The sequence below is a fragment of the Lepidochelys kempii genome, chromosome 3 (genome assembly GCF_965140265.1).
Source record: "Lepidochelys kempii isolate rLepKem1 chromosome 3, rLepKem1.hap2, whole genome shotgun sequence".
NCBI classification, from domain to species: Eukaryota; Metazoa; Chordata; order Testudines; family Cheloniidae; genus Lepidochelys; species Lepidochelys kempii.
Genome location: NC_133258.1, coordinates 15,397,948 through 15,520,838, shown reverse-complemented (window position 1 = coordinate 15,520,838; position 122,891 = coordinate 15,397,948). Strand labels below are relative to the sequence as shown.

At 44.5% G+C, this 122,891-nt stretch overlaps 5 protein-coding genes across 9 annotated transcripts; 1 reads left to right on the top strand and 4 right to left on the bottom strand.

Annotated features, from left to right (window-relative positions):
- Positions 1-17,703: 17,703 nt before the first annotated feature.
- Positions 17,704-33,639, bottom strand: ANKRD66 (ankyrin repeat domain 66). 3 transcript variants are annotated; one of them, XM_073335088.1, is made up of 4 exons: positions 33,475-33,639; positions 33,094-33,253; positions 27,331-27,559; positions 17,704-19,432 (listed from the first exon to the last, which is right to left on the bottom strand). In XM_073335088.1, exons 2-4 carry the CDS (start codon positions 33,230-33,232, stop codon positions 19,252-19,254), a joined length of 549 nt encoding a protein of 182 aa, XP_073191189.1. In that variant the 5' UTR covers positions 33,233-33,253; positions 33,475-33,639; the 3' UTR covers positions 17,704-19,251. The 3 variants fall into 3 exon arrangements, with proteins under 3 accessions (XP_073191189.1, XP_073191188.1, XP_073191187.1); XM_073335087.1 differs by having other exon boundaries at positions 33,487-33,639; XM_073335086.1 differs by having other exon boundaries at positions 33,094-33,639.
- Positions 33,640-41,004: 7,365 nt separating this feature from the next.
- Positions 41,005-71,944, top strand: PLA2G7 (phospholipase A2 group VII). 2 transcript variants are annotated; one of them, XM_073335799.1, is made up of 12 exons: positions 41,005-41,095; positions 57,348-57,485; positions 59,784-59,908; positions 62,652-62,802; positions 63,505-63,598; positions 64,459-64,527; positions 65,186-65,333; positions 67,385-67,498; positions 67,752-67,843; positions 68,325-68,495; positions 70,387-70,535; positions 71,063-71,944. In XM_073335799.1, the coding sequence occupies exons 2-12, from the start codon at positions 57,395-57,397 to the stop codon at positions 71,173-71,175; spliced, it is 1,317 nt and encodes a 438-aa protein (XP_073191900.1). In that variant the 5' UTR covers positions 41,005-41,095; positions 57,348-57,394; the 3' UTR covers positions 71,176-71,944. The 2 variants fall into 2 exon arrangements, with proteins under 2 accessions (XP_073191900.1, XP_073191901.1); XM_073335800.1 differs by lacking the exon at positions 57,348-57,485 and having other exon boundaries at positions 41,013-41,095.
- IMP3 (IMP U3 small nucleolar ribonucleoprotein 3) lies at positions 52,080-53,601 on the bottom strand. The gene has a single exon (XM_073335803.1). It carries the CDS (start codon positions 53,430-53,432, stop codon positions 52,875-52,877), a length of 558 nt encoding a protein of 185 aa, XP_073191904.1. The 5' UTR covers positions 53,433-53,601; the 3' UTR covers positions 52,080-52,874.
- Positions 71,945-77,709: 5,765 nt separating the features above from the next.
- On the bottom strand, positions 77,710-91,681 carry TDRD6 (tudor domain containing 6). Its single transcript, XM_073335795.1, has 5 exons — positions 84,898-91,681; positions 84,267-84,385; positions 83,267-83,356; positions 82,310-82,370; positions 77,710-78,438 (listed from the first exon to the last, which is right to left on the bottom strand). Exons 1-5 carry the CDS (start codon positions 91,679-91,681, stop codon positions 78,359-78,361), a joined length of 7,134 nt encoding a protein of 2,377 aa, XP_073191896.1. The 3' UTR covers positions 77,710-78,358.
- A 1,939-nt stretch (positions 91,682-93,620) lies between these two features.
- Positions 93,621-121,835, bottom strand: SLC25A27 (solute carrier family 25 member 27). Of its 2 annotated transcripts, none has more exons than XM_073335801.1 (9): positions 121,606-121,835; positions 119,495-119,686; positions 112,591-112,675; positions 106,793-106,915; positions 106,015-106,127; positions 100,962-101,046; positions 98,414-98,506; positions 97,848-97,950; positions 93,621-95,877 (listed from the first exon to the last, which is right to left on the bottom strand). In XM_073335801.1, the coding sequence occupies exons 1-9, from the start codon at positions 121,703-121,705 to the stop codon at positions 95,806-95,808; spliced, it is 966 nt and encodes a 321-aa protein (XP_073191902.1). In that variant the 5' UTR covers positions 121,706-121,835; the 3' UTR covers positions 93,621-95,805. The 2 variants fall into 2 exon arrangements, with proteins under 2 accessions (XP_073191902.1, XP_073191903.1); XM_073335802.1 differs by having other exon boundaries at positions 121,651-121,835.
- Between the last annotated feature and the right edge of the window lie 1,056 nt (positions 121,836-122,891).

Below are 122,891 nucleotides of genomic sequence, written 5' to 3'. Positions count from 1 at the left end.
CCAACCCTAGGACAGTGCATCTCATACCTTCCAACTGGCGGAGTCTCCTTCTGCTCCCTTCCCTCAGACGTATCATCTGGTCCACTCTCCGCATTGGTACCTGTGGAGAGTATATGAAAACGGTTACTTACCTGTATCTGCGTTGCTGGTACATGGACATTCCCCTTTCTTCTTCTGGAAGTCACATGATGCCAAATTTCTTCGCCGGCCTCCTGCCCCATCACAGCCAGGGCTCTGCTAGGAGTCAGTCCTTCAAACCCCACAAAGGGCTTTTCTGTTCTAAATTCATAACTGTCTTAGCTCAGAACCAGAAGCATCAGGAATAGTCCAGTCTTTCCTTTATGCAGCTTGGGCCTTTGATCTTCAGATTCTGGGAACAGATGATCAGCAGACAATGGCCAACGCCTCAGACCATAACATCAAAAGGTTTGGGTCTTGGAGAATGAGGGGTGGGGAATTTGTATTCACCTCCTTTAGATATTTCCCAGGAAATCCATTTCACACGTATTGTTCCAAAAGGACCAGTCTTATCCACCACAGCATTTATTATAGTCCTTTGATCAGCCAGACCCACCATAACACAACCTTTGCATTTAATACAATGGACTCCAAAGATACTGAAATTTAATTCGATATGGGTTTTCAAAGATATTGCAGGAAATAGACAATTCTGTCATGTGGGGGGTCTGAGGTAGGCAGGGGAAAGGGGCAGACTGCTCATTTTTTCACCTGATCAGATGGGGAGGGGTGGGGATGAGGGAGTATAGCGACCCTGAGCAGCTGGACTCTTTCTGTTCCTTCTACCTCCCCTACATCAGGAACTGAAAGAAGGTTTTAGATAAGGGAACACTGTGCCTGCTGCAGGCAGCAGCTCTGACTGGCTGCTTTTCCCAGGAGGTGGGATAAGCAGCTGTCAGGTGAATCCAGTACCAGCATAGACAATACTGCAGGTGAATTAGTCGATAACACACTAACCAACTGGCACTTTTTGGTTAATTTCTTACAACATCTGGGATTTTGGGGGCAAGACAGACAGAGAACAGACTAGTCAATGCCTACAGAAATCAAATCTACAAAAGAGGAAACCAAGGTGATGGCAGGTGCAGTAGTAACAGCCGAGGACCTAACCTGGAGCTGGATGGAGAACTATCATGACGCTCCGAATCAGGGGCCTGGGCAGGAAGCCAAACTCACTGGCAGGTCTCACATAAACAGTGTTTAGCTACCATGGTGATAAGTAAATTAGATAAGATTAAGAGATAAAGAAAATATGACACATCACTCCTAAACACTTGCTATTCAGAGCACTGTGTATAGCAGTCACAAAACATTCATTCTAAAAAAGCCCTTGGCTTCTCTGTAGCGTATCCTTCATAACCTGGATGTGTCTGGGTCTGATAGCACCTCCCTGTTGGACCAATTCTTTCCTGACTTTGGTTATTTCTAAAGAACCTGAGGCCATCTTGTTTCATACTCACTCTTGTATTTATTCACTTGAGAACAGGGTTTATTTTTCTTAAGTTCTTTTTTCTTGAGTTCCCACTTTTTATCTGTCTGGTCTAACCCAAGCTCTCTAACAGATGTTCGTTCCTGCACATCGCCTTGGCTCTAGAGAAGAAAGACAAAATTTCACTCTAACCACAGCAAGTTCAGTAAAGTCACACTAGTGTGACACCCTGTACCCCATGTGATACTCCCTATTTGCCACTTTTATATGGTTGTGATATAATTTGTACTAAGTGTGTCTTGTGAGGCATCATTTGAAAACTCAATCTGCTGAACATCATTATCCTGTTAAAATGTGTTCATTGACATGGTATATGTAGCTATGAGATCTTGCTATATGATCGTTACCTAAATATGCTGTCATTCTGGGTTACACCCTCAGACCACTTTCTCAACAACAAAGGCATGCTGGCTTGTCAGCTAAATCAGACATTCACCAGCAAGGGGGGAAAGGGATAAACAAAGTATTTATAATTCATCTGAAGGATGGCTTGCAGAGCAGTATGCTGACCCCATGACCCAGCAAAGACTTTTCCAATACAAAGGGTCAGAGTATAGAAAGGACAGGCAGTGACCTCCCCCCCTACCCAGCATCTCTACTCACACCAGCAATTGAAAGACAAAGGTGCACTATTGAACTGGGGTGAGTGGTCTTGGTCTGCAGGTTTTCCAGCCAGTACAGACTGTGGAAAGCTTTTGGGTGAGAGAAACCTTTTTGCTTCTTAGCCTTAGTAAAGTTTAGGAATTAGCTTGTGTGTTTCTTTTTATTTCTTTTGTAACCAACTCTGACTTATAACTATCTATTAAAATCTACCTTTCTCTTGTTAATAAACTTGTTTGTTTTATCTAAACCAGTGTGTTTGGTTGAAGTGTTTGGGAAGCTTCCATTTGAGATAACAAGGCTGGTGCATATTCATTACCATATTCATTACACTTTGTCGGAATGATGAACTAATTATGAGCTTGTACAGGCCACTGGACTAGTGAATGGGCCAAGACACATGGGGGGTGGGGGGGGTAGCACAAGGCTGGAACTGAGGGATATGCGGGTGTTGCCCTGTATCTATTATGGGTAGCTAGGTGTAGCATTTGTGTACTCACCTGGGAATGACTTTGCATGCTAATGGCTGTGCATGAGCAGGCCAGGAGTGGCTGTTCTGACAGTAAAGCAGTGTGAAAGGTGCAGGGATGAAGAGTTAAGGGGACATAGCAGTTCAAGGTTACACTCTGGGGAATGTCACACCCAATTCTTCAGGATTATTCTGGATTTTCTATTTAAATAGCTATCATCATCACAGAGCACACAGGCTGATCCAAAATCTTGGCTCCAAATGCCCCATAACTTTTGGGAATGTTTGCATCCCAAATCCAGATCTAAACTTGGCAACCCAGATATTGACTGCATGGTTTATTCACCAAATCTATATTCTTTCCTACTGTGAAGCACTGTGGGATACAAATTTTTAGGAAAGATGTCATAGAAAGTGTTTTGCAGCAGTGTAATGCTCAGACTAGAGCTTAATTAAAAGTCACCCATGGCAATTTAGTGGGATATTTGTTCACTATTTTTTATTGTGCAGGCATGAACTTCAGGCCTCCTATAAGGCAATTTAAACATTATTCTGCAGAAGAACTGGGTACTGAGTTAACAATCCAAATATCCATGGGTAATATTGATATTTGGGGCTTTTTTCCCCCAGTGATATAAAACCGTGTTTTCCATGTGTTATACAGAAAGAAGTGTAGTTCATCTGTCCATTTGAGTCTAATGTTACAGCACTGCAAGAAGATCTGCTGCTCTGGGACAGAACTTCTGTACATATTCAAGAATTGGAGCCACTGGTATAAATCTTTCAAAAAATTAGTATCCACTATAGTTGGCCTGGTGATCCTACTAATTGAGGCTGCTGTTGGAATTCAGGTACATGCTTTCATTCAGAAATTCATAAATTGCATTGACTGGGTCAAACTGAGATGCCTGTCCTCAAGTGCCATTCTGGGCTTCTCCAGGTTTTGCTTCTTCTGCATAGCTATAGTACAGATTTTCTGTGTGACCATCTTTCCTTGCATCTGTTAAGTGAACTCTACATACCAAACACTCAGAACTGTCCCCTGGTTCACTGCCTGTCTGTCTTTTACTGCGTGAGGACTGTGACCTTCAGCCTAAAACTAAAAATCTCCAGGCTGATGCCATGGTGGTTCCTCGCTTCTGTACTTTAATTCTTTTTTTGGTGATATTTATAAAATACAATATAATAGTTCTTTCTAACCTCTCGGGACTTAAAACTGAGGAAAAACTTACACTGGAGCCACATTTTCCCCCCCTCTGTTTGGAGGTTTTCCCTGGCTTTCACCATATCCACCATTGCAGCCTCTCACTCTTCTCTCTCTCAAGACACACCTGACAGACGCTAAACAGTTTATAGCATTTCACAAACCCCAGCACGGAGCCCATGTTCTGGCAGTAAAAAGTATAAATGCCCTTCACCATCATCAATGTTATGCTGGACATATGTTTATATGCATATAAATATGCACGAAAACTACATGAATCTTCCCTGTTTAATCGCTGTAGATGCTTGGCTGTTGAGACAGTCCATTATCTTGATTCTGAGCTGCCACACACTGAAAAAGGCATTGACTAGGGGGCTACACCATGCAAGGGGCTGCGGTTGTTTGGGAGAAGGAACTTAACAAAACCTACCTCTGTCTTTCGGATGGGAGCCATTGAAAAGTAACTTTTCTCTTGAATAGATTATTGGAATATAGTTGCCCCACTCTCTGCTAGTGCAAACTGGCTCAGCTCCACTGACCCTACTTCTTGGCTCTTCTCTCAGACTGGTGCAAATCAGGAGTAAGGCTACATTTTAGTCACGGGTATTTTTAGTAAAAGTCATGGACAGGTGATGGGCAATAAGCAAAAATTCACGGCCCATGAGCTGTCTATGACTTGTACGATATACCCCTGGGTATATATAAACCTTGGGTGCTCTGGGGCAGGGGGTGGTTCGGGGGCACAGCCCAGGACCCCCGCTGGCGCTGGGGGGCATGCGTGGCCCGATACTTCCCCAGCAGCAGCCAGTGCAGCTGGCCCAGGTACTGCTTGAGCTGCTCAGGCAGCCCCTAGGCCAGCCGCACTGGCCTCTGCAGATGTCACAGAGGTCCTGTGACTTCTGTGACCTCTGTGACACTTGCCTCCTTAATCAGGAGTAACATTGTTGAAATAATTAAGCTACACCAGTGTAAAACTGCTGTTAAGGAGAGGATAATACCCCAAGAACTATCACAGGACTGTGAGTCACTTTTGTTACTCCCTGCCTCCAGCATGAGGGAGTCTTGTTTGTGCTTAGCTGGGTGATCTAATTCCTGACCCCACCAGCCTTCTAGCCACTCTAACGCTCTCCTCTAGACTATGCCAGCCTTTATTTTGCCTTGAAGGCTAACAATAGGTGCAGCCCAGTCCTCACACCAAGCACTGGAAGCTTAAATAGATCACTGACCTGACTAGTTCTGGTCTCTGTTTAAGATCAGGTCAGGTCTCTTTTTACCTTTCTGATGCCGAGTGTGATGCTGGGTCTCCAACCTGCTCCTAATTTAGTTATTGGTGGGTATAAGTGACCCAGTCTCACACATTAGCAGTCTGCACTGTACTTTAAAAACTTTTACAGAGTTTAGATACCACATTCTAGGCACATGAGATTAGATTAAAAGATAAAGAAATAGATGATACATCTCTCCTAACCACTTCCCATTGAAAGCCCTGTACACAGCACATCACAAAGCACTCAGGGTAAAGCCATACGCTTTCACACTCAAGATGGGCCTGGGGTCTGTTAGAATTTCCTGATTTACCAGTTCCTCATGACATTCCTTGGTTCTAAGAATTCTGAAGAACACTTTGTGGTTTTCTATTGCGTACAAACTGTGTTTTTCACAATCTTTCCATTGAGTTCTCAGTCTCTACCTGTCTGGTTCAGTCAAAAATTCCTTTCATCCTGCTGCCAGGCTGTGGTCTGCAGCTCCTGCACTCAACCTCAGCTTTGGAGAAGAAAGAAAACATCTTGCATTGAGCATGTGCAAGAGGGATGCAGTGAGCCCACCCACTTTGGCATGGCATACGACTGTAGTTCCTTCCAAGTGTCAGAAATAATCTACTCACATCCAGAGAGTCTTTAAACAACGCTCCCCTCACCTACGGTTTAATTTATTAAAGAAAGTTTGGTTCCCTTACATTCAGGGCTCCAGAGTCCTTCTTGGGACTGGGTGATTTCAACCTGGCCTGTCCACCCTACAAACTTTCCCCTTCAGTGTAGGGTTTTCTCAACTCTCCTTCTGGCTGAATTCTTCCTCTTGGCAGGCTTTCCTTGGCTGGGTTTGGACTTTCCTGTCTGATTCACCTACCCAGTCATCATTTCTCAGGTGGGTCTAATAACCTCAAACACCTGTTGGGGCCAGCTGGGAGAGAGGGAACATTGCTCTGCCCTCTTTGCAGGAACAATGGCCTGGGTTTTCCTACTCCTTTCCCTCCCAGTCACTAACTATGGCCTAAGACCATTTCCCTCTCACCCAATGTCCGTCTCCTGCCCCAGATGCCTGGAATCAGGTAACTGGCCTTCCAGACATCCTCCTTCAGCCTTGTGACACATTGTAGATACAATATGTCACACAACAACGTTGTTACACAACCCTGTTACACATTGCAGATACAATATGTCACACCAGGTCTCATTCTATTCTATTCTAGTGGTGCAATGGAAACACATTATAGCTACAGTTGTATCATATCTGTTTAAAGGACAACCATTCTAAGTCCCCTAAAATCTTCGTGCTTCGATGGATTCCTTTGAAATTTGGAGTGCCTCAGGAGCGGGCAAGGTAAGGTCAGAGATCCACATTTGGAGTCCTTTGACCAAGGGGTTCTGCAGATTTAAGCCCTGAAAAAAAGTCATTTTAAAAAAAGTTTCTAAGTGGGATTTTTAAGGCAAAAGCTAAAGCTCAAACTATTTATTAGTGGGTCAAATAGTTTCAATCTGTCGAGTTTTACCCAAGATAGTGCATGGCACCCACAACATATTTGGGGGACCCTAAGGAAGAATGGTATTTGAGAAAAAAGTACATTTTTACACTGTGTAGGAACCAACACAGAAAAACAGCTAGAGGGTTTCCATTCCCACCATTTTATAGGCTTTAAACTCAACTCCTGTGGAGTGCTCTAAAATATAAATGATTACTCAGGCTTTTTTTTTTTTTTTAATTTGAGGCGGGGGGGGTGAGGGGTAGCATCCAATCATATTTTGGCTCGTTTGACCTAAGGGCTCCCAAGTTACAGGCCCCACTCAAAAAACTGGTTTCCTTCTGCTGCCTTGTACTGTTAGAGATACTGAAGACTGCATGAACTGCAGACCTCCTGCTGGCTGTGAATTCACCCTTCAGATAACATACTGCCTTATATATCAAAAATGTATACACACGGACTGTGGCTGAGATGGAAATAGGAGACAGATATGTTGCAAGCCTCTGGATAAGGATAAAAGGGATACAAAACAAGGGTGATGTCATGGTTGGGGTCTATTACAGACTACTAACCAGGAAGGAGGTGGATGAGGCTTTTTTAAAAACAAAATCACCCAGAGCACAGGACTTGATGGTGATGGGAGACTTAAAACTAACTATGACATCTGTTGGGAAAATAACACAGCAGGGCATCGATTATCCAACAAGTTCTTGGAATGTATTGGAGACAATTTTTTTATTTCAGAAGGTGGAGAAAGCTACTAGGGGAGAGGCTGTTCTAGATTTGGTTTTGACAAACAGGGAGGAACTAGTTGAGAATTTGAAAGTGGAAGGCAGCTGAGGTAAGAGTGATCATGAAATGGCAGCGTTCACGATTCTAAGGAATGGTAGGAGGGAGAACAGCCAAATAAAGACAATAGATTTCAAGAAGGCAGACCTTAGCAAACTCAGGGAGTTGATAGGTAAGATCCCATAAGAAGCAAGTCTAAGGGTAAAAATAGTTCAAGAGAGCTGGCGGTTTTTCAGAGATATTATTAAGGGCACAAGAGCAAACTATCCCACTGCGTAGGAAAGATAGGAAGTATGGCAAGAGAACTTGCTGGCTTAACCAGGAGATCTTCAATTATCTGAAACTCAAAAAAAGAGTCCTACAAAAAGTAGAAACTAGGTCAAATTACAAAGGATGAATATAAACAAATAACAAAGTATGTAGGAACAAAATTAGAAAGGCCAAGGCATAAAATGAGATTAAACTAGCTAGAGACATAAAGGGTAACAAGAAAACATTCTACAAATACAGTAGAAGCAAGAGGAAGACCAAGGACATGGTAGCCCTGTTATTCAATTTGTGGGGGAAAACAATGACTGGAAATGGCAGAAGTGCTAAATGACTTCTTTGTTTCAATTTCCACCAAGTTTAGTTACAACTGGACATCTAACATAGTGAATGCCAGTGAAAATGAGGTAGGATCACAGGCTAAGATAGGGAAAGGCCTGAACATCCTAGAATACTCAAGGAGCTGACTGAGGAGGTATCTGAGCCATTAGCGATTATCTTTGTAAAGTTATGGAATACGGGGGAGATTCCAGAGGATTGGAAAAGGGCAAATGTAGTGCCAAGCTATAAAAAGGGAAATAAGAACAACCCGGGGAATTACAGACCAGTCAGCTTAACTTCTGTACCCGGAGAGATAATGGAGCAAATAAGTAAGCAATCAGTTTGTAAAAACCTAGAAGATAATAAGGTGATAAGTAACAGCCAGCATGGATTTGTCAAGAATAAATTGTCAAACCAACCTGATAGCTTTTTGACAGGGTAACAAGCCTTGAGAATGGGGGATGGGGGGGAGGGAAGGGGTGGAAGTCGTAGACGTGGTATATCTTGACTTTAGTAAGGCTTTTGATACTGTCTCGCATGACCTTCTCATAAACAAATTAAGGAAATACAACCTAGATGGAGCTACTATAAGGTAGGTGCATAACTGGTTGGAAAACTGTTCCCAAAGAATAATCATAAATCAAGCTGGAAGGACATATTAAATGGGGTCCCACAAGGATCAGTTCTGGGTCTGGTTCTGTTCAATATCTTCATCAGTGCTTTAGATAATGGCATAGAGAGTACACTTGTAAAGTTTGTGGATGATTCCAAACTGGGAGGGGTTGCAAGTGCTTTGGAGGATAGGATTAAAATTCAACATGATCTGGAGAAATGGTCTAAAGCAAATAGGATGAAATTCAATAAGGACAAATGCAAAGTACTCCACTTAGGAAGGAACAATCAGTTGCACACATACAAAATGGGAAATGATTGCCTAGGGAGGAGTACTGCAGAAAGGGATCTGGTGGTCACGATGGATCACAAGCTAAATAAAAGTCTGTATTACACTGTTGCAAAAAAAGCAAACATCATTCTGGGATGTATTATCAAGAGTGTTGTAAGTAAGACATGAGAAATAATTCTTCTGCTCTACTCCATGCTGGTTAGGCCTCAGCTGGAGTATTGTGTCCAGTTCTGGGTACCACATTTCAAGAAAGATGTGGACAAACTGGAGAAAGTCCAGAGAAGAGTGACATAAAAGGTTAAAGATCTAGAAAATATGACCTCTTAGGGAAGATTGAAAAAATTGGTTTGTTTAGTCTGGAGAAGAGAATATTGAAGGGGGACATGATAATCATTTTCAAGTATATAAAAGGTAGTTACAAGGAAGAGGGAAGGTGAATTGTTTTCATTAACCCTTGAGCGATAGGACAAGAAGAAATGGGCTTAAATTGCAGCCAGGGAGGTTTAGGTTGGACATTAGGAAAAACTTCCTATCTGTCAGGGTGGTTAAGCACTGTAATAAATTGCCTAGGGAGGTTGTGGGAGGTCTAGAGAATACGTAGTCCTGGCATGAGTGCAGGGGACTGGACTATATGATCTCTCAAGATCCCTTCCAGTCCTACGATTCTATGATTCTACATCTAAGAATACATTCATCACAAGCCCCCACCCCACCTAGGACCAAAGGGGTTTTGAGCTGAGTGACTGGAGGCTGCTGCGATTTGAGAGTCATGAGTGGTAATTTACTCTGGGGGGAATGTAACCAAAGTATTCATGGGGGAATAAAGCATGTGAATGCTTTTTGGTAGGGGAGTGGTATTAGGGGTGGAAGGGCCTTGGGGCTTCAGCAAGGGGAGGCTGGCCACTCCAGGTCGCTGCCTCCGTGCAGCGCAGCGTCTGCCTGGAAAAGCCCGGCTGGGGAGGTAGCTGCGGCCCACCCCCTCTACTTCCTGCCCAGGCCTGGCTACCAGGGAGTGGGGCCGAGCAAGCCAGAAACATGCTGGGGAGAGGCACAGAGGAGAAGGACAGAGCCCGCCTCCCCGCCCCCTGCAAGTAGGGCTGGGAAGGGGGAGGGTGTCACTGGGGAAGGCACCAGGAGTGGGTTCCCTCTGCTCAGTCCAATCTAGGGGCATTGCTCAGGTGTCTGTGAGGGTGCAGGAGCTCCGGGGAGACACTGGGGCACTGTGGGCCTCCCTGGTCTGGCCAAGAAGAAGGTGTTCCCCACTCCTGCGGCCCCAGCCCTGGCCTAGGGAGGTGGGGCTGGAAGGTTCCTTCCAGAGGGGACACATGGAGTGGTCATATGCCCCCCCCCTTTACATTTTGTGTCCCCCCGTATCAGCAGGTATGAGCTGTCTCTGCCAGCCACTGCCTCCACCTTTTAGTGGGGGCACACCTAACACACTGACTGCACTTGGCGTGTATGCAAATAATTCCTGCTGGCTACTGCCAACTCCAGGAGAACAGAGGGTAGGTGACATGGGCATATTGTTGAGGTGGCTTTTGCGGTTTTGTTCTTTAATAGGATTGAGGGAATCCTGTGGGTGAGAATAAATGGGCTGGAAAAGGAGGTGAAGCATTTGTACATTTCAGCAACTGTGAGGTTGGCAGAGTAAAGGGGTGTGTGCTACTGGGCCTATTGGGGCATTGCTGAAAGAGGGAAGAGCTAAGGTTACCTAGGCATTTCCTGGTTTTCAGAAATCTGAGTTTTACTCAATTCAGCCTTTTGCAAGGGGACAACATACCCCCGGCTGCCTTCACTCTGCATTAATTGTAGTTTGTTGCCATTGAATTCTGTATAGGTTTATGGGCCAGCCATATCACCGTAGTATCTGAGCACCTTCCAACTGTGCATTCAGCTAATTAAGTAACATGCGTCACGTGTGGTTCCTTCTTTCTCTCATCTTCATCCTACCGAGGGAAACAGTGTGTGCCTTGTAAGGTTTTGGTAGGGATTTTTTAATACATACATACTGCTCTGTGTTTGAGCAGGCAGGTTGAGGAGAGTGGAGTTGTCAACCATAGTCCTCACGCTGGAGCATTAGGTAATCTTTTAGATACGCCGAGGTTCAGGACTTTGAGCACCTTGAAGATAGGGACCAAGACCTTGAACTTGTTTCAATGTTTTGTGGGAAGCCAGGCAGGCCTGGTGAACTTTTCATTCCTTGCATCAGACTAAACACATTGCAGACTGACCGTGCGGAGTATTTACTTTAAAATAATAAAATCTGACCTGTGAAGTTTCCTCTCTTTCTGCTATTATTTAGTACTAGAGGTGGTTCAAAACCAAATCACCGGATCAGAACACCACTGAAATCTGGAAAAGTTGGGATCCAGATCTGGACTTTGCAGCTGACAGCTGTCTTTTAAATAGGCTGAACCAAGGCCTGGATTCAAATGCTCTTGAACTTTTAGGAATGTTGACATCCAAATCCAGATCTGAACTTGGCAACTCAGGCCCATCCCTGTTTCATAATAGCAATGCATTTATTCCTCTGGTTTCTCCAGTAACGCACATCTTTATTTTTCAGCTGTGTAAATGTATTGAAGTAATTCAAATTTCAGACTAGAAAATTAATGTACACAAATGTAGTATTCTAGTGGGTTATGTGGTATATGTTTTATTTAGTTTGTATTATTCTGGCATAAACAGAAGGCATCCCAAAAGATCATTTTAAGATTGTTTTTACTCTGTACACAGCTCTTCAGAATGAAAATGCAAATATTAATGAGTGATACCAATAGATTGTAAGAGAATACACCACACATTTACGTTCCTGGTCAAGCAGATGCTTCATTATGAAGAGACATCTCTGAAGGGTTTGTTTTTCCAACTATATAAAGCTGTGTTGTCTATAGGTGATACAGACAAGAGGATAGTGCATCTGTCAACCACATTCCAACAGTAAAATGTTGCGTGACGAATGTTTGTTTCAGAGACAGAACTTTCTTAAAGAATGGGACACAATAATTGTAACTTTGTAAAAGAGGCTGACATCACTGAATCAAGCATAACTGTCCTGATAATCTTAGTATCTGGGGCTTTTGTTGGGATGTGGATAAATTCTTTCATTGTGGCCATGAATTGTGTTGGGCGTGTCAAGTGCAGGTGCCTGTCCTCAAGTGATAATATCTTGGCTGTCCTGGCATTCTCGAGATTTTGCTTCTTGCTCAAAACAACATTACAGACTTTTTGCTCAACATTTTTCCAAGAGATCTATTACCAGAACTCCGTGTTCCAAGCATTCAGAGCTGTTACTTGGTTTTTGAACTTTTCCAATCAATGGTATGCCGCCTGCTTGTATGTATTTTACTGTGTGAAAATTGCAAACTTCAGCCACCCCCTCTTCATCTGTCTAAAATTTAAAATCTCCAAGCTGGTGCCATAGTTGCTCCTGGGTTCTGTGCTTTTATCCTTGTTCAGCAGCCTCCCTTTCCTTAATACTATTTACAAAATAGAGTATAATTACTTCAATTCCAACTTCAAAAGGCATTACAATGCGAAAAATGTCACAGCGTAAACATCTGTGTCTCACGTACTTTTTTCTGTGGCGTTAGATTTTCCATGGCGTTCACCATATTCATCATTTCAGTCTTTCTGTTGTTGGTTTCTCTCTGGAAACACACCCGGCAGATGCAAAACAACTCAAGCAGTGTCAGGAGCCCCTGCGTGGAGGCCCACATTCAAGCAATGATAGCTATCATGTCTTTCTTCCTCATCAATATTGTTAACTTTATAGCTTTGCTGATCTTGTTGACAAATATATATCAAGAAATATCTGCTGTGAGCATTGCCTGTACAATCATTGTAGATGCTTGGCCATCAGTACATTTCATTATCTTGATTCTGAGCAATCCCAAATTGAAAAAAAAAAATTGATTAAAGTTCTGTATTATGCAAAGTGCCAGGGATGAGTGGGAGAAGGAACATCATAAAATCTACTTTTGTCCTTCATATGGAATCCATTAGAAGAAACTCAAGATTTTCTATTAAAAATATAATTTAATCTAGGGTCTAAATTCTCTGCTGGTGTGAAATGCCACAGATTCATGTGTCTTTCACCTCAATTGTTCTCCCAAATCACTATAATTTAGAAGAAACTTCATTGAAAGCAATCAAGCTGCAGTGATGTAAAACCAGTGTAAATGTGAGGATAATTTAGGCACCTATTTTAATATGTCTCCTGGTATGTGTTTTGTTTTGGTGTTTTGAAAGACTTCTAGCTCAGTGGAGAAATCTGGATGTAAAAATTAATCTTTCCAGAAGATAATTTTGTTGTCTCTCACTTCAGCTGATGGTACCTTGAATTTCCATGGAGATATGGGACTGCCTCTGAGTTCATTAAGGAAATATATTTTTGATTTCTTACAGGATAATCTCCTGTCTAAAAGACTGCAAGTACCAGGTGATATATCATTGAAAGTATCCCAAGAGAAATGGGGGAAGCCACATTGCTTTGAAGCATTTAAAACTGGACTCGACAACTCACTAGAAAATATATCACAGAAACAATGAAGCATTGTCAGGAGCTAGACTAAGTGATTTAATAAGGCTTTTCCATCGCTAATTTGTATATCTTTATGATCCTGTGATCAAAGACCACTTAATTTTGTTCATCTCATGTACTTATCTTGTATTTATGAAGCACCTTTGATCCAATGACTTAAATGCTTTTGCTGTGTACAGGCCTGTGCTCTAAATTGTCCAATGTAAGAAAAGTCCAGCTCAGCCTCTTACTTAAAATTATTTATAAAAATCAGCAAAAATTTAAGACAAAAAGACCACCCAAGGACTGTGTTGAGATCATTTCTCACGAACCAGAGCAGTGTAGGACTAGAAATCAATGGACCAGAACTGGTGTGCTGGAAATTTGACCTAAATGGTGGAGAAAATAATGAGGGGATAGGATATTTCACCTGTCACTCCCTTTTGGGGTCCTTAAAAAAGACTTCAGGGTAAGAATCAAGTTAGCTAGCTGGGAATGAGCTTCCTCACTATCTTCTGGGATCCATTGTGACACCTTTGGACCTTCACTGCCTTGATCCAGAGAGATGTCCTGCCCAGTCCTGGCCAGAAAGAGAGACCCAGATGGCATCAGAACTTCAACCAGCTTTGGTTTTTATGATTTAACTGGGAATTGGTCCTGCTTTGAGCAGGGGGTTGGACTAGATGACCTTCTGGGGTCCCTTCCAACCCTGATATTCTATGATTCTATGATTCTATGGTTCCTGCTGTCACCAACCTCCCAATCATGTGCCCCATTCCTTCCCCCACCTTTTTTTCCTTCTCCTTCCTTTTGCCTTCTGTCTAGAAAGAGTCTGGCTTACCCAGCCAAGACCTTCTCTTCCTATGCTGCTGTGGGCCTATGACCAGAGAGGCAGCTAAAACAATGCCCAAAACAGTCTGATGGCTGATACAAGTTTGACAAGTCTTGGAGTGGCTGATCAGATCATGTCCTGGGGGGCTGTTTTTCCCCAGCAGCAAGGCTGCAGGTAAGAAGCAGCACTAGAGACAGAAGCTGCATTTTCTATCTGTGCTGATCTTGCCTTTTGCCCTTTGTGTCTGTTGCTCTTGTTTTGTCTTCAGGGAAACAGGATCAGATTTTAGCAACAGTAACGACAACAGCTCCAGCTCATCTCAACTAACATCGCTTTTCCCCCAAAGAGGCAGTTACTGCCATCTTTAGTACCATCTAAAAGACAATTAGACAGGCCTAGTGCCTAAGGAAATGGAAATAAGGGATGTTGGTCAAATAGAAGCCTCACTTAATACTTTACATTTCACATGCTTTCCCTGTTTTTCTTTTTTTTCTGTATCTTTGATGAAGTGTTTTAAAGGTGTTCTTTTATGATGATTGTTGCTATGGGATTAAGCAGGACAAGATCTCTGTACTCAAAACCCCAAACCATATTTGGCTGTTTAGTGTTGTACAGTGACAGGGCCATGTTCACACCTTCGGTTCCCTGGGCACATTTATTCCACTGTAATTAACACACACACTGTCCATTTTGGTCAATTTCACGGTCATAGGATTTTAAAAATCATAAATTTCATTATTTCAGCCATCTAAATCTGAAATTCCCCAGTGTTGTAATTGTAGGGGTCCTGATCCAAGAAGAGTTGGGGGGGGGGTCACAAGGTTATTGTAGGTGGGGTTGTGGTACTGCTACCCTTATTTCTTCACTGCTGCTAGCGGGGCCTTGCCTTCAGAGCTGGGTTCCCAGCCAACAGCTGCTGCTCTCTGGCCCCCTGAAATAACCTTGTGCCCCCCCACTGCCCGCAACTCCATTTCAGGTCAGGACCCCCAATTTGAGAAATACCAGTCTCATAGAATATCAGGGTTGGAAGGGATCTCAGGAGGTCATCTAGTACAACCCCCTGCTCAAAGCAGGACCAACCCCAACTAAATCATCCCAGCCAGGGCTTTGTCAAGCTGGGCCTTCTCACACTGTGAAATCTGTGTATAGTATAAGGTAAGAGCACACAAAAGACCAGATTTTATGGGGGGAGACCAGATTTCATGGCTGTGAATTTAGTAGGATCCTAGCGATACGACTACATAAAGTACCGTAAAAATGCAGCCATCTCTGGGTTGCATGGCTATTGATTTTACATGCCGTCAAAGTCTAGTGATGACTCAGAAAAGATGATTAACTAGAGCCAGTTCCTGAGATGTGCTGAGCAACCCCACAAATCCCCCTGATTTCTGTAAATTATGCAGCTGCTCAGCATCAATCAGGAAAAGAGCCTAAGACTCAATGGAAGATAACGTATAAACCATGTTAGATTTCTCTCTTAGAAATTAGACAGATGAGAATACTAAACTCTACTAAAGATACTGGCTCAGATACTGAGTTGTGTCTGCAAAGCACAAAACAAACTCACTAGCCTTGTAAATATAGCTTTAAGATACCTTTGCACTCCCCTGGGCTGGCTTTGAGCTGATACAGTTCCCTGGCATTGTAGCAGTTGAAGGTCTGCTTTAAATTATGCTTGCTGCCTATGGCCCAATGGACTTTATAGCAGCAGCATCCAGAATGCTGAGACACTTCAACCATTCATCCATATTCTTGGCCACCAGCCTATGCAGGGAAGGGATGGTGTGCATAGGACCGGCAACAATAACTCCATGCCAGTGGAGTATCCTCCTGCATTGAGAGATCATTCTGTGAATGCATTGAGACCTCATTTGGAATACTATGTTCCATTCTGGTCTCCCATGTTTAAAAAAGATGAATTCAAACTGAATCAGGTGCAAAGAAGAGCTAGTAAGATGGTACGAGGAATGGAAAACTTACCTAATGAGAGGAGACTCAAAGAGCGTGGCTTGTTTAGCCTAATCAAAAGAAGGCTGAGGGAAGATATAATTGGTTTTTATAAATACATCAGAGGGCTAAATACCAGGGAGGGAGCAGAGTTATTTAAGTTAAGTACCAATGTGGACACACGAACAACTGGATATAAACTGGCCATCAACAAGTATAGGCTTGAAATTAGTGAAGGTTTTTAACAGCCTTCCAAAGGGAGCAGTGGGGGCAAAAAAACTTAACTGGCTTCAAGACTGAGCTTGATAAGTTTATGGAGGAGATGATATGATGGGACGTCCTACAATGGTATTTGCCTGATTTGCAACTGCCAGCAGCAAATATCTCCAGTGGCCGGTGATGGGACACTGGATGGTGAGGGCTACAGAGAATTTTTTCCCAGATGTCTGGCTGCTGGGGGTTGCTCACATGCTCAGGGTCTAACTGATCATCATATTTGGGATCAGGAAGGAATTTCCCCTTGGGTCAGATTGGCAAAGACTCTGGGGTTTTTTTGCCTTCCTCTGCAGCATGGGGCCCGGGTCACTTGCAGGTTTAACCTAATGTAAATGGTGGATTCTCTGCAACGTGAAGCCTTTAAACCATGATTTGAGGACTTCAGTTACTCAATCAGAGGTTAGAGGTCTATTATAGGAGTGGGTGGATGAGATTCTGGGGTCTGTGATGTGCATGAAGTCAGACTAGATAACGATGATGGGCCCTTCTGGCCTTAAAGTCTATGAGACTGGATATGGAGACTTTAGCTGCTTTTTGCCAGTAGCTAAGTGCAAAGTGGCCACAGCCTAGGTCCAGTGTCGGTCTTTGGAAAAGCATTACTTATACCTCTCCCTCCTGGTTCATACTTCTATCCAATTCCCGGCTCTTCCACTGGCCTGCTGGGTGACCTGGGGCATGTCACTTTCCTCCTTGTGCCTCAGTTTCTCCATCTGTAAAATAGGGTCAGTGATACTGACCTCTTTTGTAAAGTGCTTTAAGATCTAAGGATGAAAAGCACTGAGTAAAAGCTAGGTATTATTATTACTACATTAATAATATGTTGCTTTATAATGGCTTTTACTATTGCATCATGCCATATTTCTTTATAGACTATGTGTTATCTGATTAAAGTTCCATTGATTCACAATTTATGTGGAAGTGTTTTGATCATTATTGTCACAGTTCCTCCCCCACTCTGAACTCTAGGGTACAGATGTGGGGACCTGCATGAAAACTTCCTAAGCTTACTTTTACCAGCTTAGGTTAAAACTTCCCCAAGGTACAAATTAATTTTATCCTTTGCCCTTGGAATTTCCACTGCCACCACTAAACTTTAACTGGGTTTACTGGGAAACGTGGTTTGGACACATCTTTCCCCCCAAAATCCTCCCAACCCTTGCACCCCACTTCCTGGGGAAGGTTTGGTAAAAATCCTCACCAATTTGCATAGGTGACCACAGACCCAAACCCTTGGATCTGAGAACAATGAAAAAGCATTCCGTTTTCTTACAAGAAGACTTTTAATAGAAGTAAAGGAATCACCTCTGTAAAATCAGGATGGTAGATACCTTACAGGGTAATTAGATTCAAAACATAGAGAATCCCTCTAGGCAAAACCTTAAGTTACAAAAAAGACACACAGACAGGGATAGTCATTCTATTCAGCACAGTTCTTTTCTCAGCCATTTAAAGAAATCATAATCTAACACATACCTAGCTAGATTACTTACTAAAAGTTCTAAGACTCCATTCCTGTTCTGTCCCTGGCAAAAGCAGCATACAGACAGACACACAGACCCTTTGTTTCTCTCCCTCCTCCCAGCTTTTGAAAGTATCTTGTCTCCTCATTGGTCATTTTGGTCAGGTGCCAGTGAGGTTACCTTTAGCTTCTTAACCCTTTACAGGTGAGAGGATTTTTCCTCTAGCCAGGAGGGATTTTAAAGGGGTTTACCCTTCCCTTTATATTTATGACAATTATTATCAGTGTAGTTATTAGAAGGGTTACTCCAGTCAAATCAATCACATGTAGAGGTTTATGCAGCATAGGAATACTGGAACAGACTAGTGCTAGCTTGATTAGATGGATCCCCTGCCTCTAGCAGTGGCCTTCATCTCTTTTCATATCTGAGCTGAAAAATATCTCTCTTCAATGCTGTCCCACTCTGCTATTATTTATGGCATTGTGTTATTAACTCTGTAAAGCATTTCAGGATGCTATTTGTGTACCAAATAAAGTTGTATTGTACTTCAAAGATGTTAAGGGATTGCTGAGATCTGTGAACTCTGTGTGTCTGTGTATATATATATATATATATGGAATATTTTTTGCTCTGAGAGAGCTTATGACTCATGGGCCAACAGGTGTAAATTGACAATGCTGGACTGAAGTAAAAGTTAATAGATTGCAAACTCTTTTGAGTAGGGGCTCTCTTTTCTTTTAATTTCAGTAGGTAAAAAACAGTTTAACTTTTTTCCCTCACTGGAAAACAGGAAGGGGAGAAGAAAGAGTGAGAAAGTGTTCCCAGGGGAGAAAAGGAAAAAGTGATTTTTTTTTTCAAATTAAAACAAAACAAAGTTTTTGTTTTGAATTTTTCCATTCAAGGATTGATATGTCTGCCCTCTACCACTCTGTCTGTCAGGACTGACTTTGTCACAATAGCCAGATCCACTACTTCTAGCCATTTCCCATTAATAGCCATATGTACAACCCACCACACAGACCATATGCTTTTTCTCTTAGGTCTTCTCTACACAGTTCTTTAATTCACACCAGAGGGGTGTCAATTTTAGTCCCCACTAGTGTGTCATGCACTAACTGACCTACGTGGACCCTAGTGGCATATACTAAAAGTTCCCACATTAACATAGGCTTGTCTAGAACAGGGCTACGGTAATGCACACTAGAGAATTTCGGTGCATGCCAGCAGGGCACACACAAGCCAGTTAGCACGCAGCATGCTAGTGCAGACTAAAATTTACCCCTCTGACGTGGACTAAAGCACCATGTAGACAAGCACTTAGTGTATGTTTCATACTCCAGATGTATCTGGGGTCTGTTAGTGTCTTTGACTAGCTCTCTGTGACTTTCCCTAGTTCAAAGGAATCTGAAGACTCTACTGTTTCACATTCTTTCCTCTGTTTTTCTTTTGAGTAGAGAGTGTAGATTTTGCTTGAACACAGAGTGTATTTTTCTCAAGCTCTTCTTTCTTGAGTTCCCAGTCTTCATCTGTCTGGTCCAGTTGAATCCCTTTCAATCCTGCCACCAAACGGTAGTCCCTGCACTCCACCTCAGCTCTACAGAAGAAAGAAAAAACTTTGCCTTAACCATTGCACACTGCACAGTCCGACCACGCTTGTAGGACTGCTGTGGACTTTCCATTCAATGAAACAGACTAAAACATTGCGAACTGGTCATACACAAAAATTCAGTTAAAAATAACGAGCCTAAGCCTCTTCATTTCCACTCTTTCTGCTATTGCTTATTATGTAGAATTAGAGATGGTTCAGAACCAAAACATCAGATCAGAACAGCAAGAAAATCTGAAGAAGTTTCAGTCCCAATCTAATTTTGCAGCTGGTGGTGTCTCTAAAGTGGTCTGAACCAAACCCTAATTTAACAACCCTAAACTTAATTTTGCATCCAAATCCAAATCTGAACTTGGCAACTCAAGCCCACATCTTCCTAGAAATATATTGTTCTGCTTTATTCACTAATGCAACTCTGTATAACATTGTGGGATACAGTTTGCATGAAAGATGCTATAAAAATATAGCTGTGTTGTAGAAATTCACATTTTAAGCTAGAAAATTAAAGAAAAATTACCATAGTATGCAGGCAGGATCTGTGGCATTTCTTACATTTAGTTTTATTGCACTGTCATGAACATCATTCCTTCTACAAGAAGATTTAAACATTTATTTTATTTCTGTGCATTGCTCTTTGGATGAAAGTGCACATATCCATGAGTAACACTGATACTCATGAAGAGGATATTCTTGCCATGTACATTCCTCATTAATCAGGTGATTAATTAGGAAGAGAAACATATCCACTTGTAAAAAGAAAAGGAGTACTTGTGGCACCTTAGAGACTAACCAATTTATTTGAGCATGAGCTTTTGTGATGCTCTTCATCGGATGCATGAGCTGTAGCTCACGAAAGCTCATGCTCAAATAAATTGGTTAGTCTCTAAGGTGCCACAAGTACTCCTTTTCTTTTTGCGAATACAGACTAACACGGCTGTTACTCTGAAACATATCCACTTGTTTTATTTTGTTCAACTATTCAAAGTTGTGTGTATATGGGATGCAGACACAGGGTAGTGCATATGTCAACCAGACTCCAATAGCCAAACTTGGCAAGGAGAGTGGTTCTTCTGGGACAAAACTTCTGTACATCTTCAAGAATGAGGGCCAATAGTTGTAATGTTCAAAATGGAGGTAAGGCTATTGTATCTGATATAATTGTCCTGGCAATCACAATAACTGAGGCTACTGAAGAGCTACCTCTACCCTGCAGGAAGTATCCTTTAAGTTCCTGAGAGTTTAGACCTGACGGTTAAACCATTAATCCATCTTTAAGAAAAGGATTGATGATTTTCCATGGACAAAGCCTAGATACATAACAAAAGACTGAGAATAATAAGGGCCAACTCCTGACATTTGCTGATGATTGCAGCTCTCCTTGATTTCAAGAGGTACTGTGGATTCTGGACACCATTCTGGATGGGGCCACATCAGGGTTGATAGAAGACAACTTGACCATGAAGGGACCTCCTAGAACAGCAAATATGGCTTCAACATTAAGCACTCTGAAAATGAGATGGATACACACTAGAGAGCCAGGTTCTCTGCTTCTTTGCACCATGGTTAGCCGTTGGCACTGGTGCAAAGTGGGTGTAAAAGAACCCAAGATGGGGAATTTCTGCTGCAGACCAAAACTGATGTAAATTGTGTTTTTGTTGTTCTTGAAAAAACTCCAGGCCTCTGACACAAGCATTGTTTTTAACTCTGTACACCACTCTCCACACAACAGGCAAATATCAGGGAGTGACACTGACCCTCAACAGAATACATCTCACATTTACATGCCTAGTATAGCAGGAACAATTCCATTTAAGTATATATATTAACCCATGTTTTGAATGTGTGACCTACAGAGAGAAGGGCAGTGCATCTCTTGCCCAGATTCTAACACAGCACTGCATGAAGACCTTTGACCTCTGGGACAGAACTTGTGTACATCTTAAACAATGGGAAGCAACAGTTGTAATGTTCCCAAAGCTCTAATTTTCCCCCATCTGCTGTCAGTTTCCTGGCATTCCTAAGAGGCGAGGCAGTTGTTGGCTTTTGGGTAAATTCATTGTGGCAGTCAAAAAAGAGAGGCCTGAACTCAGATGATAAGATCTTGACCATTCTGGGGATCTCCAGGTTTTGCTTCTTGTGCACAGCAATGCTAAGGGTTTTCTATATGGCATTCTCTGCTAGCTTCTATCCTAGGAACAAAGCATAGCGAGCATTCACAGCTGTCAGCTGATTTTCAAGGTCTCCCATCCTCAGGTTGGTGGCCCGTTTATATGTCATTTACCATGTCAGAACTGGAGATTTCAGCCCCCTTTCTTCATCCACCTACACCTGAGAATCTCCAAGCTGATAGCCTGGTGGTGCCTTATGCCTGTGTTTTTATCCTTAGTCAACAGCATCCCTTTCTTCTGTGATATCTACAAAATGCAGTGTAATTATTTTGTTCCCAGTCTCTCCAAAAAGAATACTATGAAAGACTTGATCTTGGAGACAGATTTGTTTTTCTTTTCCGTGGCACTGGATTTCCTGTGGCTTTTGCCGCATTCATCATTTCTCCCCTCCTCCTCGTTTTCTCTCGGGAGTCACACCTGGCACATGCAAAACAGGTAAGCCAGTTTCAGGAGCCACGGCACAAAGGCCCACATTCAAGAAGTGAAAAGCATAATGTCTTTTTGTAATGGGGTGTGGACCCCACACTGGCCCTGCAAGAGATGGGTTAAGTCAGGAGGGCCCAATCAGCTAATTAGGCTGCAAACAGGGGAGCTTTAGGCTGGAGGCAGCTAACTAGAGAGAAGCTCACCTGCAAGAGACAGGCAGGGCTGCCACAAAAGACCAGGAAACTGGAAGTAGAGGGGGCAACAGGGGGAAAGATGCAGTCGGATCCTGCGGAAAAGGAGGAGTGTTTGGGTTGAGTTATTCCCAGGGAGGAGGGAGACTGGCAAATCCAAAGGAGTGTGGAAGGCCAAGAAGTATGGAAGCAGCTCAGGGAAAGGCAGCAAGGTGCAGGGAATGGATCTTAGCTGCTGTGTAGAGGGTCCTTGAGCTGGAACCCAGAGTAGAGGGTGGGCCCATGTCCCCCTGCCAGCCACAGTGGGAGTGGCACTGTGAGGCAGTGAAGCAGAAGACTGCCTGAGATGGCTGGAGAGCAGGAACCTAAGGGGAAACCACATTAGTGACCTGGTGTGACGTTATGAGTGTAATAGGTTTCAGAGTAACAGCCGTGTTAGTCTGTATTCGCAAAAAGAAAAGGAGTACTTGTGGCACCTTAGAGACTGACCAATTTATTTGAGCATGAGCTTTCGTGAGCTACAGCTCACTTCATCGGATGCATATTGTGGAAACTGCAGAAGACATTATATACACAGAGACCATGAATGTAATATAATATCTCATTGAAAGGTGACATAAGGTCAGAAAGAGTTAATTAACTCACATACTGACCTGACCCATGGAAGAACTTTAAAGACTTGTTAGAAAGATATGTAAATTAATAGAGTTTTGAAATGCAAGCCTACATTGTTAGAGATAGAAGGGTAGATGTTTTCTCAGGTCTTGTGATTTAAGCAAACAAGTCTTGATTCAAAGATCAAAAAAGGAATATTAATATTTAGGAAGACTCTTGAGTGAAATAGTATTATTGTCTATATGTCTCTTTGAAGGTTGTGGTAATTTGTATCTGAACTGTTTAATGGATAAATTACCCTATGCTAATTGCCATGATGTTTAGGAGAAGGAAAGTTAAGCCTATCATTTTCTCTGGCCAAAAGGCTGCTAGAAATGTATAAAAACCCTGGGACACGATTCTTCTTCATCTCAGATCTGCTTTGGGTTTCAAGAAGGGGAAACCTTGAGCCATAAGGATTGAGATCCCCAGTCACTGACTGGAGTTATCCTGACTATGGACATTGGACTATAACCTGTGGACTATTTCTAAAAAGACTTTTGGCAACTACAGACTCCTCTCTGCTATGTATCTGAACCTCAAGAATTGAATTCAAGTCTGTCTGTATATTGATCTTTTAACCAACACTCTTTTCTTTTTAAATAAATTTTAGTTTAGTTAATAAGAATTGTCTATAAGAGTGTATTTTGGGTAAAATCTAAGTTATCATTTAACTTGGGTCCAGGGCTTGGTACTTTGGGATCAGGAGAACCTTTTCTTGTATATGATAAGATTTTCAGTAATCATTATCCTATCTGACACGTGTGTCTGGATGGAGGCCTGAGGCTGGGGACTTTAAGGGAACTGCATTATTTGGACTTCTGAGTAACCAGGGAGGTGCCATAGAAGCTGTTTTGTGCTGGGTTGTTAAACCTAAGTATTGGAATATCCACCAGCGTTTGAGGTTTGTCTGCCCCATTCTGTTTGCAGTTCACCCTGATTGAGTGACCTCAGCTGGCTCCCATGGGCCGCATCGTCACACCTGACCAGAGGGCTGAGTCAGGGAGAGAACACTGCGGTTCTTGAGAGCAAGAGAGGGAGCAGAGGACAAACTGATGGGCTGTGAATTGGAAAGTAAATTTCTCTTTTAAAATATGTATTTAATCAAAAATCTAGCCCTGGGTTTTCCTCTCACACTGGTGAAATGTAGCTGGTTCTCAGGACTTGCATTAAAACTGCCTGGGGTCTGCTTCAGCTGCCTGGCTGTCTCACGAAACTGGAGCTGAAGCTGCAGTTGCTGTTGTCACCCCATACTCCAGCTTGAGAGGGTGGATGTTACATCACCAGAGAAGGCCTTGGCACCCATCAGCTCCATTAATCACCAGCATGTGATCTAGCCGAAAGGGTTTTATTTTTAAAAACATTTTGTTTCAGAATTGTTTTTGCCATCGTAACATGTTTTATTTGTCAGAATTCTCCTGGATGTTACATGATATGTTACTTTGCTTCATAACTCATGTTAATGTGCTTTGACTATTAATAATGGTGTCGTTTATTACAAATTTTACTCCGGTAAACTGAATTAAATATGGAGTGCCTTGCTTTCATTTACACTAAGTCCCCTTTACACCACTCTGGAGTGGAAAGGGCCCTTAGTGTACCTGAAAATCAGATCAGAAAGTTTGGCAGCTAGTTTCACAACATGGAAGCTGCACTATTGGAACAGACCGGCGGTCTGCGACAGCCAGATACATATCCTCCCTTTAGTAGTGGTATCACTGGCTCTTCATCTCATTTTGGGATACAATTTAGGTGAAATCAGCTATTCCAAATATAGTTGTATTTGGATCTCTGAGATCTAACTAAGCTAGTAAAGTCATAGAAATTTTTTTGCTCAGATCTCAGTTAGAATCATGGCCCATTTCCAGCAGCTAGTGTAAATTGACATAACTCCATTGAAGTCAACACTAACTTTCACCAGCTGAGCATCTGACCTCCTGTTCTAGAAGAGCTTACATAAAATTTGCATGTGCATAATTTGCATGTGCAGTTACCCCAGTTCCACAAGGAAACACAAATGGTCAACAAACCAAACATACAAATGGCCCGTTCGGTCAGTTGAGTGTGGAAATCACAAGTGTAATTCTAAATGATAGCTTTTAACAGCATAAAAGATTTGTATTCCACAAGGTGAGAAACAGTGAAAACTTTCAACATTACATAATAGTATACTGACTTGACAGATCTGGCTAAATTTGAATGGGTACGTTTTCATTTGACTATTAAGCAGGAAAAAATTAAGCACATGTGCTCTGATTTCATAGTTACATGTAGTTAGTGCAATGGTGGTGGTGTACATGTTTCTTGAACATATTATTTTTGCCTGCAATTAGAAGTAGAACTGTTTTTATTCTGAATAAAGAATTTCTTTGATTTATCCCTTCTTTTGCAAATTATTTGTGAACTAATCCTGATTTCTACCAGAGTAACTGTTATTTCTAATTACCCAGTTAGCTTGGATGAACAGTGTTCTGCCAAAGGGCTGTTCACTTTACCTATTGAGTGGTCATGCTGTGCAATTCGTCACCTAAGTCACACTGTGTTCCTTCAGCTTCCTCAATGGATGTCTGAGGCTTTTAAAAAATAAAACTAGCAAATGGTGAAGAGTGAATAACAAGTAGTCCTCTTTATGCACGAATACCCCCTTTTTGCATGTGAATATGGGTAGTCATATGACGAACAACCAATCCCCCCAAATATCTGTGGGAACACAATCCCAGTGGCATGAATGTTTGTGAAGAGTGAAGGAAAAGAGGCCTGGCCACCCATTCAGAATTCAAAGACTTGCTCGTGAGAAGAAGCCTTACAGATGCAATGATAAATGCCTGAGGTACTTATGAGACAATAGAGCCAGTTGGAACATTTTCCACAAAATGATTTTTCATTGGAAATTTGGAAAGACGCGAAACTTCGACATCTCAAAAGTCTTTGCAGAATTGAATTGTGACTCTTTGGCCAGCTCCGTACATGAGTTAACTCTCCCTTCTACCTTCCAAGGCAGCAGCTGGGATTTCTTGGGTTTAGACCCAGAAAGCTGCAACCCCAGGGGTGGCAGGTCTGTAGAAATGTTGGTGGTGCCCAAAACCCGCCCCCCCCAACTCTGCCCCCACCTGCCTAAGGCTCTGGAAGGAAGTTTGGGTGCTTGGTGTAGGCTCTGGGCTGGGACAGGGGGCGGGGTGCAGGAAGGGCTGAAGGGGGCAGGCTCTGGAAGGGAGTTGGGGTGGGGGAGGGGGAGGGGGTCTGGGGTGCAGGCTCTGGGATGGAGTTTGGGTGCTGGGTGTAGGCTCCGGGCAGGGGGTGGGGGTGCAGGAGGGGGTGAGGGGGGCAGGCTCTGGGATGGAGTTTAGGTGTAGGCTCTGGGCTAGGGCAAGGGGTGGGGGCGCAGGAGGGGGCGAGGGGGGCAGGCTCTGAGAGGGAGTTTGGGGGTGGCGGGGGTGCAGGTTCTGGGTGGGAGTTTGGGGAGAGGAAGGGGTGAGGGCTGTGGATGAGAGGTTTGGGGTGTGGGAGGGGGCTCACGGCTGGGGCAGAGGATTAGGGTGCGGGGGGGGGTGAGGGCTCTGGGGCGTTGGAGAGGCTCAGGGCTAGGGCGGAAGGGCAGGGTACGGGCAACCCGCCCTGCCACGAGTGACAGGGGTGCCCTAGGACCCTGCGGCAGCTGGCAGAGCAGAGTCAGCGTGAGCTGCAGGCGCTGGGGCCAGGGGAGGCGAGTGGGGGCAGCAAGTGGGGGCCGGGAGGAAACCGGGCTTTGGGACGCTCCCTCTCTCGGGAGCCCAGACTGTGGGCTCCATCCTGAGCCTGGACGTCTACATTGCAATTTAATTGCCCTACATGGCAAGGTAATTGCCCTGCAAGCCCGCGTCCGCTGACACAGGCAAGCCGCGGGTGTTTTATTGCAGGGGAGACATACCCAGAGTTTTCCGAAGAGCTCAGCTCCCCTGTCAGCACCTCTGTGAAGCGGCCAGATTTTCATAAGGGCTTGGTACCCGGAAGCTCCTGTTTATTCTTTCTTGAAAATCTGGCCACTTCATTTCAGAGCTTAAGTAGTCATTGAACATTTAAAATTCAAGCCACTTATTTATGTGCCTTAAGGGGAGCTCCTGGGTGCTTAGCTCTTTTGGAGACCTGGACCTAGAGCCAGAACACTTTGAAAAGATGGAAAATGATGAAGTGCTGTTCAGAGGCAGCAAGCCACTTAAGATAATTGGCTCTGTGGATTCACTGAAATCAACAAAGTTCTTTCCATTTGCTCACGCTGGTCCAGAAGCCCAGCAGAAAGCCTAAGCACATTTATATGCCACTTAAACCCCTAGGGCTTACATAGGGTTTAGGTTGAAATGCAAGTCGTGCATAGGCCATGGCGTAGGCCCTCTGTACAGGAGTGAATTTCACCTTCACTGGCTTCCACTTCATTTACTGCGGCTGGTTGCAGAAGTCTGTCAATACTCACATTTCTAAGAACTTCACACAGTCTTTGTGTCCATAGATTTCTGCAATCCTTTTCGGAGTGTCCCCATAGAGATCTGCTGTATCGAGGGCGGCATGCAAAAAATGAAGAGTCCTTAGAACGCCCAGTCTTCCTGACTCAGCAGCAAAATGAGCTGGAGTCCAACCCACGTCAGTTCTCAAGCAAAGGCGAGCGCCATGCTGCACGAGTAGCTTTACCATCTCTGATTGTCCTTGTAGATATGCAGAAAACACAGGGAGAAAAAAAAATGGTTCAAAGGTGAAATATTCAAGATGTTCTATATGGCAGTGTAAAGAATCTGTGTCCACGGACAACAAGCGCTGCAGTGATGTCACCAGCTAAACGGCACATACTTAGGAACTCCGGTTCCAACCCACACACGCCTCTACCCACTTGTGCCGATGCTCTGCTAGCTGGACTAGTGTTGGGTCTTTTACCCTCTGTAGACAGAAAATAGCCACAATCAGCTGATTAGGTCTGACCTTCCATCCAGACAATAGTACTGAGGTTCATAGCCACACATATGCTATACGGTATATTACATACTCCCTCTAGTTAGGCAGCGCTTGACCTCAAGCATCTGGGCTACAGGAATTCAAATCTCAGCAGCTGGACGTCATCCGCTATGAATGTAGTGTTAAGTGTACAAGCGTCAGCTGGGGACCAAGATGGCCATGGGTTATGGCTGTGGATTGGTCACAGCCGCGTTTCCAGCACTTGCAAATCTGAGTCCTGTGATTTTCTTTTTAGGGTAGGGATATTTTTTTAAAATCATTAGGGACTCACATGAGCATAATTAAAATCTATATGTTTAATAACTTTTTAAAAATAACCAGATCCCCAGTCTCTTTGTCCAGACCTCATGGCCTGGGAGATGGATAAGCCAATCAGGGTACAAAAAAAGACCCTCAGCAAAGAGTGTCAGGGTATCTCTACACAGGGATAAACGAACCATGGCACAGCTGTGGCTGGCCTGGGTCAACTGTGAGGCTAAAAATAGCAGTGGAGACATTCAGATTTGGGCTGGAGCTTGGGCTCTGGAACCCAGCAAGGAGGGAGGGTCTTGGAGTCCATGCTCCAGCCCAAGTCCAACCAGCTGCACTGCTCTGTTTAACATCACAGCACAAGTCCCAGCACCCTGAGCCAGTTGATCTGAGCTCTGAGATTCGCTGACACATTTTTTTTCTGCTGTGTAAACATACCCTTTGAGACTTACCTTCTGAAAGAAAAGGAGTACTTCTTTTTGCAAATACAGACTAACACAACTGTTACTCTGAAAGGTTTCAGATGAAGTGAGCTGTAGCTCACGAAAGCTTATGCTCAAATAAATTGGTTAGTCTCTAAGGTGCCACAAGTACTCCTTTTCTTGTTACTCTGAAACCTTCTGAAAGGACGCCCACATTCTATGGCCTTACCTGGAGATACATACACGGTTTTGATCAGCTCAGTATAACAAACGCAGCAACCCAGATAAGTAAAACACCAAGTTCAGAATTCACCCATAATAGCCCTTAGATACCACCTCTGTGCCATGTTAACTTGCCTCCCAGTCAGGACCCTGCTCAACTGCAGAGTATTTAACCACAGACCACAGTACTGTAGTCATTAACTTTTTATATTTCACTGAGCCTTCATCCATCCCAGGTGACATTCGTCAATCACAGAAGAAACTACATCTCTCAGCAATATCCTCTGCAGCTGTGATCATGGGAAGAAAGAAACTGCAGAGAGTTTCACTCAATTCCTAGAATTCCCTAAAGGCAGACCAGAAAGCAGTGCAGAGAGATGCTACACAAAGACAGACAAGCGAGAGGAAGAGAAAAAAGCGAAATAGAGAGGAGACAGGACACTGAAAGGCAATGAGGAAGGCAAAAAGACATTGGAGACAGGTTATGGGGGACAGAAGTGCAAGTCTGCGAAGCCTACCAAATATGGATCTAGCATAGAGATAAATACTTAGGTCCTTACTTGTTATACCATTGATTCCAAAGGGAGTTTTGCCAGACTGAAGGCTGAGTAAGAACAGAGTAAAGACCTCAGAATTTGACTCACAGATTTTTTTAGTTTGGGGAGGGAGGCTTGGGTAGGAGTTGGAAAGATATAGATTTTTCTGTGCAAAAACCTGTCCTTCCAGCTTGTTCTCAGCTTTGTATTCCATCCATGCTTACACATGATTTATTTCCCTGAAATGCTGAGGGAGAGGGAGAAAACCTGGCTGAGTTCGGACATTAATACAAAGCACAGTCCTGGTCTGCACAGAGTGTGAAACTATTCATCCAGGTCAGTACAAAATATTGAGGGAAAATGTACATTTGATATTTATATTTAATGCTTTGAAGAGCTGGATGTATGGTGTTTAGATTTTGTGTGCTGGTTGCAGGGGGTTAGCATTGTGTATACTATTGTGACACAATACAATACACAATGGCTCGGAGCCACTATTGAAGTCAATGGAGCTATGCCAGTTTACATTAGCTGAGAACCAGCCCAATATCAATAACTTAACTCATACCTTTTATACCCAACTATCATTAACCTACCACAGTGTGATATATGGCTTTGTTTCCCACCCTTCATTTAACCTTTCATCACTTGTCCTCCTCAGCCACCCCCAATCCTAGGGTTTCATATCATCACATCTTCTAATTTAGGTCCCAATCCTGCAGGGTACTGAGCACCCCCGGCAAGGTGCTGAGTGCCCTCATTCCCTGCTGAAGTTAATGGGAGTTGCGGGCACTAGGTAACTGCAGGAGATGCTCAGCAACTTGCAGGATCCGGCCCTTAGAATGTAAGTGTAACGCTAATGCTCCAGGGTGGGTCATCAGCAGCAGGGATCAGACCTCTGGATCTTAATACATAAGGATCTACTGTCTGAGCTAAAAGACCCAGCTCTCGGAGCCAAGGAGGTAGCAGTAGAGCTTATCAGTCTCTAGCTGCTCTAGCCACCACTAGAGGGGAACAGAGTCCCACGTGGAGTAGGCATCGCTTACTAGAGAAAAGGAGTACTTGTGGCACCTTAGAGACTAACCAATTTCTAAGGTGCCACAAGTACTCCTTTTCTTTTTGCGAATACAGACTAACACGGCTGCTACTCTGAAACCTGTCATAAACTAGAGACCACACTGATGGATGCCACTGCCAGCTGGCACTCTCTGCACATCACTTGTAAGGCTCTTAGGCAGGTAATTAGGGAGTTACCAGCAGAGAGAAAACTCATTACATGTCTTACAAAGGGATATCACATGAACTGGGACCGAGGGTGCTTCGAGCAACCTGAACTTGTCACTGCTTTTGTGCAGTGTATTTTTAGTGCACACCAATTAATGTACGTTTAATCTTATCACCCCTTGCATAAGTCTTTGTTAGCACTTCCCCAAGCTTCCTAACTTTTATAAGGGCCAAGGGTCACTGATCCAAGGGCCACTGAAGTCAAGGGAAGCCTTTTACCTGGATTTCAAAGGGCTTTAGATCAGGCTCATAGCTCCTGTAATAAGATAATTATTTATTCTGAATGTGTGGTATTTGATTTCATCCCTTCTGGGAACAACATCTCAGGGGAAAGTCCAGCGGCAATGAAAAATGAATTAATAATGATTGAAACAACAAAAGTCACCGAATAAGGTAAGAATTTCTTTGTCTTTCTATAGGATCCTCAAGGATCTCAAAGCTCTTTACAAATGTTAATGCATTATAATACGGCTCTACCCCAAAGGATGGCAAAGTGATTCAAATGGTAGTGAGATGGTCTGTTTCTTGTGTCTCAGTGCCCTACAGACCACATGTACTCGGTGAATAAAATGTGTTCAGGATTTAAGCCAGGGGTGGGCAAACTTTTTGGCCCGAGGGCCACATCGGGGTTGCAAAACTGTACGGAGGGCCGGGTAGGGAAGGCTGTGTCTCCCCAAACAGCCTGGCCCCCACCCCCATCCGCCCCCTCCCACCTCCCACCCCCTGACTGCCCTTATCAGAACCCCTGACCCATCCAACCCCCCGCTGCTCCTTGTCTCCTGACCACCCCCTCCTGGGACCCCCCGCCCCTAACTGCTCCCCTGGGACCTCCCCCTTATCCAACCCTCCCTACTCCCTGACTGCCCTACCCCCTGTCCACACCCCCACCCCTCACAGGCCCCCCAGGACTCCCATGCCTATCCAACCTCCCCTGTTCCTCAACCCCTGACCGTCCCCCGCAGAATCCCCAACCCATCCAACCCCCACCCCCCTGCTCCCTGTCCCCTGACTGTCCCCAGGACTCCCTGCCCCTTATCCAAACGCCCCCCACCCCCCAGCTCCCTTACCATGCTGCTCAGAGTGGCAGGAGGTCACAGCCCCTCCGCCCAGCTGGAGCCAGAGCGCTGCCAACACGGCAGCTTCGCTGTGGGGCAGGACGGTCCTATGGGCCGGATGTGGCCTGCAGGCCATAGTTTGCCCACCTCTGGTTTAAGCCAATCTCTAACTATTAGAGGTAAGCATGAGACAGATGTGGGGGGCAGATTATCCCACATCTGCCTACTGAGAGGTTCTTTCACTTTCCTCTGAAGCATCTGGTACTGGTCACTGTCAGAGACAGAATACTGGACTAGATGGACTTTGGGTCTAATCCTGTCTGGTGATTTCAGTTCCTGTGCAAGTAAAAAGATGTTTGTTTCCCCCCTCACTAATTGCCCTGGAAATTCAACCTGGAATCTGAGGGTCAAGCTGGATTCTTTCTTTCTCATGCACTATCACCTGTTATAAAGATTCTGCAGGCTAAATTAAGCTCTCAGTGACCCCCATACAAACCATTTTCTTTAAAATTAAGTCCTTTGTTACATCCGCACAGTTCCACCTACTGCCTTCTAGGGGTTGGACCTGGTTGGACCTTAATAAATAGTTCTGATGCTAAAACACCAAACGTCAGCTGCAGGCAGGATCTGGTCCTGCATTGCTGATTTGAAAGATTCAACACTAAAAATAAAGGTGGGAGGATTTTAAACCACTGTGTAGTTACTGTGCTCAATCTGTTTTTCCTAAATGCCAATTGTGTCTACACATTGATTCGCCCTTCACACAGGTGTAAATCAGGAATAACTCCACTCAAGTCAATGCAGCTATTCCAGTGTTTCAGAGTGGCAGCCGTGTTAGTCTGTATTCGCAAAAAGAAAAGGAGTACTTGTGGCACCTTAGAGACTAACCAATTTATTTGAGCATAAGCTTATGCTCAAATAAATTGGTTAGTCTCTAAGGTGCCACTAGGCCACTAGTACTCCTTTTCTTATTCCAGTGTGAAATCAAAGCGATGAAAGAAATAGGGCCCTTATATATACACACAGTGTGTAAAAATTACACATTATCCCTTTAAAATAATCAAACTTCATATAAACAAGAAATGATCATTTGGGGTCCAATCCCACATGTTCTTTAAACAGGCAAAATTCCCTTTTAATTCAATATTTTGTCTGTTTGGGCAAGGACAGCAGAATCAGAACCTCTCAGTGTAATTATCGGGATGCTGCATAACCCCATTAACAGCCTGCTCAGCAGTGGTGCTGGAACAATTTGTATAGTGGGGGTGCAGAGAGTCATTGAACCAAACTGTAAACCCTGTATATAATGGAAACTACTTCAAGCCAGGGGGTGCGGCAGCACACCCAGCATCCCTAGTTCTAGCACCTCTCCTGCATAGTGTAATATAATAATAAGCTGCACTCTCTTATATAACGTCAATGTTAGCATGTACATGGGCTACTGAGTACAGGGCCTCCTTACCTTTAGCAGCAGCCCAGTGCAGTGGTGTCCTGTCATTCCAATCCGTATCTTTGTAATTCACATCAAAAAGCCCTTTTTTCAGAAGCTTATTCACTAAATCGTAATCGCCCAGAGCTACAGCTTCATGAAGCTCTGTCATGTTGCACAGTTCTGACAACCCCTAGTACAAGAACAACAAAACAACAACTTCATGCACATGCTTTATATAGCAGTTTTCAGTAACTGTGGCTCAGAAAAGCCTCAACCCAAGAGACAATTTGAATGGATTAGGCAGTGTCCACACTGAAAATTCAGACATTAACCATCTGTATCAAAATTCTATCGAAGGCCAGAACAAGAAAGGCAGAGAGACAAAAAGAAAGAAAGAAAATTAACATCCACAGTTAACTGAACCTAAACCAATCACTGATTGCAGTCTGCTGGTGATGTTTGCTAGGTATTTAGTCTCCAAGTTCAGGGAATTCTGTTACAAAGTGTGACTCAGTAAATAAAGAAAACCACAGATAAAATCATAGTGCATTTCTCAAAGATGTCGCTGAAGATCTGCCAGCTCACAACACACAGTTGGCCTCCAAGTCTGTTGTTACTTATTTACCATGGAAACTGGCTCCTCCCTTGTTAAAGGTGCAGGTTTATTATATAGATTTATTTTTTTTAAAGAAAAGACGTTACTGATCAGATATTTCCCATGTTATTCTGGGCAGATCTTGACACACCACACTGCTTATAAAAAAACATAATGCTGTTCTCCCCCAGGGGCATGCTCTGCATGCACAGACACCGTCCTATGAATCCAGCTGGGTGTGAGGCCCGTGCAATGGGTCCCCCATTGTGTTAGGTGATCACTTAGTGGCTGCTTTGCTGACAAATTATGTGCATCCCCAGAAAACAAAACTAGCTCTTCTAGGAACACAGGGTATTTCCTCCAGTGATGTACCCAGCTGGAAGGATCATTGCTAAGGAAAGCTCTCCCTTCTTCCAAGTGTAGAATGTAGTACTCATCTCTTACCAACCAGGGAAGCTAGAAGCCAGGCTGGGGATATTGATGTAGGTTTTAGTATAATAGATGCACAGGGTCTACAAGCATAGCCCAAGCTGAAGGGGTAAAGGGATCATCTCCTTTAATGCAAAGGGTGATATTCACCCTCCTAACACAAAGCCTCAAGAGGGAGAAGAGCCAGATGAGCTGAGTGAGGCAGCTAGTCCAGGCAGGCACAGAAAGAACACGGGCTGGACAGCTCAGATACAATGTGTATCCACCCCCCCGCACCCCCCCCCCTTCCACACACACACTTCACAGAGCAAAGCCAGTGGGGAGGAAACCAGTCAGTGGGACAGACCAAGGCAGCTGGGGCATGAGGTAACAGGGGGATGTAAATTGCAAAGTGGGAGATGAGTTGTCAGGGGATCTCTGGCATCAGCCTGAGAAAGAATTGTTGGCCAAAAGGTCCAATTCACTCAGCACTGTTGTACATGGACCACCCCACTGCTGGAAGGGAGCACACACGCTCCTCCACAGCCACAGAAGGATTGGTTCCATGGTCAGAGAACAGACAGAAGGGGCTAATTAGCAGGCCCTTTCAGAGGTCCAGAGAGGCCTGGGCCACTTCCAGCTTTTGAGGCCCCTAGCCATAATAAAAATTTAAAAATGACAACACATGAAAACAAAATAAGGCGCCAAAAAAAGAGTGAGACATAATTTGAATATTTTTTTATTTAACAAATGCTTTTCTAGCTTTTTTCTGTGCAAATGCACTAATTATTGAGGGAAAAGCTAGCTTTTGTGCAGTGCCACAGTGGATATTAAGCATGGCGAGCCCATTCAAACGCTCTTGTCCGACAGTTGGACGGTGATAGTTCTTTACCTGCCTCAACATGTTGAAGGTGCATTCAACTCAAGCCACTGATGCAGGCAAACTGACAAAAATATGCAATACAATTGTGATATTAGGAAACACCCCAGAGAGTCCAAGTTCAAATATTTCTTGAAGCAATTCCTTTGTCTTGCAATCCAATTTAAAGTTCATGGAATATATTTGTCTAAGGAAGATGACCTCGTCACTGAGATCTTTTGAGATTTCTTTGTTGTTGCTGAAATTGTTCAGCTGCAGAAAGTAGATCTTCATTATCAGTCTGTTGAACTTCCAAAGAAGGGTACAAATTAGTTGCAGTGACTCAAACTGACATGTAAGACCTGATTGAATAGAGTCAATGATGACAAGGAAGACATTGACCCTATAATGCTGCTTGGCATCGGATTTGGTACGTAAGTTGTGATTGGTGGAGAACTCAGATGAAATGGCAATATTCTGTGCTACTAATTTGGACTCAGTCAGGATCGCATCCCATTGTCATGAATCTGTTGAATCTCATTGATAAGACTTTCAATGTTATCCCTCTCAACATCAAGAGTAGCATTGCATGCTTCAATTACTAGATTAGTTTGGTGGATCATTGTAAGTAGCTTCATCCACAAAGATGACATCAGAATGCAGTCACATTTGGACATGTGCTTCTGAATAGATTGAAGTTCAGTTTGAGCCTGTGCAGTGAGATTGAGAGTTTCAAGCTCATTTAAAGCCTTTCTCACTGAATTCAAATGCTGTGCAACTGGTTGAACACCATTAATCCGTGCAGACCATCTAATTTTGGACATCCCATGCAGTGAAACAGGAGGATATTGCTTCAGAATTTCCCACCTTTGTGGATGGCTACTGGAGAGATTGTACATTTGCTGAACAGTTCCAAAGTAAGTAATTGCCTCCTTGCATGATTGAGCACAGTCAACACCTTCAAGGTTTAGTGTGTGGTTTCCACAGCTGGAGAAAATACAGTCTGAATTATGCTCATGCAGAACTGCTTGTACACCTTCATACTGCCCAGCCATATTAGATCCACTGTCATAGGCTTGACCAATGCAGACTTGAAAATCTAACTTAAAACCTTCTAGAACTGCTAGTACTGGAGCAGCAGTTTCTTTTCCAGTTTTTTTCGTGAAATTATCAAACAAAATAAACCTTTTTTCAATTGAAAATTTTGAGCTGTCTATAATCTTAACATATCAAATAACGATAGTAGTCTGTTCCTTGTGAGAACAATCTGGAGTGGCATCGACAATTACTGAAAAATACTTGGCATTTCAAATCTCATCAAGAATTGTTGTTTTTTCGAATGACGCAAATAGCTCAATAAACGCATTTTGTATGCATGTGGAGAGATAATGGACTTGCATGCACTTTTGACTCTCTTGCGATTCTTGAACACATTTAACATGCTCTGATAAAAGGGGGTCATATTTGCTGAGGAGCTCAACTATGCCCAGAAAGTTTCCATTTGCACAATCACCAATACATTGACTGGAACCAAAGAAAGCCAATCCCCACACAGAAAGAAAAAGGATGACATTCAGGATATGCTCAAGAAGTTTTTTCCAGTTATTAGTTTCTGTAGAGAGTTCAGTCAAGAGTAAATTCTCAACTGAACTTTCAGCTTATGCTGCCCTACTGGCTGATTTCCATGCAACATAGTTTTCTTTCTGTGATGTTGAACTCTCATTTGATGGTATTCGGTCTTTCAACTTCCTCCAACCTCTGTTGATGCTCCATCCTGATTGATGAGAGAGAACTGATTCATTTGCAGCACTTTTGTTCAAAATGAAGCAGGGTGCACAGGACAGAGATTGTTTTTCCGTACTCCAGCATAACCAGTCTCCGTACTCTAGCATAACCAGTCTCTAGTCTCTAATGTATTGGTGATCTCACCATTTGGAAGAGTTTTTGTCAGCAGACGAGTAGGGAAAGCATGATTATCAGCATCTCGTGAACTCTTACTTGCAATTTCAAAACAACTAATTTGAAGAAAAGATTGCATTTGGGCAGCATTGCTCTTGTCAATAGTTCCAATGTCAGTCACAATCAAACCTGTCGTACTCATGAATTGCTCTTGCTGTGTAAGATCTACATCTTTCTGTTGCTGTTGAGTTTCTTGATTCTACACAGGATCTTCTGCTGCATCTGTTACTGCTGGTACATCTCCTTCTCGACTACTGTCCTCATGTTCAGGTATTGGCACTGAAATATCACCTGTTGCAGTTGCGGAGTTTTCATTATCGGTAGCATTGTTTGTTGGGTAAGGTGTGTTTTCCAGTGGTTTGAGAAATGAAGTTACTGGCTTTGAGCTCTTAGCTGCCGCTTCACTCAGTTGTTTTTGCCATCTTTTGCTTGTACCACTTTCAAATCTCCTCTTCATAGTGATCTATCTGGCCAATATGTAGCCTATCCACACTTGAAATATTCTGCTGTAAATAAATAGCTTATCTACACTTGAAATCTTCTACTGTAAACATGTAAACAAATGCTGAATGGTACACAAATGCTGAAAAGACTTAAAACAAAGGAATACTAATTAAGAACACAAAATGAAACAGTCAGTTTATTATCGTTATCACTGAATCAAAACTCAAGCACGCAAGGTATAATATAACAGGCTGAGCTGAAGACAAAGGGATGACATATATATAGTGAACACAGATACAGAGAGAGGAATAATGTCCAAAAATTTCAAACATGTGTCCTCATGAAACTCACTGTACAAGATCGTCCTCACAAATTTCAGCTTGAATCTTGGCCTAAAGACTATGAAAGCCTATGATGATGGCCAAGCTACCAAGCTAGGGTTCAACCAACCAACCAGTCACCTCCTTTTAGCTACTATATGAAGATAATAATGAGGAATTCTCAAACATAAATAATTCCTTAGTCAACTAGATGTAAAACTATAAAGACACTAAAATGTAACAATTCTGTATCTTTCAACATGCACATGATCCAGCACCAGCCACTAGTATTGGTTTGTTTATATAATCAACTTATCTGAGAGGACACATTCATCACGATCTAATCTTGTGCCTTCAGAGCTGATACCTTTTTATTAATATTTATGAACATTTTTAACTCTTTAATAGGACAAAATCTATATCAGTTAACAAAAAAATTATGTCTTTTACCAAAACACATCTCTTATTTGCTTAAATTTGCAGCTCTAAGCTGAGAGAGTGTGTCACATTTTGGTCCAATAGGAATGCGCATAAAAAAAAGTTGCAAAACTTATCAAATGCCAAAAAATTAACAAGTGTCTAAATTTGAGGACCCCTTTGAGCTTGAGGCCCAGGCCAAATGGCCCTCCTGCCTCCCCCCTCCCCCGCCCCCGATTGGCCCTGCTAATTAGAGAGGCGAGGTGTGTGAGGTAATATCTTATATAGGCTAATGGTCTTTCTGATAACAATCCCTGGTATGAGCAGACTTTCACAGCTCAGCCCGAGCTTTGCACCAACTGAAAGGGACAGGGAAAAGGTGACAGGGTAAAACCAAAGTCAACAAGATTAGGCCCCATATCCCCACTTCACCCTTACCCTGTGACCCCCATGGATTATATGGGGGGCTGTGTATTTTGGGAGGGTTCTCAGCTCACTGTCGTGTGCCCCCGCCAACTGCCAGTGAAGGGTTACCCAGCTGTTCACATTTGGCCAGAGCATCTGGAATCTTAGCTCTCAGCTAAGATGAGGGTGCAGGGGGAAATCAGGCTGGGGGCATCTTGGAGGGTCTCTGGGTCACAACAGGCCATCAAGGTTTACAAATGGGTCCTGAGCTCAAAAAGATTGAGAACCACTTCTTTAATGGCCCTTGCTGTCTTGTGTTTCAGAAGCGACCAGAACCTTGTCAGAGCAGTGTGTATTTATATAGCTAGGCTGCGCATGTTGTAGAAAGTGAGTCAACACAGTTATTTGGACTCCACTGTATCCATGTGGTTCCTTCGTATGATGTCTGATGCCCCAGTTTCCCCATATATAAAATGGGGATAATGATACTGACTGCCTTTGTAAAATACTTTGAGAACTACTGATGAAAAGTGCGAGATAAGATCTAGGTGTTTAGGGTGCATCTAAAAAAAGTCATATGTTGTTGCCATAGGAAGTCACAAAAGTGTCATTATTTCAGGTTTCAGAGTAGCAGCCGTGTTAGTCTGTATCCGCAAAAAGAAAAGGAGCACTTGTGGCACCTTAGCTCACATAAATTTGTTAGTCTCTAAGGTGCCACAAGTACTCCTTTTCTTTTTATTGGTTTCAGGGTTTCTGCAGCACTGATGTCACATGTATTGTATTCCCCTCCACCACCTCTCCAACCCTGCGATTGTTCTTGCTGAACCTGTTTCTTGAATAAACACAAGTCTCCAGGGCTGACCTTTTACAGACATTAAATTCTACCATACAAACTATATGCTCTGTTGGATCCAACCCTCAATTAGGACTACAGCTGGTAAGAAAAACAGGGGGGAGTGGAAAGAAAAGGAGTACTTGTGGCACCTTAGAGACTAACCAATTTAGAATCCTGAAAATGTTTACAAACTTCATTCTCGTTTTCAAGCAAAAATGTCTTTTAGATTTCAGCCAGCTTTCTGTGCAGTTCACACCTAGTGATATTCACACATGCGTTGGGCAGCCACATCCTCTCCCACCCTCCAGGGAAGCAGTCTCAGAAATCTGTGAAGTTCACTCTGTCGCGCTCCCGCTCTCCCCTTCTCACATGCCAAAGCCCCTGGCTTAAAGTGGTTTCCATCATATGCAGGGTTTGCAGTTTGGTTCAGTGTTCGAGCACCCCTGCAGCTGAGAGCAGAATTTGGCTCAAAGTCACTCCCACAAGGAGCTTTCAGTGTCAGAGCTAGATCCTACTCATGTATGTGGTACAACACAGGGGTGCTGGGCCTGGAACAATTTGTATGGGGGGGAGGGGTGCTGAGCGTCATTGAACCAAACTGTAAATCCTGTATATCAGAGGTTCTCAAACTTTGGTCCGTGGACCACCAGTGGTCGGCGAGCTCCATTCAGGTGGTCCGCGGATAGTTCCCTCTAAGGTGCGCACCTGGGCGGCCACACACGAGAGAATGAAGGGCCACCCACCTAATGCGCCGCGCAGGCATTGGTCCACTATTTAGGTGCTTGGACCCTGGAGAAGACGCACATGTAAGGTGAGGTGGCGGCCTTGGGGGGAATAGGGAGTAGTTGGGAGGGGGTGGGGGGAATTTGGGACGTGCAGGGCTGCAGCGGCCAGAGAAAGAGGCGACTTTCCCCAGCTCCAGGGCTGTGGCTGCCGGGGGAAAGACGCCTCTCATTCCCAGCCTCAACCCTGTGGCTGCTGTGGTGGAGGAAAGACCCCCCTCCTTCCCAGCCCCAGCAGGGGACAGAGGGCACATCCATCACATTAGAAAGGTCAGACTACTGATATTAAAATATGAGTTGTGCGCTCTTATTTGTAGAACAACAAAAAAAAAAAACCCGTTCATTATTATTAAGGTTTTTTTGTGTAGTGCTTTTACCCAAAGGGCTTTACAATGGTTAGCTAAGGATACAAACAAGGCTTGGAGAGCTCATTAAGTGGCCTGCCGAGACCCTCAGCAATTTTCAAGTGAGCTGCGGAAAAAAAAGTTGGAGAACCGCTGCTGTGTAGGATGGAAACCACGCCACGCCGGGGTGGCAGCCCCCCTGGTCCCAGCACCTGGGCTCAGCTGCCCTGATGCCACTGGGGCTGACGGCAGCACTGGATCCCTTGTGATGAGCCGTAAAACAGCCACGGGGCTGAAGAAGTGGGACCGAAATGAGCCCCAGCCTGGCTGCGTGTGAGTGAGCGCCAGCCCCCGGGATGTGCGCTGAGTTACACAGCCGCCGGGAAACACACAGCGTCCCGATGGAGAGGCCCTGCGGTGGCTTGCCGGGCGCCGGGCGGGAGCGCGGCGCAGAAGGAAAAGCTCCCGCTGTGTAAAGAGGGTTGCAAGTCCCTCCCCTCCTGTGGGGAGCGAGGCCGAGGCCGACAGAAAGAGAAACAGCCCCGGAGCAGCAGCCTGCTGGGGCGCTGGCTGTCTCGGGGATCCAGGCTGCCACAGGACTGCGGCAGGCGGGCGCAGCTCCCCCGCGCCCGGGCAGGCCGCTCCCGGGGACCCCGCGCAGGAGGTAAGGGGCGTGGGAGAAGGGAGGCAGAGGAAAAAGCCCCAGAGCGGGGCGGGAGGGGATCTGTAAAGGGCTCTGTTCTAAGCCCAGTGGTTCTCGCTGCCGTCTCTCTGCCTTGCTCCTCTTTCTCAGTCCAGTCTTCCCCAGGCTAGCCCCACACCCCCGACCTCTGCCCAGAGGCTGAGTCTTATGCCAGCCCCCCTTCCCCCCCGCTACTCAGACTATCATCTCGCCTCCTCCAGACTGGCTCCTCATCGCCCCCTGCTACCCAGAGCGGCATGTCCCCCAGCTCCTCACCCAGTCCCGATGCCCCCCAGACCTGCATTTCACCCTCCCTGCCCCTGCACAGACTAGCATCTTGCCACATCCCACAGGGCTAGTCCAGCAGACACAAATCAGGAGCGTTTAGTGATTAACTGGGGCCTCTGGGTTCAGTGTGCCACCATCTCCCCCTCAGCTACCCCAATTTCTTGTGCCATACCTGCCGGGGGAGGGGAGAGTCCTTCCTGTTGGACTGGGAGGGCGAATGGGTGACTTGGCTTGTATCTGGTGTGTGTACAGAGGGAGTTGGAGGAAGAGTGGATGAAGGCGTCCCAGAGCCAGGGGAAACTACTTTGTTCTGGGGTGTATAAAGAGGGAGGTAGCCTGGGAGTCCGGGGGACTTTACATTGTCACCAAAACTCTGCACGAAGCAGCTTGTACCCTACCCCACCTGGCACTGGCATGTGGACAGTTTACATGCAGTTACTGAGGAAGCAACTGTAGGTAGAAACAGGGGCTAAAGTGTCAGCTGGATTTACAGCTGTTATAATATTATTTGTATTACCATAGTACCTTTGCACATCACTCAGGGATCAGGACCCTGTTGTGCGAGGCACTATACAAACACAGAACAAAAATACGAGCTTCCAATCTAAGTTCCAGACAAGAGACAGCTGATGGATGTAAACTGACAGGGGGGAAAACACAAGGAAACAATGAGACAATACTGGTCAGCATGATAAACAGTGGTGTCAGCAGGTCAGCTGCCTAGCCATTGTCAGATTTCAGTAGACATCAGGGCAAAAGAGAGTTTTAAGGAGCAATTTGAAGGAGTGTAATGATGTAGCTTTATGGCTGTGGTGGCAGATCCTCAGTAGAGCTAGGCTGATTTACACCAGCTCAGAATCTGGCCCTCTGTTGTGTCTTATTAACATTGAAACCAAAAAGAAAAGGAGTACTTGTGGCACCTTAGAGACTAACAAATTTATTTGAGCATAAGCTTTCGTGAGCTACAGCTCACTTCATCAGATGCATTCAGTGGAAAATACTGAATTTTTAGGTATTTTTCTATTAAAGAGGCATTAATGTAAGTAACCCTTGTGCCAAAGGGGGAGTTATATTTTGTTACACTGTAAAGAAGGGTGAGGGGCAGAAACTGCTTCCAAGGGGCAGAAAGATCCTTTCCAAGTAAACGTATCCAACTGGGAATTACACGTTTAATTCCTGGCTCTGGCAAACATTTACAGTATGACCCTGGGCAAGTCACAGCCTTTCGAAGCCCCATATTCCCATCTGTACAATCTTGCTTTTCCTTGTGGAGTTTGATGCTACAGTGACGGCTGCTAAAGACATATGCAGGCTTAATTTAGTCACTTTGTGTAAGATGTTTTCAAACATCAGCTAGAAGTTGCTATAGAAGTGCAAAGTCTTACTGTCTACCAGACTTGGTGCCTAGAGCAGCCCTTTTGTATTTCGCTCAATTGTGCATGGCCCCCACAATACGAAAGCCTTTGGCGTAAGGACATTCTGTGTCATCAGGCTCCCTCAGTCTTATTCACCACTTATCCATGAGTAAATATTTAATCTCTCTGACTAAACTCTTCCTCTCTGTCAGCCTTCCTAATAATACAACATCCTGAGTGGAGGTTATGGACAGGGCCAAGGTCAGAAAAACTAACAGAGTTTGATTAAAGATATTAACTTTCCAATCCTACCCCCCCTAAAGTGTGAGAGGTTTCCAGTTACTGGAGTGGGGAGGAGGCTGTTCACAGGTTAATTTGCACGGACGTCTCTTACCTTAGCCCCACATTTACATTTATCTTTTATATATGCAATCCTAACTCAGGCCTGACATTAGCAGTGCTGACTCATGACAGGCTGTAATAAAGTGCAGCATGCATTCTTATACACAGTTTCAAAATGAAATTCTTGTTTCCAGCTTCCTTTGCTGCAGCTGTTTTGCATCCTACACTTTAGGTGGATCACATGCTTTAAAGATCTCACGGACTGGGGAACTCATTCATCCATGTAACAGACTTTGGAGCAAGTTAATGTTGTGCCTGGGCCAGTCACAGACACTAAATTGCATTGTGCCACTGTAGCCTATGTTTATAAACTTCCTTGTGGTCAGGGTCACTCACTAATATTGATGATTGTCCCTCTTGTCCATAACAAACTGAGTAGCTGGCATACATCATAGAAATAAACAGGCAAGGGAGCATCTAATGATAATCACATCTAGGGCCTAATCCTGCCACTCTGACATAGATGTAATTCTCACTGGAACCTATGGGAGTTTTATGTATGAGAGAACTACAAGAGGAGGCCTAAAGTGGCCAAGTGAAGCCAGACCCTCAGCTGATTCAGCTCCACTGGTCAGTGCTGATTCACTCTAGCTTTGGATCTAGCCCTTGGGAGTTTAGAAATGAATAGTTACCGTCATATATGTATTGAATACATAAAGGAGAGGCCTCCCTGACTTCTCTCTGCTTCTTTCAACTGAGCTCTTGTGACCATTTCCCTGAGGCCCTCCATATGGATGGGCAGTGGTTTGCCACCACTGAAATTGCAGGAGTGGTTAACATGGAAAATTATGTGATAAGCAGCATTCTGGTTCCTCCTGTGTCTGATGCCAATTGACATTCCTCCCCACTTTTCCCCAACTCTCTCCTTTCTGCACTTACTCCACTAATTCCTCTTCTTACCCCTCTGCATGGCATTTAGCTGCAGACATGTTGCCCTATATTATACATCTGTACACTCACTATTCCTCCTAACTTCAGACCCACATGTAATAGTGGCAAGAGAGCATTAAACTAGGAGATGCCTATAATAAAGTGTCACTTCAGTCAAACATTACCAAAGAAAGGCCCTTGTCAGCATAATGCAAAGTGTAGCACCTTAAAATACACTGAAAGGAAGCAGTGCTGATCAAATCAAGGTCGGGGTGGTTGTTTTTTTGCTCACTTACTTCCTTTAACTATGTATCTCCTCCTCTGCAGTGCCACAAACTTACTCTCCTTTTACTTAAGTATCAACATGATTGGTTCACATACAGAAAACCCCTTGCAAACAACGCTTGAAGTTTATCTGCTTATTACCATTTCCTTTGACTAGTAACTAATATTTTGGTATGTTGCTGTTGTGCATAGTTTGTTATTTTTTTGAAAGCTAGAAGACATTCTTCATAGCGCATTTATACAGTGCAGTTTTTATGGTATGCCCATGTATATGATCCAAGGAAGAGTTAGAGTTGGGGGCTCATCTACCTTCAGATACATCTCACACATTGTGTATGCCCTGAGCACACGCACATAAGTGGCAGGATATACTGAAACAAAGTACAGTATTGGGCCTTTACTGTCTGAAGCAGCAGCTAAGGGACCACAGTACCATTCCCACATCACACAGAGTCTTTCTGGGGAAATCAGTTAGAAATAATTGCTCCTCAGATTAATTTAACTGGCTACAGCATTGGGAATTTAGTCTCTCTGCCTCAGTTTCTCCATCTATAAAATAGGATTAATATGTAACACATTTGCAAGGAGTGCAGGGGTGCTTAGAAAGAAAGGTTCAAAGAAGTAGTATGATGATAATGAAACAGACTGATGCTCACAAATGCCACTAAAGTTAAGGATTTCCAGTCCCCCATTTTATTACTAACTCTGCCACAGAAAGGTGTTGGAAGATGACATGAGGGTTTTTCCTGTGGGATTCAGGCTGATTGGGAAGCTCCCCCCAACGTACTGTGACCACTGAAGTACTACCATCATCTTTCAGTGTTTAACTCTGCCCTCCAGATAGACACCTACAATTCCCCAGGGCATCACCAGGAGTTGCTTGGGTAGATGTTATAGCACAATTGCGCCCTTCCTCCTAAAAGTAGGGTTCTGGCAACTACAGCTCCCTGCCACCACAAAGGGAACTGGCTGGCCTGGCAAGGGCAGCGGTGGTGGTGGGACCTGGGGAAGGTGCGCGCCCGGCTCTTCTGCCATGACTACACCCGGGGCGCCAGCCGATGGAGGGATGCAGCGATAGGACAGTTGGAACGGGAGGTCTTAGAGCTGGAGAGGCGTCTGGCCGCCAGCCCCAAGGATCCATCCCTCTCCAGGGCATGCCGGAAGAAGCAGAAGGAGCTCCGGGCCCTTGAGGACTATCGGGCCCGGGGTGCCTTTGTTCGATCCCGCATCCGCCTCCTTCGGGAGATGGATCGTGACTCCCGCTTCTTTTACACCTTGGAGAAAAAGAGGAGGGCCAAGAAGCACGTCACTTGCCTCCTAGCAGAGGACAGCACGCCCCTCACGGATCCGGCGGAGATGTGCGGGAGGGCCAGGGCCTTTTATGCAGGCCTCTTCTCCCCAGATCTGACCGATCCTAACACTTGCAGAGTGCTCTGGGACGAACTCCCAATGGTCAGCGCGGGCGACCGAGACCAGTTAGAGCTGCCTCTCACTGTGGCCAAGTTCTCGGAAGCCCTCCACCGCATGCCCACCAATAAATCTCTGGGCATGGACAGGCTGACTGTGGAGTTCTACCATGTGTTCTGAGACCTCCTCGGCCCAGACCTAGTCACCGTCTGGGCCGAGTCTTTGCAGAGCAGGGTCCTCCCTCTTTCATGCAGGTGAGCCGTGCTCGCCTTATTGCCGAAGAAGGGGGACCTCCACAATTTACGAAATTGGCATCCCGTCTCGCTCCTCAGCATGGACAACAAGGTTGTAGCGAAAGCCATCTCGCTGTGGCTAGGATCCGTGCTGGCGGACGTGATCCACCCAGACCAGACCTACACCATCCCGGGCCACACCATCTTCGACAACCTGTATCTGGTCTGGGACCTCTTGGAACTCGGGTGTAGGGACGGTCTGTCGTTCGCACTCCTGTCCCTGGATCAGGAGAAGGCGTTCGACAGGGTGGATCACAGGTATCTCCTGAGCACTCTGCGAGTGTTTGGCTTCAGACCCCAGTTTGTGGGTTTTCTCCAGGTGCTGTATGCTTTCGCAGAGTGTCTGGTCAGGCTCAACTGGACCCTGGTCAGCTTCGGAGTATGGCAGTGGTGCCCCTTCTTGGGCCATCTGTACGCTCTGGCGATCGAGCCCTTCCTCTGTCTCCTCCGTAGGAGGTTGACGGGGTTGGTGCTGCGGGAGCCGGAGCTGCAGCTGGTCCTGTTGGTGTACGCCGACAATGTGCTCCTCGTGGTCCAGGACCCGGGCGACTTGGCGCTGGTGGAGGCTTGCCAGGCCATTTACTCGGCAGCCTCATCTGCCAGGGTCAACTGGGTCAAGAGCTCTGGCTTGGTGGTAGGGGACTGGTGGCAGGCAAGCTCCCTCCCACCCACGCTTCAGGCCATCCGGTGGAGTGCAGGTCCACTGCTCTATCTTGGCATTTACCTTTCTGCCACGCATCCATCTCCCCCGGAGAACTGGCACGGTTTAGAGGGCAGGGTGGTAGAGTGGCTCCGGAGATGGATGGGACTACTCTGGTGTCTCTCCCTTTGAGGGAGGGCACTGGTGCTTAATCAACTAGTCCTGTCCATGCTCTGGTCCCAGCTCAACACTCTGGTCCCAGCCCCGGGTTTCCTAGGCAACCTCTGGACATTGATTCTGGAATTCTTCTAGTCAGGGCTGCACTGGGTCTCTGCAGGGGTTCTCCATCTACCCTGGAGGAGGGAGGGCAGGGCCTGAAGTGTCTCCGCACTCAGGTCCATGTCTTCCGCCTCCAGGCCCTGCAGAGGCTCCTTTATGGTGCAGGTAGTCTGGCGTTGAGAGTACTGGCGCACGCCTTCCTGCGCCGCTTCCGAGGGCTCTGATATGACCGGCAGCTCCTTTATCTCCATCCGAGAGGTCTTCCGCAAGACCTCTCCGGGCTGCCGGTCTTCTACCAGGACCTCGTCTGGACTTGGAAACTGTTCACAGTGACCAGGTCCATGGCGGCCTCCGTGGGGGAAGAGCTCCTCGCGGATCCCCTGCTACACAACCCCCAGCTCCGTGTGCAGGTGGCGGAGTCCCCTCAGTGCACCAGAGGTTGGTCCTGGCAGAAGTCACTAGAGTCAGAGACCTCCGGGACTACGACCGGGGAGACTGGCTGGAACCCTTGATGCTAGCTCAGCACATGGGGCTCTCCAGACCTCGTACTCCCCTGCGTGTACTTCAGGAGGTGAGGGCCGCTTTGCCGCTCGCTGCTTGGGTTTACCTCGACCGGATCCTAAGGAGGGGCATGCCCCGCCCACCCTCCACGCCAGGCCCTCCGGACCTTCTTATCGGGCCCCTGCCCCATGGACCCAACCGACCCCCCACCCCTTCACCGTGAGCCAGCTACACGAGCTGCAACCGGTCCATTTCCAGACCACGCCAAGGAAACATCTATACACGCTCGTGCTCCACACCCTTCATGTCCTCACCCTCGCGTCCTGCCCCAAACACAAAGTGGTGGGACCTCCTGCCACCCCTAGAGGGTGAGGAGCCCCGGTGGGCTGGCCTATATTCCACCTTGGTCCCGAGGCCTGCCGGGGATATCAGTTGGTGGTTCCTTCATGGGGCCGTGAGTACGGGCGTGTACTTGGCGCGGTTCACTCCAATCCCGGACACTTGCCCCTTTTGCGGTGTGAGGGAAATCCTGGCGCATGTCTACCTGGAGTCCGCCAGGCTGCAGCCCCTATTCCAGTTCCTCACGAGTATTTTGTTAAGATTTTGGTTGCACTTTTCCCCTCACCTCCTTATCTATGCACTCCCTGTCCTTGGCCCCACTAAGTCACAGGACCTCCTGGTCAACCTCCTCCTGGCCCTGGCTAAAGCGGCCATCTATAAAACCAGGGTGAGGAGGTTGGCCGATGGAGTCTCCTGTGACTGTGGGGCTTATTTCTGATCCTCCGTCCGTTCACGCCTCTGAGCAGAGTTCCTCTGGGCCGTGTCCACTGACTCCCTTGACGCCTTTAAGGAGCAGTGGGCACTGTCCAGGGTTCTCTGCTCGGTGTCCCCGGTCCTTCGTTTGACCCTTTGACCACACTCCTGTCCCTATGGTTCATTAGTTGTCCCCCGTAATTATTTAGTTTTCCAGGTCCTGTGGACCCCCTCTTAGGCTGGGGGGGATCCTTTACTACTTCCTGGATCCCAATAAGACAGCTTCCTACTTTCCCCACCTCTTTTGGAGTCCTAAAAAATACATTTTTCACTTAAGGATTTTTAAAAATTCCTTGTTTTACTAATATCTTGATTAAAATGGAAAGAAGTTTGAAAATCTAGTTTGTTCCATTGCCATTTATGGTAGTTTATTCAAACTAGTGCACACACTACTCAGCTTGAACAAGATTAGACTGTGAGGTTTCACTTTGTGACTCTCATACTCTCGCATGGTGCTGCTGGGTTTAAGTTTCCATCCTAAGAGGGGAATGTTTTTAAGGTCAGGCTTGACAAAGCCCTGGCTGGGAGGATTTAGTTGGAGATTGGTCCTGCTTTGAGCAGGGGGTTGGACTAGATGACCTCCTGAGGTCCCTTCCAACCCTGATATGCTATGATTCTATGTTTAAACATGCTACCCATCCCGCTTAAAACATCTGTGCAAACCTTTCTATTTATAGTCAGGATTGGAATGGAGATGTAGGCTAGTGTCCAGGCACAGGAATTTTTGGAGTTTACTCCAGCTCCAACACCAACTTCCTTTGTAGCCGTGGTTAAAGGTGCAGAAAGAAATTTGAAAATAGAAATCTTTAGTACCAAATTTATTATATACATATATATTTTTATAAATTGAAATTAGCATCTATTTAACTATCTGTGGTTTCATTGTAAACTTTTGTTTTTAAGGTCATCCAGAAGGAAGATAAAGAATAGAGTCTACTGGCACATTTAATTATCTTTATGAAATTTCAAAGAAAGGCTTACAATTATTATGTCCAAAAATACATGTACCCTTTTCTGGCAAGGCTACAATTTCACATATTAATTTTGGTTTGCTCAGTTCCCGTCTGGGAAAGAAAAATGTAACTAGGTAGTTCCTAGTCAATTTGAAAGCTGTGGGTAGCTTATTAGTGCCAATTTGCATTCAACTTATTTTTCACTAAGGTCAGCTACAAAAACTAATTATTAATGTGAGAGTCTTGCTAAGACTAGAATTATTGTCAATGGCTTTACTCATTTCAGTGTCCAGTTTAACCAGCAGTTTGCAACATTCATAAGTCAGTGGTGTAAAAAAAGAGGTTATAGGTTCAACTCTGGAGCTTACTCGGTACGTGGATATATCAAAGATACTCAACTCACAGTGCTTCTAAAGTCAAACTTCTCTTCAGTCACCAGTTAGAATCTTTACTATAAGTTATGGAGAGTTGGTTTTTCATTATTTTTAAATCTACCTATGGCTTAACCCATAGGACAATGAGCACATGTTCATCCTCACCACTTGGGCCTGAGGGATTTTGTGCCAGGTCCCTCTTCTCCTTGGCAAAGGGCCCCTATGTCCTCCTTCCTGAGATTGCTCTCCTCCTACAGTCCTGCTGAGGAGCTCACATGGCTGTGCATGCTCTGTAATAGCAGTGCATACCAACTCCCCAGTTGGCAGCAGCTCCCAGCTTCTGGAAGTAGTTGGGAACCTGAAGCAAAAGGGGACGGTACGTGACAGAGAGTGAGGGTAGAATGTGGAAGGTTCCTAAAAAAAACCAGAAGTGGTAGCAGGTGGGAGAAAGGGACTTACAGCAGGCATGAAACCAGACCCAGTTCCTCCCTATCTAAACAACCCCACATCAGCAGCAAGAAACCCAGGACATTTGTTAGTTAGACCCTGTGTGACATACGGAGAGCAGCTAATTTTCAAAGGGTTAAAACAGCAAAACTAGGAGAGATTTTCCTCTATGTCAGAGTCCTGGCACCACACAGCCATGAAAACTTCCAGCATTTTAGCATGTTAGTGCTGACCAGAGATAAGGAGGTCATACCATTAGTTCCACTGCCATACACTGTCTCCTTGCCTGCATGGTAGGCAAAAGATAGATCACAACCTTGCTATTTATGCATTGCTTTACATGCTTTGCTCCTTTTCCTCAAACTCCATGCCACCAGTATACCAGTATCACGGAAGAATAGCTACTTCAGTAGAGGAAAAGTTTAAAATTCCTTCATGGCATAAAGTATTAGTGACCCAAAGTTTTCCTGGGTAACTACCCACTCACCTCTTTTTCACATGGTTAGGTTTAAGATTTTCAAAGCACTTCTCAGTTTGCTTTGGGTTTATTCTTTTAAAAATAGGCATTAGTATCATCCTAGATAAGATATTTTCTCAAAATTATGAATGACTTACACCCTGGTTGGCAGAAAAATATAGTTACATCCATGCTACTAAAATATATATAGTATTTCTCATTTAATAACTTCCCCTTTTATCATTAAAGGGAAAGCAGCTTTAAAAACAAAAAACAAACAAAAAATACACAGTAGCACCTACCTCTGCTACAGTTTGATAAGATAAAAGGAAAATATATTTCCCTTGTCAGTTTCATGTTGTGGATTTAACAACATGTACTGAAGACAACTTTATGATTTCCTTTAGTCTTTAAGCTATTTAAGGTTATAAGCCACAAAAATTGTCAGGGAGAGCAAAGTGAAGATACTTTTAACTCCGTTTGAAATTCACTAGATTTCAACTTGGTAAAGTGGGAGCGGAGTTCACTCTGCCACCTACTTTTAAAGTACGCTTTTGTTCAGCTGGATTCCCTCACCATCTACTGATGCATTAACCCCTATCAGCAGGGAGCTAAGCCTAAACTCAACTTTCCAACCATACCAGTATTGAAGAACTGCAACTCAAGTTCCACAACAGCGATAGCACTGTGTTGCCAGTATTCCACTCTAATCACATGATCCATGTGTGAAACTTGTATTGCAAGTGATAATGAATATGTGAGAGGCGGCATGGGGCAGTTCTGAAGCACTAGCCTAGAACTCAGGCCTCCTGGGTCTAATTCCCTGCTCTGTAACAGACTTCTTTTGTGACGATAGGAAAGACCCTTAGTCCTTCTGTGCCTCAGTTTCCCTTCCGTAAAATGCGTATGCTCATACTTCTCCCACCTTGCTGCAGAGCTGAGGATAAATAAAGATGCCCAGACACTACGGTAATGGACATGTAAGTGCTTTAGGTCACAAGCATGCACGTTATTCAGTTTAAGGCCTTATCCACACTAGAAAAGATCTGCTGATTTATTTCTACTTCCTAGTAACAAGGCCAGTTCCTACCAGTCCCCAAACAAAATAAGCTATACCAGCAAAAGCCCTTGTTTGACTGCATAGTTATGTCCGATTTTTTTTCTCCACACTAAGCGACACAGCTATACCAGCAAAACTCTTCAGTATAGAAAAGGCCTTCACCCCTCTAAAGAGAGGATTTAACTTTCTGAGCTCCTTAGGGCAAAATGCCTAGCACATAAGTAGCACTACCATAAACAATAAATCCACAAGATGTAATAGACACTATGCAGCAAAACAACAACAATAAAGACAACAGGAAATATACTTGTGACCATGATGAAGACAGAATATACCTAGCCAGGTGCCTGAAAATCCACAGAAAAAATTAATAATGAACCATTTAAAATGTAGTTTGGTTTAAATTATTGGTTAAATGCCTGTTCCAGTTCAAAACTGAAACAATAACATTCAATTTTATTACTTTAGGGCAGGAGAAAACAAATACTACAGGGAAAGACAGCTCAGGTCTTGCTTTAAAGAAATCAAATGAATGCTCTAAGAAAAGTAATTTCAGCTTTATTAAAAGTGAGAAAGTCATGAGGACTATGTTAGGTATTGCTGCTGATTACAATGTTAGCATAACTAGCGAAGTTGAATTCTGAAAACAGAACTATCCCTATTGATTTATTTTTGAAAGAGTGACTATTGTGAGAGACAAGCCCCTTGACAAGGCAAAAGTATAAAACCTGTATCTCTTCCAACACCACATTTGAGCAACAAAATTTAAATCTTCAGTTGCCCTCTACATTGTTTTCCTGGCTAGGAGAGCATTTGTTCATTAGTTCCTTCTAGATGGCCCTCTGATGGTGACAACAGAACAACACCGTTCTGCCTGTTTTGCTAATGGTCTTTGCAGCAGGAGGGTACAATGTCACAGAGGAGACAGAGGCTTGCAGAGAGCTTAGTAGCCCATCTGGCCAGAAGTCCCTTCCTACAGGAAGTGGGTGGTATTGGGCTCAGCCCATCTGAGCCAGGAGTCCCTTCACAGGGAGGTGGTAGGAAGCAGGCATGGTGGCACAACTGAGCCAATAGCCCCTTTGCAGAGGAGGTGGGTGGTACTGGGGCTCAGCCCATGTGGGCTATGAATCTCTTCCCAGAGGAGGTGGGTAGTATCAGACAAGGCCCATCTGAGCCAGGAATCCCTTCGCAGGGGGAGGTGGTACACAGAACAACTGGGCCAGGGCAGCACATGCAGGTCAAGCCCCACTCCCAGTGGCATGGAGGAGCAGCATATCTGGGTCCAGAGTCTCTTCCCAGGCTGGTGGAGCCTATTAGCCAGCAGGGCCCCTGCTCTCCTAACAGGCCAGGTCGAAGTCATCCCTCTCCTGGTTGTAGTTCAGCACGTGTTGGCGGATGCGGGAGGAATCGGTCCAGGTGATGAAATCCTCCATGGCCCGGCTCACCAGGCAGGCGGGGTCGGTCACCACCTCGGGCCCCACCCGCACGTGCCCCTGCTCGATGAAGGTGATGGCGTCGCGCAGCCTCTGGGCCATGCGGAGCCGCAGCAGCAGGCAGGGCAGGCGGCGGCGGCAGAAGGCGCTGGCCGAGACCCGCTCGCACTGCTCCAGCGAGTGCTTGGAGCTCACCAGCCCCAGCCCGTAGAGCTTCTCCAGCAGCGCGGCGGTGCAGCGGGCCCGGAAGGCGGCGTCGGCCTCGCCCAGGTCGCGGATGCGGCGCGCCAGCTCCCGCACGGCCCGGCTGAGCTGGTTGTAGCGGGTGTAGTCCTCGCGGCGCTGCAGGCGGTAGCGCCGCAGCACCCGCAGCTCGGCCAGGTTCCCCGAGGCCGCTTCCCAGCTCACCAGGTCCAGCCGCTTCAGCAGCTTCTGCTCGTGGAACTTCAGCTTCCGCACCATCCTGCCGCGCGGTGCGGGGCCGCGGGCAGCCGGGCGCGGGACGGGGGGGTGGGGGCGGCGCGCGGGAGCTGCCTGTCACGTGCAAGCGGGCGCGGGACCCCGGCGCAGTCACAGCCCCGGGCGGGGGGAAACCGGAACTGCCGGCGCGCGGCGCTGGGAGCGGAAGCCCGCTGCCCTTCGCTCTCATTGGCCAGAAGGAGGGGCCGCCCACCCGTCACATATTTCGACGGGCGGGGCGGGCAGCGGCGCGCGGGGCGGTACAGAGGGGCGGGGAGCCAGGGGGTGCGCGTGGTCTCCGCTGGCGGCGGCGGCGGCGCTGCTCGTGTCTGCGGGCCCGAGCCGTGGTTACTCTCTCAGCCTCTCGGGCGGATCTCCGGAGCCCTTTGGGAGCGCGGGGACAGCATTTCTGGAGCCGCCCCAGTTCAGACAGTTGCGTGTGGAAGGCAAAAGGCCACCCCGCCACCCTGACAGCAGGGTGGAAAGGGCGTGGGGTGTTTTGCAAGGTCCCAGCAAGTTACGGGACCCGCCGTTCAGCTAGTGCGGTATCTAGAAACATGTAACAGAATTCAAGCAGAGAAAAGCATTTCTTAACCAGGAAAATTTAAGAGATTCAAAATACAAGTGTCTTCCCTAGGGTTGGGTTTCAGTTTTCCGAATTATATTTGTTTGGCACGAATAACTTCTTGAATATTGCAATCAGCCTGTCCTGCTTTATTCTTTGCTACCCTGCTTCCTTTTCTGTTTAGGGGTATGCATGTCTTTTGTGACTCAAGTAGCCTCTTTGCTGAGTCTTAAGTGTAACAGTTTAAAGTGTCTCAATGTCTCTGAGAGAACAGACTTTGCGCTGCTGTCATGCTTTTCGTACAAGGCTCTTACACAACCTTACAAATAATGAACAAAGCCTCACACACCCCTGTGAGCTAGGGAAGTATTCTTCCCATTTTTCAGGCAGGGGACTGAGGGCTTGTCTGTTCTTAAAACGCTACATTGGCACAGCTGCACTGCTGTAGCCTTTCAGTGTAGACACTACCTATGCCGACAGGAGGGGCTCACCCATTGGTGTAGATAGTCCACCTCCCCAAGAATTGTTCCATTGACCTAGTGCTGTCTGCACAGGGATTTAGGTCGGTTTAACTACACCACTCAGGGGAGTGGATTTTTCACACTCCCAATTAACGTAGCTATGCGGACCTAATTTTCTAGCGTAGATTCAACCTGAGACTGGAGAGATTAAGGACCCAATTCAGCAGGGTACTTAAGTAAGCACATATTTAACTTTCAGTTCTGAGTAGTCCCATCAAAGTCAATGGTGCTTGAAGTTAGAAACATATTTAAATATCTTGCTGAACTGGGGTCTTACGCTCAGATCCTCAGAGTATTTAGGTTCTTATAAACCTTTGCAGACCTGAGCCCTAGTCACTTGCCCACGGTTGCATAGCAAGTCTGTTGCAGAGCTAGGAAGAGAACCCAGGTGCCCTGACTCCTTAACTTGTGTCTTTATCACTTAACAGTATTTTCTTTCATTGTCATTTTGGGCATAAAATCACAATCATTTATAGGCTGTGGCTGCAAGCTAACTGGAAAATAAGGGCTTGTCTACGCTTAAAACACTACACAGCACAGTTGTGCTCATGTAGTGCTTCAAGGTAAACACTATCTATGCTGATGGGAGAGATTCTCCCATCGACGTAGGTAATCCACCTTCCTGGGGGGCGGTAGTTAGGTGGATGGAAGAATTCTTCAATTGACCTAGTGCTATCAACACAGGGACTCAGGTCAGCTTAACTACACTGCTCAGGGGTGTGGATTTTTCACATGGCTGGGCAGCGTAGTTATGCTGAACTAATTTTCTAGTCTGTATCAGCAAAAACAATATGGAGTCCTTGTGGCATCTTAGAGACTAACAAATGTATTTGGGCATAAGCTTTCGTGGGCTAGAACTCTACTTGGCTACCACTCTAATTTTCCAGTGTAGATGAGGATTCAGTCACTTCAGATTCAGATTATGGCCCTGATTCTCAGCAGCTCTGCAGTCTCTTTACATCACTCCTCACACACAAAAGGGTTCATCTACACAGAAACCCCTCCCACCCTGTGACAGTGAGTCTCAGAGCCCAGGTTAACTGACTGGAGCTTGCGAAACTAAATATAGCTGTTGATGGAGTGAAGTCAGGGCTTCAGGATCCTTCCTCCCCCTCGCAGAGGTTCAGAGCCTGGGTTCCAGCCTGAGCCTGAACTTTGTCACCACAATTTTTAACCTCCCCCAGGCTCTGAGACACACTATTGTGAAGCTGTACCCTAAGGGTATGCCTACACTGCAATAAAAGACGTGGCATGGCCGCAGTTGGTCCAGGCTAGCTGATTCAGGCTTACAGGGCTCAGGCTGCGGGGCTATAAAATTGCAGTGCAGAAGTTTGGGCTTGGGCTGGAGCCTGAGTTCTGAGATTCTGTGAGGGGGAGGATCTCAGAGCCCAGGTTCCAGCCTGACTTTGAATGTCTATGCTGCAATTTTTCAACCTTGTAGCCCAAGCCACGCAAGCTCAAGTCAGCTGACGTGGGCTCTGAGACTTAGTGCCGTGGATTTTTAGTTGCAGTGTGGACATGACCACAAGGTCTAGAAAACAGCTAGGATTCCCCCGGCACAGGGGGATTCTCAAAGAGGTGAAGGGACAGCAAAACAGGCTTTTCCCTCTTGCAGCTGTGATTGTAGGGGCTCTGGGGGTGGTATAGGGCCCAGAAGAGCGGTGCTGTGGGAGGAAAAGTGTGTGGCTGGGGTATTCTCTGCTCCAGCTGTTCTGGGCTTGGAAGGATTAGATTTTTATTGGTAAACATCGATTTCATCACACACACAGAAACAGATAAAAAGATATTTCCACTAATAATAACCAAAATTTCGAGATAGGCAAAGTAAGAAAAATGCTGCTTGAGAACTTATTAGTGTTTGATTTAATGATATTTACATTGTATGTTTTTACATGTGACATTGACTGTTGGTGTTTTAAAGATTATAAAGCTTTAACTTTTTGAATCTGAACATCTGCTGTCATTCAATAATTATTGTCTGGACCCCCCATCCATAATGTCTCACAGCTATGAAAATTTAAACAGATTAAAATAAAAAAACTTAGAACCCATCATTTTGCATAACTGTGAAGATTTAAATCAATGAAAATTAAATATTCTTTAAAATATTTAAGAATTTATGATGGTGTCCCTAGCCTTTGTTTGCCAGAAGCTGGGAATGGGCAACAGGGGGTGGATCAGTTGATGAGTACCTGTTCCGTTCATTCCTGTGAAGCACCTGGCATTGGCCACTGTTGGAAGATGGGATACTGGGCTAGATGGACCATTGGTCTGATTCAGTGTGGTCAGTCTTACGTTCTGATAAACATTGATATTATCTGTTGAAATTATAAAAAAATAAAAGCTGAATTCTGCCAAGCCTACCAACAGGGGGCCTTGGGAAGCTGCTATAAAAACCTGCCCAGGAACTGCTCTAAATTATGCTCTAGACTGATTGGGCCCAAACTTATCCCAGAATCCAGGAGGCATGAAAGGGGCGTACAGTTGCCTTTACCTCACCTCTATGGGCTCCCGTAAGGCACAGCACAGAATGTGGGCTGTAATGACCAGTCAATGTAATTATGATCTGATGGCTCTGTGGTAGGGGTGCTGTGTGAAAAGCGCTGATGCTCTTAGTCCAGGTTGTAGTGAAGCAGGAATGAACATCACAAAAAAACAGCCCCCACAATTGGCTCTCTTGGTAGACTCAGCAAGGATTGAATGGCCAAGGAGACTGAGCGAGGCTCCCAATCTTCTGCTAATCCAGATGCCACCCTTAAAAGGAAAACAAAAACTACATTGCTTTTGAATATTTGTTGCTTATATGGTTTTAAATTATTTGCTTTGACAAAGATTATGAAGCTGAAAGACGTTCGTGAATAGAAGTGCGCGAATAGAAGATGCAGTCTTCAAAGTTTCATTTACTTTTCCATTTCCGTTACTGGTTGCTCTGGACTAGCATAGGGAAATTGGGAGAAATTAAATTTGCAGGTAAGAAATGTATCCTTCAGTGTTGCAGCTATTATTAATTTGTAGGAGACTAACAAAAAACAAAAAAAGGGGGAGAAATGTGATTTTGCACTTGTTACCTCAAAGCTCTTAATTTATGTGCAGACTACCAGTTCACTATGCATCCCAGTCAGTAACTCCTCCATGCATGAAGTTTCATGCAAGCAACATCTGCAGAATTGGGGCCTATTAGTGCCTTTGGGTATTTAATGGAACATTATTTTATGAAGAATAATGATCTTGTGGCGATAACACAGGACTGGGAGATAGAAGATCTCATCTGTAGTCCCATCTCTAGCATAGACTATTTGTGTAACCTTGGACAGGTCACTTAACTGTTCTGTGCCTCAGTTTCCCCACATGTGAAATGGAGATGATTCTTTATTGCCTTGCATTTTATGGAGTCATCTACACCTATGCAAAGAGACCGCTAGCATTTTAACCCTGCTGTTTCTCCCTTTACATAATGTAAATGACTACACAAGGGCCAAGGCAATAGAGAATCTGGCCCAGTAAGGATGGTCTAAACCTCAGTTCATTACTGTTTGTAAAGCACTTTGAGACCCTAGATGGAGGTCATCATAGAACTGCAAAGTATTATTATTTTATTGTTATCACACACAAAAATTAGCCCATCCTTACAATAACTATAGATACATTTAACATTCTTCTTGATCCTGAAATATCCATCAGTTCTGAACGTGATCTGAAACACTGATACAGTTCCGTTTTCTCAGCTGGGTAAGCCATTATCAAGCATTCCAGAGTACTGGTCACAGGCATGTGTAAGCTTTGAGAGTGATTTTCAGAGTGCTGAGCACTCAGAGCTACTTACCGGGAAATTGTGGGCACTTCACAGTTTTGAAAATCAGGCTTACTTTGTGCTGTCTCTTCATTCATCCAATTTCACACAAATGAGACATGCAGTCCTCCAATATGAAGGAGGAAAATCTCCTAATCCTAGGCCAATTAGCCTTTGAGCCTTTTAATAGCAGACAAAATGCTGAGGTTTGCAAAGCAGCCACTGACCACAGGCATGTATTTCCATGGGGTTTTATAGTATGCACATATTCTCTGCCTGTGAATTAGAATAAGGTAATTGGTCTGTTTTTATTTAATATTTCATGTATTTTTATGTGACTATGAAACTTCTGCCAAATCAGTGGTGAAAAGCAATAGGCTGGCCCTGGTAGTGTAATGGATATCATTCAAAGTAATTTTTCCAGTGGATCCCGATGTGAGTTATAAATGCTACTGACTGTACCTACTGGTGCTATCTGTGTCAACTAATTATTATGCACCTTAGAAAGATTGATCTAGAGGAAGAGTTGGCTATGTTACCACCACTCGCCTCCCTCAGGGCTTTGCTGAAGGCTGGGCTGTAAAGTGTCTGATATCACATGAGACATGCACACATTCAGAAGACCGGTCATGCAGATCAGCAGTCCTGTTTACAAGTCACACATCAAGCCGGTCTGCAAGGATTCTGCTGGAGTTTCTCCTCCTGGCCACCAGGGACAGCTATGGTGAAAGAATTGCGGACCCCCAAACTCCATCTCCCCTGCTCTTGCTGCTCCCCTGCAGGATGCAAACCATTATGGAGCTGCTGGAAGGAGGAGGTGGTTCCAGTTGGCAAGGGAGCCAGGAGTCAGGAGGAGTGGCTGGGGGAGGAGACAAGTGGGAAGCCAGCTCGGAGAAGGAGGGGGACAGTCTCAGGGGATAGGCCGAGGACAGGATGGGTGTCGGGTTGAAAGGTTGGGGGAAGCATGGGGATCAGAATGAAGCAGGAGCTGAAAGGGGACAGGGCAGGGTGGAGAAGATTAATGCAGACAAGGCAGAGTGTGGGGCGGCTTTAAGGTAACAGTGGTAAAATGGGGGCGGCTGAACCAAACTCCTCCATGCAGGCTGCTCCAGGATCTCCTAACCCTGCCCCATCAAACATTGCTCCTGGCCGAATATCACTGCTCATCCCCCCAGCAATCCCAGGTTTCTGCCAGCTTCCTAGTCCCCACATCACTCTGGTAACCCCTGCCCCGGCTCTCATCTCCGCCCCTCATCATTCCCACCCAGCTGTCTGTGGCTTGCCCAGGTGAAATTCTATGGCCTGTGGTACACAGGAGATCATAATGGCCCTTTCTGGCTTTAAAATCTATGAATCCTGTGCCTATTTCTCATCACCCTGAATGTCAGCTCAGCCCTGAATCTCAAAGTCCTGAATCTTTAATGTCCTTATGTCCTTTTCAGCAGGTATGAGTCTCATGTTCTGTTTTTTCCCCCCAGGCTTGTCTGTTAATGCACAGAAGGAACTGGGGAGCATGAGCTCTGCAAAGTTTTATAGAATCCCCGAGGGGAAGGGGCCTTACACTGTTGGCTGCACGGACCTGATGACTGATCACACGATTCAGGTATGATAGCCAAAACCTTCCTGTCACTCCCTACTTTATTTTGACGTAAGTCACAAGTCCAACATTGCAGCCTTTGTCATACTACTAGGTATTAATTAAATGAAAAGTTCCTCTGGTTCTGATAGGTGGAAATTCACCCAGGCAGAGGGGCAGGATAAAGCCTCCAGGCATTTTACTTTTTGTGAACAAAATGTTTCATATGAATTAATTCTGACAGAGGATGGCTACTGTGGCACAGGTATCGCGAGAAGTGTAAGGCTGTAATGACAGGAATATACTGTAAATCAGTCAATTTTGTCAGATACTAGGATATAGATTTTATAAACTGAAGTTGGCAGGCAAAAATGTCTGGATATAGACACTATCATTATTAACCTCCAAAACTCTGGAGAAGTTCAGAACTGAATCCTTATCTAAATCTGAGCTTTGTAGCTTGGACCCATCTCTAAGTACAATTTAAGAGCCTGATCCTGCTTTCCTAGTTAAGGCAATGCTCCTTAGCCAAGATCCTCAAAGGTATTTAGACACCAAACTCCAACTGAATTCACAGCTCACCATAGAGAATTCTTTGGAATGGGGCAGGAAAACTCTTCCTGATTGTTCCATGTGCCGTAGTGAAGGTGAGAAACGTGGTTTGCCACCCCATGGAATGAGCCAGAGGCCCTGCCCCTGATCCTGGGAGATATGCAAGACCATTCACCCAGAGCCCTCATACCTCTGGGTTCCTGGCACCTGCCCCCATCCTTCCTGGCAACTTAGCTCCAATGGAGACCCACCACCAAGGTCTCCCATGACTGCAGCTGTCCCCATCAGAAAAGTCCCCCTAGCATGGCAAATGAGGGATGATGTATAGCATTTCTGCTGTGTGTTAAAAAGTAACAATTATGGAATTTGTACCCATTTAAAAAGAAAGATTACTGCCTTCAGAATTGGTATAGAACCATAACAGAACCAAGCAATTATATCTCTCAGGTTCCCAAAAATGCAGATAAAGTATTAAGCAGTTAATGGGCCTGCAGCCCATTCAGCCTAGTCAATGCTGATTTGCATTTTCAGGTACAGTAGCCTCACAATTTTTCTACTAAGACACTCTTGCCCTTTGTTGTTGGTAGTTCCTGTAGCATTGGCATGGCATTTTTAAACTCCAAGCAAAGCTAGTATGGTAGAATTTGCTTGTAGTGATTGTGGTGAGTAGGGATCATTTGGGTATTTTTGTCTGTGAATTGTATAAGGATTTATTGTGTGCCTACATTACATAATGATTGGGTAGTTCACATGGTAGAGTTTAACTGCTTCAAATTAGCTTTCGTGCCTTTATTAGGTAAATGATCTGGATTATTAACATTCACTAAAGTCTAGATTATGAAATTTACTCACACTGGTAACCAGTTATTCACCTGAGTAATGCAATAGGGACTGTTCAGGTGAGTAACTCCTCATCACTGTCAGGGTTTTGCAATCTGTTCCTAAATAAGCCTTTGTCAAAAATGGCTCATTCATTACAGTGTGATTTGTAAATAGAAGATTCATCAGCTAAGCTCTTCATGTGCATTGGGTAATAGATCAGAAACTTAAAATTCAGGCAATCTGACACTGTTTTTAAAAGTCCAGTTTAAAATAAGTATTGTTCTTAACAGCCATCTTGCCCTATTGTTTAGGGCATTTTGCATGCACTCCTACAGTTAATTCACCAAAACACAATATAATCAGTGAGCGATTTTGAATAGTGTGCTCCAAAGTCACTTTTGTCCTAAAGAGCAAGAATGCAAACTGTACATACTTTTTATCTGATGGACACCTTCTTTATTACATTAAATTACTTGTACGTAGTCCCACCCTGTGGTCCTTGCAGAAGAAACATTCTATTGAAAAAACATACCCAATGGCATACCCAATGGCATACATGGTTCACAAGAAGAGAAAGGACCCAAAAGGAAGGAAATTGAGAGGGGAGAGAGAACAGTGGTAAGACTTTGAGAGAGAGAAAATACTACTAATAAAAATATGTATAGGGGAACAGAGACCACAGCAGATATGAAAACATCTTGAAAGAGATTGGTTTGGAGGGGAAAATAATCTGAAACACTTAACAAAGAAGAAACACTATAGAAAATTATTAATGGTAATATTTTGTATTTATGCAGCTTTCATCTGTAGCTATCAAAATGCTTTACAAAGAGGGTAAGTATCACTGTCCTCAGTTTAGACAGAGAAACTGAGGCACAGAGGAGTAATGGTCAGACAGCAAGTCAGTGCTTAAACTGTGTATAAAGGTCAGATCTCCTGACTCTCAGTCTGTGCCCTATCTGCTGGAACATATTGCCTGAAACAAGTCTGAGGGAAATGCAGGCTCTGAAGAAGTCTGAAGAAATATGATGCAGGAGGAAATAGGAAGAGAATAGGGAAAGAAGGAGAAATAAGAGAATGGAGGCAGCAAATACTCTAAAGTTAATAGAGAGTTTGCACTGTACATTTTGAAATAATGCTGTAATGGTATCCTGGGAGGGAATGTTATCTAACTTTAGCTGGATGCCAGAGATCATGTCTGTTTGGTTCCCAGGTATGAAAAATACAGTAACATTTGGTGGCAATCAAAGCTGAGCCTTTATTGTTAATTTTCTCGTTGGACTCTCTCTTACACCTTGTGGTATCATTTTAACATGTTAAACTCTTAGGTAAAAATATTTTTCTTCTTTAGCAGCTTCAGTGAGAAAATCTGTTTCTTTTTCTGATTCAATCACAGGGAAGCTTCTTTCGTCTGTATTATCCTTCACAAAATGGCACAAGTAGTGAAGAAACCAAGTGGATCCCCAGGAAGGAATATTATCGCGGACTTTCCGACTTCCTCAACGTGTACCGGATGTTAGGAGAGACAGTTTTTCAGTACTATGTTGGTAAGATGAGTTTATTTCTAATTGCCTTACCAGTGAGACATTGTGTGCTATGGTCAGTTTAGTTATGGCACCTGTATGTGAGGAATGTGTTAATACTGCAGGAGCTCAAGGGAATTTCCTTTGCAGAACTGTTTCTCCTCCTCTTCCTATGGGGCAGGAACATTCAGGTGACTGTGACTGTGACTGTATGTTTCACTGCACCACGTGCCCAAATATCACTGTCATGGGTGTCTGGGAATATTCCCAGTAGTAAGCCCCATGGGTAAAATTCATCCTTGAGCAAAGGGCCATCACTTAAGCCCTATAGGGAATCTTTTTGAAGGCACAAAGGGGAGGCTAGGTGCCCAGCTCTGATTGAAAGTCAGTAGGAGTTGGATGCCTAACTGACTTTGTGCCCTTGAAAATCTTCCCCTACAGAATTTAAGTGGGAGATAGGCCTTATGCTGGCTCTCTGTATGGGGGGGAATTTCACCCTTTGCCCGGTAATAAGTGTCTGTAGGATCAGGCTTTTTAGTGCAGAATACGAACTAAGGCCTTTACTCTTATTCTCCTTGTGTATCTCACTCAAAAATCTAATTTAAATCAATGGGACAACCTGAGGAGTAAAGCAGCTACTCAAGGTAAGGGAGGGTATCAGAACGTGTCTCAAATAAGTGGTTACATGAGAAGCCACACTAACTGCAGATATCCTTTTTTATCTAGGCTCAGTGACATGTCCTGCAAAATGGAATGCTGCTTTCAAGCCTGGAGAGAAATACCCCCTCATTATTTTTTCCCATGGACTTGGAGCTTTCCGGTAATGCTGCAGTTTGTGGCCTCAGACCACATGGGGACAAGTGACTCTCCAATGTAACTCCACTGCACCCAGTGGACTTATGCTAGGGAGGAATTTAGCCCAGGAAGTTGACAGTTCTTGAGAATGGTTTTGAACACTATTCCAGTAAAGTTGCATTGGATCCATCACAGCATTAGCTAAAACTGGTTTTAAAAACAGTGGGCCAGATCCTCAGCTGGTGTAAAGTAGTATATCTCCATGGAAATCAATGCCAATTTATAAAAACTGAGGGCCTGCTCCAATTTTGGTTTATTTATATGTTTCCCTATTTGAAAATACTTGCTTCTTAGGAGTGTTGCGAGAAAAAATTATTTAAGGTTTGTAAAGCACTTTGAAGATGTAAAGTATTGTGCACATGGTATTATTATATATAATCATTAGTTTCTCTTCCTCAAAAAATCCTCTTCAAAATGGGTGTTGGTATAAAGATAGAGAGGCTGTATGGCTTAGTGGACAGAGCACTGGACTGGGACTCAGGAGACCTCAAAGGGATTCCTGGCTGAGCCGCTGGGTGACCTTAGGCAAGTCACTTCCCTCTCCCGTGCCTCAGTTTCTCCATCTCCTTTCTCAAACACTTTGAGTTCTATGCATGAAAGCACCATATCAGAGCTAGAAATTATTATTATTCCTGTGGGACTTTGAAAATGTTGTACAGACTTCCACATAAAAATCAGTCCCTTAGTAACTTGAGAAAGAAAGGAGGCATTGATCTACAATGTACAATATTAAATTAGGTGTAGTACAAGCATGGCCTATATGTTATTTCAGGAGCAAGGTATTGAAACTATGTGTATTTAAGCAGTGTATTATTTTGATTTCAGGACTATATATTCTGCTATCTGCATTGAGATGGCATCTCAGGGTTTTATAGTTGCTGCTGTGGAGCATAGGTATGTATAGTACATCTGCTTCTTTGGGTTAGAAGAGGCGAACAGTTATTTCACAAAGTCCTATGCTTATCATTTGATCTTGCAAGGTGCTGTGTGCAAAACCTGAGACCTTCTGAAATTTGAAAAACATTTATTTGACTGGAAGAGATCATTTTTCTCAGCAACGTCTTTAGTCTAAAAGATGCAAAAAGAATGTCGTGTTTATTGTACAGGATAACTTGGATTTATTTTCAAAGACTAAAATAGTATTAATTTTCTTCAAAACCCATGTAACTCCCATAGCTCAACTCTCAATCTAAACAAAGAGCAAGTTACTTGAATTCTTTGACTAGGGGAGCTGGCAGTAGTCCATGTAATTTTTTTTAAATGCTCTATTTGTGGCTGTTTAATATTAGATTCCGGCAAAACAAGGTCTGTTTTCTTTTCATTTAGACTTTATTATATACATTCAATTATAATGCTGCTCTAGTTATTTTCTTGATGCCAGGAGCCAGTCTTTCTTGATAGGGGGTGAAATCCTAACCCCATTGAAATCAGTGGCACTAGTCCCATTAACTTCATTCGAGACACAATTTCAGCCCTGAAGTCCATGTGGGTTGAGTACTGTTGGCATGAGTGTGAACTAGCCTTCACAAGTAACTTTTTTTCTGTATTATAGAGATAAATCCTCTTCTGCTACTTATTACTGTAAAGAAAATCCTGTTTCTGAAGCACGAGAAGAGGCTACAGAAAATCCGGAAGAGGAATGGATCTTCTACAGAAAACTAAACCAAGGTGAACAGGAATTTCCTTTACGCCACCAACAGGTATGTGTTGTGGAATGCTGATCTAAAAACTGAGGAAGATGCAATCTATCACCCAATAGGTGCCAAGGGATAGATTAAAGCTGACATATTTGCAAGGCCACTAACCCATCAGACTTCCTACCTCAGGCCAGGTCTACACTACAGACTTTTACCAGCATAGCTATGTTGCTGAGGAGTGTGATGAGGAATGATTTGTGACTGACAGAGCTGAGCTGGCAAAAGCGCCTAACATAGATGTGGTTATACCAGCACAGCTGTGCTTTTGGCAGTATATTTTGCTCAGAGGTGGGGGACGGAGGGAGGCCTCGAATAAGCTATCCCAGCAAAAGAGCAGCTTTGCTGACATCCCCACACTAGGAGTGCTTAACAGGTATCGTATACCCATATAGTTATACCCACACAGCCTTCCAAGTATGGAGCTGGCCGCAGAAGCATGCCAGCAGTTTTTCTCCTGTGTTCCAATCCCCACTTAAGTCAGCAGAGGTCTTTCCATTGACTTCAATAGGCTTTGGATGAGGTCCTTAGTGAGTCTCTGGTGACAGTGTGCACACCAATGAGGCAACAACTGACCTCTCATATATACATCCAATATCCTGTTTGTGAGCCTAAATTCACGCCAGTTAGAGAAACATTGGGAATAACCTGCCGAGTTACTGCCTATTGGAATGATCTCTCTGGTGGAGCTCAGCAGGTGTTTCTTTCAGGGATTCATAGCGATTCCAGCGGCACATAGGCCTCATGCTGGCCATACACAGTGGGGCGAATTTCACCCTCACATAGAAAGCTGGTTCCAAAGAAAGAGAGAGATTATTTTTCTTGATTGGTAAAATATAAAAATCAAAAGGAATACAAAAACATCCTACAACCCTCATTAGGTAACGGGTATACAACACAAGAAGGGCTCTCTGATCGGTTCCCACTGAGGGCTTGTCTAGATGAAGACAAACAGCATATTGACACACTTTAAAGCTCCAGTATAGACAGGGCAAGTTGTACTGTGTTACGAATTATACCTGGTAGGACACGCACACAACTGCTGCGAATTACACCTGGTAGGTCACGCACACAAATGCTGCGAATTATACCTGATAGGACACGCACAGTTCAAATCTAGGCTGAGGCACATAAACAAAGTCCACAACTGCAGAGTTCCCAAAAGACACTAAGTTTATTACGCTCGAGCGTGGTGCCCCCCTGCTAGCCAGGAGGGGACCCCGAATACAGATTATACAAAGGTTATATACTTTTTAGCAAAGCATGTTGCCCTCGTGCATCGGAAACCTTAGCCAATAAACAAACCCTTGTCTTATCTACCACCTATCCCTGCTTGGTGCATTCCTCCTGCTAAACTAGTATGTTAATTACACAGCATGGTCCTAAAGCCATGCATCAGTAACTTTTATTATCCGGATGGGAGGCCTCACATCAAAGGCCAGGAAATAGGGAGTTAGAGACTGACAAAAAACAGATACTGGGAGTCAAGGCAGGCTGGAGACGAGGAGGATTTTCACAGGGATGCGGTGTCTAAGGAACACTCCTCCTGGTGCATGATGTGCTTCCTTTTAGACAATGGTGGGCCCCAAACCAAAATGGAGTCACATGTGCTAACTTTTCCTTAACAACTGTAACACGATAGCTCATTCAGGTGAACCCCACAAGAGAGACAAGGGATCATCTGGACCAGCCAAGTTTTAAATACATCTTTCATCCAAGTCCTGACAAGCCTGCTCCTGAAAAGTACTGAGTCTATGGGAGTTGCTCTCATGGGGCTAAATTAACTCTTGTGCAGAGTAAGCTCAAGGCCACTGGCACTTCAGTCCTCAGGGCCAAATTCTCTGCTGGTTTAAACTGGTACAGCTCCTTTCATTTTTTTCTATTTATGGATCCAAGCTCCAGTTCTGCAAAGTGCTTATCTTTGAACATGAGCGTAATCCCAATGACTTGAAGCCCTAGATGTTTCTAAGATTTTTTTCTAAGTGTTTTAACTGAATGTCTGGCAGCTTGTTTTTTCTGTCCAGAAGGATAATTGTTGTTTTTTTATCTATGTCTAGTTGCAGCAGAGAACAGAGGAGTGTATCAAAGCTCTTGACCTCATTCTTGATATTAATTCTGGAAAACATGTAGTGAATGTACTATCTTTAAACTTCGATTGGACTCTCTTAAAGGTGAGTGAAGAGATCTAGACTCCTTTTAATAATAGCCTGACTGCCTTTCTGTTTTCTCTTTCTGTGATCCCCACATCAGCCAACCATATTAGTTGTATGACTGTTTCATCTCATGTGATCCTGAAGCTGTGTTTTTATAGCTGCTATCTTTCTATTTCCATTCTAGTAGTCTCTAGCTTTTAAAATAGATATGCCGTAATGACTAAAAGTTGGGAAAGGAACGTTCCTCACAGCATCTTGATTTCTTTTACAGGGTTCTATTGATAGTGACAGAATAGCTGTGATGGGACACTCTTTTGGTGCTGCTACAGCCATTGAGGCTCTAAGCAAAGAAGCTAGATTCAAGTAAGTATCATAAAGCAAAGGCAAGTCCCAGGCTTTGGGATGGCATCGAACTGCATTTAAGCTTTTTGCTTTTCTTGGCTATGCTGAGATCTCATTTAACTAGTACTAACTGTAATGATTACAGCAATTGTAAAGAAAATGGCTTTGCTTACTAGGGACAATTTTTTCCTTACTTACCCCCTGCTTCTGTGAGCTCCAGGGAGCCAGAACATCTGAAACAGACTCACATGCTTTCTCATTTCTTGGTACCCTGTGGAAGCGTCTCTGCCAGAGCTTCACGGGGCCAGGGACAGGACTGAGTGGAACATCGGCCTGCTCCCCGCCATACCAAATGGATTTCCAGTCTGCAATGAAAGCACGCTATCCCTTCAGGAATTCTTATAGCCTATTTATCCATGTACACTGTAACTCAAAGCATACTGAGACCACCCTATGAACCATTCTATGTCAGTGATATGATCGCATAGCTCCTTTTTTGCAGGTGTGGCATTGCTCTGGATGCATGGATGCTTCCTCTAGATGATGAAGTTTATACCAGGGTCCGCCAGCCATTGTTGTTTATCAACTCAGAAAAATTCCAGTGGGCTTCAAATGTTTTAAAGATAAAGAAACTTTACTCCACTGGCACAGAAAGAAAAATGATCACTATCAAGTAAGTATTACAGCACTATAGTCCTGTTTTCTTCTCTAGAGACTGGATTCTTTGCTTGTAAAATCTACAGGAGGAAAATTACAGGCTTCTGAGGAGAGTTGGTGGTTTACCTGTGGGAATCTAGCAGTGCCAGTTATTACAACCTCACCAGAAGTATTTACCATGCAAGGCATTTTCGTTTTCAAATCTCTTCATATAGAAGTCTGGCGTCAAAGCAAAGGGCTTTGTGCACCAAATCAATACAGACTTCCAACCAAAGATGCAAGATATCTGTTCTACTGTATTCAGGTTCTTATGCTGTGCCCATCATCTGTGTAACCTGGCTGTGAGAATGGGGGCTAGAGTAGCAACTGGAGCCCATTGTGCAACACCCAGGTGGAATTTGTGACCCGTGGATCTGCATACCCCAGCCACTTCCCCGGCCTACTCACAAATCCTTTCAATTGAAGTTAGGTGCTTAAATACTTCTGTTTGAACTGGGCCATGTGACTTGCCCAAGGCCATAAAAAAAAAGTCCTTTTTGAGGCCTTCACCTCTCCTAAGCAGAGAACACCTCTGTAGCCAGTACTTAAGAGAAATGCCTGATCCATTCACTGGCACAGATGGCCCTGAAGGTGATGGGATGGAGAAAAATATAAGAATCCCACACAAGGGGTGTGTATTCCTTCAGTGACACAGAGAACAAGGATGTTGATAAACTGGAGAAGGTTCAGAGAAGAGCACAAGATTGATTAGATTAGAAAAAACATGCCTTATAGTGATAGGCTCAAGGACAATGGTGGGCAACCTGTGGCCCATCAGGGTAAGCTGATTGCGGGCTGCGAGACATTTTGTGGACATTGACCGTACATAGGCACGGCCCCCCACAGCTCTCATTGGCCGTGAACGGTGAACCATGGCCACTAGGAGCTGCAGGGGGGCCATGCCTGCAGATGGTCAACGTCTGCGAAATGTCTCGCGGCCCGCAATCAGCTTACCCTGATGGGCTGCATGCAGCCGTGGGCCGCAGGTTGCCCACCACTACTCAAGGAGCTCAATCTATTTAGCCTAACAAAAATTAAGAGGTAACTTGATCACAATCTATAAGTATCTACATGTGGAACAAATATTTGATAAAGGGATCTTCAGTCCAGCAGAGAAAGGTACAACATGATCCAGTGACTGAAAGTTGAACCTAGACAAATTTGGACGAAATAAGGCATACATTTTCAACAAGGGTAATTAACCATTGGAACAATTTACTCCAGGCCATGGATACTCCATCACTAGCATTTAAATCAACACTGGATGTTTTTTCTAAAGATATGCTCTAGGGATTTTGCGGGGGAAGTTCTGTGGCCTGTGTTATACTGGAGGTCAGACTGGATGATCCCATGATCCCTTCTGGTCCAGGAATCTGTGACTCTATTAACAGTTTCAAGGGTCCTTCAGGGGGCATTTGGAGGCTGTGGGGAGCAGATCCAGTTAATACGATTATTTGGATCCACTAGACAACACATCCCAACCAACTGGGCAAGAACTGTGAGGGGCAGAGGATTATTGCTGCCCTAAGGATCTCAGATTCATACACAAAACTGCAGTCCTTGACTTCAAGGCTAGTCATGTAGACATGTACCTCAACACAGAATTTACCCTTAGGGTTCTTCCTACACTTGAAAGCTATTCCAATTAAGGCAGGTTTCGAATTTAACAAATAAAAGCTATTCCCAAATAACAGAGTATGGAAAAGCCCTGAAGCAGCAGTAGCAATAGAGGAATACAAGTCTCCTATCCCAATTAAGTATATAATCCATGATTATCTTTGCAAATGACTTGATTTACATGCATTACCTTTTATTGCAAAACTGCCTTCCTGTGAACTCATTTAAAACTGTCTCTTTTCTGTTTACAGGGGATCAGTACATCAGAGTTTTCCAGATTTTACCTTCCTGGCTGGTACCATTGTTGGAAAGATTTTCAAATTAAAGGGAGAAATAGACCCAAACATAGCTATAGATATTAGCAACAAAGCTTCATTAGCCTTCTTGCAGAAACATTTAGGTGAGTAGCAGTATTAAAAGGTAGTTTTGTTTAAAAGGCTCAGGTGACCATTAAGACGGATATGACTAAGCGTTAATCAACTCTTTATTGCTATGCAGCCCCTCAAACTAACCCACCATTTTCTATAGGACAAAAATTAAAATGTGAATTATCTCAGTACCTGCTGACCTGCCCCTTGCTGAAAATGTGTGAATACTTTGACAGTTGACTCTTTTCTCTGGGTTTGTAACTTGACTGTAAAAAGTTTCTCCCAGCTGCAAGATCGGGTTAAAGTGCCTCAAGTTAGGAACATTTAAATTTTCTTCATTTTATTCATTTTTAATTTATGAGATGTGTAAATAGTTTAAAGTTTCCCCACTTCACATTTTATTTTGTTCCAACATCTTCCAAACCAGTTTGATTTAAAAGATGAAATTGGCAAGTAATTACCTCATTATCTGGTAGTTTGATTTTAATAATTTTTGCATTTGTCTCCTTCAGACAGTTGTTGTTTTTGGTCACATTTGTTTTGCTTCCATGTTTCACAGGTCTGGAGAAAGGTTTTGATCAGTGGGACGCTCTCCTGGATGGCGAAGGTCATAATGTCATTCCCGGAACCAACATTGATCTACCCTCAACTCAGCCTGAATCACTAGAATGAAGAAACTGATAAACAGTGCTTTAGTATGCACGGTATTAAGTCTTCAACAAGATCTTACTTAGAAGTCTAGTACGGCTGGCCAGCTACTTCCCACAGCTCCAGCGTATTTTTTGTTCTTACTTATCAAGACAGGTGACTGTGAGGCAATCTCATTGCACGCTGATAAAAGAGTTGCAGGGGTTTAAATTCATACCAGCCTATAAACTTGTTATTGAAAATACTGTAAAACTTTTGCTTTCTACAAATTAAATATTAAATCAGTTATTAGATCGATGTCTGACTCTAAATTAGGAAAGAAGCAGTGTTGCCTAGTGTTTACAGCAGGTGACTTTCATTCTGGCAAGAGTTTGGGCAAAATGTTTATCCTCTCTGTTCTTCAGCATCTCCATCTTTAACATGGAGACAATACCTAACCAGCATATCAGATGCTTTGAGCTCTCCAGCTGTAGAGTGCTACATAAGTATTGAGGGGGGAAAAAAATTACTAGACCTAAGTTAGCCTGACTTCAAGAATATCAAATGGGAAGCCCTGACTCAGTTTCTTAAGAGTCTGATCCTAAATGAAGATAGATTTTACAAAATATTTCCACCAGCACCCCTGGAAGCCTCTTGAGAGCATACAGTGTGTATGGTAACACCCATTGTTTCATGTTTTCTCTGTATATAAAATCTCCCCACTGTATTTTCCACTGCGTGCATCCGCTGAAGTGAGCTGTAGCTCTCGAAAGCTTATGCTCAAATAAATTGGTTAGTCTCTAAGGTGCCACAAGTACTCAGTTTCTTTTTGCGGATACAGACTAACACGGTTGCTACTCTGAAAACTCTTGAGAGCACTTGTTCTTGGGAGAGTTCCTGTAAGACTTCTGGAAGTTTGGCTCTTCTTATGAGGTTTCAGTTCCATGGGAACTGCAAACTGAAAGAAGACTCCTTCTAGTTTTGGATTTAACCCAGAACCAAAATTGCAAGGACAGATTGGGATCTAGGGACTTTAATCACAGTCCTGCCTCCTAAAATTCAAACCAGTTTGGATTGTAGGTGCCACATATGGTATATTTAGTAGTTAATAACTGATTCTGTTTTTTAGAAGCCACACTGCACATGCTTAAGCATTCCTGCCATGCTTTAGGAAACTAAAACTGCAAACAAATTAGCTGAAATGTTTTCCCTCAATGACAGACAATGCAAGACTAGCAGAATTTCTTGTCAAGATTACAAAGCACAGGGAGCACTTAGGTGCTTTGGAAAATCCAACCCAAGTGACACAGGAGCACAAGTCCCCTAAAAGTCAATGGGATTTTGCACCTTCTCCATCCAGCTTTTGCCTGCTTTGTAATCATCAGTTGGGGATGAGGCTGATACGGGAGGGAAAATTGAACTCTCAAGGCAATGTAGTCTTCATCTTTAAGAGTAATTCTTTTGTCTTCACATACATTTACCTGCTTTGTACAAATGCCATCTCAACCTACTGTGACATGCACTATTGCATTTCGGGATGCTTTTTTACATGTCATAAGCAAACTGTAGCCAGGTTCCAGGACAGTGGAAGTTTTCTGACCTTGTGCGTGCCCTTGCAATACAAATCTATGTTTTCAACAATAAACAAGCTCTTGAGCTGGAATTTGCTGAACAAGGGAAATAGAAACGTTTATTTTTAAACTACATTCTAAGCTACATTATCTCCAACTTAAAATTGTGCTTACTTCCCTACAAGGGGTCATTTTGGGTCTGTTAGAACTCAGGAGCTCTCCCTTTTAACTCCCCACAAATAAACACCTCCCCCCCTCATAGAATCACTGTTCTGGCAAAGGACAACTGAACTCCTTTCATAGAGCCATTAGCAGTCAGAGGAAGAGAGCTTTACGACCATGTCTACTGCACAGATAGAGTACTGTTCCTCCTCAGTGGAGAACCTGTGGAGTGGTGGTTAGGGACTATTTAGAAAAGCTGAACGTGCACAAGTCCATGGAGCCGGACGAGTTGCATCCGAGAGTGCTGAAGGAATTGGCGGCTGTGATTGCAGAGCCATTGGCCATTATCTTTGAAAACTCGTGGCGAACCGGGGAAGTCCCAGATGACTGGAAAAAGGCTAATGTAGTGCCAATCTTTAAAAAAGGGAAGAAGGAGGATCCTGGGAACTACAGGCCAGTCAGCCTCACCTCAGTCCCTGGAAAAATCATGGAGCAGGTCCTCAAAGAATCAATCCTGAAGCACTTGCATGAGAGGAAAGTGATCAGGAACAGCCAGCATGGATTCACCAAGGGAAGGTCATGCCTGACTAATCTAATCACCTTTTATGACGAGATTACTGGTTCTGTGGATGAAGGGAAAGCAGTGGATGTATTGTTTCTTGACTTTAGCAAAGCTTTTGACACGGTCTCCCACAGTATTCTTGTCAGCAAGTTAAGGAAGTATGGGCTGGATGAATGCACTATAAGGTGGGTAGAAAGCTGGCTAGATTGTCGGGCTCAACGGGTAGTGATCAATGGCTCCATGTCTAGTTGGCAGCCGGTATCAAGTGGAGTGCCCCAAGGGTCGGTCCTGGGGCCGGTTTTGTTCAATATCTTCATAAATGATCTGGAGGATGGTGTGGATTGCACTCTCAGCAAATTTGCGGATGATACTAAACTGGGAGGAGTGGTAGATACGCTGGAGGGGAGGGATAGGATACAGAAGGACCTAGACAAATTGGAGGATTGGGCCAAAAGAAATCTGATGAGGTTCAACAAGGATAAGTGCAGGGTCCTGCACTTAGGATGGAAGAACCCAATGCACAGCTACAGACTAGGGACCGAATGGCTAGGCAGCAGTTCTGCGGAAAAGGACCTAGGGGTGACAGTGGACGAGAAGCTGGATATGAGTCAGCAGTGTGCCCTTGTTGCCAAGAAGGCCAATGGCATTTTGGGATGTATAAGTAGGGGCATAGCGAGCAGATCGAGGGACGTGATCGTTCCCCTCTATTCGACATTGGTGAGGCCTCATCTGGAGTACTGTGTCCAGTTTTGGGCCCCACACTTCAAGAAGTGGATAAATTGGAGAGAGTCCAGCGAAGGGCAACAAAAATGATTAGGGGACTGGAACACATGAGTTATGAGGAGAGGCTGAGGGAGCTGGGATTGTTTAGCCTGCAGAAGAGAAGAATGAGGGGGGGATTTGATAGCTGCTTTCAACTACCTGAAAGGGGGTTCCAAAGAGGATGGCTCTAGACTGTTCTCAATGGTCTCAAGTTGCAGTGGGGGAGGTTTAGATTGGATATTAGGAAAAACTTTTTCACTAAGAGGGTGGTGAAACACTGGAATGCGTTACCTAGGGAGGTGGTAGAATCTCCTTCCTTAGATGTTTTTAAGGTCAGGCTTGACAAAGCCCTGGCTGGGATGATTTAACTGGGAATTGGTCCTGCTTCGAGCAGGGGGTTGGACTAGATGACCTTCTGGGGTCCCTTCCAACCCTGATATTCTATGATTCTATGACCTAGGGCAGGCCATTGGCCCTGATGCAGTGATAAAATTTCATTTTTAAGAATGCCAAGCGGTCATTTGTGTTATGGACATGAGTTCCCCAGCCACATTACCCCTACTAGAGATGGTCTATTCCCAGTTCTGCCCATGGCATTGCCACCTTCCCCTTGCTCCCATCCTTCCATTCGGCACAAGTAATTGACACACATACTTCCTAGTCAGTACCCATTAGGTTGATATATTTAGAATACTACAGTGGCAATAACATCTGCATGATCAGCCACTGCCCTTTCCCTTCTAGCTTCCCTAGAAGGCATCATCGGACAGTTTTGTTTCCATAGCTGTGGCAAGGAGTGGCTATAGTACTCTTAGGCTATGTCCACGCTACGGACCTTACAGCAGCACTGCTGTACCGCTACAGCTGTGCTGCTGTGAGGTCTCCCGTGAAGCCGCTCTTTGCCAGCCGGAGAGCGCTCTTGCCGGCATAATTAAACTACCCCCAACAAAGCAGCATTAGCTGCGTGAGCAGAAGTTCCCCTGCTGACATAGCGCTGTCCACAGCACTTTTGCCGGTGAAACTCATGTTTGTCAGGGGTGTGGGTTTTTTTCCCCACACCCCTGAGAGACAAAAGTGGTAGTGTAGACATAGCCTTAGGCATTCTCACCACTAGCAGCCTTATGCTGCTTATGCTATTACCAGTGTTGCTACTTGCCGTGTCTAGGTGAGACAGTAGGCATGGGAAAGCACTTGATAGACCTTTTAGAAGCCGCTGTGCAGCTCTGATCTTCAGAAGAAGCGATCTCCATAAGTAATTATCAACATGGAGAGATGGGTGGACAAAGCCACGGTCCTAAGATCTTGTTTTGTCTACAGGTGGAGCAAAATTAAATCAACTTTCAAGAAGAGTTTAATAAGACTCCTAATCTTAAGAATAAACATTGCAAAATGTTGCCCCCTTTAACCATAGTTCATTTGATTCTAATGTTTATATACAGCGTACAGCAGAATTAGCATTTGTAAGATACTGCAATGAAGTTTTAGAAATACATTTAACAGTATTTTTTTCAATAAAACCACCTCCCTCCAGGCCCATTTTTATGAATTTACTAACATACTGTAGAATAAGCCCCGTTACCAACAGCATAAAGATTTACCAAAGAGATTCAAACAAACAAAAAGTGACAAGTGGGATTTTCCATAGTATTTAAGGAACAAGTCCCACTGACTGTCAATGGGACTTGTGTTCCTAAATCACAATTGCATGGAAAAATCCTACAGCTTTGTGGAGAATCTACCTTACCTGATTATGGCACAAAACAGGTTTTAATCTTAATCTTACCAACCTTGTGAGAATTCTGACATATTACTCATAGCATAGCAGTGTCCTTTGCCTCTAAGAGAAAATGGTAATATCTAATGAAACTTGCTCTGTTCCATAGCAATTTCCACACATGCAACAGAAAAAGTTTATTTCATTCACTGTGCTTACAATTCTGTTTGAAGGTTTTGTTCCTACTTGTAAAGTGAGAACAAGCAAGTCAGTACTTTTGCATACACATTTCCAGTGTTTGGAAACGTTTAGAACAGTGCCAGATGTTGGAACTGGATAATGGGGGATGAATCACCCAAATTGCCCTGTTCTGTTCACTCCCTCTGCAGCACATGGCACCAGCCACTGTTGGAAGAGGATACTGAGCTAGATATATGAGGGAATTCTGCGCCAAAAAGTTAAAAATTCTGTGCACAGTATTCTAAAGTTCTGCGTATTTTATTTGTCAATAAACAAGATGGCGGCTCCAGCATGGCAGTGGGGAGCACAGTCCACTGGCTGCACAGAGGTGGAAGATCACCCTGCATTTCCCCCCCATCCCCAACATGGACTTGGCCATGAGGTTGACCCAACTGACAGTGCAGGAGCCAAGGCTTGCCCCACAAACACCCCAGGGCCCTGTCCCTCCATGCCAGGTGCACCAAGATAGTAAGTGAGAGGGACAGTCTCTCACACATGCTCAACCCTGGCCCCCGATCCAGGTGTGGGGCAAGCAGGCTCAGCCCAGCAGGATACAAGTGTGGAGGGGTTTAGTGCGGGGGGATCCAGGTGCGGGGTGAGAGGGTTCTGTGTGGGGCAATTTGGGTGTGAGTGGTTTGGTGGGGGATCTGGATGCACAGGGGCTCGTTGAGGGACTCTACAGGGGATGCTGGGGGAGTGGGGCTTAGTGTGGTGGAGGTCCGGGTGCAGCTGGTTGGGCACAGTGGGGTGGGGGTCTGGATGCAGGGGGGAGGACCTTGATGGCGGGGTCCCAGTGTGGGAAGTGAGGCTCGGCAGGGGGTGGAGGGAGAGGGGGGTTCAGGTGCAGAAAGGCTCTAGATGCAGGGGCTGAGGCTCAGCATGGTGAGTGTTTGAGTGCAGGGGACTGTGTGTGGGGATTCTAGGTATGGGGAGTCTGGATGCAGGTGGGATGAATGATAGGGGCATGCAGCAAGAGGGAGTGCAGAGCTTCCTGCAGTCAGGGGAGGGTTCTGGGGGTGGGTCTGACCTGGCCCCAGCAGCTCCTTGTAAGGGAAGAGGAAGTTCTGTCCTTTCCCGGCCCCCGCAGCCCAGCCAGGACTAGCAGCTGAGATCAGCACAGGGTAGGAGTCAGCGGCCAGGGTCTGCCCAGCCCCTTCTCCACAGTGATTTACCTCTCCACCAACTGCTCCAGGTGCCCAAAACGACACGCCTACACTGCTGGGGAGGGTTTCATGACCACTCTTCTGGCTTCCTTGTCATTTTCTGTGGGGAAGCAAAGAAATCTGCAGAGAACATGAATTCTGTATGTGCGCAGTGGCGCAGCATTGGCCCAGGAGTATAGATGGACCCATTTGTCTGACCCAGTATGGCCGTTCTTATCCTCTTATGTTTAATATTCCTGGGGTGCTCTGTACTTATTGGCCCTGTTTTTAAAAAGGGTGTTCATCCAACAGATTGTAGTCAATTAATTATAGATGAAGGAAGTATTCCTTATACACTAAAGAAAGTAGTGGAGAAATCAAAAAGATCAAGACCAGATAACAATGCACCAGCATCAGCTTTATTCCATCTTGTTCTATTGTTAGTATAGTAGTATAAATGCAGAGTTCACACTGAAGTATATATTGTTTACCATAAAGGAGGACAAAACATTCAAAGTAACTGGTGCAAAATATCCTCACATTTTTTTTAGGAGAGCTATTCTAGCAAAGAAATCTCAGCGCTCATCAGAAAGCAGTGTTGCATAATGTACAGTCGTTTGTATACATCTGAGTAACCTTCATTTAAGCAAACCCAAACTTAAATCAAGTATAGTTCCAGTAGAAATATAGGACTTAAGCAATCTACATATGCAAAAAAGTTTAACATCAATCTAGTTATTACAACTATTGGTACAACAGACTAAAACATTCAATAGCTGAAACTCCACTGGTCAAGAGCTGCCCAAATTCTCACTTAAATGAAGGCAGCACAATTTTAAGAAACTACATGCTGGAACTATCAAAACATCTGTAGATTCCATGTAGGCATTTTGTTAGCACTTCACACTTGTGTAACACATTACAGAAATATGACATACGAGTTAGATATTACTTGCACAGCTGTATGAAAACCATGCTCAAAATACTTCTACACTGTAGAATTCAGATATCTCGGGGAAGTACATGTTCATAAGACTTTGCTTCTCCAACACATGACACTAGTGAACTAGAAGCCTTACTCGGTGGCATTTTCAGGACTGCTGGACAACATATATGGATCAACCATTACATCTGTGCCACAGCTGGCCTTTTTTTCTAGGAAAAGAGGAGAGAAAGACAGAGGTAAGAATAGGACCATGAAGATCCAAAAATATACTTATGCAGTAACAGTCATTAAAGAGCGTGACCTGTATGTTTTTTGATAGTCTGAAAGATTGTAGTACAATTTCAGACCAACTTTGTCTACTTCATGGTCCTGTACTAAGTTTACCCCAAAGATTACACAGTTGAAAGACCATTGTGTACAATGATTAACTATTAACTAAGGCAGCTGGAACTTTAGTCAAAGGTGAAATGTTTACAAGACTGTCTCGAGTTTTGTGTTGTATTGTTCAGTTTAAGAGATAACCCATTCCACCTGCAGGGGTCAAACATAATAGTCATAGTAGATATTTAAAAACGTAGTTTAAGATAGATGAATTCAAACTGGAACAGGTACAGAGAAGGGCTACTAGGATGATCCAAGGAATGGAAAACCTGTCTTATGAAAGGAGCCTCAAAGAGCTTGGCTTGTTTAGCCTAACCAAGAGAAGGCTGAGAGGAGATATAATTGCTCTCTATAAATATATCAGAGGGATAAGTACCAGAGAGGGAGAGGAATTATTTAAGGTCAGTACCAATGTGGACACAAGAACAAATGGATATAAACTGGCCATCAGGAAGTTTAGACTTGAAATTAGACGAAGGTTTCTAACCATCAGAGGAGTGAAGTTCTGGAACAGCCTTTCAAGGGGAGTAGTGGGGACAAAAGACATAACTGGTTTCAAGACTAAACTTGATAAGTTTATGGAGGGAATGGTATGAGGGCATAGCCTAATTTTGGCAATTAATTGATCTTTGACTATTAGCGGTAAATATGCCCAATGGCCTGTGAAGGGATGTTAGATGGGGTGGGATCTGAATTACTACAGAGAATTCTTTCCTGGGTGTCTGGCTGGTGAGTCTTTCCCACATGCTCAGGATTTAGCTGATCATCATATTAGGGGTTGGGAAGGAATTTTCCTCCAGGGCAGATTGGCAGAGGCCCTGAAGGTTTCTCACCTTCCTCTGCAGCGTGGGGCACGGGTCACTTGCTGGACGATTCTCTGCACCTTGAAGTCTTTAAACCATGATTTGACAACTTCAGTAGCTCAGACATAGGTTAGGGGTTTATTACAGGAGTGGGTGGGTGAGATTCTGTGGCCTGTGTTGTGCAGGAGGTCAAACTAGACGATCATAATGGTCCCTTCGGACCTTAAAGTCCAGGACTCTATGGTGTTTTATCAATAAAATGTTGATTCTATTAACATGTACAGTTTGTATCAGACATTCAGATACTGTGACATTCTGTGGATAGATGAGTTTGTATCTGAAGGTTTTTTAAAGTTAAAAAACAGTCATTAACAGGACTGAGTGAAAGGGAACCGGCCACCATTTGCAGACTTATACACACTTGATTTTAAGATATTCTGATTAGAGCTCGCTTGCTCTCTCATATGCACGCATATAAATTTTTTGTAAGCACAGAAAAACTGTTAATAGAACATTACAGTTAAAAAGTCAAATGCTCAAGAGTTAGGAAATGCCAGCATGACGGTTACCTGTGCACTCCTTGTGCACATGCATTCCAACGGTCTAATTACATGATCACATGCTATTGTTTCCACAGGACCCCTGCTTCATTCTATGCACAAGATGGATGGTGCTCAATGATCAGATATTCAATATCTTATTTTATCCTCATTCCGCACCCTATATAATGCACACTATTCATACCCTGCTCTGAAGACAGGATTATTAATTCCAATATGGCACTCTTGGGAAGGTGGGGTAATATCCCCATTTTACATCTGGCGAGTTGAGACAGAGAATAAGGTCAAAGGTATCAGCTAGTTTTGGGTGCCCTGAGACACCTAGGATCTGATTTTTCAGAGTACTTAGCATTATATAGCACTCTACAAGTTCACAGCACAGCTCCCATTTATTTCAGTAAGATGTGAAAGCTCAACACATCAGAAACCATGCCCACAATTTGGGCATCCAGAAAATGAGGAACACAATTAGCGACTGCCTGTGGAAAGTTTGGTTTAAGAACACCCCAGTGTAACCCCAGCATCACACAGGAACTCTGTGGCACAGGCAAGGATAGAATCCGGTTCTTCAGGGTAGCATTCACTTCCCTGAATCACCGGACCCACTTTCTCTTTCTGCAATGCACTGCCTCATTCACTACACACCTTTCAACTTCTGCAACAAATAATGCAGGACCTTACAGACAACCGTCTCCTTTACCACACAATCCTAATTCATCCCCAGAGCAAGACCACCCTGTACACTGAATGAGGCAAAGGACCTGTGGAAAAAATAATGTGATCATGTAATTAAAGACCATCAGAATGTATATGCAGCAGGGGGCCAAATTAAGGTTGCACCTTAATCATGGCATTTCCTCACTTTTGAGGGCTTGACATTGCAGCCTCAATTTTTTCAATGTAGTTTTGTGTGTAATTTCTTGGGTTTTCAGAAAAAACAAATGAAAAAAAACTAGAAATTCCTTCATATGGCATGTGATCCATCTAGGTGTCAATAAGCAGTGGTGGAACCTTTTAATCTCCTTTTGATCCACCACAGATCTCAGTCACTTGAACTAGTGGAATTCCTGATTGCCGTAGTAGGTTGCCAGCACTAAAGGGCAATGAAACACATGCTTTGCCAGAGTGTTTCACAAATATTTATTGACTGCAGTGAGAGTGAGTCAGTCTCACGAATCTTGGGTTCCATTCCAGGCTCTGGAGGGGAGTGTGCTCTAGTAGTCACAGACTCTTCTGCCTATGCCACCCCCATACTTCACCCCTTCTGCCCAGTCCCCTCCAGCAAGTCCTTGTCCCAGCCCTCTCTCTTCCCCATGCTTGTTTTTGTCCCAGTCTCAGTTTCTTTGCCCAAGTTTGGCAGAGTTAGGAGTAACTGAAAACATGGTCTTATAATGGGAAGTGTTGGGCAATCATAATAATAGGCAGTGCTACCATTCCCGTCTATCATATAAATTGTCAACGTGACCTTTCAAACAAAAAGACTCAGGAGAGAATTTACTTGTCCATATCTTTAAAAGCCAATTTCCTAACTTCTGTAACAAGGATACCTTACATTACTGAAAAAATTAAAAAAATTAAAAAAAAAAACCCCACAATCCTGGCAATACACCAGACAAACTTAAGTAAACCGGTGCTAGTAGTAGGAAGGTCTATACACCTTTGACTCAAATGAGAAAAGCAGATTAGCTAATAGCTTTTCAGGCACTGTAAAAAGTCAGGAAGAAAGTATCACCAGCTAAGCTTTTTATTCCTAGTATCAGTCTACAGGTTGGCAAGTTAAACCCGATCATCTCAGAGAAAAAAAACAGAATGACATAAGGTTTCTTGTACTTTTTTTGTAAGAAAGAACAAAAATAAAGGAAGAGCTACAGAGAGACCACATGCCTCAGGTGATCAGTAATGGATACAAAGACTTTCATGTGACAGTCACTACCACTTTACAAAGATTTGGGAGCCTACAAGACCCGACTTGTTATCATGGTTCAATTCTCCAGGTGGAAAAGTACCCAAGAGATAAGCCTCAACCGAAAGGCCAATGATTTGACCAGGCATGAAAACAGAACTATTATTTCCCCTTAGGGATAGTCCTTCCAGACATGGCAATATGGGGAGTCTTGCACTGTTACTGGCTGTGCTGTACCTGCTAGTGAAAAACCCAGAAAATTATTCTACAGTGACCAGTTAGTCCAACCACATTTCACAGCTGGAAGTTCTGTTTAAAATATACTAGAATATCATGCTTTTAGCCTTTTGAAGCATAAGACAGGTACTTAACATCCAACTAACAATGAACTTTTCATATGGCAGGAGTTTAGAAAATAAAATTTAAGTACTACCTTTCAACACTGAGCCTTCCGCTGATAAGGAGTGCAAGTTATCTGTCACATGGAACTCTGCCTAAAACAGAAACAAAAACAGGTTTTGCTGAAAGGGACAAAAACACAACTGCTAAAAAACTTTTTGTATTTGCATCTGATTTAAAAGTAGACTGGTTTTTACATTAACACTCAGGTATTCACTCATGATCAGTAGGAGAATTATTTTCCTATCTCAAGCACTAGAACTGGCTTTGTGTCCATCTTATTTCTTCAAGCCAGGCTTCTGTCGCAGGAATGAAGAAGCTGAAAATTGATTCCACTCCCTTCTTCATAATAATCAGCATCTGTGACAAATGACTCTGGCATAATTTAATATTAGGTTCCTGGATGTATGTGTTGCCATAACAGCACTGTCCACAAAGCAAAATACAAATGCAAGACCCCTTTAAGATCATTTCTACTACTAAATAGTTATGAAATATTTCATTGTTCCTTATGCAATGTTTCTTTAAGCTCTTTGTTAGCACTATATTGTCAGAACTGATGCCCCAATAGCATTATTCAGAACTGTCAAGTCTGACAGCAATAAGCAGCTTTCTGCACTTCCTGATATTTCTTCTGCTTAACACTGTGTTTACTCACTTTCAATATCACCCGTTTTCTGGAACTGGGTTTCACACAACCCAAAATAATAATATTCCTTATCCAAGTAACTGGCTGAGGGCTAGCCAGTTATACTCCACTCTTCAGGTTTTAAAAAAGGAGGGCCACAGGGGTCACTTAGAAGCTACAGTGTATCAGGCAGTTTGGTAAAGTTTTGATAAACATCAAGATTTTCCAGATAAAGGTTGGGTGGGTTGGTGTTGGTGTTATCCCTCATGATCACACAAAGATTACAACTCAAAATTCCAGATACTGGATATTTTATCTCCATTAGGTTTCCCCAAATATTTACCAAGAGCTATAACACTGTACCTCAGATGGACTCTTAGTCACTTCAGGAATACCATTCCAAACATTCTCAGGATTCACTATCTCCTCATTGCCATTAGAGAGATTCAAAACCTATATAGATAAAACATTAACCTTAGTCTAGTAGGCACTACCAGTTTATACAGAATACACAACACAACATGTTAATGGAAAAAAAGTCCACAACTGGCATATCATGTAAAACACTAAGTATACAATTCCTGTAAAATGCAAGAAGGGAGAAAAGAGTATATAGTGTTCAGTTTCTGGTTCAGACATTTATTCGTCTAAGGTGTATAAACAGATGTCTGCAGCTACTCTTCAAAACCATTCAAAAATCAGACTAGGAAACAGAGATTTAATAGGAAGAGTTCTTGAAAACCTTTACATTGGCACCTCCTGGCATCTACTTACCAAGTGAATTTCCATTGAGTAACTCTATTTACCAATATAAGAGGCAACTGTAACTATGTATTCTAGAAATCCAAAAGCAGCAAGCAACACTAACTACAGTGGAACCTCAGAATTACAAACACTCTGAGAATGGAGATCGTTTGTAACTCTGAAATGTTCATATCTCTGAACAAAACGTTAGGGTTGTTCTTTCAAAAGTTTACAGCTGAACATTGACTTAATACGGCTTTGAAGCTGTACTATGCAGAAGAAAAATGCTGCTTTCCCTTTCTTTTTTTTAGTAGTTTGCATTTAAGCCACTACTGCACTGTATTTGCTGCCTTTTTTTGTGGGGGGTAGGGTGGGGTGGTGGTCTCTGCTGCTGCCTGATTGCGTACTTCCGGTTCCAAACGAGGTGTGTGGTTGACTGATTAGTTCACAACTCTGGCGTTTGTAACGCTAAGGTTCTACTGTAACTATTTTAATCTCTGTAACCTCTCTAGTAATCTGAGAGTCTGGAGAACGTGGGATGCACGTGGAGCAACCAAAGCATTTCTAATGTACATGGAATCTTTTCTACACATGGAGAGAGCTCTGAAGTCCTACTTACCCTGGTGCCTTCATCAGATATCTCCAAAATCCGAGCCTCACACCACTTCAGACATGTCCACACCATACATTTGGAGCCAACAGCAAACCCCTCTAGATTACAGGCATGCTCACTTTGCTCTACAAGATTTGAAATGTCACCAAAATTTGCTGTAACAGTTTTAGACTTGATTAAAAACTGTCAGTGTATTTAACTGCCTCTGCCTGCTGCCTTTTCAGTCTCTATTTGCAGGTAAGAAACTACTCTTATTTGTTAGAGTTAGTAATGGACACATTTTACAGGAGATTTTGCAGTGCTAACTCATTACTAAAACCCAGGAATTCAAGAGGTTTTAAGGGTGGAATAGATCTAAATCAAGAGTGTCTCATAGACCACATAACACTCTGTTCATATATTATTCCTTTAAACTATAGCACTTTTTATGTATCTTACCTCACAGACCTCATTTCCCCATCCCCTCCCCACGTCTAATCTTAACATTAGAATTAATTTCTTCTCCAAAACACACCCCAGTCAAATATTTTATAAACATTTAAGCTAAATTTTGCATTTGCAACTGTTGATTTTTTAAAACAAAATGTTACTGTGCTGTACAGTTTGAGTCTATCTTTAAAATAATTAAGGTATATACCTGCATCATGACCAGCTAAAGTTACATCCTGCTTTCCTCTTATTTCAATTTCTTCTTCATCGGAGGGCTTATGCCTCAAGGACTCTCCACTCACAAGAGTATTTTTATACTCTCTGAACACTTCATGCAAGTCTGGTTTCATCGGTTCTGCACAACTCTTCTCTTGCAAAGTTAGCCATTTCTTACATTTTTCACCTCTGCTGTCAGCTTGTCCTACATCACAAAGCTCTACAGGGCAAGTAGACATTTGCTTTTTAAAGTCAGTTTTGGGGAATGAAAACTTATCTGCAGAAAGCTCTAAAAGAGATGATTCCAACTCTAACAGGTCCTTCCTTGTTTCATCACCAAGAGAAGCCTGCACCTCAGATGGCACCAGTTCCAATTCCTCTTTTCTTTCAGCACCAAGCAAAGATTGTACTTTGTGCGTCTCTGGTTCCAGCTCCTTCCTGGCTCCATTACGAAGTAAAGTCTTTACTAGGGAAGACTCCACTTCCAACTCAGTTGGTACAGCTTTCATTTGATGAACTTCAAGCAAGTCCAAGTCCCAATCCACACTCTCCTTTGTTTCTTCACCCAAGGAAATCTGTACCTCACATGGTATCAGTTCAAATAGTTTCCCTCTTTCATCACCACATTCAGGCTGTATTTCAAGTGACGACTCCATTTCCAACCAATTCTCTCTATTACTAAATGAAGGTGACACTTCAAGGGATTTCAGTTTCATTAGCTCCCCCGTTTCATCATCCAAAAGCTGTATTTGGAGTGATTCCACTTCTGACAATTTTTCCTTTGTTTCATCAGTCAAGGAAGTCTGCATTTTTAGTGACTCCACTTCCAGCACCTCTTCTTTTGTTTTGCCACCCAAGAAAGGGTGCCCTTCGAGTGACTCTAGCCCTTCAAGTGACTCTAGCTCCAGTAAGAGCTTTTTCAGTTCGTCAAGTGAGGAGTGCGTTTGTAACTGCTCCATTTCCAACAGCTTCTCATTCTCACCCAGGGAAGGCTGCACCTCAGCTGATGGAAGTTCCAACAGCTCCTTTCTTTCTTCACCCAGGAAAGATTGTACTCTAAGTGATAATTCTAACATCTCTGCTTTGAGTTCGTCATCCTCCAAGAACTGTGCTTCAAATGGCTCAAGAACTAAGTCCTTTGCTCCACTATTGGCAAGAAGCTGTGATTCAGATGTTTTTGGTTCTGCATATACCTTTGTTTTGCTATCGCTCTCTTTTTCCAATAAAGGATTCTCTACTTTATTAAGTATTTCAAAATTGGTCTGATGCTCATCAGCAGTTTTGAGACTCACTTTTTCTTCAATTTCTGCAGTATTTAGACATCCATTGTCTGTCAGGTGGAATGGTTCTGCACAGAGTAAAGCATCCTGCAGAGCACTATTTTCTTGCTCAGCATCTCCAGTAGAAGCCGCAGCTTTTTCAAGGCAAACAGCATCTGTATTATCTGTCCCTGGACCCTCATTCTTTTCACTGAACGTGTTCTGAATGTTTGCCAAAGTCGTATCAGTGTTATGCTTCCAAAAACATTTCATCTCCTCATTAATGTTTTTTCCATTACATTCCAGTTTAACAACAGATAAGGGAATTTCAGAAGATCTATCCTTTTGTATTTCCATTATTGTGACCTCTAGTAAATATTCTGCAGTCATGTCATAAAACTTGTCTTTTGCTTCATTACTCCATGAACTCTCTGGGGAATTAAATCCAGACAGACAGCATGGAAATGCTTGCATAGGTATTGTAAGCAATTGATCAGGAATTTGTCTAATCATCTCTCTGCCAACAAGTTCCTCAGATCCATAATCCACATGTCTCACAGTTAGGTTGTTACCTTTTATGCTGCTAACTTTTGCTCTGTAAAGTTTTCCATCTTCACTATACTTTGCTATGCAAATATCACCACTTCTAATACTAGATCTGAAGTCATCCACACTGCTTATTTCAAGTTCTCCAGTTTCCTGTAGTTTTTTTTTTAAGTAGTTTATATTTTCTGGATCAGCCATCTGACACCAAAAGTATTCTGGACCCTTTACAACAGTGACATAGGTTTCTACAATCTGAGCTACCTCTGGAGTCTTCCAGAAGAATGATTTAGTGTCCGTTATACTAGAAGCTTTATTTTTCTCATCAGAAGGCAGAGGTTCACACTGATTTGCCACATCAGCACCACTCTCTCTCCTGTCAGGTGCTTCTGTTGACTGAGATTCTTCTCTCGTTGCAAAGGTTTCATTAATCAAATCTACTGCTATCATACCTTGCTCATCATAGAGAACAATTTCCCATCTGTCTTTGAGTTTCTCTACAAATTCACAGTTTATTTGAACTTCACTTGTTCTTTCTGAAAAATAACTCACTGCTTCGTGTGTCCAATTTGTAAGCTGTTTAGACTGAACTCCAGCCAGCGAGGAATGAATACTCATCATTGGAATTGATGAATATTTTTCAAGCAGTCTATTTGTTTCACAAACATTAACTACTGAAGTGTTGCCATAATCTATATATTGTACACTGATCTGTTCATCAGATAGTTTCTGTTTTACTACAGCTCGATACCACAAGCCGTCTTCTGAAAAAACTGCACAAATTAAGTCTCCTACTTGCAACTGTTGTTGACTGAGACTATCTGTTCCTGTTTTATTGTTTAATCCTTCTGAAATATTGTTAAGTTGAGGCTCATCACTTGCTAATTGGATATAAAAATCTGAAGGGTTATTTACATGAGAAATGTATACTAAAGTTTTCAGACCAGGCACTAAGTTCCTTGGAGGCAAGTCACATATGCTTTTAAGCGGAAAGAGTGTACTATTTTCTCCTTGATTTCTAGTTTTAAGAGTATCAGGTTTAACAATATCAGACTTTCTCTCTTTCTTTATAAAGGGTAAAGATTTATTTTCACCTACTTTTTTACCCACTAAGGGAGTACTTGTTGAGGGAAAATCTTTGTTAGTGTTAAATCTTTCCACAGATCCTAGAAATTTGGTTGACAACTCTCTTTTTGCAGCAGGTTCGAAGTGTTTTACATCCTTACATACAAAATTGGTTTTGGTATTGCGCTCCTCTCCTTGGATTTCAGATCTCCAAGTTCTATTCTCAGACTTTCTCATGTATGTTGCTGATAACTTCATGTTTTCATTCCTCTCTTCTTTAGCATTTATGTTTTTAGAATGTAGAGTTTCATTTCCTACATATTTGTTAGACTCTCTATTTCTTGGTAAGCTTAAACCCTCTTTCATTTTTGCATTAATTTGAATATTGCCATCATACAGTTCAACTATCAGCTTTCCATCAGATTCTTTTGCTACCACTACCATCTTTAAAGGCTTATCCAAGACAGCGGTTTCAAACCATGTGGTAGCTTCTTTTGGTATATTAGAGATATCAGATAGTGAACATTTTATGGCTTGCATTGGCAAAAGCAAGATATCGTATGCATCGCTGGGTATAGGAATCAAGTCTTCTTTCTTTACCACCTGTATATTCCCAAAGTCTACAAAGAAGACTTCCTTATTAGGCTTGGTTTTCAAAACTACTCCTCTGTACAAGTGATTGTCAGTGTACCTTGCAAGATACAGGTTTCCAGGGTTTTGTGACATTTTTAAACTGTGCATTACTTTGCTTAGTCGACCAATGTTATTTGTGAGCTGTTCTAGAACATTTGCGCTTCTGGCAAGTTGGCAGTAAAATTTCCATGGATTGTCAACATGTGTTACATAAATCTCTTCTTCACTTCCAATTTTGATGTCATGTGTAGAATAATAATAAGAGTGTAGCTGAACAGAGGATGCCAGAGGTTTTTGAGGTGGTACAGGTCTGGCCAACCCTTTCTCGGTTAAAAAATGGCACACACTCTGAAAAGGCGTAATTAAGTCCACAACATTAAACAGCTCTTTATTGTTTATGGCAGCTAGAGCAAATATTGTACACTTCAGTTCCAAATGATCTGCTGTCTCATCAACAAACTCCTGAAAAGCTAGGATTGCTTTTTCATCCCAAATAAAAGGATCCTGACCATTTGGTTGGATTAAATTGTAAAGGCTGCATCTGAAAGCCTGAGCCTTTAATTTCAGAAAATTTGCATTAATTGAGCAGAGATTCTTTACAGAAACCAGCTCCTTGTTCCCATAGTCAACATATATCACTTCTACCTGTTCTGTAGAATACTCTCCACTAATAATCAAAGCTCTGTACCATTTTTCATCCTCTGAATACTTTGCTAAACACACTGGACTTGCCCAGTGATGTGGCTGTGTTGAAGTCTTGCAATAATCTTGAATTTCAGCCATTAGTGTCTTAAGTTCTTGGTTGTTGCTACTCAACTGACACCAAAAGTAGCCAGGACTTTCAACATAGGATATTACCACCTGAACTGTACTACCAACTTCCAGCTGACCTTCATAAGGAGATCCTGGTTTTATTTCCAAGTAGTACTGTGTAAGAGAGGAGGGCAGATTTAGGTTTCCCTTAACTTTTTTTTCATCAGGAGCAGAGTCACTTGATAAATGGCAAGTTTCTGCAGTAGGCTGGTCTTTGACAGTCAAAGGCACAGAGGGATTCAGCACTATGTTGTCTCTTATTGTTTTGGATCGCATTCCACTCCTCCTGGCTGTTGAACTCACTAGCTCCCCCTCGCCAGCACGTTCTTTGGGATCCTGCCCCAGAGACTGAGCAGATAACTTCTGAAGAGCCTCTGGAATCTCAGCCCCCTGGAATTTTGCATAGCCTCCTTGGGACAAGATTTTGCTTATATTTTTCTCCCCCGTTTGAGACTGGTCAAGAACTTCAATCACATGCTTGTCACCCTGCGTAGCCAACACCTGGATCACCAGCTCTTTGCTCTGCACTGTCCTTTTAAAGTGAGCCACAGACTCTTTACTCCATGCCTCTCCCAGGGGAGAAACATCTGCCAAACAGCACTTCAGAGCTACAGCAGGCAGCTCCCTGAATTGAGGCAGCAGCTCCTTCACCTTATACCAGTCCAAGATCTCCCTGTTGCCTCTATCTACCAGGTGCACTTCCACCCCATTCCGCAGCACCCTTGTGATAATGGCCCGATAGTAGGCGTTCTCCTTCCACTTGGCGCAGCACAGGGATCTCGGCTGGGGCTCCAGGACGATGCCGTCCAGCTTCTGGGCTGGGGAGTAGAAGTCGCTCATGCTCCGCATCAGCTGGCTGAAAGGCAGCAGGTGCTCCTTCAGCCGCAGCCAGAACTCAGAGGGGTCTCGGACGAAGGACACCTGGGCATCGTAAAACACTCCCACCTTCAGCCGCACGCCTGGTAGGTGGGCAGCGGCCGGGTCCCTCTGAGCCGCAGTTGCAAGGAGTCTGTCTGGCGGCGGCGGCCCCGGCTCCTTAGGAGGGTCGGTGTCCTCCTCTTTCGGCTGCTCCTGCGCTCCCTGGCCGCCCTGCAGCAGGCTGTGGGCCAGACAGCGGGTTTGCACCCCATAGAGGCAGTTCAGGTTGAGGCCCTTCTCCCCGTACAGGTTCACGTAGTAGAGGTGCTCGAAGGGGCTGTAGGCTTCGATGCGGGCGCTCACCGCCTTGCCCAGCAGCAGCGCCTTGAGCCCGCTGAGCTGGGAGCGGGACCAGCCGCAGCCCCCGTCCGAGATACCCTGCAGGGCGCACGGGTAAGTCACTACCGGCATGCGGAAACACTCCACGGGCAGGCGGCGCAGGTTAGCCCCGGTGACAAATTCCTTCCTGCCGTAGTCCACACAGATCACCTGGGCCACCAACCGACTCTGCTCCCCGGGGAAGATCTCCAGCAACAGCGCGCGGTACCAGCGGCCGTCTACGCCGCGTGCGGCGCAAGGAGAGCCCGGCTTGGGTAGCGGATCCTGCTCCCACCTGACCGCCGTCTCGTACATCTGGTGCAAGGAGTCCGAGAGGCGCTGGATCTCCTGGGACAGGCTCTGCAGCTGGCAATAGACGCGGTGCGGGTCGGAGATCTGGGTCACCAGCACCGGCTCAGTCACCCCCAGCTGAAGTCGTGGGTAGAAGAAATCCAGGGCGTCCGGGCCCGGCTGGGGAGCGGTAGCCACAGGGTACTGCGTAGCTGAAGTAGGGCCAGGGGGCTCCGGCTTGGGCTGGCCGAGCAGGCGGGGCGCCGCCAGGCAGCGCTTGAGCAGGGCGCGGAAGCAGCTGGGAGTGACCTGCTTGGCCAGGCCCAAATGGTGCATCTGGGCCAGCAGCCAAGGCAGCTCGAGCAGGACCAGGCGCTGCGGCATCAGCACCTCTCGCACCAGCCCCGACACCTGCTTGGCTTGCAGGTAGCCGAGGAACTCCAGGGCGCCCGCCGTCCAGCTGGCGGCCGGCTGCTCCCCGCCGCCCGCCCCGCCCGCCCCGGCTCCCGGCGGCACCAGGTCGGCCAGCACGCAGCCCAGCACCTCGGAGGGCAGGTGGAAGAATTCGTCCCCGCCCCGAGCCAGGTAGTAGGCGCCGGTCGTCACCGTGCGACCCTCGTCCAGCAGGAAGACTCGGCAGTGCTGGCCCTGGCGGCTCACGACCCGGCAGCGGTGCCAATGATCCCCCAGTTCCACCAGGCACAGATCCCCCGGGCACAGCCCGGCCCCCGCCGCCGGCCAGATGGCTCCCGGGGCGCCGACCAGGCGCGGACCGGCCTTAGCCTGGATGTCCTGGTGCAGGCGGGCATACTCCTCCCGGCGCTCGCCCAGCAGGCCCCACAGCCGCACCAGCGGCACCTCCGGGTGGACGTCCACGAAGGAGACCCTCAGGCTGACGGTGGTGCCGGGACTGGGGATCCCCTGCACGGAGCACATCCCCCAGCGCGGCCGCCCCCTCAGAGCGACCGACCGACCGACCGACAGCGCCCTGGGAAGTGAGCTAGCGGCCGTTCCGCAGGTAGAGAGGCACGTGACCACCCCCCCCCCCCAACTGTCCGGCACGAGGCCGGCCCGCTACGCTCCACTGTTATAGGCTCTTCTTCCTCACGTGACCCTTCCCGCCGCCGTTGGGTGGTCCGTGGGCCTCCCTGGAAAGAACGTCCGTTAAACGAATGAAGTCTGTGTCAGGAGGGAGGTCGCATTGGTCCAGTCTGTTTTGCCCAGGAGGAGGGGGGTAAGAACGGGCTGGGCGGCCCTTACCGTCAGAGGGGAAGGGAGCGGGTGAGGGTCAGCAGTACCCCTCAGGCCCTTGGTGCGGGATAGGCGGGCGGAGGCCTGAGCGGTGTCTCCAGGCTACTGGGGCTCGAGGCAAGCCATTAGGGGCTGGCATCTGGTCTAGAGTGAAGCATAGCATGCCGGGACTTGTTTACATGCTGCTTGACATCAGGGGAGAGCATTGCATGCTGGGAGGGAGCTGCCTTTACAGGCTAGGTGGGCTGAGGACCAAGCATTGCATGCTGGGAGCTGTCTCAGGCAGCTCAGGCTCAGGGTGAAGCATTAAGCTATGGGACTTGAGTACAGACTCCTTGAGGTCAAGGTGAAGTGTTGGATGCTGGGACCTGTCACTACATATTGCTCAGGGTGAAGCATTTTATGCTGGGACCTGTCTCTGTAAGTTGCAGTTTGGGCTCAGGGTTAAGTGCTGCATGCTGGGAATTGTCTGTGGGCCGCACCCAGCTGCTCAGTTCAAACAGTGGTTGTGATGGCAGTGCACAGTTGGGAGCATGTTTCGGTGTGGATGCAATCTGTGTTACACCTCTACTAGCTGGAGCACATGGTTAGCATGTAAAATTTCTCTAAGGCACACAAACCGAGGGCTGGGTGCTAAGCCCAGCTCCCCTAAACCACAGGACAATAAGCTCCTAATATTAGCCATTAGGTGTCATAAAGTAATTTTGCAAATTAGCAGGATGGGGACAGCTGTAACTTAAACAGCTTCCCACATCTGTCTGTGGGCCACTGCACCGTCCCAGAATAGCCAATGCACAGAACTGTGTGTACCCCAGAGCTGCCCCTGATATACCCCTGCAGCAGGGCTGAACTGGGGCAAATGAGTATAAAGGTATTACACCACTCCTGTGTTCTCCAGGGAGTCATCCTTAGCCTGGGGAATTCTAGTTAGGATGATCTATCTGCATTCCTGTGGCATAGAGAGGGAATGCAGCTCAGAAATGAGGCCAGCAGGTCTAAACACATTTTAAAATGTAGTGTTTCAAGAAATGTGATATACTACATAATTGACAATGTTGACCAAGTAATATGTGTAAACAAGGTTAAGATTTTGTCACAAATATTTTTAGTAAAAGTCATGGGCAATAAAGAAAAATTCATGGAAGCCCATGACCTGTCCATGACTTTTACTAAAAATATCCTGTCGGGGCTTAGAGCTCGAGGATCCCCCTGCCACCCAGGAGCTCTGGGATACCCCCGCTGCCCGCAGCAACCCAGAGTTCTGGGTAGGCCCCCTGCTGCCTGCATCTCCCTGCAGGCAGGGAGACCCTGCTGCTCCTGGCTGCCACAGGCTGTAGTCGTGGAGGTCACTGAAGGTCATTGGAAGTCACAGATTCCATGACTTCCATAACCTCTGTGAAAAAATCGTAGCCTTACATATAAATGTACACCAAAAAAAAAAAAAATCAAACATAGGTGTTTAAAACAAAGCACCTAAATAAGAGTGGCCTGATTTTCAGAGATGCTTAGTTTCCCACCGAAGTCAATAAGAATTATAGTCACTTTACATTGCTGAACATCAGACAATTTATTCAGATGTCTACTGGATTTGAGTGTCTAACTTTGGGCACCTACGTTTGAACTTTGCGGCATGGGTGTTTATTACTGTACATCAGTATATTTGGCACTTAATTTGGCACATCTTTTAATACTTATATTTTAATTCATTTGTAAACATAAAGCATGCCAGATTCCTGCCATCAATATTAAACTTTATTAAGCACTATGTTTCTTCCTTAAATATTTCTTGCCTAGGTATAACTTTAGTAAGAGCCAAACAGTGTCTTTCATCAAAATGCTGTAATACACTGAAAAGTGATCATTAAAATAGCATCTGAAGAGATAACTACCTATGTGTATCCACAGTTACATCTACTTGGGTGGTCAGACTTGCAGGGCCACTGAAGGTGAGGGCAGAATTTTGCCCACAGATTTATTATTGATTGTGATGATGTGTGAGAAATAAGGAACTCAGGTTGAGTTTTCAGGACAGTTAGAAAAAAAAATTCTGCTTATGAACAGAAAACATTTGACATCAAAGACACTGAGACATGAACATGGGACTTTACATTTTTACAGAGCAATTTTTCAGAGCAGGATTGGACTTTGTGTTCCAGCACACTATCCAAATGCTGGCTAGTGTCAGCTGGTCGTATCCTCCCCCTCCTCTGAAATCCAGACAGCATTTGGAGGGTGTCTGGTTAGACAGGCTACAGTTTTGATCCTCCCATTGCAGGATGTTGTTCAGTTTCCATCCACCCTGATTAAGATACTCAAAATATTCATAACATCATTTAACCATTTGTAGGTTGAAAATATTTTGTGGTTATGAAAGAGAATCCAGTAAGATCTAGGCAAACTGAGGGCAGGTACTATACATGTTTTTACACAAACCTCTGCTGGTACAAATTAGTGCTGACCTGCTAATGTACCACTGGGATTCTCAAAAGACACCTGTCCAAAAGATCTTCAGTCTCTAATCATTATGATTCCCTCTGTACTGGTGAATTTCACCAGTAGCACAGTAGTGTGTCCAAACATCATGTGAGATGATTTAGTTGGCGATTGGTCCTGCTTTGAGCAGGGGGTTGGACTAGATAACCTCCTGAGGTCCCTTTCAACCCTGATATTCTATGATTCAAACAGGTAGTGGTGGTGTGAAGAGGGTATACATCCATTGAGAAATAAGTTGAACCTATCAATTCCTTTCACGTGTTATATCAAACTTATCTGCGGCCAAGTCTTCACAGCTGAATCTACTGTATTAACTTATTACAGCACCTAGTACTTAATGCTTGGTTTGCTAAAAAATGACACACCTCTAATGAAGAGGTAGCTACAGGAGATGTATTTTCCTTTATTGTGTACATCTGTGTGTTTGTCTAATTCTAATGAAAGGCTGCAAAATTTACACTTGAGTCTTTTATTTATCCACAGAACATGTATAATGCACGATTAAAAACGTACATTCTATAGAAGTATCTAGAGCTCAATCAAGTCTCATCCTTAGCTACAGGAGCCCTCTCTCTAGGATTAAAAAGGTAATTTAGTGTACTTGCTTAGTAAGTTGTTTTGCCTTTCCTGAATCTTCCAGCATGGCTGACACTTATTGCCAGGTGGAGTTGTGCTTTTTGTCATAGACAGTTATGCCATTGAGACCACCAATTCTATATACTGCTTTAGCAACCACCTCCGAAGAGAGACCACCCTGTCACAAGCAACTACTTGTAGAGGACACAGAAAGTTTTCCCCCTATAATTTAACTGCGAAGAAACTGTAAAGAGGGATGACCTGTCATCTGCAACCAGTGACCACATTTTCTTACTCCCATTCATAAAAACAAACCTGTAGGAGAAACTGATTTTTGCCTATCAGTAGGGATCTAGTGTACCATACCATGCCACCCTTACTTCTGCACTGTTGCTGGTGAGAATGGCCAAGCGGGGCACTGGGCCAGCAGCCAACGCTCTCCCGTGTGCAAACCTTTGAAGAGTGGCCATCTCTTACAAGAGACCACTTTTGCTAACTCCCATGAGTGGTCACTCTTGGCAGGTTTTACTGTACTGTAATCTGTCAAGTGGCAATCAGAAGGTAATATTAAATCACTATCAACCAGACTGAATTTGAAGTGATGACGTAAAGGTGAGAGACTATTGCCAGTCTCCTAAAATAACCAGTTTCCTTAGGGATGGAGTGTTTTATTGATGATCTGCTGGATTTCCAACTCTGTTTTATTTGTTATGTGATTATTAGTATATGCTTTCAAGATCTTAAAAAGAACTAACTCCACAGATCCTTCTGATTTGTTCATAGGTAAGCCAGAATACCAATGACCAAGGAGCCTGCAAAAGTAACCATACAATTTATTACAAACTAAGAACAGAGGTAACATTTTAGTAAGTATTCATTAGCCAGTTTAACAGGGATAAATACATAACTATATTAAAGTCTTTGTCTTAGCTAGATTATAAGAAGTTTATGGAGGGTGTCATATGTTGCCTATAGTTAAGGTTGCCCAACCTCTCCCATAAGACCCTCTTTCCAATTTATTTTGCTAAAATGTAACCCTTTGGGCTGAAATTTTCCACGCTGCAGGCTGAATATTTTCAGAAAATTTCAGCAACAATTGTTCAGCAGTTTCCAAAAATAAAATTAGGGGAAAATACATAGTTTTGCCCATGTTAAAGAAATTCTTACAACTGTTTAGATCAGCAACACTCATACCAACAATACATGCTGACTCCATGGGTGCTCCGGGGCTGGAGTCTGAATAGGGGCAGGGAGGGGGCAGAGTTGGGGCGGGGACTTTGGGGAAGGGGTTGGAATGGGGGCAGGGGCGGAGTCAAGGCGAGGCGCCTATGTACCAACATACTTCGGAGAAAGGAACTGAAATTTGACAAGGTGCCTGTCTGTGTCAGTGGTGTGCTTTTGCTTTTTTCCCCCATAAAAAAACACACAAAATTTGGCCAAATTATAAACCTTTGAAAAAAATCTCAGTTGGCACATGCTCAGTAGAGACTTGTTAGAGTTTGGCTGCTAAATTCTCTGAAGATTCCATCTGTACTGGACATAGTCCAGCCCAGGGATGCAGTAGCTGAGCAGGACTTTCCTTGCAATTGTTCTTTCCAGCTGCTGTGATACCAGGCACAGGAACTGAGAGCAGAAAGATTTTCTTTCCTGTGCTCTCTTTGCCAATGCCCAGGCACCCTGAAGGAGGAAGCTCCTTGACTTGAATGCAGAGAACAAGCGTCAGACCCCGGGGGAAAGGGAAGTGGAGGGAGTAGATTAGTGCCAGTGGGAGTGGGACTGGTTGGCAAAGGAGTCTGGGACCTGGGGAAAAGAAACCAGGGGATTGAGAATAAGTGAGTGGGTAAAAGACTGACAGTGGTCAAGGACCCGGAAGAGGGGGAGACTGGCTCTGACCGAGCGGGGAGACTGGCTCTGACCGAGCAGGGAGACTGGGACAAGGAGCCTGGGGGAGGTGAGAGTGGTTGGACAAGAAGACTGGGGCAAGCAGAGTAAAAAAGTCACATTAATTTTGGAATAGAGTGTCCACACAGAGAGTTACACTGACATAGCTTTAGCAGAATAATTATCCTGCTATAGCTATGCCTGTCTGCTTCCCTGTGTAGACAAGCATGTGGCTTATGAGATCTGAGAACTTGACAATTCAGGATGAATGAAGGCAGGCACATAATGAGACACAAACCTCTGTCAGTACACATCAATCTTGATCTGCAACATCCCTATTACTCCAGGCCTGGGACCACTTCTGAACGAACACTGACGGTCATGTCAGCCAATGTGGTTGGTGAAGTGAATAAATGAGAACTCTAATCTAGCTAAGGAGTTACAGTGCCTATCATGAAGGTATTTAAACACAGAGACCAGTCTTTCCATGTAACTGGAGGCAATGCTTGGGTTCATGCCTCCAGATTTAAATGACTAGTGTACTAAGAATGCACACTAATTTAATTCATTTTTAAAACCTCATATTAATATTTTCCAAGTTTAACGATACAGTGAATGCAACAAAGGACTATGAAATACATACTTTAATATCATTATTGCTGTAAGATGTTCTGTGTAGTTCTCTAATTCTGTTTTAGGACCCAATCTTGCAGGGTGCTGAGTGCCTCCTACAAAGCGCTCCAACTTCAGTTCTCAGCAAAGTCAATGGGAATTGAAGGCATTCAGCACCTGGCAGGATAAGGGTCTTGATGCATTGAAGGAACCCCTGTAGTTGTACAACACTGCATTACAAACTATTTCGTTCTAAAGAGTTTATACTAAAAGAGGAAAAGTCATTTACCATTCGCATCCAGGTTGGTAAAAAGCCTTTGTATAGAGACATAAATCCTTCACCTTGTATAGCCTGTATCAAGCAGTCTGTAGAAGACTTATACAGCAGTCCCCTAGCAACAAGGAAGTAGAACAAAATGAAGTTGGTGTTACAAATACACAAGTAGACTGTAGGAAATGAAAGTGTTTCAGCACCATCACCCCCACCCAATATAACACCCCCAAATCTTCCATTAGGGTAGTTCCTATGAAAGGTTACATTTAGAAATAAGATCCCTGGCATAGACCCACTGAAGTAAATGAAGCTATACCAGGGATTAATTCAGCCCCCAAAAGTAAACTATATACTTTAAGGAAGAACTTTATATAGTTATGGACCATTACTACAAAAATAGCTTTTATATGCAAAAATAAACACCAAGACAATAGGCAGAAAGATTAAGAGTAGACTAGAGATCCAAAGCCTGCTGTATCGAAGAAATCAATGTGAATCTTTCCATTGACTTCATTGGGAGTTCAGTTCACGTCCCAAATTACTACTGAAGCTGGGAAATACCCTCTCAGAAATATCCATACCTTCCCTGTTTATCTCTTGGTTGGTTCATTATCCGCGTTTTGATGACATCAGCAGGAGTTCCCAGGATAGCAGCTACCAGGCCGGAACATACACTATCAATAAAAAACACTATTTGAAGAAAAAACACATCAAGATTTATCATCCCAATTCAACCACCTACATCTGAGTTTCAATAATAAAGACATTTTTATGGCTGTTGTCATTAAACCATGATTAATGCCCCATAACTTAATGTGGGTTTCCCAGTTAGGACAGAGCTGGGAAGCATTGCCTCAGCATCCTGCCCAGCCCCAGTGGAGTTCCTCAAGGATTGGTTTTGGGACCAATCTTATTTAATCTTTTTATTACTGACCTCAGCACAAAAAGTGGGAGTGTGCTAATAAAGTTTGCGGATGATACAAAGCTGGGAGGTATTGCCAATTTAGAGAAGGACCGGGATATCCTACAGGAGGATCTGGATGACCTTGTAAACTGGAGTAATAGTAATAGGATGAAATTTAATAGTGAGAAGTGTAAGGTCATGCATTTAGGGATTAATAACAAGAATTTTAGTTATAAGCTAGGGACGCATCAATTAGAAGTAACGGAGGAGGAAAAGGACCTTGGACTATTGGTTGATCATAGGATGACTATGAGCCGCCAATGTGATATGGCCGTGAAAAAGGCTAATGCAGTCTTGAGATGCATCAGGAGAGGTATTTCCAGTAGGGATAAGGAGGTTTTAGTACGGTTATAAAAGGCACTGGTGAGACCTCATCTGGAATACTGTGTGCAGTTCTGGTCTCCCATGTTTAAGAAGGATGAATTCAAACTGGAACAGATACAGAGAAGGGTTACTAGGATGATCCAAGGAATGGAAAATTTGTCTTGTGAAAGGAGACTCAAGGAGTGTGGCTTGTTTAGCCTAACTAAAAGAAGGTTGAGGGGAGATATGATTGCTGTCTATAAATATATCAGAGGGATAAATACCAGAGAGGGAGAGGAATTATTTAAGCTCAGTACCAATGTGGACACAAGAACAAATGGATATAAACTGGCCACCAGGAAATTTAGACTAGAAATTAGACGAAGGTTTCTAACCAACTTCAGAGGAGTGAAGTTCTGGAACAGCCTTCCATGGGAAGCTGTGGGGGCAAAAGATCTATCTGGCTTTAAGATTAAACTTGATAAGTTTATGGAGGAGATGGTATGATGGGATAACATGGTTTTGGTAATTAAATATTCATGGTAAATAGGCCCAAAGGCCTGTGATGGGATATCAGATGGGGTGGGATCTGAGTTACCTAGGAAAGAATTTTCTGTAGTATCTGGCTGATTAATCTTGCCCATATGCTCAGGGTTTAGCTGATCGGCCATATTCGGGGTCGGGAAGGAATTTTCCTCCAGGGCAGATTGGAAGAGGCCCTGGAGGTTTTTCGCCTTCCTTTATAGCATGGAGCACGGGTCACTTGCTGGAGGATTCTCTGCTCCTTGAAGTCTTTAAACTACGATTTGAGGACTTCAGTACCACAGATATAGGTGTGAGGTTTTTTGCAGGAGTGGTGGGTGAAATTCTGTGGCTTGCATTGTGCAGGAGGTCAGACTAGATGATCATAATGGTCCCTTCTGACCTAAATATCTATGAATCTATGTACAAGTTGAGGGCAGAAGACGAAATGAAGATAAAGTAGTTTAGGACCGAACCCTACCAGATCATTTAAGGTATCACCTAATTTTTCCATACACACAGTTACACTGGTCTCCAGAGAAGCAGCATATGTACATAGTTAAAAACAGCCTATGGAGAGAGGTCCAGAGAGCCATATACAGTGTGTCTGATTTTAATACTCCTCCCATTGAGCAGATGGAATAAGATGCGGAGAACGTGATCTCCTGAGTCCCAGACCATTGCCTAAACTGCAAGTCCATCCCTTCCCTCCTCTCTCCTGAGGATATCTGATACCTTTATTGGAATAGGATTTGCCTTGGTGCTCAGTAGGCAGTATACCATCCTGTTCTCTACATCTGGCCCACTTCTGCCTAGGATCAAGTTCTTCACCAAGGAGACACCTATCAACATTAGGTGCATCTCCTGTTCTTTCTACTAGTTCCCTTTCAGTTCTTGCTTTTTGGTTACTGGTCAGCTACTGTCTATTCTCTGTCTGCTCCTGCTCCATCTCCAGGTACAATACTTAGTCACAGAATTCCAAATATACTGTGTATAATTTACCACCACCTAGCACTTTCATATGCAATCTCAAAGTGCTTTGCAACATTGGGTAAGTAGCATTATTTCCAGCTACAGCATTGGTAACGGAAGCAACAAGAAGTAAAGTGATTTGTTTATGACTACACAGCAAGTTACTGGCAGAGCTGGGAATAGAACCCTCGTTCCCAAGTTGCATTTGAGTGCCCTGTTATGGCTACCTCTGAAGAAGCAATAATTGGAAGACAGAGGGAAGCAGCAATGTGACTGTCCTGAAAATTATAACATCACTGAGTGATTAGCTTGTGGCTAAAAGTTATCTCCTTAGAGAGGTTGGAGGGGATAATAAAATAATAAGGCACCTTGCAATGCTGTGAGTCGCACTATTGTCCTGAAGTGGTGTGTTCAGAAGTAAAAAGTGTTTCACTGAGTCATAAGTAGTCAGATCTGTAAAGACAGTAATTAGTGGAAATAAGCATAAATGAGAAGTTACTTGGTGTTCAGGCTCCTTGTTATTGATTTAGGAGATAAAGACCTGTGCTAAATAAATCCCTGGTGTAACCTATTGACTACAAGAATTGCACCAGGCTGGCATATACCCTGTTCCCCTTTTCTACTGCCATCAGCTACATCTAGAGCCTCCTCTCTGCTTTCCCCCTGCCTCCATCAGAAAACATATTATTGGAATATGCATATAGAATAATTGAACTCTCTCTCTTCCCGAAACCGCCCACCTTTCCTCCTGTTTAACATGAAAACAGTAACTTGGAAAACAAATGACCAAGGGGAAATTTGGCAAAAATGTTGTCAAACAAAATTGGAAACATTCATATAACTCTAAAAAGGATTTTTTTCCACTTCTCTATCACTTTTCTTTCCCTGTGTAGGCACCATTATCCCCATTTTGTAAATGGCAAAAAATGACAATAGAGGGCATAAGGGGGTCTAAATTGGGATAACTTGATAAAGGGTTGGAAGGAAGTGTAAGTTAAAGTGACTAAGGATTTAAATGAAGACCAGCAGTCTCCTAGAAAATTAATGATAGATTTAGGAATAGAAGACAGGTGTCCTGACCTTAGATATGGTGCTTTATCTACACCAAGGGAAGGTCATGCCTGACTAATCTAATCGCCTTTTATGATGAGATTACTGGTTCTGTGGATGAAGGGAAAGCAGTGGATGTATTGTTTCTTGACTTTAGCAAAGCTTTTGACACGGTCTCCCATAGTATTCTTGTCAGCAAGTTAAGGAAGTATGGGCTGGATGAATGCACTATAAGGTGGGTAGAAAGCTGGCTAAATTGTCGGGCTCAACGGGTAGTGATCAATGGCTCCATGTCTAGTTGGCAGCCGGTATCAAGTGGAGTGCCCCAAGGGTCGGTCCTGGGGCCAGTTTTATTCAATATCTTCATAAATGATCTGGAGGATGGTGTGGATTGCACTCTCAGCAAATTTGCGGATGATACTAAACTGGGAGGAGTGGTAGATACGCTGGAGGGGAGGGATAGGATACAGAAGGACCTAGACCAATTGGAAGATTGGGCCAAAAGGAATCTGATGAGGTTCAATAAGGATAAGTGCAGGGTCCTGCACTTAGGACGGAAGAACCCAATGCACAGCTACAGACTAGGGACCGAATGGCTAGGCAGCAGTTCTGCAGAAAAGGACCTAGGGGTGACAGTGGACGAGAAGCTGGATATGAGTCAGCAGTGTGCCCTTGTTGCCAAGAAGGCCAATGGCATTTTGGGATGTATAAGTAGGGGCATAGCGAGCAGATCGAGGGACGTGATCGTTCCCCTCTATTCGACATTGGTGAGGCCTCATCTGGAGTACTGTGTCCAGTTTTGGGCCCCACACTTCAAGAAGGATGTGGATAAATTGGAGAGAGTCCAGCGAAGGGCAACAAAAATGATTAGGGGACTGGAACACATGAGTTATGAGGAGAGGCTGAGGGAGCTGGGATTGTTTAGCCTGCAGAAGAGAAGAATGAGGGGGGATTTGATAGCTGCTTTCAACTACCTGAAAGGAGGTTCCAAAGAGGATGGCTCTAGACTGTTCTCAATGGTAGCAGATGACAGAACGAGGAGTAATGGTCTCAAGTTGCAGTGGGGGAGGTTTAGATTGGATATTAGGAAAAACTTTTTCACTAAGAGGGTGGTGAAACACTGGAATGCGTTACCTAGGGAGGTGGTAGAATCTCCTTCCTTAGAGGTTTTTAAGGTCAGGCTTGACAAAGCCCTGGCTGGGATGATTTAACTGGGAATTGGTCCTGCTTTGAGCAGGGGGTTGGACTAGATGACCTTCTGGGGTCCCTTCCAACCCTGATATTCTATGATTCTATGATTCTACAGAACCATGCAGACTTCCATAATACTTTATAGTAGGGCTGTCAAGCGATTAAAAAAATTGATCACAATTAATCGTGCAATTAAAAAAATTAATCGTGTGATTATTTGCACTGTTAAACAATAGAATACCCTTTATTTAAATATTTTTGGATGTTTTCTACATTTTCAAATATATTGATTTCAATTACAACACAGAATACAAAGTGTACAGTGCTCACTTTATTTTTGATTACAAGTATTTGCACTGTAAAATAACAAAATAAATAGTATTTTTCAATTCACCTAATATAAGTACTGTAGTGCAATCTCTTTATCATGAAAGTTGAACTTACAAATGTAGAATTATGTACAAAAAATGCATTCAAAAATAAAACTGTAAAATTTTAGAGCCTACAAGTCCACTCAGCCCTACTTCTTTTTCAGCCTATCGCTCAGACAAACAAGTTTGTTTACATTTGCAGGAGATAATGCTGCTCACTTCTTGTTTACAATGTCACCTGAAATGTCACCCGAAAGTGAGAACAGGCGTTGGCATGTGTCAAGGTTCCTCCCCCACTCTGAACTCTAGGGTACAGATGTGGGGACCTGCATAAAAACCTCCTAAGCTTATCTTTACCAGCTTAGGTCAAAACTTCCCCAAGGTACAAAATATTCCACCCGTTGTCCTTGGACTGGCCGCTACCACCACCAAACTAATACTGGTTACTGGGGAAGAGCTGTTTGGACGCGTCCTTCCCCCCAAAATACTTCCCAAAACCTTGCACCCCACTTCCTGGACAAGGTTTGGTAAAAAGCCTCACCAATTTGCCTAGGTGACTACAGACCCAGACCCTTGGATCTTAAGAACAATGAACAATCCTCCCAACACTTGCACCCCCCCTTTCCTGGGAAATGTTGGATAAAAAGCCTCACCAATTTGCATAGGTGACCACAGACCCAAACCCTTGGATCTGAGAACAATGAAAAAGCATTCAGTTTTCTTACAAGAAGACTTTTAATAAAAATAGAAGTAAATAGAAATAAAGAAATCCCCCCTGTAAAATCAGGATGGTAGATATCTTACAGGGTAATTAGATTCAAAAACATAGAGAACCCCTCTAGGCAAAACCTTAAGTTACAAAAAGATTCACAGACAGAAATAGTTATTCTATTCAGCACAGTTCTTTTCTCAGCCATTTAAAGAAATCATAATCTAACACGTACCTAGCTAGATTACTTACTAAAAGTTCTAAGACTCCATTCCTGGTCTATCCCCGGTAAAGACCAGCATATAGACAGACACAGACCCTTTGTTTCTCTCCCTCCTCCCAGCTTTTGAAAGTATCTTGTCTCCTCATTGGTCATTTTGGTCAGGTGCCAGGGAGGTTACCTTTAGCTTCTTAACCCTTTACAGGTCAGAGGAGCTTTCCCCTGGCCAGGAAGGATTTCAAAGGGGTTTACCCTTCCCTTTATATTTATGACAGCATGGCACTGTTGTAGCCAGTGTCACAAGATATTTACGTGCCAGATGCGCTAAAGATTCATATGTCCCTTCATGCTTCAACCACCATTTCAGGGGACGGGCTATGAAGTTTTACTTTTTTTGGTTTGAGTGCAGTTATGTAATCAAAAAAAAAAATCTACATTTTTAAGTTGCACTTTCCCGACAAAGAGATTGCACTACAGTACTTGTATGAGGTGAATTGAAAAATACTATTTTTCATTTTTACAGTGCAAATATTTGTAATAAAAATAATATATACCGATTTCAGTTACAACACAGAATACAATATATATGAAAATATAGAAAAACATCCAAAAGATTTAACAAATTTCAATTGATATTCTATTGTTTAACAGTGCGATTAAAACTGCTATTAATTTTTTTGAGCTAATCACGTGAGTTAACTGCGATTAATCGACAACCCTACTTTATAGTGTTTTTCAGGACAAATGTATAAGGTGGTAGAAGTTACATGTTAGTAAACAGATGCAACTAAATGTAAGAGAGTCTGAATTGGTATAGCTTTTCTTCTGAGGGATGGAAAGACTAAATTAGTGTGTGTGTGCGTGTGCGTGTGTGTAACCCCTAGACATAAGCACCCTCCAGTGACCAACCTCAGCAACACAGGCATAAATCTCCTCAGTTTAACCACAGGCGTGGGTTTCTATACAAGAATTCCACCAGTCTTTAGCTGTTCTGACAACCAACCTGGCCTTTTATATTGGCACAATTTTACCTTCTTACTCCAACAATTACAGGTGGATTCCCCACATTCAAACACCCAACGTACAGAAACAATAACAGGCTCTTCTTCCCCAGAGAGTTCTTCCAGTCCAACCATTCCTGGGCTCTTCTTCCTTAAAACTGTCTTAAAGCCAGTCCTTAATAACGGTACATCCAGACTCCCTTCATAAGGTGGTTCCTCCCAGGGCTTTCACCAGAGGCAGGCTTCTTCCCTTTCCCCAAGTCAGGGATTCTAGGTGCCCCTCACAAGGCCCATCCTGCTGGTCCTTCCAGTATCATGCTAGCCTCCTTCTTCCTAATAACTATCACATGATCCCCTTCTAAACTTAGTAAGAGGTAATTAGTTGGCCACAAGTGGACAATGCCCACATGTTCTTAAAGGACCAGACTCACCTGTGACAATGGATACTTTAACTTTTATACCTGCTTGTTATCCTTTCTCTAGCCTTAGTGATGTATAACTTATGCCACCTCTGACCCTGGCCCATCAATCTTAAAAAGGGATTTACATACATCAGCAACAAATACTTAAAATAGCCTTGGGTTAAGTGGCCTAGAAATTACCAGCCATTCTGCTAAGCAAATTTAAACAGGCCAACAAAAAAATGACAGAAGGTCAAAAGTAAACTGATGCAGAGAAAGAGGCTTCTACTGAGCATTGGGGGACATGATTATGGAGGGCACTCCTTAGGCAACAACCCTGAACCCAGAAGACCTCACCATCCTACAGATAAAACCTCAGGAAAGATGGCAAAGACAACCCAACTTATCTCAATGGTCCTGGAAGGACAAAGGAAGAGAGAGTCACTTAAGGAGCTCAGGCCTACTTTATTATGTTTACCTCCCATGTTTACCAGAGCAGCTCTTTGGACATTTGGCACCCAACCTGCCCAAAGGCCCTGAATTCCCCCTTCAGACAGGATCTTCACAAATGCATGGTGAACTCCATGAAATCTGAAATAAATAACATTTGACATTTCTCTAGCATCTCATATGTCTTTACAAACATTCATTCATACAGCTAATGAGTAGAGAATTCAGTGATGGACAAACTTCTGTTGTACACATGCAAGGAGGACTTCTTGTGCTTTCTGTAGCACACATTTTAAAAAAAAAATTCATAGGAATGTTCGTAAAGGTTATTGACCTGTTACAGCCCTGAAGACTGAAGTCCTCTGTTTATCCACAGAAGAGATCCTTTATATTAAGGGCAGTGATAATCCAAGCTTCCCCACACTGCCCCACCAATGTGCCTCAACCATGACTTGAAGAAACTATTTTGATGGGAGTTCAGTCTCCAGCCAGATCCTTAGCTGGTATAAATAAGCACAGTTCCATCGATGGAGCTATGCTGAAGTACACCAGCTAAGGATCTGGGCTTTGTGTGTCATTTTAATCACTTAAGCTCTCCTCTATAAAAAAAAAAATACTTGCTTAAACCACAAGGTTTTGTGCAGTAATGGTATGTATAAATTAGGTGCATAAATATGCATATATTTTTGCACATACAAAGTCCTAAAAATCTGTCTCATACTGCATGGCACTTGTCAACATCCACAGAATGACCACTGACAACAACAAAAAAATGCCAATTAAAATGAGCTTACTTGAGAACTCACCGTAATGGTTTCCCTTCTAGTCTCCTCTTTCCTTCCATTTGCATCTGCACCTTCACCAGATCAGTTGGACTGGCAAAAAACTGACCAATGGCACCAGCTGCCATCCCTCCAACTACAGATTTCCTGTACAAAAGTAAAGTGGGACCTAAACTCCCATTTTTCTCCAGAATACATTCAAGACGTTAACAACTATGAAGTCACAATGCCTGTTTCCCCAATGAAAATAAATGCCTCACCTAATGAGCTCTGTAGCATCTTCCACGTGAAATGGAATCTTAAACAACCACTTCTCATGTGAACAGCCAGAGCTTAATCAATGATTGTAGTAACTCCAGATGGCTAATATAGTCTATAATGTTCTTGTCAGTTTTATACAGTGTTAAAGGTAACTTGGAAATAAAATATTTAATATACATTACCAATATATGCTGGTTGCACTCAGGAAACATTGAAATAGCCAGAAGTTAGTCCCTTCCCCTTAATTGCACTTTCCCTTTATGATTTCTCTTTTTTATTTGGGAAGAAATTGGTATCAAATACTTATAGTCTTTTTCTGTTTTTTGGTTTGCTTGTTTTTTTTTTAAGTGAATTTGCACAGCAGTGGGGTGTGGGTCTCAAGAATGGTCTTCTTGGAAACTCTTGCTATTCCCATTGCATTCCAAGTTGTTACGTTCATGGCTACACCATCTGTAGCACCTCCTCAAGTTCTGTGATTTTTGGAGGTAGCCCCCAGAAGTCTGAGCTCAGGCAAGTAATGCAACTAGCCAGGTGAGATGGAGGGGTATTCAACATATTAACACTTCAAAGGGAAAACCACGAGGAGTCCTTGTGGCACCTTCGAGACTAACAAATTTATTTGGGCATAAGCTTTTGTGGGCTATAACCCATTTCCTCAGATGCATGGAGTGAAAAATACAATAGGCAGGTACAAATATACAGCACATGAAAAGCTGTGAGTTGCCTTACCAAGTTGGGGGTCAGTGCTAACAAGGCCAATTTAATCCGGGTGAATGTGGCCCATTCCCAACAGTTGACAAGGAGGGGTGAATATCAGATGGCAAATTACTTTTTGTAGTGACCCAGCCACTCCCAGTCTTTATTCAGGCCTAATTTGACAGTGTCAAGTTTGCAAATTAATTCCAGTTCTGCAGTTTCTCACTGAAGTCTGTTATTAAAGTTTTTTTTGTTGAAGAATTGCCACTTTTAAGTCTGTTATTGAGTGTCCAGGGAGACTGAAGTGCTCTCCTACTGGTTTTTGAATGTTACAATTCTTGACGTCTGATTTTTGTCCATTTATTCTTTTGTAGTTTGGCCAATGTACATGGCAGAGGGGCATTGCTGGCACATGATGGCCAGGACCTAACCACATGATAGGACCTAACCACATCAGCCACACCATCAAGGGCTCGTTCACCTGCACATCTACCAATGTGATATATGCCATCAGGGTTGTACCGTATGACTGGAGAATTGCTAACATAGTTCCTGTTTTTAAGAAAGGGAAAAAAATTGATCCGGGTTACTACAGGCCTGTTAGTTTGACATCTGTAGTATGCAAGGTCTTGGAAAAAATTTTGAAGGAAAAAGTAGTTAAGGACATTGAGGTCAATGGTAAATGGGACAAAATACAACATGGTTTTACAAAAGGTAGATCGTGCCAAATCAACCTGATCTCCTTCTTTGAGAAAGTAACAGATTTTTTAGACAAAGGAAACGCAGTGGATCTAATTTACCTAGATTTCAGTAAGGTGTTTGATACGGTGCCACATGGGGAATTATTAGTTAAATTGGAAAAGATGGGGATCAACATGAAAATCGAAATGTGGATAAGGAATTGGTTAAAGGGGAGACTACAGCGGGTCATACTGAAAGGTGAACTGTCAGCCTGGAGGGAGGTTACCAGTGGAGTTCATCAGGGATCGGTTTTGGGACCAATCTTATTTAATCTGTTTATTACTGACCTCAGCACAAAAAGTGGGAGTGTGCTAATAAAGTGTGCGGATGATAAAAAGCTGGGGGGTATTGCCAATTTAGAGAAGGACCAGGATATCATACAGGAGGATCTGGATGACCTTGTAAACTGGAGTAATAGTAATAGGATGAAATTTAATAGTGAGAAGTGTAAGGTCATGCATTTAGGGATTAATAACAAGAATTTTAGTTATAAGCTGGGGACACATCAATTAGAAGTAATGGAGGAGGAGAAGGACCTTGGAGTATTGTTTGACCACAGGATGATTATGAGCCGCCAATGTGATATGGCTGTGAAAAAAGCTAATGCGGTCTTGGGATGCATCAGGCGAGGTATTTCCAGTAGAGATAAGGAGGTGTTAGTACCATTATACAAGGCACTGGTGAGATCTCATCTGGAATAAATACTGTGTGCAGTTCTGGTCTCCCATGTTTAAGAAGAATGAATTCAAACTGGAACAGGTACAGAGAAGGGCTACTAGGATGATCCAAGGAATGGGAAACCTGTCTTATGAAAGGAGACTCAAGGAGCTTGGCTTGTTTAGCCTAACCAAAAGAAGGCTGAGGGGAGATATGATTAGTCTCTATAAATATATCAGAGGGATAAATACCAGAGAGGGAGAGGAATTATTTAAGATCAGTACCAATGTGGGCACAAGAACAAATGGATATAAACTGGCCATCAGGAAGTTTAGACTTGAAATTAGATGAAGGTTTCTAACCATCGCTCCAACCCAGTGGCCTGTGATGGAATGTTAGATGGGGTGGGATCTGAGTTACTGCAGAGAATTCTTTCCTGGGTATCTGGCTGGTGAATCTTGTCCACATGCTCAGGGTTCAGCTGATCGCCATATTTGGGATTGGGAAGGAATTTTCCTCCAGGGCAGATTGGAAGATGCCCTGGGGGTTTTTCGCCTTCCTCTGCAGCATGGGGCACGGGTCACTTGCTGGAGGATTCTCTGCACCTTGAAGTCTTTAAACCATGATTTGAGGACTTCAATAGCTCAGACATAGGTGAGAGGTTTATTTCAGGAGTGGGTGGGTGAGATTCGGTGGCCTGCATTGTGCAGGAGGTCAGACTAGATGATCATAATATTCCCCTCTGACCTTAATATCTATGAATCTATGTGCCAGCAATGCCCCTCTGCCATGTACATTGGCCAAACCGGACAGTCTCTATGCAAAAGAATAAATGGACACAAATCAGACATCAAGAATTATAACATTCAAAAACCAGTAGGAGAGCACTTCAGTCTCCACAAGGATGTAGAGACAAAATCAAAAATGCTAAGGCACAAAATGAGTTATACCTGGCAAGGGACATAAAAGGCAATAGGAAGAGCTTATTTAAACACACTAGGAGCAAGAGAAAGACAAAGGAAAGTGTAGGTCGTCTACTTAGCGGGGAAGGAGATTTAAAAACTAGGGCTACGAGTTTGTCACAGATGTCACAGAAATCACAGAATCTGTGACTTCCAGAAACCTCTGTGACTTGAGCACCCTGCTGTAGGGTCGCCGTGGCTTGGAACTACGGGGCCCAAGCTCCCAGCTGCAGAAGGAGGCAGGATGCCCCGCAGCTCCCAGGCAGCGGGGCCGCTCTGCGAGATCCTGGCCGCGGCGGGCACTGGGGCCCCTGAGAGCTCCCAGCCGCTGCAGCTGCTCTGCAGCTCCTGGCCCTGCAGCTGGCGGGGGTGCCTGGGAGCACGAGCTGCCACAGCAAGCAGGGGTGCCCAGGAGCACGGAGCCGCTGCAGCCGGTGGGGGTGCCCGGGAGCACAGAGCCATCACAGGTGGCAGGCTTGGAGCCACTGGTGATTTGGGGACCCTGCAGCTCCAAGCCAGGCACCCCTGAGTGGTGTGGGGAGCCTGCAGCTCCCCATTTTGTCATGCATATTTTTAATAAAAGTCACGGATAGGTCATGGGCTTCCATGAATTTTTCTTTATTGCCCGTGACCTGTCAGGGACTTTTACTAAAAATATGTATGACAAAATCTGAGCCTGGGAAGGAATGAAAGCCAAAATAGGGAAAGAATGGGTTGAAAATATTTATATAAGTTAGATATATTCAAGTCAGCAGGGCCTGATGAAATTCATCCTTACGGAATTAGCTGAAGCAACCTCAGAGCCATTAGCAATTATCTTTGAGAGCTCCTGGAGGACACAAGAGGTCCTAGAAGACTGGAAAAGGGCAAACATAGTACAGTACCAATCTTTAAAAAGGGGAACAAGGAGGACTGAGGGAATTATAGACCAGGCAGCCTAACTTCAATACCTGGAAAGATATTAGAGCGATTATTAATCAATTTTTAAGTACCTGGAACATAATAGGTTTATAAGGAATAATCAGTATGGATTTGTCAAGAATAAATTATGCCAAACCAACTTAATTTCCTTCTCTGATAGGATTACTGACCTAGTGGATGGGGGGAAGCAGTAGAAGTAATATACCTTGATGTTAGTAAGGCTTTTGACACAGTTCCGTATGACATTCTCATAAGCAAACTAAGGAAATGTGGTCTAGATGAAATTACTATTAGGTAGGTGCACAACTGTTCGGAAGAAAATACTTGAAGAGTAGTTATTAGTTAAAACCAGTTATTAGTGGTTTGCTGTCAACTTGGGAGGACATACCAAGTGAGTTAAATACAGGGTCTATCCTGAGTCTGGTACTATTCAATATTTTCGTTAATGACTTGGATAATCGAATAGAGAGTATGCTTATAAAATTTGCCGATGACACCAAGGTGGGAAGGATTTCAAGCACTTTGTTGGACAGGTTTAAAATTGAAAATGACCTTGACAAATAGGAGAATTAGTCTGAATTAAACCAGATGAAATTCAATAAAGACAAGTGCAAAGTACTTCACTTAGGAAGGAAAAAATCAAAAACCACAACTAGTACTGAAGAAGAGGATCTGGTGATCATTTAGCACTTCTGCCATTTCCACATTTTCTGTTATTGTTCCCCCTCACTCCCCACCATTGAGTAACAGGCCTACCCTGTCCTTGGTCTTCCTCTTCCTTATAATGTATGTGTAGAATGTTGTTATTCTTTATGTCTCTAGCTAGTTTAATCTCATTTTGTGCCTTGGCCTTTCTTATTTTGTCTCTACATGCTTGTGTTGTTTGTTTCTATTCATCCTCTGTAATTTAACCTAGTTTCCACTTTTTGTGGGACTCTTTTCTGAGTTTCAGATCCTTGAAGATCTCCTGGTTAAGCCAGGGCTGTCTCCTGCCATACTTCCTATCTTTCCTGTGCAGTAGGATAGTTTGCTCTTGTGCCCTCAGTAATATTTCTTTGAAAAACTGCCAACTCTCTTTAATAATAGGGAGATTCATTGCAAATTACTGACTTGCAAGTTAGTGATTTAGGATGAAATTCACTCTGTGCAAACAACCAATGCAAAGACTATGCACCACTTAAATCTTCAAAGTAGAGATCAAATAGTAACCTACATGTTGCATAAGCCTTGTGTTGGCCAACTGCATATGAATTAATTTCACTCCAGGCCCTTGTTTACACAGGAAAGTTGCACAGGTTTTTAAACTAATTTGGTCAAACCAGTGGAACCCCTGTGTAGACACTCCTATTTCAGTTTTGCTCAAACCTGTTCCCAGTCGACTTAAACCAAGGGAAGCTGCTCTTCAACTGAAATAAAGAGTTCCTCACAGATGTTTGCACTGGATTAATTAAATCAATTTAAATTCACACCTTAGTTAAACCGGTGCAGCTTTCTTGTGTAGACAAGCTGTGAGAGACAATTTTCCAGGGCCTATAGAACTGCTGCAATGACAACAACCCCAACAGTAGGCAGTAGCACATTTACCAAAGAGGAAAGCTCTCATCTTCAGCTCCACCAAGCACAGAGTCACGAAGGTGCTCATATGTAACCATCCGCACTCCGGAGTATACTACAGAAAACAAAACCACAAGAGAATTTTTAGGGCAGCCCTCTCTCTGTTTGTACTAGAATAGAAAGCCAAGAGATTAATTGTAAAACATCTACCACAATGGGACCCTTGGTTCTGACTGAGGCATTTGGTTGCTACTGTAATAACAAATAATCCAAAAGGGGAGGAAAAAGAGGCTGAATGGAATATCTGCCCCAGCCATGAACTTGTTAGTGTAAGGGAATCTCTTTTGCTAAGTGGTATTTCTTGTCAAAGATATGAGATGTCTCAGCACTTTAAGACACTTTACTTCACCGGACATCTCACCACCAATCTGTGAGATTTCTTTCATTTCCAGCAAACTAGCCATTAAAGAATCCTCTATGTGTGTTCCCTCCCACAGGCGCAATCCCTTTAAGATTTGCTGCTGTCATTGTATTTCCAATTAAAAAAAATACAAACCAGCTATCTCTGAGAACCTCTTCCTGCTAACGAGAAGGGAATGTGATATAATGGATGGGGCACTAGACTGCATTTCAGATTTCATGGTTTCAAGTCCTGGCTCTGCCATGGACCTGCTGGGTGACCTGGGAAAAGTCACTTCCCTTCTGTAAATTGAGGATAATGATACTGACCTCCTTTGTAAAGCATTTTGACACCTACTGATGAAAAGTGCTGTATAACTATCCACTTCAAAATGCCAACCTTTAGTTAATTTGGATTACTTTTCTTGGCTGTCCCCATGTAGACAAGCCCTTTGAGTCCTGGACCTCAATGGAAAAATAGGGGGGTTAATTGAAAATGTTTGATTGGATGATTTGACTGCACATTCCAACTCAGGCAAGAATGTAAGTAACAGCGAAAAGGCTTGGAGATGGAGCACTTGGCTCCCTCTAGAGGCTATAATTAAGGCTGTAAGTCTGTCCCAGAGATCCTGGATTCCATGACTGTCCGGAAATTCCATGACTCCTGCAGCAGCCGGTACGGCTGACCCCAGGGCCACCCAAGCAGCTGCTGCTACTGCACTGGCTGCTGTTCAGGTGGCTCCAGGCAGCTGGCCTCTGGGGCCACCAAAGGAGCAGCAGTCCCAGGTGATGTCCCGAAGCACCGGGGCAGCACCCCGCCTCACTGGGCTGCCCAACCCCCAGAGCAACAGCAGAGCCCTGGGCGGCCTCCCTTCCAGAGCAACATCGGCACCCCTGAGCAGCAGTGGTGCCCCAGAACCCTCCCCACCCCTGAGCAGCAGTGGCACCGCAGGTGCACCCCAGAGCACCTAAGATTTAGTCAGTGGTATTTATAGTACAAGTCATGGGCAGGTCACGGCCGTGAATTTTTGTTTATTGCCCATGGTCTGTCTCTGACTCTTACTAAAAATACCCAGGACTAAACCTTAGCTTTAATTATAATGTTGTTTACTCATAGTTCGACCGACTGTATTGGAACTAGTTTATATTTTGATTGCATGAATGATAACAGATTGTAAGACATTACAAGCAGTACAATCTGGTTAGGGAATGCAGTTCAAGTTCAGCAAGGTAGAGTTGGGAGAACTCCACTCTAAAGACCAGGAGCTTTATGCCAGCACGCACGATTCTGTCTCAGGGTCTAGTGTTCCTCCATTCCCTACCTGGAGATTCCAAACCCTGCGCAGAGTGATTCTGTAGGACTGAACTGATGGCAGTGGCAACGGCAATGAAGCCACACTGTAAGGCCCGACTAGTCCAGCTGTGGCAGGGGTGCCAGAACTGACTTTACAGCAACACGTGACCAGACCAGCTGTGACAGGTCTGCAGAACTGACTTCACAGTGAGGCCCACTGGACAAGCTGCGATGAGGATGCAGAACTGACTTCATGGCAAGACCCAACCAGAGCAGCCATGTTAGGCAGGCCATTCATCCAATTTTAGGTCAGACAGCCCTGTTTTTAAATTGTTTGTCTCCTACCGTGTACTGAGACAACACAGGATGTGGTTTTGTCTGGTATCATGGCTAGGGGATGCCATTTTGAAGATCACACTCCCACACCCATGCCTGCATGACCTACCATGCACCATGCAGGCCAGGTCATTCTGGCGAGAGTGGAGACATGCAGGCGGGGGAATGTCCCATCTTCTGGGGTTGTGTAAACAGCATTCTTGGCAGGAAGGGTGAACTGACTTCACAGGAGATCCAACTAGAGCAGCTGGGGCAGGGATGCGGAACTGACTTAATAGTAAACCCATGTTAGGCCAGTCATTCATCCAGTTTTAAGCCCGATAGCCCTGTTTTTAAATGGTGTGTCCCCTGTCTGGTACTGAGACAACACTGGATATGGTTTCGACTAATATCATGGATGGGAAATGCCATTTTGAAGAGAACACCACCCCACCCCTGCTGGCATGACTTCACACGCACCATGAATGTGAGGTCACACTGGCGAGGATGGAGTCATGCAGGTGGGAGTGAGGGGCAGACCCATGCCATGGCCAGTATTCTGGGGATGTGTGAATGACCACCCTAGCCATGGCAGGGATGCAGAACTGACTTCACAGTGAGATCCAGTTAGACTAGCTGAGACAGGGGGTGCAGAACTGATTTCTCAGCAAGGCCTGACCGGACCAGCTTTGGCAGTGGTGAAGAACTAACTTCAAAGCAAGGCCCGACTGTACCAGCTTTGGCAGTGGTGTGGAAGTGACTACACTGTGAGGTCCAACTGGACCAATCCAAGTGGAGGTGCAAGAACTGACATCATGGCAAGGTCTGACCACACCAGTGGCAGCCAAAGTACAGAGCTCACATTTCAGTGTGACCCACGCAGGGGTGCAAAACTGAGTAAGTTCTCAGTGGCAGAAAAGCTGATTTCTTGCAGCTGAACTAGGTAGCCTCACAATGGAGCAGGACTTCTCTGGATCGGAGCAGACAGATGGAGGAGAGCCACCCCCTGACAGCAACTGAGTCTGAGACCACTTCTAAAGTGAATTAAGCTAAATCAAATCGAGACCACTTTAATTCTGAATAAGAGCATTCACTCAAGTGTTTAACTAATCTACTTTAAATCCGCTTGGATTAAATTTCCTGAGTGTCCTCATTCAGGGCACGTCTTCATTAGCAACGGCTTGTGTAGTCGCAACAGAGTGCTGGGAGAGAGCTCTCCCAGCACTATAAAAAACCCACCTCCATGAGGGGAATAGCTACTGTCACGGAGTCCCTGGGCGATGGTCTGGAACTGCTCCCCATGAAGCCAGTCAGGACTCTGGGGCAATCTCCTTTCTGTGAGCAGCCTGCCTTCTGGACACAAAGCTCACACAGCTTCCACCTTCCTGGGTCTGACCTCGGAGCATTCAGCATCCTCTGCCCCTCCGTGCGCTTCCCACAGCGAGTCCGCTCAGGCGGGCCTCCTGGGGAAGCCAGAGGGTCCTGCACCCCAACTTCGCAGTCAGACGTGACTCTCAGCCAGCCAGTAAAACAGAGGTTTATTAGACGACAGGAACATGGTCTAAAACAGAGCTTGTAGGTGCAGAGAACCGGACCCTCAGCTGGGTCCATTTTGGGGGGCAGTGAGCCAGACAACCACGTCTGCCCTTCACTCAATGCCTCCAGCCAGCCCCAAACTGAAACTCCCTCCAGCCCCTTCTCCTCTGGGCCTTGTTCCCTTCCTGGGCCAGGAGGCCACCTGATTCCCCTGTTCTCCAACCCTTCAGCTCTCACCTTGCAGAGGGGGAAGGGCCCAGGCCATAAGTTGCCAGGAAACAGGGTGTTGGCCATTCTCTGTGTCCAGACCCCTGCCCTCTAGGGCTCCGCAACGATCACATACCCCTCCACCCAGACACTCAAGAACTGCACAGGGGAAACTGAGGCACCGTCACACTATTCAGAGGAAACATTAAGAACAGTCCCACTTCGTCACAGCTACCAACACTGGAAGCTTGGCTCCCAGCGCTGGTGCACTGTCTACACTGGCACTTTACAGCACTGAGACTTGCAGCACTCAGGAGTGTGTTTTTTCACACCCCTGAGCAAGAAAGTTGCAGTGCTGTAAAGTACCAGTGTAGACAAGCCTTCGGACAAGCCCTAAGTAGAGCTGGGAATGAGGTTTCAGGTGGGTGGGAACTGTTGTGTGATTAAGGGTCCGCAGTAAGCTGGTCACTTACTGTTTGGGTCTGGAGGGCTGACTGAACACTGATTGGGTTTGGGTTGTTGTGTTGCATGTAAATATACGTGCAGTGATCATGCTTTGGGATTTTTTTTCTTTTCCCCCCAAATAAAAGGAACCAGTGGTGCTGAGTGCTGCCATCCCAAGGATGCTGAGTGCCTGTGAGTGGGGAAAAACGACCTGCAAAGGTAAGTGGGGAGGTTTTACTTTAACTTCTCAGAGTCAGAATACGGCTCTGGTTGAGGGCTCAAGCCATAGTTTAAGAGGACCTCTAGGCACATTGAATGAGCCCTTATGCTGCCATTGGCACTAGCCAGAAGGGTTACAAATTGACATGGCAGGATTATGACACAAGACAGTATAGCTGTGGGACATTATCTTGGCCATTATCTTTGAAAACTCGTGGTGAACGGGGGAAGTCCCAGATGACTGGAAAAAGGCTAATGTAGTGCCAATCTTTAAAAAAGGGAAGAAGGAGGATCCTGGGAACTACAGGCCAGTCAGCCTCACCTCAGTCCCTGGAAAAATCATGGAACAGGTCCTCAAGGAATCAATCCTGAAGCACTTACATGAGAGGAAAGTGATCAGGAACAGTCAGCATGGATTCACCAAGGGAAGGTCATGCCTGACTAATCTAATCGCCTTCTATGATGAGATTACTGGTTCTGTGGATGAAGGGAAAGCAGTGGATGTATTGTTTCTTGACTTTAGCAAAGCTTTTGACACTGTCTCCCACAGTATTCTTGTCAGCAAGTTAAAGAAGTATGGGCTGGATGAATGCACTATAAGGTGGGTAGAAAGTTGGCTAGATTGTCGGGCTCAATGGGTAGTGATCAATGGCTCCATGTCTAGTTGGCAGCTGGTGTCAAGTGGAGTGCTCCAGGGGTCGGTCCTGGGGCCGGTTTTGTTTAATATCTTCATAAATGATCTGGAGGATGGTGTGGATTGCACTCTCAGCAAATTTGCGGATGATACTAGGAGGAGTGGTAGATACGCTGGAGGGCAGGGATAGGATACAGAGGGACCTAGACAAATTGGAGGATTGGGCCAAAAGAAATCTGATGAGGTTCAATAAGGATAAGTGCAGGGTCCTGCACTTAGGACGGAAGAACCCAATGCACAGCTACAGACTAGGGACCGAATGGCTAGGCAGCAGTTCTGCAGAAAAGGACCTAGGGGTGACAGTGGACGAGAAGCTGGATATGAGTCACAGTGTGCCCTTGTTGCCAAGAAGGCCAATGGCATTTTGGGATGTATAAGTAGGGGCATAGCGAGCAGATCAAGGGACATGATCGTCCCCCTCTATTCTACATTGGTGAGGCCTCATCTGGAGTACTGTGTCCAGTTTTGGGCCCCACACTACAAGAAGGATGTGGATAAATTGGAGAGAGTCCAGCGAAGGTCAACAAAAATGATTAGGGGTCTGGAACACTCAGTGGTTTGAGCATTGGCCTGCTAAACCCAGGGTTCTGAGTTCAATCCTTGAGGGGGCCATTTGGGGCAAAAATTGGGGATTGGTCCTGCTTTGAGCAGGGGGTTGGACTAGATGACCTCCTGAGGTCCCTTCCAACCCTGATATTCTATGACTCTATGACTTATGAGGAGAACTGGGATTGTTTAGTCTGCAGAAGAGAAGAATGAGGGGGGATTTGATAGCTGCTTTCAACTAGGTGGTGGAATCTCCTTCCTTAGAAGTTTTTAAGGTCAGGCTTGACAAAGCCCTGGCTGGGATGATTTAATTGGGGATCGGTCCTGCTTTGAGCAGGGGGTTGGACTAGATGACCTCCTGAGGTCCCTTCCAACCCTGATATTCTATGATTCTATGACATAGCACACAGCAGTGGTTTTCAAACTACGGATCGCGACCCAGTACTGGGTTGCGGAATGGAAGGCACTGGGTCGCAGCAGCTCTGATCAGCACTGCTGACTGGGCCACTAAAAGTCCTGTTGGCGGTGCTGACCGGCTAGGGAGGCTAGTTCCTCCCTGTTCCAACACCGCACTGTGCCCTGTAAGCAACCAGCAGCAGGTCCGGCTCCTAGGCGGCAGGGCCATGGGGCTCCACATGCTGCCCCTGCCCTGAGCATCAGCTCCGCACTCCCATTGGGCGTGAACTGGCCAATGGGAGCAGGGTGGGGGGAACGGTGCCTGCGGGTGAGCGCTGCGTGGAGCCGCTTCCGCACCTCCGCCTAGAAACTGCACCTGCTGCTGGCCGCTTCCAGGGCGCAGTGCAGTCCACAGTGCCAGGACAGGCAGGAAGCCTGCCTTACCACCCCTGATGTGCCACTGACCGGAAGCCGCCCAAGGTAAGCCTACGCCCTAACCCTGCACCCCAATCCCCTGCCTCAGCCCTGAGTCCCCTCCCCAGACCCGGAGCCACCTCCTGCACCCCAAAACCTCAGCCCCACCCCAGAGCCTGCACCCCCAGCCCAGAGCCATGACTCCCTCCCACACTCCAATCCCCTACCGCAGCCCAGAGGCCCCTCCCATACCCTGAAGCCCTCATTCCCAGCCCCACCCCACAGCACTCACCCCTGCACTCCAACCCTCTGCCCCAGCTCTGAGCCCCTCCCACTCCCCAACCCCCTAATCCCCAGCTCCGCTGGGTCGTGGGCATCAACAATTTTCTTCAACTGGGTCATCGGGAAAAAAGTTTGAAAACCACTGGCATGCAACATTCTGACTCATTGCTATGGGAGAAGATAATCACCTATGTGTCTGTAGACGGCAGGTGTTGCTCCTTGCCAGAGTTTTAGTAAGCCTTCCTCTTGAACAATCCCTGCTGCAGTACGTAGCATGCCACGGTAGGGTACAGCTCTTCTGGCAGCAGCTCCATATCGACAAACAGCAGCTTCACCTTGGATCTGCAGCCGTGTTTTCGTGAGATCCAGGGGAAAGGTTGCTAGCAAAAAATATCAGGGAACACAGCTGAACAAGGGCACATCCTGCAGAACAGATTGTTGCGAAACACAGGCTGGCAGCATTTGGTTTGCCGCAGGCACTGTTAGCAAGTGCTCATCCTGACTGAGACAGGAGGCTCATTATTCATGGTGCCTTTTGACAAGATAGCAAAAAAATACATCAATCGCCTTTCATTCTATCCCAAGTTCTTCCCCTTCCAAATCCAATGCTTACCACCTGCCCCACTTTTGAAGTTTCTTTGGAGAAGCATTTGGAGTTTCTGGAAGATGCTGGAGCACGTCAAATCCTTGTCAGTTACTCCCACCCTTTTACATACTCTGTGACCAAGACTTTGGTGTACACAATGCAGTTGGGCAGGTCAGGCACCCCCTTATTCTCAAGTGGCCACTCTGCATTTCCAGTCTGTGCCCAGAGGGAAAACACACTCTGCAGAGCCAGTAATCTCCCCATCCCCATGCAGGGGAGCATGAAATGGGAAGATGTTTGACTGGCTCCATCCCACGATGTGGGGAAGGTGCTTTGAGCAGAGGGGGAAGCAATCTTCTATTGGCGTGGATTAATAGAAGATTACTTTTCCCCATTGGAACAAAGCAGAACCAGGGAAGAAAGTGTCCCGCAATCCCTTCCCTATGCTGCTTCTGGGGCAGTGCAGTTACACGCTGCCCTTACATTAAAAAAAAAACTTGAGAACAGCTAGGCTGCTGGTGTGCTGAGACCACCGCTTCCTCTGCTAACCAACATTGCCTTGTATTTCCCAGGCTGTCTGTATCCATCGGTTGTCACTTGTTTTATACTTAGATTGTAATCTCTGTGTAGTACAGACTATCTCTTGGTTCTATGTTTGTACAGAGCCTAGCACAATGGGGTTCAGGTCCATGACTAGGGCTCCTAGGCACTACAGTAATATAAATAATAAACAACACTAATAATAATACTTAGGGATGCCAGTAAAGTCACAGTATAGTCCCATATTATAAGTTATTATTTCTTGTACTGGGTATCTTTAAACAAAAGAGAACCCTTAAATCACTAGGACATTGCACCAAGTTTGCATGTACAAATTAATAGTTTACACTACATAGATATTACAAAATATCAAATTATTTATCACAATGCAGCATTGTATAGGCGTTTCCTCTCCCGTAAATATCTGCTATCATTTTATTGCACTGACACCTGTCTCTAAAGACAGTTCTGCTGTAATTGGAAACTAGATTAGATCTCTTTTTGGGGTGAAGGAGGAGTGCTACTCTAGGCAAATTACTCACAGTCAAGTTCAACGGATTGTTCTTCGTTTTTGGTGTTCTATCAGAAATAAGAGTACATTGCACATTTAAATCACTCACAACTTGTCTTGGTTTGCTATTGCATCCCACTGTTCTCAACAGCAGAGATTTAGGGCTAGTCTACACTGGCAGTGCTTTAACATGGCTTGTGTGGTCATGGCACAGCTCTCCCAGCGCTCTAAAAAAAACCCACCTCCATGAGAAGCGCGGCTCCCAGTGCTGGGGTACTGTTTACACAAGCACTTTACAGTGCTGAAACTTGCTTCACTCAGGGGCGTGCTTTTTCACACCCTTGAGCGAGAAAGTTGCAGTGCTGTAAATTGCCAGTGTAAACAAGCCCCCAGAACTGAAATACCTACTGCGGAGCAACACCAAGTTTGCAAAGCTGCAGACCCGGAGAAACCATGTGATGTAATATATTTTGCAACCTGCAATACACAGACAAGTATAAAGAGCAGAGGCCAGTGTAACAAGTTCCCTGCGCTGGGAAGTTGTTGAACGTTGAGGCAGCAGTGAACAGAGAGCTGGGGGAATGGGGCTGAGTATTTTCCCTGCCTCCCACCCCAGTCAATCACGACTCCCTTCCCTCTAATAAAATCATAGTGGCTAGTACCTAGTTCTGCAACCACCGCTGCACAGGCTGACAGGGTGAACTTACTGGCTCGGGGCCATCTCTCTGGGAAAGGCAAACTCCTCTCCTCCTGGGGTAGCATTGAGCATGTAACATAACAGGCTCACTCACCTACCCACCCGAAATAATTAAAAGTCAGTGAGTGAGTCACTCTCCTGAGGTCATTTTCCTAAAGTTCCAGCCGCACCAAGGAGCACTCACCCCACACCGTCTCCTGATAAACAGACTCTAAAGTCTCTGCTCAGTGACATAATTAAGTCCTACAGAGAGGCTTCTGGGAAATGTAGTCTTTCATCTTATCTCGTTTTCACGTGCAGTAGTGAAAGTTGGTTTTTAAACACAGTTATTTATTGCCAGTTGCTGATATTCAAAAATCATGAGTCAGGTCCGCAAAATCATGAGATTGACTTAAACATAATCATAGAATAGAATCACAGAATATCAGGGTTGGAAGGGACCTCAGGAGGTCATCTAGTCCAACCCCCTGCTCAAAGCAGGACCAATCCCCAATTAAATCATCCCAGCCAGGGCTTTCTCAAGCCTGACCTTAAAAACATCTAAGGAAGGAGATTCCACCACCTCCCTAGGTAATGCATTCCAGTGTTTCACCACCCTCCAAGTGAAAAAGTTTTTCCTAATATCCAACCTAAACCTCCCACACTGCAACTTGAGACCATTACTCCTTGTTCTGTCATCTGCTACCACTGAGAACAGTCTAGATCCAACCTCTTTGGAACCCCCTTTCAGGTAGTTGAAAGCAGCTATCAAATCCCCCCTCATTCTTCTCTTCCGCAGACTAAACAATCCCAGTTCCCTCAGCCTCTCTTCATAAGTCATGTGTTCTAGTCCCCTAATCATTTTTGTTGCCCTCCGCTGGACTTTTTCCAATTGTTCCACATTCTTCTTGTAGTGTGGGGACCAAAACTGGACACAGTACTCCAGATGAGGCCTCATCAATGTCGAATAGAGGGGAATGATCACGTCTCCTGATCTGTTTGGCAATGCCCCTACGTATACATCCCAAATGCCATTGGCCTTCTTGGCAACAAGGGCACACTGTTGACTCATATCCAGCTTCTCGTCCACTGTAACCCCTAAGTCCTTTTCTGCAGAACTGCTGCCAAGCCATTCGGTCCCTAATCTGTAGTGGTGCATGGGATTCTTCCGTCCTAAGTGCAGGACCCTGCACTTGTCCTTGTTGAACCTCATCAGATTTCTTTTGGCCCAATCCTCTAATTTGTCTAGGTCCCTCTGTATCCTATCCCTAC

Bases quoted from the DNA above. Each gene is read 5' to 3' on its own strand.
- ANKRD66 (XM_073335086.1), bottom strand. From the start codon at position 33,232: ATGACAGAGCTTCATGAAGCTGTAGCTCTGGGCGATTACGATTTAGTG. The intron at 27,560-33,093 runs GTAAGGAGGCCC...CATATCTACAAG, and splicing joins GCACTGGGCTGCTGCTAAAG to GACAATCAGAGATGGTAAAG. The intron at 19,433-27,330 runs GTGAGTATTGAC...TTTCTTCTGTAG, and splicing joins TGTGTGAAGTTCTTAGAAAT to AGCTGAGGTGGAGTGCAGGG.
- IMP3 (XM_073335803.1), bottom strand. From the start codon at position 53,432: ATGGTGCGGAAGCTGAAGTTCCACGAGCAGAAGCTGCTGAAGCGGCTG.
- PLA2G7 (XM_073335799.1), top strand. From the start codon at position 57,395: ATGCAGTCTTCAAAGTTTCATTTACTTTTCCATTTCCGTTACTGGTTG. The intron at 64,528-65,185 runs GTATGTATAGTA...TCTGTATTATAG, and splicing joins GTTGCTGCTGTGGAGCATAG to AGATAAATCCTCTTCTGCTA. The intron at 67,844-68,324 runs GTAAGTATCATA...CCTTTTTTGCAG, and splicing joins AGCAAAGAAGCTAGATTCAA to GTGTGGCATTGCTCTGGATG.
- TDRD6 (XM_073335795.1), bottom strand. From the start codon at position 91,681: ATGTGCTCCGTGCAGGGGATCCCCAGTCCCGGCACCACCGTCAGCCTG. The intron at 84,386-84,897 runs GTATATACCTTA...CAAATCTTGTAG, and splicing joins TTTAGCTGGTCATGATGCAG to AGCAAAGTGAGCATGCCTGT. The intron at 82,371-83,266 runs GTACAGTGTTAT...TTTCTGTTTTAG, and splicing joins TGACTAAGAGTCCATCTGAG to GCAGAGTTCCATGTGACAGA.
- SLC25A27 (XM_073335801.1), bottom strand. From the start codon at position 121,705: ATGCTACCCCAGGAGGAGAGGAGTTTGCCTTTCCCAGAGAGATGGCCC. The intron at 101,047-106,014 runs GTAAACATAATA...CTGTCTTTACAG, and splicing joins TGCTCTGGTAAACATGGGAG to ATCTGACTACTTATGACTCA. The intron at 97,951-98,413 runs GTATGGATATTT...CCTTGTTGCTAG, and splicing joins CCAAGAGATAAACAGGGAAG to GGGACTGCTGTATAAGTCTT.